Source organism: Bidens hawaiensis, unplaced genomic scaffold (assembly GCF_021521415.1).
Source record: "Bidens hawaiensis isolate Kalapana, Puna unplaced genomic scaffold, B.hawaiensis_p1.1 tig00001461_1, whole genome shotgun sequence".
Lineage (NCBI taxonomy): Eukaryota > Viridiplantae > Streptophyta > Magnoliopsida > Asterales > Asteraceae > Bidens > Bidens hawaiensis.
Window position 1 is genome coordinate 3,550,287 of NW_027491082.1, and position 122,947 is coordinate 3,673,233.

Below are 122,947 nucleotides of genomic sequence, written 5' to 3' on the forward strand. Positions count from 1 at the left end.
TTTTGATTGTGAATCCTAGAGTTAGTGAGGAGTAGATGTTAGTGTTAGATAAAATATAAATCTTTGTATATAAACAACAAACCGGAAACAATCGTAAATGATTTTGAGATTTTGAGGGGTTAAAGCTTAAAAATTTGAGATTTTGAGGTTTATAGAGTCGGAAAATTGTGCATGAACCACCATGATTTGATATTCCAACTCAAAAAAAATAAATTTATAAAACACAACGTTGGAGTCTAAACATGTGCATGAATCACCGCAACTTTTTCATGTTTTTGACTCAAATAACGATAATAACACCATAAATCGGGATACAACGTCATGTCAAAGCACTAGTCCACGAATCACCGTAGTTCTATTGTTTTGACACCGAAAAATTAGGATGGCGACCGGAACGCTCGCATTCGACTACTTAAAGTATTGACATGTATAACATGGTTTGTGGCCTAGAAAACGAGCACTATAATCCCACCATTCCAGGTAAGTAAATCACCTTCGATTCTTGGAATCTTTTTGTCAAATGGTCGTTTTATAATGTCTCGTTTCCTATGAGGGCTACGGACCCGATATAAATGCAACCTTTAAGGGATTATAAACAACGGGATCCAAGTTAATCTTGTAATCCATAAAACACAATGAAAATCTACTTTTTGCATTTTAAGGTAAGGATACATTGGAAATACTATGAAAGTGTGTGTATGTGAACATTTGGGATATTGGTGAATTTTAAACAAGTTTATAAATAATATGCGATATGAACAATCAAAATAGAGTAAACACGTATGAGCACACGTATAGGACCCTAAGCATAACAATACTAGGTCGTTACGTCTAACCACCTATCCTATTGTCAGGGCTCTGATACCAATCTGTCACACCCCGACCAAAGGTGGCGGAACATGCCGAGATGTAACTATTGTCCATAAGCACATGACACTAATTAAAGTGACAGTATTTAATAAACTCATTTCATTTCACAACATCGAAAATGTCACATAACAATTATCCATAAAATAACCATAAACAAGATCTCACAAAATATGGTAAATTGATATTGTTCATTTTTACTAATATCTTAAGGTCTTTGATGTCGTTTTCTTCACAATCATAAATCAACCAAGATACAAACCTGCAACATTTCATAAAATAAAGTTTGTCAACACAAAGATTGGTGAGCAATTCATAAATTTAATCATATTAGTATATAATAAAGATAGCCACAAAACCTGCATACGAAACGATAAATAAAAGTGATAATTTGGATAAATAGATATCGCTAAACACATTAGCGACACCTAGCTATAAGGGGATGCCAAATAGTTTAGGATTTTATAGTTATCGTTAATTGCATTACGTTAACAACACCTTGCTATAAGGGGATGCCAAATAGTCTAGGATTTTATAGTTCCACCAACAAAAAGCGATAAACAAATAGGCATATAAGCATAGAACACCAAATCGAGCAATTATTTAGGTAAAGTATACAACTACGTTTGTGGTTTAAGATTCAAATATAAAGCATTTTGTTAAATAAGTATGAAATGTCACCCCCAAAATAAAATATGGAAAATGGGGTATGAAGTACTCACCTTCAAGTAGTAAACTTGAAAGATGATAATTTGGAGATTTGTTGGAACGACGAGTTTATCGCACAATGCCTAAAAAGAAAAGAAGTCTTGAATTTAGAAAGGTTGTCTTGAAGGTCTTTAAACAAAATAAATGTTGCGAAATGTAAATAATTAAAGTTCAAGGTTTAAAATGTAACTATTTAAGAATTTATAATAATAACCCTTTAAAAATGTAAGTTTGCTTGAAACCGGGTTAAAGTATCTAACCTTAATATTTACTCAACCTATGTTAAGTAATAAGGTGGGTAAAATGCAAGAATGCAAATCCCTTTGGAATAAAGATACTAAAACGGTTTTTTTTATCGAGTGTTCGGGTTGTCGGTTCGGGTCTTGATAATTGGTCAAACCCAAAGTCAACTTTCCAAAATATTGAATGTTATGAGATAACTCAATAAAATTTAATAAGACTTAACCAAGTATGTAGTTCCGTTGTTTTAGAACTAACAACGCACGTTAAGCGAGTGTTCGGTTTTGTCGGTCCAAACTTTGTTATGAGATCAAGTTGGATCCAACATTTCCAAGTACTTAAGAAAATATTTAAAAATCAATTTGTAACTATTTTTAAAGAAATATACAAGTATTGAAGGCTAAAAAAATCACACTTGTGTGTCTTAAGCGAGTAAGAATCGGTTTGGTTCGGTTTCCATCTCACAACAAGTTCATAAATGGTTTCCACATGTCCAAACACTAAAGAACTTGTATAATAATGTACAAATAAAAAATATCAAAAGTTAACAATAAAGTCTTTAAACAAAAGTTCGGTTTTCGGTTCGGATCGTGTTACGGGTTAAGACCGAGGTAAGATTCTACAAACCCATAACCATAGAATTTGTAAAAATGGTTTTAGAAACTTAGATCTAACAATAAGTATGTTTAAACAATTATTTAACAAAACTAGTAACAAAGTTCGGTTTACGGTTTAGAGCTATTTACGGTTAAACCGGAGCATAGACTCTTAAAAACCCATAACCATGGAACTTGTAGACATGATCAACAAACTAAAATAAGCAAGATTAATATGTATGAACAAGTTATATAGATGTATATATATCAAGGACACGAAGTCCTCCATGAAGCCTTGCCTTATGGGGTCCGAAACCTCACCGACTGGAATCGGAGAAGTAACTACCAAAGGTAAACAAGGGGTGTATATTATATATATGTTGCACAACCATAAACAAGTATTAATAAGGCTACATAAACTAATTAAGATGAAAGACTAAAAACCTTCAAGAACACTTAAGAAGATAACCTTGAATCTTTGATGTTTGAGAGAGTTTTTTTTTTTTTTTTTTTTTGAGTTGTAGCAAGGGAAAGTGAAGAGGAAAGGTGGTGTATATATAGGGTAATGTTTTGGTCAAATATGGGTGTGAGACACAAGAGTTTTCATACAAAATGGATCAAGACAAAAACACAAAACAACAAATAATAATAATAATAATAATAAATAAATAAATAATAAAAATAAAAATAGAATGTTTTCATGACCCAACAAGTATGAAACAATATTGTAATATAAATTCATCATTTTGATTATAACATAAGCTTCGGTTTACAAATCGGGTCGGTTTTCATAATAAACAAATAAAAAAACGAATACAAACAAGACCCGAAATTGACGAATGTCACATCCAACCCCTTATTTTTTGTGAGGGGTGTTTTTATAATTTATAGAGTGATTTAGGATGTTGTGAGTGAAAAGTTTTTGTATTTTAGAAAAAGTAATGATTTTTCTATATATTTGAAAAGTTACTGTTCATTCCCTATAATTTTTTAATATATTTTGAAAGTGATTGTGAGTTAAGGAAAGAGAAAAGATAATGATAAAAGATATAAAAAGTATTATTTAATTGAAATGGAGAGATAAAATGTAGTGAGTTTTAGTGTAATTTTTGATTTAGAGATAGGGGATAAGATGAGAATGCTCTAAACAACACCACCCGTACGGTAATTTATAAGACCATTCGTAATGGCACGATTTGGGGAGGCAATTTGGGCCAAAACGCCATGAAACAACCGGGGGGGGGGGGGGGAGGGTTATGGATTTTAATAAAATCCTTATTGAATGCATTGGCTAATAATAATCCATATTTATTTTATCGCCACTGCCGGTCACAAATTTAAAAAATTTGGTCCCTAACGGCCTTCTCTTAAAAAGGACTTAATATTGTTGTATTTTTTTTCTTCTGAATTTCAAACTAATGTTTTAGAGCTTTGATCAGAAGGAGGATACGATTCGATTGATGTAAAACTTAGTTTAAAAGGGTGCTCATTGTTAGGTTGCACCACTAGCAATACATATGTAACTAGTATTAACACCCGTCGCGTTGCGGTGGGGGTGTTAACAGTGTATTAGTATTAACACCCGTCGCGTTGCGGTGGGGGTGTTAACTGTGTATTTACATATCCACTTCACTCGAAAACATGAAGTTAACACCAGTAGCAATATATATGTAACTAGTATTAACACCCGTTGTGTTGCGGTGGGGGTGTAAACTGTGTATTTACATATCCACTTCACTCGAAAACATGAAGTTAACACCACCATCGCCTTCGTTCGCCATCCCCTCTTCCGCAGTCAATAATTAACGTTAACTATTAAGAACCTAAACAAGAAGTACACGTAAAAACGTTGAACCACACACGCTCATTACGTCGTATTAACACACAAACATTAGACCGAAACGTAAAATACAAAAAAATAATACTTCCTCTGTCCCATTAAAAATTTCCATATTTCCTTTTTTATTTGTCCGATTACAAATGTCCACTTTCAAAATTTATTAGTCAATTCCCAAGTTTACCCTTAAACATACACAACTAGCATTAATAAACAATACTGGTGGACCCAATTTCCAAGGGCATTATTGTCATTTGATAAGCAAAAAAAGTAATCATTCAATCCACCTTGAACTTTGTGTTTTTCAAACCATGGCACTTCTAATGGGACGGGGGGAGTAATAACTAAGTCAACTTAACATCTATGCGTTACGACCGGGCCGTTAGCCAAGGAAAATACATAAAAGCGTTGAACCACACACATGCGTTGCAGAGTGTTAACTCGTTAAATTTAGACGTAAACACTAAACAAAAATATTGTAAAAGATGAAAAATATATGTGACCAAATTTGAAAGTGGGAAAAACGTTGACGGCTAAAACTAAAAAATATTTTGTGATATATTTGTAGACTATGAAAAGTGTAAGGGCCAAAAGAAAAAAAAAGTTAGATAAAACAAATATTACATGGTACAAATTTGTATGCACATTATACAAAAGAGTGATGTCTAATTCTTCCATAAATGCATATATATAAATTGCACATAGCTTAAAACTTTGGTTATTTGGTTGATCAAAAGGATTGTTAAATGGTTTGTATGTTTATAACAAAACTCTTATATAATAGTTCTATTATGTAGAGATTCTTCTTTGAGGGCTTCATGATGATTAACAAATCAAACAAAGAATTATAACAATCAAATGAATGAACAAAGGATTGACAATAAACTGATGTAATATTAATGAAAGATCATCATAACGATTTGCTGTGTTGAAATGCATTACATCGACACTTTAAATAGATGACGGTTGTAACTGTTTATTAACCGTTCATCCTTAACTGTCATAACATAAAACTAACTTAAACCTAAGACAAGTTTTTTTTTTTTGGTTACAGCACATGACAGATATGGGCCTTTAAAATATTGCCTGGCCCGTTACAAACTTACAACAATAAATAACATAAGTTGTAACCCAATATAAAATAAACATAATAATAACTTTGAGCAGCCCATTACGTTTGTTTTGAATAGGAGATTAACTTCCAACATATTATACCTCTAGTATTTATATAAATTTCTTGGTCACGTTTATTTAAATGAATTTAAGTCTTTATCTTATAAATGATTTTAGTTCATTTACATTTTAATTTTGTTTTTGATAATCGGCGTAGCGCTTTTGGATATGTTTGACTAGATAAACTTTATGAATCACACAGTCGTTTTTACATTTATTTTGCCCAACACGAAATCAATAATTTGATAAACAGAAATTTATCTAAAAACAAAATGTTCTTTTATATGAAATTTGAATATGTGAAAATTAAGACCTCGAATAACCAAATAACCGATATAACCGTTCATGAAACGTCATGACAGCTAGCAGTTATAGATGTCATTACCACTATACTTAAAACAACTTTTGTACCAAATAACTAAAGAGACACTTGATTCTAATCACTAACTTTGGTTCCGAAGACCATTTTTAGTACTAAAGAACCGAGTCTTTCGATCAAGTTTAAATAACTTTAAACAATTTCTGACTGCGAACAACTTTCAATGCATAACAAAACAAGGAAAAAACAACTTTGTCCCTTGGACCTCACTAGGAACTATCACGTCTCGAATATACTTTTATTATCAGTTTGTAATATATGATTTACTATACCAGTTAATAACATATTCAGTTTCGAGTCAGTTTTGATTGCACTCAGCGTTAAAATTTGCACCTCACTTCCTTAAAATGTTAACACTATCACTAGTAAAAACTAAAATATAGTATATTAATTTTTAGAGACGTTATTTACTTGTTTTAGGAACTAGTCAACATATTATTTCGTCCTTGCTCCGCAGCTTCCTCCAGTGTCCACAGAGTCAACGCGACGACTTCCGATCATACTTACTATATCAAATTAATTACAATAGCCCAATTATAGCACAAACATACAAAAAATGGTGTTTCATTTCCGATGTTTCTCAGTGAAATACAAAACCAGAACCCACACAAAATCAACCTTTCATACTGCCCGATCACAACTACCCACCTTGTTAGGATTAAACGCACACACACAAAAGCAATAAACGAACACGAGGATTTAACGTGGTTCGGTCTAAACTGACGTACGTCCACGGGTGGCAACTAGATATTCTTTATTGAGTGACAAAAGATTACAAGTACATAATGTTGTTTATATAGAGACTGAACTAGGGTTAGTAAATTATTATGCAAGAAATCTAAACCGGGCCGGGCTTCGGTCTGGCCACCCTACACTCATCTGCCCTTTGGACTTCAAATAATAAATCGGGCCAACAAAAGGCCTACGAAACCCAACAATCTCCCACTCGGAGGCCTTGAATACTCTCGTCTGCACTCCTGATTGTACTTCTGTAATCTGAACATTAAACTTCTTCTAGTTGCCACCGCCTTCTCATCAATTAACCAGAAGGCCCGTTGAAGCTCCCCGGAGCTCCAACACGTCAGTCACGGCTGAAACTGCCCCTGACCCATTCTCTGTCCCTACCGGCTCCCACTGTAACGAACTACCGGATCCTGAGATAACCTGAGAACAAACACTCTCCATATTCAGCAAGTAATTCATTGGAGAGACTTTTACAGCTGGAATACTGGTTTTCTTAATCCACTGTCGACCTGGAACTGTAACTGAAACACGACCTGTGCTCCCACTGTCACGATGTCCCCCAACTGATTTAACCTTCCTAGCTCGTTCATCCTGAATCTTCACTTTGGCTCTGGGTTTGTTACTTGCAAAACGAACCTTCTTCTGCCCACGAGATTCTGTGAACCGGATTTTGTCTTTCACCAAAACTGGATCCACTCCTTTCGATGACATGCCGACCATATACAATGAACCCATTTTCGTTCCACGAGCAACCACAAGATTCCCTTTGACTACTTTCCACTGCCCATTCCCGAACTTAACATCGTGCCCCTGGTCATCCAACTGCCCAACTGAAATCAAACGTTTCTTCAAACTTGGAATAACCCTCACGTCTTTCAAAGTCCAAGAAGTACCGGCTGAAGTTATCAAATCAGCGTCTCCCATACCCGTAACCTTTAAAATATCATCATTCGCTAGTCGAACCTTTCCAAAATCCCCAAATTTAAGATTCTTCATCGTTTCACTACAGTGAGTGGCATGAAACGATGCACCAGAATCCATCACCCAAGCATCAACGCTACTCTCAACACTACAAACCAAAGCCTCATCACTACTGACCCCGTCATCTGTGTCGTCTTCTGTAACGTTCACCTCTTTCTTACCATTCGGACACTGATTCCTGAAGTGTCCTTTCTCTTTACAACCCCAACATTCAATATCCTTACGAGTCTTAGACTGACTCCTCTTCATGCTCCCACTACCTCGCTGTTTTCCCCTACCTCTACCTTCTGTGACTAGCATATTGCCTGATGATTCACCTGAACTTCTGCGTCTTGAATCTTCCCCCAGAATCAGATCTCGAATCCCATCGAAAGTAATATTTGTAGACGAACTACAAACTGCAGTCACTGTTTGCGACCAACTGTCGGGCAAAGAGGATAATAACAAGAGGCCTTGAACTTCATCATCAAACTTAATGTCAACTGACACTAAGCGGGACAAGATCGAATTAAGATTATTGATATGCGTTGTAACTGACCCACCCTCTTTCATTCTTGTTGTCACTAGCTCTCGGATAAGATAGACTTTATTCGCTGCCGAAGGCTTTTCATGCATGTTGGATAGCGCCTCCATCATACCACGTGCTGTGGTTTCTTTCATGATGTTAAACGCCACATCTTCCGACAACGACAAAGTAATACAAGCCCTAGCTTTCTTGTCTAACTTCTTCCAATCTGCTTCTGACATCTTTTCTGGTTTTTCATCCTCAAGCACTACATCTAAGTCTTTCTGACAAAGTAACGCTTCAATCTGCATCTTCCACCAACCAAATTTCTGTCCATCAAACTTCTGTATCGAAACCTTTCCATCTTCTGCCATGACAATGACTAAAACGGAAAAACTAGATAAAACACATACAAACACGCAATGGCACGGGCCTGAACTTAACGACTGTTCTACTGAACTCTGTTAAACAATCAACCTATTTAACGCAGCGGAATATTGAACTGAAAATTAGAAACTGAAACTTTAAACTGAAACAATAAAACCTGACAAACGCGGTTAGCACTGGTTCCCGGTTTCTTTATCGTTTCTTCTGATTAACAACGGTTCTTCAATAAAATAGGATCTTGATTCAACTATTCTTTGCTCAATTGAAAAACAACAAAAATAAAACTTGTGCCCAAACAAAACAGCCCCAACTGATCGAAGAAGATTGCTGGAATAAAAGAAAAAAAAACAATTCTCTTTTCTATTTCTTTAGAACGGCGCACCAAAAAAAAAAAATAACAATCTGCTTTCTTTCTCTGTGCAACTACTAAGGTTCTAGAACCTTGGGAGTTTGCTTAGATCACATAAGACAAATCATCTTTGACTTTTGATGCCTATTCAATTTGTGATGAACTGTTACGGTGGCGACTTAATATTGGACGTGCGATTATATAAACTGCAGACCGCTGGGTTTCTTTCGACTACGACTGCCAAGATACAAACCCTAGATCGACCCAATTCTTCTCCTACAATCGTGTTCTTCGTGTGATCCGAACCTAAGCTCTTGATACCACTTGTTAGGATTAAACGCACACACGAAACTGAACACACACACAAAAGCAATAAACGAACACGAGGATTTAACGTGGTTCGGTCTAAACTGACCTACGTCCACGGGTGGCAACTAGATATTCTTTATTGAGTGACAAAAGATTACAAGTACATAATGTTGTTTATATAGAGACTGAACTAGGGTTAGTTAATTATTATGCAAGAAATCTAAACCGAAGCCCGGCCACCCTACACCCATCTGCCCTTTGGACTTCAAATAATAAATCGGGCCAACAAAAGGCCTACGAAACCCAACACGCCTTTTACAACACACAGACGTCACAAGTCTCCGATTTAGCCGACAACCCCATCAGCAGCAGCAATCTGCTGGTTTTTACAGTCGCTGAGCTCAAAGCAGCAACCGACAACTTTTGCCGGTCTTCCGAGATTGGTGAGGGTGGATTCGGGATAGTATATAAAGGTGCTGTTAATAGTCTGGATTACCCGTTTTATGATATTCCGGTTGTCGTTAAATACTGTGATGGACTATTGCAGGCAAGTTTTATTTCAAAAGAGCGTGTTAGGATGACATATTCAAAATTTTATAAAACATTACTGAAAACTATAAAAATGAATACGGATACCGGTACTGACGTTGTCATGTTGATTTGTTTCGTTACCGTTACGGTACTTGTAATAAGCATAGTTTACGAAACAAAAATTACATTATTTTGAACATAACTATGTTCGGTCGATATCGATTTCCTTCGTTATAGTATCATCACTCGTTATAGTTTACGATACTAAAAACTGCTTTATTTCTTATACAACTTCGTATTTAATGAAATTCTTAACTTAACGAACGAAAGTTGAATTTTTTGCTGGATTAGGTGATTTTTTTTAAGTGGTTTTAGATGGTTGATTAGAATTTAAGTGGTTTTAGGTAGGTGTGACAAATGTGACTCATGAGTTGAATGAGTTGTAATAAAATATATATATAATGTGTCAGAATGAGTAAGCTAAAAAAATAAAAGAGTGAACTTGGATTTTGGTCCCTATGGTTTCTTAAAATTATCAATTTTGGTCCAATAGCTATTTTAAGCTTTTATGATACAATAGTTTCAATTAACTATCAGTTTTATTTCAACTCATTAATGTCATCCACTAACTGTTAGTTAATACAACTTTGAGAGGTTTTTTTGTATTTTTCACAATCTTTTAATCATAAGATTTTTTGAGTTTTCTACAAAAATTAAGTTTTATACTTTTTGTTATTTTTTAGTATTATGGTTTCTTATATTTGTTTATATATAAATACCTATACACTTTTTATTTTTAATAAATATATTTTTTCGAACTGGCGCTTTTATGCAAGTGTATATTTTTTAATAAATACAAACCAAGACGTCATTTCCATTTTGATGGGCTGACAAGGTGATTAAGACGTGAAATAATTGTTTCAAACATTATAGAGTACAAGAATTTAGTTGTTCAAAAAAAAAATACAAACCAAGAATTAAAACAGATTTTCAAAAACCCTCCGTCAATTGAAAAGTAAAAAAACAATATAAAATAAATATATGCTCTTTTCACCATCGAGAAATAGAAACAGAAAAGTTAATTTTTCTAAATCATTTATGGTTAGAGAAGTGAAGAATTAAAATGGAGCTTAAAAAAATAAATATTCTGTTTTTTAAAGCCTAGATATTATTACGGTTATAAAAAGTAAAAAATAAAAGTATTCAAATATAAATAAATAAATATGACATTGCATAAAAGTTCCAGTTTCGGAAGAAAAATATTTTTAAAAAATAAAAAGTATATATTTATATATAAACAAATATAATAAACCATAATAGTTAGAAAATAACAAAAAGTATAAAACTATATTTAGTAAAAAAAGAAATATTCATATTAATTAAAAGTTTGTGAAAAATATAAAAAAACCCCTCAAAGTTGTATTAACTAACGGTTGGTGGATGACGTTAGTAGGTTGGACTAAAGCTGATAGTTAACTAAAACTATTGTACCATAAAAGCCTAAAATAAACTATTGGACCAAAATTGATAATTTAAAGAAACCACAATGATCAAAACCGAAGTTCTCTCAAAATAAAATGATGAAACGGGTCAAAAAGGGTTGACATTTCATGAGTTTTTTTTAATGGAACGAGAAAAACGGAGGAAACTTTTTTAGTTTTTTTTTTACTTTTTTACTTTTTTATTTATATTTCGAGTTATGATTTTTTTAATTATTCTTTTTTTAAAATTTTTAATGAGGGAATTTTGACATGGGTCAAAGTGGGTTGAGATTTCAAAAAATCCTCACTAAAATACTCAAAAAAATAAAAAATAAAAAATCATAACTCGAAATATAAAACAAAAACTAAAAAGGTAAAAAAAATAAAAAGTTTCCTCCGTTTTTCTCATTCAAAGAAAAAAAAACACTCAAAAAATGTCAAACAATTTTGACCCGTTTAAATCATTTTCTTTTTTTAGTTTGACCAATTATATACATTTTATTACAATCCATTAAACCCATAGATCACATTTGTCACCCCTAGTTTTAAGTAATTTACTTTCCACGTGGCTGTCCACGTCATCTAATTGTTCAACAAGTGTCATCCACGTCGTGAGTGTGTTGTTTGGAATTAACTGAATGACGTGGACAGCCACGTGGAAAGTAAGCTAACGTGCATTGGAGATCTGAGATAGTAAATTATCTAAAACCACTTCAAATCTAGTCAACCACTTAAAACCACTTTTTTTAAATCACCTAATCCAGCAAAAATTCAACGAAAGTTATCAGGGAAAATCAAATTAGTAGAAAGTTAAATGTGTTAAAAGTCGATTATCATATATATAGAGTATAAGATATCAAAGTAAAACATATACGTATACTGATATGCCTATACTTACACAAAGAGTTTGTGTGCTGTTAGTATTCATAAGAAGTTGTAATTGGGTATGTTTTGTTGGTGATGATATATTATGGTTATGCGAAACAGGGGGGAAAAGAGTGGTTAACAGAGATACATTTTCTTGGAGGGTTAAACATCCAAATCTTGTGAAATTAGTTGGTTATTGTGAAGACAAAGGTGACCGAGGAACTAGACTGTTTTTAATATATGAATATATGCCTAATGGAAGTTTGAGGGATCATTTATCGTCAAAGTCCAAAGCACCTCTCTCATGGACCATGAGATTTAGGTGGTGTTTGTTTTTGCTTAAAATATCTGCAGGAGGCTCGTGTTTGCGGGCGCGCAGACATAAGCTTCTGAAAACTGTTTGTTTTTTTTTTAAATAAGATCTGCAAACTGCTTTTATGGTCTTAAAAAGAAGCTATTGTTTAACTTCTTCACACATCTTCACACTTCTTAACATCCTACCAACACCTAATGTCCAACACCACCGCCACCCATCGTGCGCCACCACCATCACCACCACCCACCGTCCGCCACCATCACCACCCACCACCACCACCCACCGTCCGCCACCATCAACGTCCATCACCACCACCGTCCACCGCCACCGCCACCGTCCATCACCACCACCACCACCCACCGTCCGCCACCACCACCGTCCATCACCACCACCCACCGTCCGCCACCACCACCGTCCACCACCACCCACCGCCCGCCACATCCACCGTCCATTACCACCACCCACCACCACCGTCCATCACCACCACCACCGCCCATCGTCCGCCACAACCACCGTCCACTACCACCACCCACCACCACCACCACCGTCCATCACCACCTGCACCACCACCACCCACCCGTCGACCACAACCATTGTTCAATACCACCACCCACCGTCCGCCACCACCACTACCTACCATCCGCCACCAACATCGTCCACCACCCACCACCATCACTATCCATCACCACCACCAGCACCCACCCGTCGGCCACAACCATCTTCCACTACCACCACCCACCGTCCGCCACCACCACCCACCACCACCAACACCGTCCACCACCCACCACCATCACCGTCCATCACCACCACCACCCACCGTCCACCACCCACCACCAACTATTTTACTAGTTTACAGACGTTAAATGACATTTATCTAATGTGATATGTATGATAGGTAACTAATTTTCAACTTATGCAGACGATACTCAGTTTATAAAACAAACAGTATTATATTTTCAGATTGCAGACCTTCAGACCACATCATTAGTTGCAGACATGAAATCAGATGAAATCAGATTGCAAACAGTTTTTGTCTTCAAAAACAAACAGCACCTTAAAGGGGCTCATGATGCTGCTTGTGGCTTAACATATATACATGAAGATATGGATTTTCAGGTTAAGTCTTTTCTTCTAAGGTTCATAGATAGACATGCTTACAAGAGGATTAACTTAGTTTTTCTTGTAGATTATTTTGAGAGATTTCAAACCTTCCAACATTCTTCTGCATGATCAATGGAATGCCAAGCTTTCGGATTTTGGGGTGGCCCGGTTAGTGTTAGAAAAATATATTTAGTAAATATTGGGATCAATCAAAGAAAGGAAAACATCATCTCCCATATGGCAACATATCAACTCACGATCAATCTTTTAGCCTAAAATGTAAGACCCCGAATCCCGGGAATCCTACAGTTGGTAATCATATCCACAATTTCACAAAAAATTTAAAAAAAAACAAACGATTCATTTTTATTTAGAACAAGTTCAGAGTAAATAACAGCGAAAAAAGTGTAATTATTTAAAGAAAATCCCAAACATGGGTACAAGTGTCCAAAAATCAAATATAAATATAATATCCATTTTATTGGAGATCCTCGACTAGAAATGCCTTCAACCTTTCGAGTAGTCCCCAGCACGTCCAAGCGATAACCTCCAATCCTTAACCTGAAAATCAATCTAACATACACACAAAGTCAGCTTGAGCTGAGTGAGTGCAAGTTTTAATAATAGGCATTTAAATAAATCATTCCAAGGGTTTAAATGTAAAACGGGATTATAAAACATTCCAAGAGTTTAAATATAAAAACGGGATTATAAAACATTCCAAGAGTTTAAATATAAAAACGGGATTATATAACATTCCAAGAGTTTAAATATAAAAAAAGGATTATAAAACATTCCAAGAGTTTAAATATAAAAACGGGATTATAAAACATTCCAAGAGTTTAAAATATAATACGGGATACGAACAGTTAGGCCATCATCAACACTAAGTATTTGTACTTAGACATCTATATACATCCATATATTTATATCCCTATAAATGCCGTCCAAATAATAACATCAGGGTCGAGCACACGTACAACCCAAACACGTAACATCTCATCCAAGTAATAACATCAGGGTCGAGCACACGTACAACCCAAACACGTAACATCCGATGATGATCATGCCACACGAGCCTCTCCCCTCACGGGCTTTTCAGGGCCCGCCACAGGATTTAAGAACCTGAGTCGTATAGTTTGGCATGGCCAATATCACCATCCATCCGTATGCAAACACAAAGTAGGCATATACAACATCAGTAGTCGAAACGACTACAACATCGCCAAATATAGGCCAAACAATAATTTATATATACATACATACATACATACATACATACATACTATAACATTCCAAGGCCAACTATATACTAGCAAGCCTATATAAAATATTTTAAACGTTTCATCAGGAAAAATCGTTTAATACTAGGAATTAATACTAGGCCTAATAGCAACCTCGAGCCTAGACCACAAGAAATTTTAAAACCCGAGTAATATACTTGACCCGCCAAAATGATGATCACGCCACACGGGCCTCTCCACCACGGGATTTGAAAACCCGAGTAATATATTTGACCCGGCCGTGATCACCATGCACACACACATCAATAAGCCTACTCATATCATTCTTAGTTACGAGGAACTAAATATCATCACACAACCGTAGACTATAAGGTAACACATACTCATACATACATACATACCTCCATACATTCATACATACATACATATATATATATTATATCATCCCAAGACATTCCAAATTACAAGTAAGCCTATGGGCCATAAGGTAATATATATTAATCAGTCCAATACATGAACTAAGTAAATAGGTCTACTCGTATTCAATTACTACCAAGCCTATTAACATCATCGAGTCTAGACCATATTCAGGTATATAACCTTAAGGAATATAAGACCATAAACGAGTCTACAATATCCTAAGGCATAAAATATAGTTCACAAATAGTTTCATAAATGCACAAATATGAATAAGGCTATGTAATACCATCCAAGTAGTTGTAATGAGTAAAATCGTGTAAAATTGTATTACGGTGTGCATGCTAGCCCAAAACTTGAAAAGAGTAAAAAGCGCATCATGAACTCACCTGGTGTGACATTCGTCAATTTCGGGTTTTGTTTGTATTCGTTTTTGTATTTGTTTATTGTGTAAACCGACCCGATTTGTAAACCGAAGCTTATGTTATAATCAAAATGATGGATTTAGGTTAAAATATTGTTTCACACTTGTTTGTTGGGTCTTGAAAACATCCTACCTTTATTTTTATTCTTATTTATTTATTTATTTATTTATTATTATTTTTTTGTTGTTTGTGTTTTTGTCTTGATCCATTTTGCATGAAAACTCTTGTGTCTCACACCCATATTTGACCACCAACATTACCCTATATATACACCACCTTTCCTCTTCATTTTCCCTTACTACAACTCCAAAAAAAAAAAAACTCTCTCAAACATCAAAGATTCAAGGTTATCTTCTTAAGTGTTCTTGAAGGATTTTGGTCTTTCATCTTAATTAGTTTATGTAGCCTTATTAATACTTGTTTATGGTGGTGCAACATATATATAATATACACCCCTTGTTTACCTTTGGTAGTTACTTCTCCGATTCCAGTCGGTGAGGTTTCGGACCCCATAAGGCAAGGCTTCATGGAGGACTTCGTGTCCTTGATATATATACATCTATATAACTTGTTCATACATATTAATCTTGCTTATTTTAGTTTGTTGGTCATGTTTACAAGTTCCATGGTTATGGGTTTTTAAGAGTCTATGCATCGGTTTAACCGTAAATAGCTCTAAACCGTAAACCAAACTCTGTTACTAGTTTTGTTAAATAATTGTTTAAACATACTTAGTGTTAGATCTAAGTTTCTAAAATCATTTTTACAAATTCTATGGTTATGGGTTTGTAGAATCTTACCTCGGTCTTAACCCGAAACACGATCCGAACCGAAAACCGAACTTTTGTTTAAAGACTTTATTGTTAACTTTTGGTATTTTTTTTATTTGTACATTATTATACAAGTTATTTAGTGTTTGGACATGTGGAAACCATCTATGAACTTGTTGTAAGATGGAAACCGAACCAAACCGATTCTTGCTCGCTTAAGACACACAAGTGTGTTTTTTTTAGCCATCAAGACTTGTATATTTCTTTAAAAATAGTTACAAATTGATTTTTAAATATTTTCTTAAGTACTTGGAAATGTTGGATCCAACTTGATCTCATAACAAAGTTTGGACCGACAAAACCGAACACTCGCTTAACGTGCGTTGTTATTTCTAAAACAATGGAACTACATACTTGGTTAAGTCTTATTAAATTTTATTGAGTTATCTCATAACATTCAATATTTTGGAAAGTTGACTTTGGGTTTGACCAATTATCAAGACCCAAATCGACAACCCGAACACTCGATAAAAAAAACCGTTTTAGTATCTTTATTCCAAAGGGATTTGCATTCTTGCATTTTACCCACCTTATTACTTAACATAGGTTGAGTAAATATTAAGGTTAGATACTTTAACCCGGTTTCGAGCAAACTTACATTTTTAAAGGGTTATTATTATAAATTCTTAAATAGTTACATTTTAAACATTGAACTTTAATTATTTACATTTCGCAACATTTATTTTGTTTAAAGACCTTCAAGACAACCTTTCTAAATTCAAGACTTCTTTTCTTTTTAGGCATTGTGCGTTAAACTCGTCGTTCCAACAAATCTCCAAATTATCATCTTTCAAGTTTACTACTTGAAGGTGAGTACTTCATACCCCATTTTCCATATTTTATTTTGGGGGTGACTTTTCATACTTATTCAACAAAATGCTTTATATTTGAATCTTAAACCACAAACATAGTTGTATACTTTACCTAAATAATTGCTCGATTTGGTGTTCTATGCTTATATGCCCATGTGTTTATCGCTTTTGGTTGGTGGAACTATAAAATCCTAGACTATATGGCATCCCCTTATAGCAAGGTGTCGTTAACGTAATGCAATTAACGATAACTATAAAATCCTAGACTATTTGGCATCTTCTTATAGCTAGGTGTCGCTAATGTGTTTAGTGATATCTATTTATCCAAATTACCACTTTTATTTATCGTTTCGTATGCAAGTTTTGTGGTTATCTTTATTATATACTAATATGATTAAACTTATGAATTGCTCACCGACCTTTGTGTTGACAAACTTTATTTTATGAAATGTTGCAGGTTTGCATCTTGGTTGATTTATGATTGTGAAGAAAACGACATCAAAGACCTTAGGATATTAGTAAAAATGAAAAATATCAATTTGCCATATTTTGTGATATCTTGTTTATGGTTATTTTATGGATAATTGTTATGTGACATTTTCGATGTTGTGAAATGAAATGAGTTTATTAAATACTGTCACTTTAATTAGTGTCATGTGCTTATGGACAATCGTTACACCTCGGCATGTTCCGCCGCCTGTGGTCGGGGTGTGACACCTGGAATCGATCGAACACCTGCAACGAGCTAGGAAATCCCTAAGTGCACACTCACAAGTAAGGGTCTGTAAATAGTACACAACGCGTTACTAAACTAGACCGTAAGAACACTCTTGCCTAATGGGCCGTTCAAGCCCAAAACTTTGGCCCAAGGCTTAACACTTTGGCCCAAGGCCCAACACTTGGACCAAGGCCCAATACTTTACCTCAGCCCCTAAAACCCTTCAACTAACCAAATCCACCCTACGATTATGGCTGGGGCTAGCCATGATGCACAACTCACCCGCCGGTAATCAAAGCGATTGGAATACGCGCGTAATAAATCTTAAAACCAATTGTCAAACGAATCAGCTCCAAATGAACTAAATTCCCATCCTAACATTTTCTTACATCATAATTATGTCACTCGAGTTGATAGGGTTGACGGTTCCTTTTTACAACTTTCAATTTAACATTTAAACGAAAATTCGCGCACCGCCGACTCGATTGACCAATCACCAACCAAAACAACCCCGAGTATCAAAAATATAATTTTTCCACAGCCCTTAGACTCCCCTAGGTCCATGCAAACTGATTCGGTTGGTCATTCAACTGATTAACGCATCAAACTCAACAATTTACAATTCTACACCCGATAAACCCTAGTTTTCGAACTAAAATCGATTAACCGACCTAAACACCTCCATTGGTCATGAAATTTTAGTATGTTGTAAGTGACATAACTAGGAAGTTGACGGAGCACAAACTTCAATTATAACAGCCCCGAAAGATGCGAGAAAAAGCAGCCACCGGTTAAGCCTAAAACGAACTTATCGATCAATAACGAATATAACATGCAGATTTTAGCATGCAAAGATGTATTTTATTACATAGGAAAACCATGGAATTAAATTATTAAATTTTTACCAGAGTTGCATAAATATCTTAAGTTTATAAAAATATTTTTATTATATTTTTCTAGTTGACACAAAAATCATAAAAATTCCTCCAACACAGAAAGGTGTATGCAGCTATTTCTGTGCGCAACAAAATGGTTTTATTTTTATAAAACTCATTACCAAACCAAATTAAACGATTCCAATTGGGTTTGATTCTTAACTCAAAATATTAAGTTCCAGAAGTGGAACCAACTAATTTGGACTTGTTGAAAAAGAGTTATGATGTCGGGAAAACAGACTAGAATCTGACATCCCTCATCAGCTTTGACACTCGATTTTATAAAATCATAAAAACCATTCAAATCTCGTCCAAAAATTACGTATTATACCTTTCTGGAAACTAGACTCAAAGTAGAACATCATGGAATCAAGAATCGATCAAAAAAAGTGGATTAACATTGCGTTACAGACCCTACAATAAACGTATACGAATCTGTCAGCAAACTGTTATCATCAACCAATAAGCGCGTTAATATGATCAATTAAGGTGTAAAAGACATGGGGAATCATAAAACTGACCTTGAATTGAAGTTTTCACAGCTGAAACTTGGCTGGGCAGAAGAAAAACGAGCAGGGGGGGTCTTGAGGCCGATCGGCTGCTGGGAATAGAGTTAGGGTTAGGGTTTTTCTTTTTTAATATTATGATATAAAATAAATTACACTCTAGTCCCTCCAGTATGAAGTGTGTAGCAACTTGGGTGGAAAGTCAATTAATTCAACTTACGGGTATGACAAGGAGGTCCCCGAAGTAAGACGGTTCAAACCCAATAAATATACAAACTCTACAACGTGCATGCCGATAAACGAAAATGTCGGGTGCTACATACTAATATAATACTTTAAGTCGTAAGAGGGGATGTTTTGGGAAAAAAGGATGGACAAACGGACTTTTAAAACGTATTACAAGGCTCTAAATTAGAAAGATGAAACCCCGGCTTTTTGACCAACATTTATAAACGATCGAGCCGATTAACGAAATTTACTGGCGTTACATAAAATTATTCCCCAAGTTATTCTGTATCCATGTTTAGTTATTTTATTTGCCTATAAAGTGTAATGCTTTCAATTGTAAAAGATATACAAAAAGAAATACAATCAATTTCTCCCTTCAATTTTATGCTCGATAACATGGTATCAAAGAAGTGTCTCTGGTTCTAGGACCGGTCTGCTCATCACATACCCTTTCTTCTTCTATCAAAACCCTTGCTGCCATGTCCCAAGACGGTAACGAGGGTTCTGATTTGTCAATCCAACTGGCCAATCTTTTAAAGAATGGTTTCAATCTTCAACCTCAAAATCCCAAGTTATCCGACAACCTACAAATCAACCTCAAACTCAATAGCCAAAATTATGCCTTATGGACTCGAATGATTCGGGTCGCTATAGGCGGAAAATCAAAAAGTCTATTAAAACACTTAACCTCAGATCCACCAGACCAAAGTGATGCAACATATGAGCAATGGGAACAAGACGACCTGGTCGTTTTTTCATGGCTCATCCAAAATATTGAACCAACCCTAGCCAGCAACCTAACCGAGTTCCCTACCGCAAAAATGTTATGGGATGCTCTTGTGGTCACCTACAGCAGTGGAAAAGATAAGTTGCAAATATTCAATCTTCATGTCAGGGTGAATGAAATCAAGCAAAACGAGACCTCTCTCGAAAATCTCTGGATTACTTTACAAGGGATTTGGGGAGAAATTGAAAGAATTGACCCAAATCCAATGAAGTGCCCAGATGACATCAAGACCTATACGAAAATTAGGTCAGACCAGAAATTGTTTCAGTTACTAAATGCTTTAGATCAAAGGTACGAACCCATCAAACGGGAGATACTTAGAGCGGATACACTACCAACCGCAGAGGAGGCGTATGGAACCGTTCGAAAGGAGGAGGCTCATCAGAAGATTCTTGGTTCACACCAAATGAGCCAACAGGGGTAGCAGCCGGACTTATCGCCACCAACCCACAAAACCCTAACGGGTCTGGACTCATCTCGAAAGGAGTTCGCCGAGCCCAATCGGCAAAACTCGACAAGAGTCATCTGAAGTGCACCCATTGTGGTATGTCCAAACACACCAAAGAATAATGCTTCAGGATCGTTAGGTATCCCGAATGGTGGAATGACGATCACAAGAAATCCACCAAAAACTCCATCGGACAAGAGAAAGGAAGAGCCGCTACCGGTTGCGGCAACAAGAATGATGCTACCGGCAACGGCAGCACTGGTGGCTTTGTGGGTATGGCGGCGGCCGACTGGGAAGAAGAAGAAGTGGATATATCGACAGGTATTGGGTTTGAGGATCTTTCCTCAAACCCTTCCAAACTTATCCCTAGTATATTTCCTACTTCAAACCCCATGAAAACTAAAATAACCTACACAGATCCTAAACAAAAAGGAATTGCTAATATGACCCTTACAAACTGTGAAAGACAAAATAAACCTTGGATTTTTTATTGTGGTGCAACCGATACAATGACCTATGAATTATCTGATTTTGTTTCTTCGACTAAATCAGAAAAAGCATACGTTCAAACAGCAAATGGGGGAAAAATGAATGTAGAGACGGGGGGAACCATCGAAATTTCACCAACATTGAGACTTTCAAATTGCCTTTACGTTCCATCTTTTTCACATAAACTTTTGTCAATAAGCCATGTGACAAAGGAGCTTAATTGTACCGTTCTAATGCACCCAACTTTTTGTATCTTACAAGATATTAGGACGGGAGTGATCATTGGGCGTGGTACTGAACGACAAGGGTTATACTATGTGGATGAGGTGACACAATCTGATACCGTGATGCTTGCTCATGGATCTTCAGACCGCGAAGCTTGGTTATGGCACAGAAGATTGGGACATCCATCTACGGGTTATTTACACATTTTATTTCCGAAATTGTTTCTTCCTAATAATGTTTCAAACTGTGAAACTTGTAAGTTTGCTAAAAGCCACAGACAAACGTACAAATCAGCCAACACGAGGGTGGATGTACCTTTCTCTTTGGTTCACTCTGATGTTTGGGGTCATGCCCCAATTCTTGGTGGACAAAATTTTCGTTTCTTTCTTCTGTTTGTGGATGATTGCACTAGAATGACTTGGGTTTATTTTTTGAAACACAAATCCGAAGTAATTGACAAGTTCATCAGTTTTTATAACATGATTGAAACTCAATTCCAAAAGAAAATTCAAACCCTTTGATCTGATAATGGTGGTGAATTTGTTAATACGCGTATGAAACAGTTTCTTGAAACAAAAGGGATAATCCATCAAACCTCATGTGCACACACTTCAGAACAGAATGGTGTCATAGAACAAAAAAACAGAATAGTTCTAGAGATTACCCGGGCACTTCTGATTGAATCACAAGTTCCAAGGAGTTTTTGGCCTGAAGCCGTTGCCACCGCCACCTACCTAATCAACCTCTCCCAACCAAAATCCTTAAACTTAAAACTCCATTAGAAACTCTGTCCAAACTTACCAAAGTTCCTCCAGCCCTTGCCCTTCAACCACGAATTTTTGGTTGTTCTGTCTTTATTCATATACCAAGACCTGAGAGGACCAAAATTGACCCATGTGCCGAGAAATGTGTGTTTGTTGGTTATGGAATAAATCAAAAGGGATATAGGTGACCCCAAAATGAAGCATATGCACACAACTATGGATTGTGATTTCCTAGAAACACAATATTACTATACTCCACAACACAATGGTCAGAGGGAAAAAACATATTCAGACACACTGAGTTGATTGCAATCTGGTTCTTTTTCAGAAGAAAAAATTACTCACGGTACCCAAGACGAGTCACTCTCAACGCCCACACAACCCGATGTTCCGGTCACCAGTGCCCCGATCTTTATGAACACTCCTTCCAACCTAATGTCTTATGTAAGTAATTCTCTTCCTGAAACTGTCAGTGCTTCTAATGAACCTGGTAATGTTTCTAACTCATCTAATGATTCTGATGCTACTAATGAGCCTATATTGGTTAGCAATGAGATAACCACAGATGATCAGATTGAAGCTCTAGTAATCTCTGAAGAAGCCACGGAAAGGTATGTCTTACCGCCTAGGGCAAACAGAGGGGTTCCTCCTAAAAGATACTCTCCCGGGAAAGAAGCTCGAAATTCAAAATATCCTATGGCAAATATTGCTAAAGGAAATCTATCACAAGAAGCCAAGGCGTTTGTTGCCTCCCTATACTCTATACTCTGAAGAAGTTCCAACCACTGTTGAGCAAGCACTCAAATCAAAGAACTGGGAAGAAGCCATGAAATCAGAAATGAAAGCCCTTGAAAAAAATGCCACATGGGAAAAGTGTATCATTCCAAAAGATAAGAAAATTGTGGGATGTCGGTGGGTGTTCACTATAAAGCACAACCCAGATGGAACCATTGAAAGATACAAAGCTCAGTTGGTAGCTAAGGGATATACACAGACGTACGGAATTGATTATTCCGAAACCTTTTCTCCGGTTGCCAAAATCAACACTATCAGGGTTCTTTTTTCTATAGCTGCAAACAAACAATGGCCACTCCACCAGTTTGACGTTAAAAATGCTTTCCTACACGGGGAACTTAAAGAAGAAGTATATATGGAAACACCACACGGATTTAGCGAAGGCTTTAAACCAGGAGAAGTTTGTCGTCTGAAGAAATCCCTATATGGTCTAAAACAATCCCCTCGAGCCTGGTTTGGCAGGTTTACCATAGCTATGAAGAGATATGGATTCAAACAAAGCAACTCAGATCATACCTTGTTCCTTAAACGAAGAGGTAAGCTTATTACCTGTCTCATTATCTTTGTTGATGATATGATTGTAACAGGAAATGACGAGGAAGAGATGAAAATGTTGAAGGCAAATCTATTTTCAGAATTCGAGATTAAGGACTTACGTAGGCTCAAGTACTTCCTTGGAATTGAAGTACTAAGGTCGAACAGAGGGATCTTCATTTGCCAGAAAAAATATGTTCTTGGCTTGTTAGCAGAGACAGGGATGATTGACAGCAAACCTTCAGACACCCCTATGATTGTGAATCAAAAGCTCTTTATGGAGGAAGGAGCAAAATTGGCCGACAGAGGTAGGTACCAAAGAATCGTGGGAAAATTGATATATTTGTCACACACTCGGCCAGACATAGCATATGCAGTAGGGGTTGTAAGCCAATTCATGCATCAACCCCAAGAACCTCATATGGAAGCTGTTATAAGAATTATAAGGTATCTCAAGGGAACAGCTGGCCATGGTGTTTTATTTAAAACAAATGGTCATTTAGACACTCAAGTCTATACTGATGCAGACTGGGCGGGAGATAAAAGTAATCGAAGGTCGACCTCAGGATACTTTACCCTAGTTGGTGGAAATCTTGTCACTTGGAAAAGCAAGAAACAAAAAGTGGTGGCTCTTTCTAGTGTAGAGGCTGAATTTAGAGGGATAGCATGAGGCTTAACCGATGTTTTGTGGGTAAAAAAACTCCTCACAGAGATTGGTTTCCCTCCAAATTAACCCAACCAAATCTTATGTGACAATAAAGCTGCCATTCAAATCTCGGAGAATCCGATGCAACATGACCGAACAAAACACATTGAGGTGGATCGGAATTTTATTAAAGAGAAAATAGAAACCGGGGTCATTGAATTACCATTTGTTCGGTCTGAAGATCAGCTAGCTGATATTTTAACAAAAACTGTCAATGAAAGAATCTTCAGCAAATGTTTAGGCAAGTTAAACGTTGGAGATCCCACCATTCAACTTGAGGGGGGGTGTTAGAAAAATATATTTAGTAAATATTGGGATCAATCAAAGAAAGGAAAACATCATCTCCCATATGGTAACATATCAACTCACGATCAATCTTTTAGCCTAAAATTATTTCCCAAGTTATTCTGTATCCATGTTTAGTTATTTTATTTGCCTATAAAGTGTAATGCTTTCAATTGTAAAAGATATACAAAAAGTAATACAATCAATTTCTCCCTTCAATTTTATGCTCGATAACAGTTAGGTCCTGAAGAAGGATTCACGCATATCTCAACCGGAGTATGTTACTCTATATATTTTGCTTGCTTCACTCAAACTAGGAAAAAAGAGTTATTACTAAACAGTAACCAAGTTATACATATATTTTGCTTGCTTCACTTAAATTTTAAATTTTCAACATTCATACAAAAATTACATAGGAATGAAACATATAATGAAAATAGTGTGATTATAGAGGAACAAAACTGTAAGTGACTTTAGTCTAACAATTGGGGAACTGGTTTTGTAAAATAATATTTTATGAAATGTGATTAGCGTATTTTTTTTTCGACTATGGTTATTATAAGTCTTACTAGTTAGATGCCAACAGTTTGCTGGAACGAGGGAATACGCAGCTCCTGAGTACCTTGCGATAGGGCATCTTACATCCAAGAGTGATGTATGGAGCTATGGAGTGTTCCTATATGAACTTATCACGGGTAAGCGCCCACCGGATAGAACCCTGCCTCAAGAAGAGCAGAAGCTTCTAGAATGGATCACACCCTACCCTGACACTGAAAAATTGATGCAAATCATTGATCCGAGACTCAAAGGAAAGTACTCGTCGAAGGCGATAGAAAAGTTGTCATCTATAGCCAATCTTTGCTTGGTCAAAGACCCAAAGTCAAGACCAAAGATGAGTGAGGTTTTAGAAATGGTTAGCAAACTCGTTAGGCTCCACTACAAGCAACTACTCTTGCATCGCCTGGGTCCCTAGTTGTGCCAGAGAATGAGGTTTTGGATCCCATCGTGGGTGAAAGGATTCACGATGACACTAGTCATGAAGGTGAAATAAGGTCCATAGACAGTGAGTCTGCTTACCTTCCTAGATCGCGCCGTTTGAGATTCTTAAAATCTTGTTTTAGATAATAGTGTTCTTTGTGTGCATAAGTGTCTTAAACAAGAAATGATTTTGAGGACTGAATCGAGTAAAGAACTATAAAAGTATAAGTATTTTTTTTTATAATCATTGTCCTTATTTTGATTGCGGTTTGAACAATGGTAGTTAGGTTTGTTAGCTGTTTGATTCCAGAAGTTATAGCCGGTTTGGCTCCAGAAGTTATGTGGCGAAATAGCCGGTTTGGTTCCAGAAATTATGTGGCGAAATTAAAAGAATTGGAAGTTTGGGATGTGGATCAGCTGTTTGAATCTAAGATGAGGGTGCTGAGTGTAAATTGCTATAATGTAAAAGGTTTTATCTTTTGTACAATGCATATTAGCTTGTGAAATAATTGAGATATTACTAAATCTTATAAAACCACTTAAAGTAATTGTGTACGAGACATATAAACACAAAAAACACACGATATAGCTCACTTAACACATATTATTTCACCCACATATGAGAAGTATAATAGTGTATACATGGTTACAAAGATGGAGTATCATTCAAGTTATTAGTCTATATAAACATATATTATCTTAATTCATCAGGATTCTAGTGAACTTAGCTTTATATTGAATGTCAATATTTTATAAAAACTAGCCAGAAGCTAGAGCGGGAAAAAGCGTACAAATAAGAGGACTAAAACAAAACAAAAGCATAAACAAACCATCACAAAAACTTTCACATAATATTGTTGATTCAAGAATTGAAGGTACGTATGTACTCACTGGAGTCCGTGTGAATGCTAGCAACTATAGCGAACATGTGTTTGCCTGAAAACCATGAGTCTAGGCCAAGGGGAAAGCTTCAAGCTTGTATTGTGGCCTGGCTCCGTCACCCCGTTTTATTTCTCAGTGGTGTAAATTTATGCATTTTCATCCGAAAATTCTTATACGTAGTGTAATAAACTTACCCGTTTTCATTTGAAAATTGTGAGCCCGGCCATCCTGGTTTATGAAAATTTTTATACCTAGTCCGGTCACCCCGGAGTTTTTGTTCAAGTTTCGCCACTGATCGAGGCCATTGAATAAGATCCTTGAAATGGAAGCAAATCATAGCGGTTCCTTTACAAGAAGCCAATCCTAAAACACATCTCAAGACTACACCGGTGATCTGAGGTGTTTCTATAAAGCTAAATTTTATGTGCGCCGCCAAATTGTAAAAATTAAGACTCACAAGCACACGTACGGTAATTTATGAAGGTGGACATTAGTGCTATCATGGTCCCAGTGCTCATTGTTGGGTTGCACCACTAGCAATATATATGTAATTGCACATAGCTTAAAACTTGGGTTATTTGGGTGATCAAAAGGCTTGTTAAATGGTTTGTATGTTTATAACAAAAACCTGATATAATAAGCTTTAGGATCAACTTTAAGGACTACTCGATAGATAGAATAGTAACTTGAAGGAAATGAATAACCCAATTACAATGTGTTCTATAACTCTAGTATCAAAATAAATTTCTTGATCAAGTTTATTTAGATGAAATCAAGTCTTTAGCATATAAATGATTTTAGTTAATTTACATTTTAATTTTGACTTGATAATCGGTATAGTGCTTTTGGATGTTTTTTATACTGAATATATAACTTTATGGGGGTGCTTAGGTGAGTTTGTAAAACTTGCTTATTTGTTTTGTGAAAAACAAAATGTATTTGACAAAACTTCTTCAAAAGCTTTAGATTTGAACTTTTCAAAATTGTTTTTTATTTTCAAAAAGCAAATAAGTAAGTTTCAAAAGCTCACTCAAACATCCTCTATGAATGACGTAGTCGTTTTTAGATTTATTTCACCTAACACGAAACCAATAATCGGATAAAGACAAAATTCTCTCAAGAACATATGCTCTTTTATGTGAAAAGCGAATGCGTGAAAATTAGGATCCCAAAAGCAAACCCAATAACCGATATAACCGTTATGAAACGTCATGACAGTTAGCAGTTATAAATGTCATTTCCGCTATACTTCCAACTTTTGTACCGAATATCTAAATAAGATACTTTATTCTAATCACCAACTTTGGTTCTAAAAACCATTTTTGGTACTAAAGAACATAGTTTGATGATCAAGTTTAAGCAACTTTAAACAACTTTATGATTACGAAACAACTTTCAATGCGCTTCCTTGCCTAAAATGTTGTTGTTATTATTGTTACTATTTTTATAATTATTAAAAACTAAAATATAGTATATTACTTTATAGAGACGTGTTATTTACTTGTTTTAGGAACTAGTCAACATATTATTTCAACCTTGCTCCGCAGCTTCCTCCAGTGTCCACAGAGTCAACGCGCGACTTCCGATCACTTATTATATCAAATTAATTACAATAAATTTTCACAGCCCAATTATAGGACAAACAAAAAATGGTGATTCATTTCCGATGTTTCTCAATGAAATACAAAACCAGAACCCACACAAAATCAACCTTTCATACTGCCCGATCACAACTACCCACCTTTTACAATACACAGACGTCACAAGTCTCCGATTTAGCCGACAATCCCATCAGCAGCAGCAATCTGCGGGTTTTCACAGTCGCTGAGCTCAAAACAGCAACCGACAACTTTTGCCGGTCTTCCAGGATTGGTGAAGGTGGATTTGGCAAAGTATTTAAAGGTGTTGTTAAGAGTCTGGATTACCCGTTTCATGATATTCAGGTTGCCGTGAAATACGGAGATGGATTATCGCAGGCAAGTTTTATTTCAAAAGAGCTAGTAGGATGATATATTCGAAATTTTATAAAACATTATATTTGAATAGAAATAAAATAAGTTACATCAATTGAAAACTATAAAAATGAATACGGATACCGGTACTGACGTTGTCATGTTGATTTGTTTGGTTATCGTTGGGTACTTGTAATAAGTAGTTTACAAAACAAAAATTACATTATTCTGAACACAACCATGTTCGGTCAATATCAGTTATGTTCGTCACAATACCAGCACTTGATATAGCTTACAATACCAAAAAGTAAAAACCACCTTATTTCTGATATAACTTTGTATTTAATGAAATCTTGAAGTTAACGAATGAAAGTTATCGAAATGTGTTTTAAGTCGTATATCATAGAGTATAAGGGCTATAGAATAGATACACAAAGAGTTTGGGTGTTGTTAGTATTCATAATAAGTTGTAATTGGGTTGGTGATGATGTATTATGGTTATGTGAAACAGGGGAAAAAAGAGTGGTCAACAGAGATTGAATTTCTTGGAAGGGTTAAACATCCAAATCTAGTGAAATTAGTTGGCTATTGTGAAGAAAAAGGTGAACTAGGAACTAAACTGTTTCTAGTATATGAATATATGCCCAATAGAAGTTTGAGAGATCATTTATCTTCAAGGTCCAAAGCACCCCTCTCATGGGCCTTGAGACTTAAAGTGGCTCATCATGCTGCTTGTGGCTTAACATACCTGCATGAAGATATGAACTTTCAGGTCTAATTAATTTTCTCTATATCAAAGGTTCATAGATACACATACTTACAAGATTATTAACTCTGCTTTCTTGTAGATTATTTTGAGAGATTTCAAATCTTCCAACATTCTTCTTGACGAACAATGGAACGCAAAGCTTTCGGATTTTGGGGTGGCCCGGTTAGGTCCTCAAGAAGGAATCACTCACATCTCAACCGATGTATGTTACTATATAGCCTTATAATGCCGTTTCTGAAAAAATAACAATACATATAAAGGCTAACCATATTTCCAGTGACTGAAAATTTGGATAGTAGATGGTAATGGGACGGATACAGGATTCTCAGTCTCATATCCGATTGTAAAATCATGTCCCATACTCAACCCAATATCCGTTGGATACTTGGCTGGTTAATTGGTTATTGCCCGTCGGGTATTCATAACTTCTTTGTATTTTGGTTATGATAAATTACATAAATATCACCATAAAAATGTTTAAAATATGTAACTTTCATGGTGGTACAAATTCCAGGTGATAAGTTCATACTTCATATAACATAAAAGATAGACAAAATTATAGAGAACAACCTTTACGTTTGTCTCTACTTTCATGTTACATCAACTAGAATAAAACATTACGTATATATGTTTGCTTCACTTAATTTTATAAATTTTTAACATTTATACCAAAATTACATAGGATTGAAACACCTAATGAAAGTTGAGTGATTATAGAGGAACAAACACTTTTAGTGGCTTTAGTATGACAATTGGGAAACTTGTTTACTATTTGATAAAGTATCTGAAAAATATATTTTATGAAATGCGATTAGCGTGGTTTTAGCAACTATGACTATTATAGATCTTACTATAATAATGTCTTAACAGTTCGCTGGAACGAGGGAATACGCAGCTCCAGAGTACCTTGCAGTAGGGCATCTTACATCCAAGAGTGATGTATGGAGCTATGGAGTGTTCCTATATGAACTTATCACAGGTAGGCGCCCACTGGATAGAAACCTGCCTCTAGAAGAGCAGAAGCTTCTAGAATGGGTCACACCGTACTTCGACACTGACAAGTTCATGCAAATCATTGATCCAAGACTCGAAGGAAAGTACTCGTTGAAGGCGGCACACAAGTTGTCATCTATAGCCAATCTTTGCTTGGCCAAAGACCCAAAGTCAAGACCAAAGATGAGTGAGGTTTTAGAAATGGTTAGCAAACTCGTTAAGGTTCATCCACAAGTAACTATTCCTGCATTGCCCGGGGCTCTGGTCGTGCCAGAGAATGAGATCTTGGATCCCACTGACAGTGACTTGACTTGTGATGACACAAAACACAAAGGCGAACTACGGCCTGTGGGCAAAGAGTCCGTTTACCCTCCTCGGTCGCGCCCTTTGAAGCTCTTAAAATCTTGTTTTAGATAATTGTTTTTGTTGTGTGCATAAAGCTTCTTAAACAAGAAATAATTTTGTGAATTGAAATGAGTAAAGAACTATAGAAGTATAAGTAGTTTTCATCATTTTCTCATAGTTTTTCTTTATCAAGATATTATTGTCAGTTCTAAACGTGTAAATAGAGGTGTTTAATTCATTCACGGTCTGAACAATGGTGTTTAGGTTTGCTAGTTTCTAATTACGGTCTTGAACAACCAGTTCGGTTTCTGAAGTTATGTGACCAAAATAAGAGATATGGATGTTTGGGATACCGGATATGTACAGGCTGCTTGAGTTTAAGGTGAGGATGCTGTGTGCAAATTGTCAAAATGTAAAATGTTTCGTCTTTTGTACAATGCATAGTCACTTGTCGAATAATTGAGATATTATGAAGAGGCATAATGGTATATACACGATTACAGAGGAGTACCTCTCAAGTTATTAGTCTATGATCTAAGCATATTATTATCTTAATCCGTTAGGATTCTAGTGAACTTATCAAATTATCTAAAGACATGCCTCTATAAATATTCATTAGATAGGAAATAAGCACTATTATCATGAGACTTTTGAGGTATCAATTTTAATTACATAAGATTTAAAACGATTATATACATAATACTCACAAATATTTAATATACCATGAATCTTGATCACTCGACGAGTAATGAATTATGTATAATGACCGGGTATGGGTATAAGAGACGCGTGTAGGAAATTATTGATAAGTGCTACCAGGCCAAGATGAACAAGTCATTGCTTAGACTCCAAGACACCCACCACACTCGTCTGTGTTGCACTGCTGCATCATTTATGAGTCATTTTATTTCTTTTTACTAAGACCATGTGTAGTGGTAACTCTTCACATAAGGGAGAGTGTTGTATGATAAGAGGCACCCACTCAGTAATCCGAAGTTTTGCAAAAGCTATGTAGTGGTAAAACGTCTCAAAACCTCTGGCAAGAATTACTTTTTCTACTTCTCTCTCACAAACATGTTCACAACAGCGTTGTGTACACATTGTTGCCCAAGATATATGAATGAATGATCAATCAAAGAAAAATAACAAGATAACAATTTGCAAAAGGTATAAATTTTTATTGATGTGAAAGATATATATAAACGTTCATGTCTTTGGATCTTAATGCTAATTACAGCTTCAGCCCTTCTACAATACATAAATATTAAAACTAACTAAACTATATTATGACTTAATTACATAACTAACCCTAAACTCTAACTTGGTGTGATTAAATCTAACATTCACCCCCTTAATCACGAACAAGCAAGTCTTCAACGCCGAGCAGTTTCCTCATTGTAGCAAACTTGATCATTGCCAATGCTTTTGTCAAGATGTCCGCTCTTTGAAGTTCTCCACTTATATGTTCAACAGTGATGTGATTGTTTTCAACACATTCCCTTACGAGATGATAACGGATGTTTATGTGTTTGCTTCTTCCATGAAACACCGGGTTCTTCATTAGCGCGATAGCGGATATGTTGTCGACATATAGAGTAACCTTTTCTTCCTTCCATCCGGTGAGTTCACTTAGTAGTCTCTTTAGCCATAGTGCTTGACATGTTGCAGCCGTTGCAGCCATGAATTCAGATTCACATGAAGAGAGTGCTACAGTTTGTTGCTTTTGTGTGCACCAAGTAATGGGAGAATTCCCAAAATAGAACACTATCCCCGTAGTGCCTTTTCCTTCTTCGGTATTAACACCATAACTGCTATCACTGTAGCAAGTTATTTTACATCCTCCATTCCTCTTATAAATAATACCAAAGTCTTTAGTACCTTTGATATAATGAAGCAATTGATAAATGGCTTTGAAATGGTGTTCTTTAGGTTCTTGCATAAACCTACTTAGTAAACCAATTGAATAAGACAAGTCTGGTCTAGTATGAAGTAGATACCTTAAGCATCCAATTAGACTTCTATATTCAATGGGATCAACCGATTTTCCACCGTCGGTTTTAGTCAAGAGTGTACCAGGGTTCATAGGGATCTTGGTTTCATTACCTTCCAACATTCCAGCATTCTTTAGAATTTTAGTAATGTAACCAGCTTGCTTAATAGTTATTTCACCCCCTGATTGGGTAACTTCTATACCAAGATAATAAGCCAATAACCCAAGGTCACTCATCTCAAATTTTTCTTCCATTTGAGATTTAAACAAGTCTATTTCTTTCTTTGATGATCCAGTTATTATTAGATCATCAACATAGACTCCAACAAGCAAAGTAGATGTTTTGCTTTTCTTCGTATAGACGGCATGTTCCAACGTGCATTTCTTAAAATCAAGTGATTTTAGAATGTGATCAAGTTTCATATTCCATGCACGTGGCACTTGTCTAAGTCCGTATAATGCTTTGGAAAGCTTGTAGACCTTTCCTGCATCTTGCGTTTTCACAAATCCTTCAGGTTGTTAAACATAGACTTCTTCCTTCAGTTCGCCATGTAGGAACGCGGATTTTACATCAAGGTGATTGACGGGCGACCCGTAGGAAAGCAACTAAGTGTTATAAAAGATATAATTACGCTTACGGGATTAAGTTAATTCCATGGAATTAGTTGACTACGGTTGCTCGTGTGTTTGCAGGTTTAAGGAGCTAGAGAGCGGTGCTACGAGAACACGGGCGAAAACGGTGAAGGAAACAGAGCTGGAACGCAAGAGATATGAAGAAATCAAGTCACGGAAATGAGCTCCACCGTGTGCCACGGTCCACCTGGTGCAAAAACTCCAGAGTCCACCGTACCGTGGAGAAGAAGGAAACCGTGGAGGCGACCGTGGCCCACGGTCTACACCGTGGCCCACAGTCGTGCTGGTAGACCTGTTGACTTTTGGTCACCCGTGGCCCACAGTCTACACCGTGTCCCACGGTCCTGGGCGTAGACAAAGTTGCATGTCTTTTAATAGGCCGTTTGGGAGTGTCTTTTGGACTACTTTTTCACCTTGGCCGGCCTAGAGGCGATTTTGGAGAACAAAAACATTATTTTGGGTCTTGTATTGATTTGTTTTATGTCTTGGATTGTGAGAAACAAGTTGCTTGATGCAAAGATGATCTCCCGAACCATGAGTGGCTAGTTACTTCGGTATTTCTCTCGGGATGTAAGGTTATTTGCAAAACACTTTTGTTTCTTGTTCTTGAACTTGGATTGATTATCTAAATGCTATGTTAGTATGATCTTGTGCTTGTGTGATTGTTTGTAGCTTATCCATATTGTTTCCATCTAGCTTTTAACCATATGTTCTTGGTGTCGTTGGCAATCGAGATTGAGTGGAAAGAACTAGGGAGAATAGTATTGATTGATTGATTAAGTAGCAACTTCGCATTCTAAAAATCCGAATACTTAGTGCTTGATTAATCACAACAATTGCATACACACAAAACCGGGATATTACGGTTTATCCATTGAGCGTTAACAAAAGTGTTGAATAATAACCCGAACCCCGAGAGGAATACTTGTTTAATTATTCGTTTACAACTTTCATTTAGTTTAATGTAGTATTAAAAATCAGATCAAAACCAAGTTGGAAATTACTTTGTGTCATTTACATTTATCTTAGTTTAATCATTAAGCTACTTGGTTAACACATTTTCCACAAACTCTTCGTGTTCGATACCCACTTACTGCTATCTAATTTAGTTGTATTTGGTTTAAGTTTGCGTGAGCCTTCGACTTCACGTCAGTGATGTACTTCCCATCCATTATAAGCTGCAAGAGCTAAAATGAAACGAACCGTCTCTATGCGGGCTACAGGAGCAAAGACTTCATCGAAGTCTATACCATACTGCTGTACATAGCCTTTGGCTACCAAACGAGCCTTATGCTTTATTATTTTCCCGATCGCATCTCTTTTGGTCTTGAATACCTATTTTAAGCCGATTGCCTTATGATTGTCGGGTAACTTGGTCAACTTCCAAGTATTATTCTTATTGATTGAGTCTATCTCAGCTTGCATAACCTCAATCCATTTCTTTTCGTTGGCTGCCTCTTTGTAATTATGAGGTTCTTCTTCAACCAAGAAAAGTTCGTTAACATCAGTGTTAACCTTTTTGGACCTTTTATACACATCTCCCAAAGGTTTAAAACCTTTCAATGGGGTATGATCAAAAGGATTTAATGAGCTATCAATAATTGGTCTATATTCAGCGACTTCGGCTGAATTTGGCTCATAAGTGTATGTTGAAGGTGTAACAGGAGTACTTGGAGAATTAGGAGATAATGGTTCTTCATATTCTTGGTCATTATCTCTCGTATATTCATCCTCTCGAGTCACCGGGACTGTTTCATTGTTTTCTTGAGTAACTTCATTGAAGTTATCCTCAACAATGAAGTCTACCCACTCAGGTTCCTCACTTCCAACTTCATTCATGTACTCCTCCCAATTCCATGAATCCTTTTCCAAGAATTTTACATCTCGACTGATGCAAATTCGTTTAGTATTGGGATCATAAAGTCTATACGCTTTTGATCCTTCCTCAACTCCCAAGTATACCATCTTGACACTTCTATCATCTAACTTGGTTAAATGATTTGATGGTACTTTAGCGTATGCTACGCACCCAAAAACCCTTAAATGTTTTAGGTTTGGTTTTCTACCTTTTAACGCTTCAAAAGGTGTAGTATTCGTCAGTGCTTTAGTTGGGATTCTATTTAATACATATATGGTATGCCTTACAGCTTCACCCCAAAAGTTTTGAGGCATTGACATAGCCTTCATTATGCTACGGGTAGTAGATAACATAGTTCTATTTCTACGTTCAACCACACCATTCTGTTGTGGTGAATAGGGTGCTGTAAGTTGTCTGGCTATACCATTATCTTTACAGAACTGATGGAATTCACTTGATGTGAACTCTCCTCCTCTATCAGTTCTTAACATTTTCAATTTGGTTCCAACCTCGTTTTCCACCACCCTTTTAAATTCTTTAATTGTCCAAGGCTTAGAATATTGCTTTTCAAACTTGGAATGTAGTAAACATGAGATATAATTCTCTGTTCCTTATTCTTTCATTCCAACAGAATTGAGCCTCGCCCTTTAATTTCTACATACGAACCATCACCAAAACGAACTCGTCCGAAGATCTTTTCGTCTAGTTCTCTGAAATGCTTTATATTACCTGTCATATGGTTACTTGCACCATTGTCTAAGTACCATAGACCTTCATTTGTGGTCGTATATAGATTAGGTTTAATTTCCTTTTCATTTAGGAAAATTTCTTGGTGGATCTCATGTTCACTAAGAACTGCCATCAACAACGTGGGCTCTTCGTCCTCTTCCACCAAGTTAGATTGCTCATGTGCTTGATCCTTTTGAGGACACGTGTTAGCATAATGCCTACGCTGCTTGCATTTATAGCACTTAACCTTACTCACATCTCTTTGAGTTTTCTTAGGTTTATTGTAATGGGAATTTTGAGATGATTTTTCATCCTTATCAACATGTTTTCCTTTGCCATCACGCCAATTCTTTCGTGATGCATTGAACCTCTTCGGTCCATGATTTCCAAAGTTTTTCCGATGACCCTCACTCTTGTCATGACGTGTGAACAAGAGTTTATCTTGAGTGTCGGTCACAACTCCTCTTTTGGATTTAATCCTTTCCTCATAGGTTTTAAGCCTCCCGATAATATCGTCCACGGTTACTTGCTTTAGATCAGTAAATTGCTCAATCGAAGCAATTATATGCAAAAACCTATCGGGCATTGAGGTTAAGATTTTTCTTACTATTGTGGTTTGATCAATCTTTCCACCATAACTAGTTGCTTTACTAACAACATTTGTTAGTCTTAATGTGAAAGAATCAATAGTCTCATTATCTTTCATTTGTAATCTATCAAATTCAGACTTAATACTTTGCAATTGTGCTTCTTGCACTTGCGTTGCACCAATATGTCTTGTTTTTAATGAATCCCACACCTCTGTTGTAGTTTTACAGTCTGCAACTTGTAGGAGTAATTCTTCGGGTAACGTTTGAAACAAGTAGGCAATAGCATATTTGTCTTTCTTAACATCTCTTCTTGTTTCACCATCGGGTTCTATCATCTCCCAAAGACCATTTGCATCTAGCATGGTTTTCATTCGAATTTCCCATGTTGTGTAATTATTAGATTTTAACATAGGGCATTGGAAATTCGAAAAAGATGATCCCGGCTCTTTATGCGTTACGATAGCATTATTATCCTTTGGACTTTCCAACATGGTTTCCTTTAAAGATAATAATAAATATTATACACAAAGTATAAATTATACACAAAGTATAAACAAGGTTTTGGATAAATAAGTTTAAACTCTTAAACTTATAAGAACCGTCTTCAAAAGTTTACAGCAAACTCGGTTCAGAAAAATAAATAACGAATCCGTATTCGTATATAATTAAACCACTACGCTAACAGATTCCAACAATCTGAACTTGGGTTTAATTTATCAAAAGATTATAAATCTTTAAATTAGGGCTAATTTGGTTTTGAGAAAAGAAAGCCAAAACACAACAGATGTGTTTATTGATTTTCTTTTATTCTATGTTGTGAAGCAACACAAAGTGATGTGCCTTTTTTTTTATATCCAGTAACACGGTTTCACAACACAAAGTGATGTTTGATTAACACCACCACAAGATTCAATATACAAAACTAATTTGTGAGTCAAACTTGTGCAGCAAAAACAAAAAAAAAACGATGACCCCTTTATTTATTTGCTGTCACCAATAATTCCAACAACCAATCCAAATGTATTTGGTTTTGTTATCAATTAGTTAATTATAACAAACAACAAACGTTTATTATTCTATGAATATTGACCACAAACTTAGATTTAAACAAAAAGAACTTCAGCGGCCGAAGGTTTTTTTTGTTTTTATAATATTTCGATATCAATACTAAACAATAACAACAAACGTTGATTTGGTATATTTGAATTTAATTTATTGCAATTTCACTAAACGAAATAACAATAATCAAATCAATTGATTTCAACAACAAATATGAATCACAAAGATTCTGGTAACGACCTATTCGTTAATCGTTAAAATTTTCTGAACAGTTCAGAAAAGATCACAAACGTGAATCACGATTTTATTGAATTTGATTTCGATTCTTCTGTTGACGTCTCAAGCAATTCCACAAACAATTTGTAGAACCAAATCGAATCAAAGAAAAAAATGTCGGCAATTGATTTCAATTGAGAGCAATTAAGATGGCTCTGATGCCAATTATTGCCCAAGATATATGAATGAATGATCAATCAAAGAAAAATAACAAGATAACAATTTGCAAAAGGTATAAATTTTTATTGTTGTGAAAGATATATATAGACGTTCATGTCTTTGGATCTTAATGCTAATTACAACTTCAGCCCTTCTACAATACATAAATATTAAAACTAACTAAACTATATTATGACTTAATTACATAAATAATCCTAAACTCTAACTTGGAGTGATTAAATCTAACACACATCTTGGCAAACCAAAACTTTGCTCACAACAAAAGAGGGGGGGGGGGGAGACAAGACCACGCTACGCATGATCTAAGGGTGGTGGCGGTGCATCCATCTTTCACCATTTTTCACTATTTTTTTCTCTATGTCACACATCATTCTATCCATAAATCATCTCAATTCATCTTTTAGCAATACATCCTAATCATCTTTCAACTATTTCTTCTTCACTTTTCTTTAACTAAAATAACTATTTCTTCTTCACTTTTCTGTTTCGATGTAATTTAAACATTGAATTTTTTTTTATTTTTTTTTTTTAAATTTAAGAAAACAATTCATTTTTTCTAAAAAAAATTAAAATAACTAAACTATATTCTGCTTAAAAAATATAATATTAAATAAATAAAATTTAAAATAACATTCATTGTGAAAACATAAAGAAAATTTAAAAATTAAATCTAAAAAACAATAAAACATAGCATTAAAATAATAAATTAAAAAAAACCTGTATTATCCTCCACTTCGGAATCACCGGTGTCTAAGTCATGCATGTTGAACTGGAGCCGGAGCCTCAAGCAGGGGATGATTTCTTAAAACATCCCACGCTTCCAGGTGATCGAAACCCCTCCTCGAGACATGGTTTCAGTAATCACCATTTATTTGTGAAATTTGTATCTAGATATTTGATCTAGTTTTACAACAATCTAAATATTTGATATAGTAAATATTTTATCTAGTTTTATTTTTATAGTGGACCTAAAACAAAATATAAACAATCAAATACTTATAATATAAATTATCTTTAAAATAATTATATTAAAATTTCACGGTCCGGTCAGGTTTTTTACGGTTTGAAAATTTGAAACCAAAACCAAACCGTTTGTTACGGTCTGAAAATTTTGAAACCGACCGACCGAAAGTTAATTAAAAAAACCGACCGTGAAACCAAACCAACGGCCAGTTTGAACGGTTTCACGGTTTTAAACCGAACCGTAAACACCCTTAATTCCAGCCATGCTCTTAGGAGCATTTTATATTTGTGATTTGAAAAATGAAATTTGAGACAGTTTGCAACGAAAAGAATGAATGTTTGTGAAAAAATTGGTTGAATAAGGTTAATTTTTATAGGGTAAAAATAATTTTTTAACAATAATATTACCGGTGTGATCGGGATAGAGCTTGGCAAGCCCCGCCTCTGCGGCTTGAAAATCTTTGGTACCGCAGGAGTAGGCCGGTGTTTCCGCGGGTACCCGGGCAGTGTTCCCTCCTGCTCCCACTCCATCCACCCTAATTATTATTTGTCCCCCTATTGACTTGATGCCATCACATTGTCACCTACGTACATCATACGCCATTCAAAATTTCTATTTCTAAATTCTAGTTTCAAACCCATTCATACTTATTAAACTAGATCTTTTCATACCTCTTCAATTGTGTGTCAAAAAAAAATCATTATCTTTTATCACTTTGTTAATCAAAAGACCTCATCCCTTTGAAGAAAATTTGATATTGAGCTGATTAAAGGTGACTCCTTTTTCTTCAATTTGTTAGCGGATTTATATGTGCTTCTTTTTGTTATTATTATTATTATTATTATTATTATTATTATTATTATTATTATTATTATTATTATTAATTCTTCAATTGTAATATGATCCACAAAGCCACGTCCAACAGATATACATCAGTTTGGATTTTGGGCATACTAGCGGATCATATGTTATATGAACATTTGTATAAATTCTTATTCTTCACTTCGTTCGCTAGTTATACTTGCGGATTATGCGCCTCACTGCATGCCAAGTGTAAAGTTTGCAAAATCATAACCTCATCCGCTAGTCCAACTAGCAAATCACCCAAATTCACAAATGATTGAAAATCCTCACCAAAATCCATTATGTTTGTTGAAAGTACACCAAAAGCTATCACTTTTCCAACATATTACATGTTATTTATAAAACATAAAAGTATAAAGCTTTGTTTAAATGTTTGATCAGTTATAAATGCGCGTATTAACTATAACCGAGCCATGAAAATAAAATATCGGATCTTCAAGCCATGGTTTCTCTGCCGTTATTTAGCTTTGCCTTGGCGTGTAACATTTTTAGGAGAGCGAGTAGTTACTTCCAAGGTGGTTAGTAAGTGTTGAATTCTAACATTTTAATTGTTTGAAGAAACAATGGTGTTTCACTGCAGATGTTTCTCCTTCTCATCAGAAGAAAACGAAGAGATCGAATATGAAACGATAACTCAAACAAACTCAACTCTCACAGAATCCTTTTACACCGCTCATTCGGATTTTAATCTGTCTGTATCCAACTTTCATTCAGTGACAAAAGAGCTCCCAAATTTGGTTGAGAAGCCAAGCAACCTGAGGGTTTTCACAGTCGCTGAGCTCAAGGCAGCCACGAAAAACTTTTGTACGGCTTCTAAGCTCGGCGAGGGTGGATTTGGGAGCGTGTATAAGGGTGTGATTAAAAGTTTAGAATACCCTTTTGGTGAAGTTCAGGTGGCGGTGAAGTATTCGGATGGTGTATTGCAGGCAAGTTTGTCTTCATGTATGTTACATTATATATGGAAGTATCAAGCTAGTATGCTGATGATCATGGTTATGTGCAGCAGGGGCACAAAGAATGGCTAACAGAAATTAGTATTCTTGGGGTGGTTAACCATCCAAACCTTGTCAAATTAGTTGGTCACTGCACTGACTACAATAAAAGAGGAATACAACTGCTTTTAGTATATGAATATATGTCTAATGGAAGTGTGAGAGATCATTTATCTTCACAATCCGAAAGACCTCTCTCATGGAACAGGAGGCTCAAAGTGGCTCAAGATGCTGCTCGTGGGTTGACGTATCTGCACGAAGAATTGGACTTTCAGGTATGTTTAACTGCCTGTCTGTCGCTCGAGAAAAAAAAAAAGGTTTCATGTTTACAAGACCATCAACTTTGGTTTCTTGTAGATTGTTTTCAGAGATTTCAAATCCTCCAACATTCTTCTAGATGATGAATGGAATGCTAAGCTTTCAGATTTTGGGTTGGCTCGATTAGGTCCTCGAGAAGGGCGCACTCATACCACAACCATGGTATGTTATTTAACTTAATGTATCATTGGATTTTAGCTTTCGTATGTGGCACCAATTGTTACAAAACATGTATCGGATATAATTAGACTCAAGAACAACAGGAATTTGACAATTTACGGATTCAATCCAAGTCTGTGATTAATTCTTAAACTAAATCTTCACCAAAGCGATGAGATTACAATGGGTCAAAGAACAAAGAAACAATTACAAAACAATCTCTCAATCGAACACTCGGATTAAGATTCATCTAACAATCTAGAGACCTATATGAACGAACCCTAGTTTCGGTGATTAAAAGAAACAACATTGAGAGGGAAAATAACCGCAATCAATATTCCACAGCTCAACCCATTTAAACGTTTTCATTTTTTCATGTATCGCATTTCAGCCCCTCATCATCTGGCGACTTCACTTTGTAGCCTCTCAACTTTACAGCAACTTTCATATCCACTTCAAGTATACCCTACAAACAATATTTCAAGTTATCAAACCAAACTCAAGTTTGCTAATGAATTGACTACCTTTTAACACCAGTGACGTCCCTAGTTAGCCCATAACACTCAGTCTTACAATTATGAGTTTTAATAAGATAATAACCACATTTGCTCTAATATATGACGCCTTCAGTTTGCCGGGACCATGGCATATGCAGCTCCCGAGTACATTGAAACAGGGCATCTTTCAAGCAAGTGTGATATGAACTTATCACTGGTAGGCCGCCTCTAGATAGAAATCGGCCACAAAATGAGAAGAAACTTCTAGAATGGGTGAAACCCTATTTAGATGTCAAAAGGATCAGGCTAGTTATTGATTCAAGGCTCGAGGGTCAGTACTCAATCAAATCAGCATGGAAGTTGGCCTTTGTAGCTGGTCGTTGCTTGCGTAAAGACCCAAAGTTGAGCCCAAATATGAGTGAGGTCCTAGAAATGGTTAACCAGCTAAATGTGGTTCCATCATAAGCAACCCATGATGCACCACCTTCCTTTTAAGAAAGGTGTTATACTGTTATGGGTATCACCATGGATGACAGACTCATTAGAAGATCATTACAAAAGTACTGTGTTTTGTTGTGTATCACTAAAATGTAGAATCATGTGTTTTCAATCATTTACCCAATTACTCTACACAATCGTGTAGAGATAAATAGTCATTTCATAAACATGTATAAGTTTTTGTATGTTCCCTTTTGACATATGCAGCCTAAATTTGCATAACTATAATCCAAACACGAAAAGGTTGACATGTCACTCTTATATAAGCAGGGTCGGACCTATAGGCCGGCTTAGAAGGCTAGGCAAGGGCTTAGGGCCACCAAAAGAATAGGCCCCCACGCCAATTTTTTACACGAAAGTTATATATGTGTATTGGATTAGAACCGAAAGAAGTAATCTTCATCTTAAATGTGTAAAAATTCAAAAACAAATGAAATCGAATCGTTAAAAATAACGCCCACGACCCACCTGCAGACAAGAAATCATACATTGCAAAACTGCTATTTATCATTGTCAGGACATTTGGTATTTAGCTAATTTCAGTTTTCATTTATCATTTCTCTTAAGTATTAGACAATACAAATTAGGTAATTTACTTGCTATTATCATTGTTATGTTTGCTATTCACTTGAATGATAATGATAATACATAATGCATTACGCTTGTTATTAGGCTTTTGCACTAAACTAATTTATCATTGCTAATTCTTGTTATTGTTGCTGATCCCAAGCCCGGGCAAAGTAGAAGGGTTTATAACACAAAGTCTTTTTAAAGGGCTCATAACTTTTTAGTTCGCTTAGGGCCTCCAAAAGCATTGGACCGGCCCTGTATGTAAGTTAGAGTCCAAACATAATTCCATAAATACACCAAAGTCTATAAACGTAAAACACATAAGTCACTTATTGCATCACATAACTAAGTATTCAATTCTAGATTTAACTTTCTTCACTCTCTGGTCTTGTTCAAGTCCAATGCAGTGATGTCATCTCTGGTTACTCTCACATGAAAACACTTAATTATGGAGTCATCCTCTGATCAACAGTCATAATGGTCAATACATATGCTCTGGTGATATTTGAAGTTCGGTATTCCTTATGAACCCAATCTCTCTCTTATCTATGACCAATGTGATCAAATCTCCCCTTATGGACTCATCGCCCTCGATGAGATTTGTCTCACTATCGTAATCAAGAAGTAAGATTTGTCTGAGGTGTCCCATACTCCCATTATACACATGGGGACTCATCGCCATCCTCTAAGAAGTTTACCCCACCATTCTCAACGACGCAAGAGTGAATTGGATATCGTTTGTAGCATCAGATCTCTCATAGTAATCAATATTGTCTGTTTAGCCCGATTCACAAATTTGCTTTTGGTTGTGTAGGTGGAAACTTCCCGTCAGGTCACCAATCCCCGGATAATAATTAATGACCCATGAGCCCAAAAATATAGAAAAAATGATTTGATCGAAACCCTTTGATCAGCCATTTTATTAATGTCAAACTGAAATTTAAAGTGCACATAAACCATTAAGCCTCACAGTCGATGAACGGATTGGCCCTGAATCATTCGTATCATCTATGAGCATATAATACTAGTGGAATTTTAAATTCTCAAGTTAACAACGAGCCTACACTTCGTTGGGTATACAATACACACGGTTTAAGGATAAATATTGTATTTAAATTGAGCTTAACATTATTAACAATTAACAACATTTTATAAATATATTATTACCTTTAGATTTCAGACTTCTGTATAAACTAATTAAAACCTCACAAAATATTATTTTTTTCATAGGCATCCATAAAGAACCTCCCTTAAAAAGATGTTTTGTAGAGCTAAGCCAGCATCCTAAATATGTATTAGTCTATTCATGCATTGAATAAAGAATTCTTCCAAGTTACTAATTAAGTAAACTATTTAAAGAAAAGGGTTGATTAGTGGGAATCTTTACAAAGTCTTTAGTTCATTGTTATGGTCATTACAAAAGTTAAAAAGCATATGATTACTAAAGACAACCACTAAACATTTGTTAGAAAAAAATATTTCAACGTTCTTTACTTCTTCAAATGGTGGGACTTGGCATCGAAGGCCACGAGGTCAAAATGTCAAATAACTGAACCAAGTGGACATTTAATTTCCCATCTCTTTGAACATTTCTCGCTACTACTCATACTCAATATAATGGCATGCCAATCCGACTCACAATTTGCTCAAGCTCGTTTAAAGCCTAACCTTAATTTGAGTCATTAGCAAGTCGATCTTTAATAGCTCATGAATGACTCTTTTGATTTAGAATAGCTTTTACAACAATGCTATGACGAATCTAATAAAAAGATAAAAATCCTTTTAATCATTATTCGACCTATTTAATATTTGATATACTCTATGATAAACTATAATTTTTTGAGTCGGGTGTTTACATGTTATTTTTTTCGAACTACAAGCTTTTATAAACAATCAACACCAACCAAAAACACAACACCCATGAGCTGTCTTCACAACCCGGAGAGCAACCTCAAAAGAAAGAAATTACATGAAAATGAAGCTACACCAATTTCGCCATTCTATAGAACTATGCTTTGACCTATACTTAAATCAAAGAAAACCAGGGGCTTTAATCTCTCCAGTTATCCCTTCCACTTTAATCTCCTTATCTTCAAACACTTTTTCATTTCTCAGTTTTCAAATTCTTCAACAAGCAATAATAATTATCCCATAAAACGCCTCTTTTTCAACAACTCCAAGCTTGAAAGTCTTGTGAAGCTCAAGAAGGTCACTAACCGAAAACCTAAAAATAGAAGGAACTTTGCACCAACGGCTAATACGCTCCCACACCATCGTCGCAACCCCACAACCCGTCATAATATGGTCGGCGGACTCTCCCCCATATCTCACAAAACACACACACTATCCGTAACCCGGATGTTCCTTCATTTCAACGCTCGATCCCCAGGTACGAATTTTATTCATTTCCGCCTCCAAACACGAAAGATATGGAGGTTCACATGTTATGATAATAATATATATGTATTTGGGACGGCGCATGTTATAATAATATATCGCATAATATAAGTATATAATATTATATATTATAGATATTGAAAACCCTCAGCAGAAAAATTAAAATACAATAAACCTTGGTTGGTAGTATGACTTAAACATTACTAGTTGTATATTAAGTGTAAATTTAATTTAATAAAATAGGTGCGTCAACTTGTTTCAAAACCTCATCACTAATTGGTGTGGCCTCCATTATTTAAGAAAAGCTATTTTTAATAATATTCATAGAATGATAACAAAAAAAATTCTACTAATGATTCTAGAATAATTATTATTATTATTTACAAGCCGGTGAGAGATTGTCGGACCTAGATGCCAGAATCACAATCGAGCAATGAAATCAAGTGTATGAGTAGGATTAGGTTAAATGAGAGATCGAAACAAGTAGTGAGAAAAGAACTTGAATTCAATGAATAAACATTCAAAAACCGTAACATTTGAAACATCTGAATATGTGATTAATTTAAAAAGTATGACGGATTAAGTTGGATATCACTATATGTAAGTAGATAATAACCACCCAATTATCCAAACTCAGTTTACCCGCATTCAAACCAAATACATTAACATACTACATAGTATATAATCTTAAAAATACTAAAAAGTCTAAGAAGCGTAGTTAAATTTTTATGTTTTAAGTTAAATATATTTAGCACGAGTTTATAATACGTGATCTCAAAAGATAACTTTTAATCACGTAAGATAAAAACCGATTATATGCATGATACTCACATGTATATAGTATATCAAGTGTCTCAATCACAGGGGAGGCTTTGAGGGTGGGTGATGTGGGCGTCCGGCCGGAACAAGTTTTTTTCGGGGGCATGAAAATTTTAAAAAATTCCGAATATCATGTATATATATTATTAAAATACTCGAAATCTTATGTTTATTACTATGTTAATTGTTATTTGGTATGTCATAAACTCATTATAATACCATGCTTTTGCTAGTTGTTATACCTTCCGCATCAAGGCCATCCATAGCTTATGTGGAGGAAATTTGTGAGAAGAATGGAAAAGACAAGTGTTGTTGAGGTTGATGTGGAGGCCATCCATCCTTAAAGATCCTTCATCAAGGATGGTGAAGGATGGTGGTTTGTGGGTCCTTCATGTTGGTGATATGAAAATTATGAGGTTGTTTGTGGGAAGAATGAATATGTTATTATTGTAGATAAAAGTGTTTGTGAAAAAAATAAATAGAAAGTTGACGTGGCACGCTGACTAGGCTATTTGTAGAGAAAATTACTCTGAACTGATGCGGACGGTCTTATGTTTATTGATATAACTTTAATCATCGTTTAAAAAATTAGTTTCTATTATTTAGTTCGTTAAAACTTAAAAGAAATATTTTTTCGACTTGATTGAAACACGTTGTTAGAGCCAATTACTGCTCAATCACTTGATGAGCAATGAATTACATATAATGACCGTGTGTGGACATGAGAGACGCGTGCAGGAAATTATTGACAAGGACTAGGCAACAACAATGAGTGAGTCATTGCTTGAAAGAAGAAAGGGCCACTAGAAAATGACAAGTCCACAGTCCACACCAAGAAACAGTTCAAGAAACCCAACACTTACATCATTTATTGCTCATTTCATTTCATAATATTATTGTTAGACATGGTGTACTAGGGCGCTTTCCAAAAGCCTCAAAGCGTCCGGAAACACCGTTTTTCAGGCCGTTTTGGGCTTGTTTTGGGGGGGGAGCGCTTTCCACAAAGCGTTGGTGGTTTCTTTATTATTATTATTATTATTATTATTATTATTATTATTATATAAAACTCCACTTTGTTGTAAAACGTTTTATGGTGATGTGGCGCCATATGACGCAAAACATTCTTATAGGGGCTCCATCCACTGTACGTGCTCTTAGAGCATGCATAGTGAGGTGCATTCCACACCCAAAGTGTCCGGGAACACTGCCCCCCCCCCCCCCCCCGACGCTAGGCGTTTTGTTTTTATTTTTTTGGGAGGGGACCCTTCCCACAAAGCGTCAGAAGAGAGTTAGAAAGTGGTAGCCTTTAATAGTTTTATTTTTAATAAAAAATAAAAATAACAACAATAATGAAATAATGATTGAAATAAGTTTTATCTGCTACACCCTTTTTAACCAAAAACCTTTGTATCGTATTGACGTGGCACAACACGTGACACAAAACACTCCCGTAAATACTCCATATCCACTGCTCATGATCTTATTATTTGTCCCCTCTGTTGACTTGACGATCACCCACGTCCTACGCCACCGTTTGCAGTCACAAATACATTCTAACTTCAAAGTTCAAACCCATTTCACACTTTTATTAAACCAGATCTTTTCATATCGTCTTCAATCTTGTGACAAAATTATAATAATAAAAAATTTGTTTTTTTCTTCACTGTGATAGTCAAAAGGCTCCATCTCTCTCTCATGATTACTGTTTCTTCTATTTGATGGAAATTGGGTGATCTTCTGCAAACAGATTGATCTTCAATTGAGTAAAGGTGACTCCTTTTTGTTCAAATTATTGTTTTTTACAGTTGGGCTTGATTGGTTTGTGATAATTCAATCTGGGTTCTTTAACTTTATTGCAAATTTTAAGTTTTTTTGTTGTTTTGTGTACAATTTATTAATTTAGGATTTAGAATGTTGGTTTCAAGAATCTTGCTTTAAGTTCAATCTTGAATTGTTCACAATCAAGTTGTTAGTAATTGGCCATGTTTGGTTACCTGTTCATTTGAGTAATAAAAGCCCTAATTATATGATTATGTGCATCTTTTTCTTCAATTTGAGGTAGATTTAGGGCAGCTAATGTTAAACCAATTAAAGGTGACTCTGTTTTTTTTTATTTTTTTATTTTTTTGTTATTTCTTGGTTTTTTTCACTCTGTTTTGATGAATTTGTGATAACTCAATCTGGGTGATTAAACATTATTTCAAATTTTGAGTTTTTGTCATGAAAAATTGTGTTTGAATCTTGGTTATGTGATATTGTTCACAATTTAGGGTTTAGAATGTTGGTTTCAAGATTCCTGCTTTAATTTCAATCTCAATCACAATCAACTATTTTTATTCAAGGTAAGTTGTTAGTAATTGATCATGTTGGTTACCTGTTCATTTGAAAAAAGAAAAAAAAAGAACACCCTAATTTTCAAGATTAGGTGCATCTTTTTCTTCTATTTGATGGAATTTAGGGACAGCTGATGTTTTTGCAAACAAATTGATCTTGAACTGATCAAAGGTGACTCCTTTTTCCTTAGTCTTTAAGTTTTTGCACTTTGGTTTATGGATATTTAATAAATTCAATCTGGATTCTTTAACTTTATCGCAAATTTTGAGTTTTGTCATGGAAAGTTGTCTTTGATTCCTGGTTATGTGATGCTGTTTACAATTTACGGTTTATAATGCATATGTTAGTTTCAAGATTCTTGCTTTAGATTCAATCTCGATCGAAATCAATCCCTAACATAAGATTCTTGAGTGTTTTTTCACTTCTTGATTTATCATTTATTATTTTTTTATATGAATATTACTTCTGAACTATACTTATTTCAATTTTAATTCTAGTTGTGACAGTTTAGAAGATTAAATCAAGAAGCCATGAAATGTTTCGGGTTCTCATTCAGTAACCAAAAGGGAGAATCCCCAAAAACCTCATCAAAATCAGTTTCCATCCAATCATCAAGTTCTATATTTACCGATCGCGATGTTCAACGGTCCGGATCAGAGCTAAGCTCTCAAAATGTTTCTGATCGTAACATCGAGTCAGTCGGTAGCATGAACTTCCCTAGTTTTTCACAAAAACCCAGTAATCTTACGGTGTTCACATTTTCTGAACTCAAGACGGCTACCAAGAACTTTAGCCGGGCTGCCAAGATTGGTGAGGGTGGGTTTGGATGTGTTTATATGGGTGTCGTAAAGAACCCGAAAGATCCTACTAAAGGGTTAGAAGTGGCGGTTAAACAGCTAAGCAGAACAGGATTGCAGGTAGCCTTTGTTTCATCATGTTTTACTTTTGATGGTTAGTGATATATGTGAAATACCTTTAGTACCCTTTGTCAATGAATTTTGTTATTTCTTAATTACTTTTGTTAATTCTGTATGTCTACACTGAACAATAAAGAAGCGTTATTAAATAACGAAAGATGTTTGATTATTTGTCATGTATTTGAAATACCTAAAATGCCCTTTGTCGATAAATTTTATTGGTTCTTGGTTAATTTTGTGAATTTTTATAGTCACATTGAACTATAAAGAAATGTTATTAGTCAACGGAAAATGTGCGATTATTAGGCATATACATGAAATACCTAAATTACCCTTTTTAGATGAATTTTGTTAATTCTTCTAATTAATTTTGTTAATTCTCTATAGTTTCATGGAAAAATAAAGAAATGTTATTAATCAACCGAATTTGTTCGATTGTTAGTCATATATGTGAAAAGGACCCGTTGTCTTATAAGTTTTGTTTGGCAATAGGGGCACAAAGAGTGGATAACCGAAGTGAACGTTCTTGGAGTAGTTGAGCATCCGAATCTTGTAAAACTAATTGGTTATTGTGCGGAAGATGATGAAAGAGGAATACAACGGCTTTTAGTGTATGAATATATGCCTAATAGAAGTGTGGAGGACCATTTAAGTTTAAGATCCGGTGCACCACTCTCATGGAATATGAGACTCAAAGTGGCTCAAGATGCTGCTCGTGGATTGACATATCTGCATGAAGAGATGGATTTTCAGGTATTTTTAATGCCAATGGGTCACTTTTGTTTCAGAACCAGTAATATGTTGATTACCGCATAATGCATTTGTACGAATGCATTATGTGATTTTCATGGTTCTCAACGTATTATTGGTTCTGAAACAAACTCCTAGTTTACAAACAGATGTTTTTCGAGGCTAATAATGATTTTGGTTTTTTTGTAGATTATTTTTCGAGATTTTAAATCTTCCAACATTCTGCTAGACGAGCAATGGAATGGCAAGCTTTCAGATTTTGGAATGGCTCGGTTAGGTCCTCAAGAAGGACTCACACATGTCTCTACTGCGGTATGTGAATTTGATTTTAATACATGTGGCAAGATGGGCTGGCAAGCTGCGCAGACCCACAGACAATTTTTGCATTTTCTTTTCATTTTTTACAAATTTAATGGGGTACAGTTTACAAAAAATGTAAACGTCTTGAAGTTCATATGGGTCATACTTTTCATTCTTCCAAGTAACTGGCGTTTAACTTTTTCTGTTAGTTTCGAAATGTAAAACCAATTGACCATTTTGAAAATTGCGCATTTTGTGCTTCAGTTGTAAGGACAAAATTGTCATTTAAAAAAACTAACAGAACGTTACCATTGGTAAGTGGGAAGGACGGAAAGTGTGACAACATATGAACTTCAGTGACATTTTTTGTACATATTTAGTGGGGTATAGTTTTCATCCTTTATGTACAAAAGTCATCCCTGAAGTTCATATGTTCATACTTTTTGTCCTTGCTACTAACTGGTGTTAACTTTTTCTGCTAGTTTTATTTTTATAATCATTTGATTGTTTTACCGGGTATGTTTGTTGTTTGTATTTGATTGCTTTAAACATCACACATTTTGTATTTATTTGTAAGGACCAAATGGTAATTTTAAAAAAAACAGCAGAAAAGGTTAGCGTTAGTTAAGTGAAAAAAAAGAAAAGTGTGATAACATACGAACTTCAGGGACGTTGTTTGTACTTATTGAAGTTAGATGGCACGATCTGTTACCCCATGCATAAAGGACGAAACTGTAATTTACCCTGTTTAATATTCTAAATAAATGAATTAACCGATATTACGACATTTAAAATCTGAAATTTTAAAGAAAACGATATATATGAGGTTTTATTCATTTTGAATACATTTTGGATGACATAAGAATTTTTGACCCGTTTGACCCAAATTTTAACCCGAATTGAGATTTATATATTTCTATGATACTGTATTTATCAGGTTGTAGGAACCATGGGATACGCTGCTCCAGAATATATCCAAACGGGCCATCTAAATGCCAAGAGTGACGTATGGAGCTATGGTGTGTTTCTATATGAGCTTATAACTGGCCGGAGCCCACTGGATAAAAACCGACCCAAAAACGAGCAGAAGCTTCTAGAATGGGTGAAACCGTACCTCGACTCCAAGAAATTTCGGTTAATAGTTGACTCGAGGCTCGAGGGTAAATATTCATTGAAATCTGCACAAAAGTTGTCAATTATAGCCAACAGGTGTTTGTCTAGAAACACTAAATCAAGGCCGAAAATGAGCGAGGTGTTAGAAATGGTTAACCAACTCGTCGGGGGTCCGTCACAAGCAACCGGTCCTACACCACGCAGGAGTATGGCCCCAGTGGGTGCTATGGAGCCGAAAACGGCTCTCGCGGGTCCCTCTCATGGTCAAAAGTTAGTGACAAGTTGTTGATTTTGTTTCTTTGAGAAATGAGTTTTGTAAGATGTGTATTTATATGTTGTGTTATGTTTTGTTTTTATTGTAAGTATAGTTGTAGTTTTGTTTTCTTTTGAACTTTTAACATAAAATGTTTTATAGATTCAGTATGTTGTGTTTATTTTGTTTCGGTATAAATTTCATTCCAGACTGAGTTGTATTCAATGTAATATATTTTTATAACAAAATACTTATATTAGGCGTGGTTAGCTAGTCAAAAGTAAGTTCAGTCATCTTTGTAATCTGCTAGAACTAGTACTTACTGGACGGGAATATTAATTCAGGAATGTGATTATGACATTAATTCAGTAACATGAATGAGCATAAAACATGTCTGAATGAGATACTGAGGTAATAGGGAATAGAAAATATATGCATGATTGCATTGACATGTTAACTGATATATTTTAGGTATTTTCTAAACACACTTATGTAACCGGTGTCAGGGTCCAAATTTCGTCATATATACTTTGATCTTGACTGTGAATATTTTGTCCCAAAGTTTTATGTTTTGATTTGATTCTGCTAATTATAAAAATACATTAATCGCGCGCGCCTCTCGTAGTTTCAGTCGTTTATTTAGTTACTTGTTGTACAACGGGTTTCATGTATCGATTTAAGCATTTGGAAATAGATCAATATACAACATTCAAGAATAGTTCAGGGGCACATAACAAATAAAAAGAACAACTTGATCAATATACAATATTCCTTTAAAAGAATCAACTAAATAGATGTGTAAATTAACATCAAGCTACTTCTCTTTCATTTCTAGTAAAATCATCTGCAGCTCATGAGGTTCACAAGGGATCGCAATGGCACCATCGTGTTTAAACCCGTACTCTTCGCCCGCCTTTTGTAACAGTCTCAAGAACCCAGGGTTAGTTAAGCATCTTAACTCAACCACAAACCTCTTTGGCTCCTCACACTTAACCGCAACAACCGCAAACTGCCCTTCCTTTACATCTTTAGGCACCACTTTCTTCTCCCACATATTTTCAAACTCGACGTATCGCAATCTATGTAACATGCAATGTTTCATTAAGTTCATAAGAATCTTGACAACACATGTATGCATACATCCTCCTTTCGCACCATTGTTGCCCATGAATATCTTCATGTAGAACTTGTAACTTCCAAATCAAATTGAAAGTGTGATGGGAATTGAAGGCTTTTGAAGTGAAAATGAAGATTGTTTTGGTATTTAAAGTGAAGGTGGTGAAGGGATTAGGGAAGTATCTGAGATGGAACCTAAATGAACAAGTTGTTATAAGTGGTGGCATTAATGAATGAAATAAGAAAATGGTGTCTGTGTAACTGTGTTTAGTGTCCAACCACATATGCATTAAATGAAATGCTCTTATTAGACTAAATAGAATGGATCAAGTCAAAAATGGTATTCTTTATTCAAATTCAAACTATTATTATTATTATTATTATTATTATTATTATTTAGAAATATATCTAATATTTTTCTAATTAACCCAGATCAAACTTTTGGAGTAAGAGATGTAAAAAAAAGGCTGGTTTGGAACCGGTTCACTGCAAACCAACCCAATCTGGTTTGACAAAAAAACTGGTTTCAACCAAACTGGGTCCCAAACCGACCCAGCCCGTCGGTTCTATCACCGGTTCCCCTTCTAAACTACCAAACCGATTTCAAAGCCAGACCGGTTTGAGAAGAAACCAGTTTAAACCGATTTTAAACCGAAATGAATCGATATGGACCAGTTCAACCTTTCATGCTACCAAACCGGTTTCTAAACCGAACCGGTTCAAGTCAAACCGGTTTTGACCATAGTTTGTCCAAACTGGTTCGGTTTGACAAAAAAAAAATCGGTTTTCTACCCCTCTATTTGGAGTATAAGTTTCAAAAGTTGCAAGTTTAGGTTATGTGGTTTCAATTTACAGCATATTGTGCGTTTAAAATCACATAATCCAAACCACATTAACAACTTGTTTAATTAACTCTAGACTAAATTGATACTTTTATTTTTTGAATGATACATTGATACCTCTTGGTAGACTTCTCTCTTTAAATAAAAATCCCACTATTTTAAAATGGTAACTTTATTTAATATTGGGCTCGTCAACTTGATTAAGCTATTGGTCAAATTAGGCCTTGATTGATCAATGCACTTGGTTCACTTTTTTTTTTACCTACCGTGAAAATAATGTTTGAACGGTTGCAAGAATATAGTTATTGCACTTGCGTATTTGTTTAATATTTTAACGTCAATTAAACTATACAAAATACGTCACTGTTATGCAGATATATTTGAACTGATATATTTATATGCCATATGATAAATATATACACGTGTATTGTAACTCGTTAAAATATATGCTGGTAGATTGCACATAAATGGTATTACATGTAAGTATGTATATAACTAATAATATATTATGTTATATATGTCCAAGTCCATATAACTATAACGACACGAAAATTAACCACATATACAAAAACAAAACAATTTAACTAAATGATAAAAGAGTCGAGTTGAAACTGAACTCGAGTTTAAAAAATTACTCACCAAGCAAGCTCAAGCTTTTAGATAAAGAGCTGGAAACAAGCCAATTTTGAACCCCCAAGCTCTGCCAAGTTAAACCAGACGAGCTCGATTGAGTTCGTTTACAACATATCAATTGCATACCTACACCCAGCCTACCACATAACCGCCCATTTTACCACCTGTTTAACATTTTTATGCTTACTACCTTCTAAATCATTCTTCGGGAGAAAAAAAAAACTAATTATAACATGTCTTGCAATTACATCCAATAAAACAGGCACGTCAGGTAGGTCGAATAATGGGTCAAAATTGATAATGGTCAGAACGCCGTTTTGAAAAAAACGTATCACATTGATTCAGGTCGAAACGAATCGTTTGCAATTTAATCAAATAAATATTGATACGTTATTTGTACCAATAATTAGAGGTGCACAAATCGGTTTTTTTGAAAAAACCGGTTCGGTTTTTAACCGGACCGGTTTTTTTTATCCAGAAAAAAACCGGTTCGGTTAATAACCGGACCGGTTATTAACCGGTTATTATTGCTGAAAACTCAAACCGGCCAAACCGGTTTGGACCGGTTTAGAAACCGGTTAGAACCGGTTATTAAACCGGTTTTTTTATAACCGGTTTTTAAAAACCGGTCTAATTTTTTTTTTTTTTTTTTTTTTTTTTTTTTTTTTTTTTTTTGCTTTAGGGTTTAGGGTTTCGTTGTTAGCATTCTTTGCTTGGAAGATTAAAAACACATAACTTTCATTTATAGCTTTTACATTAAAAATACAAACATTAAATCGTTATCGCATATTCGTAACTCAAAAATACAAACATTAAAGAATGTTTAGACACGATTACATTAACAAGTTGATGTTTGTTACTCATTTTCTTCGCTACCCGATCCCGAGCTATTCCTTAGGTAATCGTCGTACGCGGCTTCTTCATCGGTCATTGGTTGAGTGTGTCCTTGATTGACCTCGTCTTCATACAAGGCCGCCTCATAGTCCATTTCCCCCTCGAGTGAGCGTTGATGTTGTGCCCTGTCTAAAGAGTCCAAGTAATCCTTGTAGCAAATCGACATCTCTACAGCTGGTGGAGTGAGTCGAGTCCTCCTAATCGATATAACCCTGCCAGAAACAGAAAAAGCAGACTCCGAAGCTACCGTGGAAGCTTGGACCGTTAGTAAATCTTTGGCCATGGCGGCGAGGATCGGAAACTCATCCTCCTTACCTCTCCACCAAGCCAGCAAATCAAGACTTCTAAATTCATCCGGAGTCATGTGTTTCACAAAGTTGGTACCACCATACCTTCCAAGTTCACTGCTTGGGGTGTTTACCCTTTGACGTTTACCGGCGTCTTCCCAAATCATGTAGTACATCCCCATTTCAAGGTCGGTTTGGGATTGGGATTGGGCAACAGCTCTTAACGAGTCATGAATTTGGGAAGACGACCCGTATCTTGTAAGGTAAACATCATACATGTTTGCCAAGGTGGTGTTGAAATCATTCTTTAAAGTTTGGCTATAATAGGGGTTTTGATCGTCGTTTAACCCTAGCTCATCACAAATTTTTTCTATTAAAGCTTCAACACCACCAACATTGATGCAAGGGTTTAACGCAGCAGCACAGGTCAAAACAGCGGGTAGTTCTTGAAAATATTTTTTAAATTTTTCTTTCATTTTTACACCCATATCAAAATAAGGTGCACCCCTACAATGAAGGTCACTCAACTTTGTGCACATGACAGCAATTTTTGGTAAAGCAATGGGGCTTGTTGGATAGTAAACCCCGGATAAACTACTTGTGCAAGATTTAAAAATTTGAAGAACCTCCGTAACGATCTCAATCAATAACCAGTTTCTAGGATCGTACGGTGCACATTTACCCCTATTTGACAAAATTTGATGAAACGCAATTAACGATTGTTTTTGTTGGATGGCTTTCTCAAACATTTCACAAGTCGAGTTCCATCTTGTTGGACAATCCCAGTTAGGCCCCAACCATTGACAGTTAGCTTCTTCACAAAATTTTTTGTATCTTGAAAATGTTGAATTGTTGCTAAAAACATCTCGTAACATTCTTTTAAAATTGTTTCTTTGCGTTTCGATCACGTTTAACCCATCTTGCACGGCCAAGTTGATAATATGTGCAATGCATCGGCTATGAAAAAACGCTCCATCACAGATAGGTTTATACTTTAATTTTAAATGGCCAACCGCGGCCGTATTGTTGGACGCGTTATCAAACGATATTGAAAAGATTTTATCTTCAATCTTGTATTGTCGAATGACTTTATCCAAGAGTTTAAAAATATTTCTACCCGTGTGCGGGTAATCAAACAATTGAAACGCAACGGTTCGTTTCATCATTTGCCACGACCGGGGGTCAACCCAATGAGCCGTCACACAAATGTATGAGTCGGGCGAACCATTAGGTACCGACCACACATCCGTGGTTAAGTTCACACCAGTTTGTAAGTTTGAAAAGTATGAAATTAGTTCGGATTTAGCGTTTTTCCATGCTTTAAGCATATCTCTTCTAAGGGTCGAACGACTTACGTGTTGGTAGCGTGGTTGAACATACGTTTGCATCATCTGCGTGAATTGAGGGTTGTCGAAGTGGTTGAAAGGAAGTGATTGTTGAATCACAAAGTTGCCAAACTGTTGACGTACCGCTTCAAGGTCGTACGTAAACACCGTTCCTTGATTCGTCATCTCCGGCTGCGAACTACTTCCGGATTCGTCCTTCAAGACCTTGCAAGAGGGCTTTTCTACATGAGCTCTTAAACTGGAGTTTGCTTCTTTGTTATAAAACTTCAAACAATGTTTGCATCTAGCTTTTTGGGTTCCGTTAGACATTTCGCATAGGTCGAAATGTTGCCAAATATCTTGGTTTCGTTTCGTGGGGATGACCCGAACGACGGTTTCTCCCGTGTTCGAGGCACCCATGTTGACCGATGAAGCAGCACTTTGGGAGGCCATGATAATCGACTACGAATTAAGAGTGGTATACTCGAGTATGAAATAAACGACTACGAAAGAAGAGCGTTTGGAGTTGTATAATCGCGTATGAAATAAACGTTTAGAGCTTTTGGAGTTGTATAATCAAGTGTGATCTAACCAATACCCAACCTAAACTATATATAGATGTTTGTGGGGGTAAAATGGTAAAAAAACAAAAAAAAAAACGGCTAAAAAACGGTCAAAAACACAAAAAAACGGCTATAAGGCCGTTTGGTAACGTTCGAAAACCGGTTAAACCGGTTAACCGGTTATTAAAAAACCGGTTAACCGGTTTTTTTTATAACGGTAATAACCGGTTATTTTAAAAACCGGTTAACCGGTTTTTTAATAACCGGTTATTAAAAAAAACCGGTTTTTTTTATAACCGGTTATAAAACCGGTTTTGGGTCCAAAACTTATAACCGATACGTAAACCGGTTACGTAAACCGGTCAAACCGGTTTTTAAAAAAACCGGTTTTTAAAAAACCGGTTTTCGGTTAAACCGGCCAAACCGGTTCCGTAACCGGTTTTTTTGACCACCTCTACCAATAATATTTGAATCAACAAACCTGATTTGGGTGACCGTTAAATCTTTAAAGAACTTCAACACCGTATTTTGAAGATTTAATCATTAAAATTGAAAGCAACAAACGCAGCAGGGTATATCCAACTATTAAAAGGTTCATATGAGTGGTATACTAAATCACCATAGACTGATTCACCACTCGGCTCTATTATTATTATCAAACAACCGTATACTAAATCAAATCCAAGATCGAAAGCAAAACAACATATTTATCATCTTACAAAAACAAATGACAAAAGAAGTAGCATCGGAGTTGATGACTAACTGATTGCGCATTTACTCAAGTTTCGCTTCTCTAGTCGGGGGCGCCAATTGTAAATAGTAAAATGGTTCAGTTGGTTCTTCCCTGCACAAAGAAAACATGAAATAGAACCATCATTATCTTTACTGAATTCCCACATATGATATTGAGATTGATATATGACAAACAGAGAAACTCATACCCGGGCTTAGACTGCATGCATTGCCAGAAAAGCTTGAATGGGCCAGGAACTGTCTTAAAAGGGTTACCTTCAAAGCACGCCTATAAACCGAAAGAGTTACACAATATAAAACGGGTGACATGAATGAAAAGGTGTCATACCATGATCACTTCTTGTTTTGTGTAATACATAATTTTCCCTCTAGTAAAAACTAAAAAGTAATCAACTTTCGTATTGTTTTGAAAAAAAGACTTAAAACACTTTCAAGCATTTCTACCCAAGAGACATGCCAACCGTATGACAAGTTTTTTATATCTGTGAAGTGTGAAAAATATAATTAACGATGATTCACATATTTTTCGGTGATCATATTTTACATATTCAATTGTGAACAAGTAACTGTTAACAGTATGTGATTGACTAATTGCAATTAACAGGATCCCGTATATTGATAACAGATTGCACATAATATCAATTAGGTTTGAAAACACGATTTCATGATTGCTCACACTTAATAAGAATTCAAATTCAATATGTATTGTAACAATTAGCATAAACAAAATAACATATTATTGCAACAAGTTATAAATAAAAGACTGCAAACATGAAAAATACAATCACATTTAGGACAATATTGCAGCATATTCAATCACCTTTCCGGTTGCAGTAGCCAAATCAAGAAATCACACTTGGCAGACCAAACAATGGCACACCAAACTGAAATACGATTTATCTTTGAGGCTTCATACCTGTAATCTAGAATACCGGAACGATTTCACCGTCAAACATCGGTAAAATATTAGGTTGATTGATCTCCTGACAATTCGCTTTCCCAGCTTTGAGAAAACAAATCATCGGGAGATCAACCAGTCTCATCTTTTCACGAGGTTTGATAATGAAACCGTTCCCGATATGCTCAATTACATCTATGAAGCCCCAAGCAGAATCGCCTTTCGCCTTCATGTGCCATTTTTGGTCTGGTAACCGAACTTCTTGGTCTGGTGTTTGATTGCTATAGTAATATGCTCCTAAAAGTGATTGAATATTCCATTTGCAATATGTCCAATAATAATGTGTTATTATGCTTAAGTTAATTGTTATAATACAGATTGAATTATGATTTAGTGCGTTTCTAACCACAATTTATCGAATAGGTGTGCAATTAGTTATTATATACTTTGGTAATGGTTATGTGCCCTAATTACAAACTGAAACAGGATAAAACCACAAATGAATATAAGTAACCTGAACGACATCTTCAACGCGATCGTTGCATCGGTGAGCCTTGGGCTGACGAGTGTCTCCTTCGGGTCTTCCCCATGGACTCACTCTTCGAGGCACTTCTCTCTCACTCATCTCTCTCGGAGACAAAAAAAAAATGTAAATGAATATTAACTAGTTTTTCTACCCATGGCAGCGCGTCTGGCAGGACCTCAGCGTTGAAACACGGATATTGGTTAAACCCGAATGTTACGATGATAATTTAATATGAATTCGGTCAGTATTAGCTGCATTCGTTATGATATAAACACCATTGGTAAAATTTGAGCATTAAAAGCCAAAAAATTAATTTGTCAAATTAACATATAAAAACGTTAACATATAAGAAAACAAAATATTTAAGGTGATGTTTATTTGGTTGGCAAACCCGGGCGGTGGTAAAACCCAAGCGTTGTGGTCCCGGGCATTGAGGCGGTAACTTGACACGAATTCGGTCGGTTTTGATTACGTACATTACGGTACCGGAACTAAAAAACGAAAAAATATAAAAATTGAGGTGGACCAACGACCAAATTTGGGGGGGGGGGGGCAGTCGGTAAAATTGTGCATTGGTAAAACCCGGGCGTTGTTGGTCATGGGCTTTAAATAAGGTCGCGAGTATGCGCGAACTCGATCAGTTTCTTTGAGGTTTGTTATGATACCAGAACTAAAACAAAAAAAAAATTAATGTTTGGTCGATTTTCATTACTTTTATTACGGTAACTGAACTAAACAATATTTATTGACTGTGTCGCAAAGTGACTCAATAGGCCAATTGCGGCATCAAAATTCTTATTTATATTATAGTAACAATGGGCTTGGGTTGTATCTTATATGTATGGGTCAGTCTAACATCATTTGGTCCTTTCCGATAGCGTAATGATAGGAAACCTGAGTGTTTTTATAGAGATCCAAGTTCAAACCCAACAGACAATATTTTGGGGGCATGGGTGGTTTAATAGGATCTTTATGATCTTTGGTTCGATCATGAGGGTGTCCAGCTTATACTACCAGTGGGCTTTCGAGGGGATGGATTTTCCTCAAAACTATAGATAACTTGGAGGTTGATTGGGCCAACTGATGGTGGCCTTTTGTCATTGGGTCGTCTCGTACGGAGTACCTGGGTAATTATCTGTTTGTTGGTCCTTCAAAAAACAAAAGAAAAGTAATATTATTTGAATTTTCATACAACCCGGGTTTGGAAATTTGTGTTTTTCATTCGGATGTTTGAATTCGAATACTTTTTTTTATCAGAATTTCATTTTGACTTGAAACTCATTTTGACCTAAACTTTGTATGACCGTGTGTTGACCCGTTGGTTGTGCCATGCTTAGGTTTAATCTAAGTTAAAAGTCATTGGTTATGGACGATGAAACAAAATTATAAATATCGTTTAATGTAAAATAGACTTTTAGTTGCAAGGGCGAAGTATAATGGGGACTGGGGTGACCCCGGTCACTGTCATTTTTCTCTTATTAGGGTAATTTACGCGATTTTGTCTGAAAATTTTTATAGGTATTGAACACGGTCACCTACAAGGTGTTGGGTCCGTGACCTCGGTCTGAATAAGCCCAAACTTCGCCACTGTTTACTTGAACAAACTTTAAAGTTTAAAAACAACACCGCCAAATGATCTTATAAGTTCACCTATAAGTTCAATTATTTAAGTAAACGAGTGATCATGATAAATTTACAATGTTTGTAAACGAATAAGTTTTAAAAAATTGAACTCGCCACTCACTTATATTTTATGTTTTTGTTAATAGATGTAGCTTGAAAGTTGAAAATTTAAACTACAAAAAAGGTCAATCTAAACTAGGAACAAAAATCAGAAGCTTACATGCTTTTCATGTCGATGTGAATAATATATTGTAACTCGAAAAAAAACCAAGTATGTAGTTTTGGGCCTTCGCAACATTGCACTACAGTGGCTAATTAATCAAACCAACAGTCTGATAAGTTTTTTCAAAAATACAATTCCGTTGCCGGGACTTGAACCCGGGTCTTTCGGGTGAGAGCCGAATATCCTAACCAACTAGACTACAACGGATTATATGTCTGAGATGGTTATTAAATATACAAAATCTAACCAAAGTATTTGATCGTAGCAAAAGGCCATTACTTTTTTCGTATTAATCCATGTTTTTACGGTTTTACGAATCAGTCAATAGCTTAAATAATAGAAACTATAAGAAGTGACAAGTCAAATGAATTGGGTCAGAAAGATTTGATTAGCAAAGAGACATCCAACTTTATTTGAAACTAGGATAATAGCCCGTGTTACACACGGGTGGAAAACATATCAATAAATAATATAAAATATAAACTACGCATTCAGTCAACACAAATATTTGACATAAGTTTTTTACCCTCAGATGTTATAAAAGATGTAAGCTAGTCTATAACATAAAAAGAAAATACTTTATAAATAAACAATGCAATGAATAAGAAATAATATAACATAAATGAACCATTAGACTTGAAAATAAATAAAAAAACACATATTAGTAAAAGATTCTGTAATATTAATTGAAAACTAAGTTTACAAATACATACCAACTTTAAACTGTATCACATTAAGTTTTTTAAAATCTGTTTGTTAACAGCTTTATTTAATACTTTTTTTCTTTTAGAGTGTTTGTTATAAATAATTTTCAGAGATATCTATATTTTATAGCATTTTTCATGTTATTTCTTAATAAATAAATAAATAAAACTTAAAGAACATTCGGTTTGATCACCATTCACCGTCTCTTCTTCTTTCCTCAAGAGTAAATTAAATCATTGACAAGGTGGTTATTAATTGGAATAAATAGACTTAATCATGGATTTAATTGCATTAATTTGAATAAATAGATTTAATTGCGGAATTAATTGAATTAAATTGGAATGTTTATTTTAATTTAGTAGATTAAAAATAATTATGAATATGTGGAAATTATTGATATGGAAATGTGATTACATGGAATTCTATGTGGATAGGCTAGAATAAGGACATGTGGAGAGAATGATCTTGCTTTAATATATTAGTAGGATGAACCAAAGGCATTGAATTGGGACGATGTGATTATGTGATATTAAAAATGAGACTGATCAAATAATGTATACTATATGCTAATGTTTAATATTTTTATAATGTGTTGTAGAGTGTCATGCTAATATTATGGTAATGTCTTGTAAAGTGAATCAGATGCATTTGATAGAACATTTGATCCACATAATATCTTTGAAATAAGTTAAATCATAAAAATTAAGATAGTTATTAAATTGAGTTAGTCAGCTAATAGGTTTTAAGTGTTTAACAAACATAGGTGGTTAAAATTTGATAAGCATGACCCAAACGGAGCGCAGTTGCTCCCGTCTATTCTTTTGGTTCGTAGTTGGAAGATCTATGGTATTTGGTTCGAAATTGGAAGAGATGTAGTGGTTCAATTTGGTAAAATGGGTTGAGTGTATATAATAAATAAAATTTTAAATTCTAAAATATTATAATTACTTTATTTTCTTGAACACTGACACCGGCATATGCTGCAATTTTGCGATCATATGACAAGCTTCCATGTAGCCCGGACTAGGCGTTCCACACCGTTGCCCAACACCACATTGGCTCGCGCGTTGACAACAACTACCACAAGGTCCACAACCCATGATCTAATACAAACTAACATTTTTATAGAGAAAACAAATCAAACCGACAACCTATGAAACTAAACAATTATGACTCGTGTAGCTCATCCGACCAACCCAATCTACCTAGCAATCTCGCTAGCTCGGTCTCTCTTAATCAAAAAACGAAGTTATCTATTCGATTAACTATTCGAAATTTCGCATAAAAACACATATAATAATTCAATTTGAAAAAATAAATTATTATTTTTCCTTAATTGGAATGAAAAATAAATGTCCAAAAAATAACATATACACATTGAAACGTCATCCACGTTAAGTTACCCATCAAACGACCCCCAAACACCACCCACCTAAAAACACCATTAACATGCATCAACCTTCATATTCCATAATCACACCATTCACATTCTTCACCTCTAATTATTATCAACCACAATAATAATACTATCACTATCACCAAACACAAAATCCTCACAAATGATTCTTCCAAAAACCAAAAGAAAAAAACGTCACGTGCAAAGCCTATGTTCATTCACAAAACAAATAAAGGTCACGTGACTAACCAGGAACCGTCATCCCCTAAAGTCACGTGCACCGGCCAAGTCAAACGGTCAAACAAAGATCAAACCACCGTTGCCGTCGGACGCCGTCGCAATTGGCTCCGGATATTGAAAACCAGGTGGTTCCGACGGTTACGGAGACGTAAATTTTGGTTTTTCCGATTCAATTGCTGTAAGAATTCGGAAAAATTGCAGGAATTGAAGCAGACTGAGTCGAGTATAATTGATGATGAATTGGAATCAGAATTAGCGACGACAAATGCGAATTTGTTGATGAGATGTAAATCTGGTCCGTACAGATCGTCGTCTTTAGGTAATAGGTTTGTGGAATCCAGAAGAGACGATGATGAAACAGATTGTACTGCGAACGAAAGCAGAGAAGATGAAGGTGGAGTTGAAGCAAAGGCGGTGAGTCTGAGCAGGTGTAAACCCGTATCAGCAACTCACCAACAATAGGGAAGACGTTGGGAAGCAAATTCGATACCAATCGGTTAAGTTTCTTACTGGACCACCATTAATCAAATAAATAAATTCGTAATATCTAAAACAATATAACTTATGATAAAAGCGACATGAAAACGGTCGGTATCAATTAGTTCCGTACCGGTACTAACACTATTTCAGAAAAAAAGAAAAAAAAGCAAACATCAAGAATAGTTGTGGCATTTGCGTAACTTATGATACAAAAAGATAATGATGTTTATCCGGTCGGTAAAACATGGACATTATAAAAATGAGTCGTTGCGACTTTGATCGGTTTTGGTAGGTTTGTTACGGTGCCGGAGCTAAACTTCTTAACCTAAAACAACAATTAGGCCAATATAAATATAAGATAGTGTTTGTTATAGAGGAATGAAAGGTGGAATGTAATAAGTCATTTCAAATGAATGAAAAAAAACATATTTGGTTACCATGCATGAATGAAATGAATCATTCCAAATGGGATGAAACTCCTATTTTTAGGATTTTCATTCCTTTGAGTATGTGTGTTTTTTTTCATTCCTTCAAGGAATGAAAAAGTCAAAAAGTCAACATCATTATTACTATTATAAAATTATAATTATATTATTATTATTATTATATTATCATTGTCGTTTTGTATATTATAATATAACTATTATTATATTAGAACTATTACTACATTATCAATATATTTTATTTTTAAATTAGATGAGTTAACATTTCATAACGCATATACAGTTTAACGTTCTTGTTGCAGCACGAGGTCCTAAAAATACTTATTATGAATATTCATTTATTATTAATATTATTTATCTATTTTTTATTATTATTACTAATAAAAATATTAATAATGATAAAGTGATTAATCATTCCATTCTTACATGGTAACCAAACATGACAATGGAATGGTAATGATCCATTTCATTCCTTTCTCCATTTCATTACCACGTCCATTCCATTCCCTCATCTATTCCATTACCCCGTACCAAACATACCCTAAGTATTGTAATAAAGATCCTGTTCGTTTCAAGGATTTGGGATGAATTCTTAGGAGTGGGATTTTAAATCTCATGAATTGATATGTTCGTTTCATTAAATGAAAGAATGAAAATGGAAACTAAATTCCATCAAATCCCACATTTCATGGGATTTTAAAATCCCACCTATTTTATAAGGATTGTTATGAAAAATAAAAGATTGTTTTATTAACCCTAATTAGTACTAGGGGTGGCAAATGGGTTGGGTTGGGTCGAAACGGGTCATGGGTCGGAATGGGTTAGGGTCGGAACGGGTCAACTAAAAAAGGGTTGTTTTGGTTCTGTCGGAACGGGTTAGAGTCAAAAGGTTCGGGTCAGAACGGGTCCGGGTCGGAATGGGTCCAAACGGGTTTCAACAGGGTAAATTATTCATGTTCTCTAAGTTAACAAACATCAAGCTCCTTCTCTTTCATTTCTAGCAAAATCATCAGCAACTCATGAGGTTCACACGGGATTGCAATGGTAGTGAGTAATATGGTATCATCATGTTTAAAGTCTTTAAGCCCATATTCTTCACTTAACAATCTCAAGAAACCAGGGTTAGTTAAGAATCTTAACTCAAACAACAAACCTCCTTCATTTAGGGTTTGACAGACTTGTTTTTTGTTAATTGTTTTATTTATGTATATGCAATTATTTATACATATGTGTATGTGTGTAACATAATAGATCATTAGCTTTTTTATATGATTATGTATAGTAGTATAGATGTGCTGCATGTATTTGTCATAGCTGTAAAAGTTGTACCTAGGCGTTGATCACTCAACAAGTAATCTTCAAGCATTCCCTGCCTAGGCCAAGCTCTCAACGAGTCATCCCCGAGTACTCTCTAACTAAGGCCGAGCATTCCCCAACTAAGGCCGACTACTCGTAATTCCACAGTCGACCAAGTTGGCAATGCCTAGCGATTTCTGCAACTTGATATTTATTTAAAAAAATATTATATTTGCAGGAATTTAGGATTGAGAGCCAGTCAAGCATGGTATCTAAACTCGGACTCATGCTCATTTATTAAACAAACATGAATTTAGACAATGGGTCGTTTAAGCATTGTTTGTATACACTGCTAATTTGCGTACACTTTTGGAATTTTAGAATTTTTATAATTATAAAATATAGTAATAAAAAATAACTAAACTATATAAAGTTACCAGCTCGCAGTTTCATTCTATTTAAGGCTATTAAATACTCGAAGTTGAACCCAAGCTCCACCAAGTTAAATGAGACAAGCTCGACTACTCTAGTACAAACAGTATAGCAAAAATTCAGCCGCCCGAAAACTAAACCAATGAAGATTGGTCTATGAACAACGCAATTACGCAAATCATTAACTACTGTGAAAACTCTTATAAGAGAAGTGGGACCAACAGTAAGTTATCAGTAAGTATTTCCATGTTATTTGTATGTCACACATTGCTGCTCATGAAACATGTATTAAAATAACAAGATATAACGTCCCCGTAAAGTAGTTAGCTATATTAAAAAAATCACATGCTAAGCTCGAATAGGTTTAAACAAACATTTGACATATACAAAACATGGTGATACAGTCGATCATTTTACTACTTCCTATCACTTGACCGTCTTTCCTCCTCTCTTCGTCTCTGTTGCCTGTAACAAGTAAGCAATATGAATTAAGTTGATTTTCAAATCCAATTATTTGTAAATCTTTGGTGGGTAGAGTATTAGTAACAAGTAAGCACACATAACTCAAAATTTTGGTAATAAGCATGCATTATGCATTATTATTGTTACTGAAGAGGTAGGTCCCAGCAGAGCCCAGTTGGACCCGCAGGACTCACCTTGAAGAGAGACGTATGCGCAGAAACCAACTGGATCCGCAGGACCCACCATGCTCAGAGACGTGACGTCCTTACGCGCAGTACGCAAGCTGTTCCCGCAGGAAATGCCTCCCAGTGGTGAAGTACTCTGTCTGTTCCCGCAGCTGCGGATACAAGCCATCAGGGAAGGCCACCCGCGCAGCAAGGCTACACGCACAAGGCACTTAGCTCTCAATAATTCAGTTGTCACCTGAAGGAATGAGCAAAGCCGGGAACAATCCCGCACAAAGGCGGGAGGGGGAATACTCCCGCCCAAATAAGCCAGTCCGTACGATACGGGAAGATCTTCTGTACTGTACCTGACGAGGTATGGGCAAAAGATCTGACCAAAGATACGACAGCTCATTGACAACAGTATGGCGAGCAGCATGCTCTTGTACTGTATGTCACTATTAGCCGCTACCTACTCACCAACTCCTGTCATACCACGTGCATAGCCGGCAGTTGGTGGAAAAGGAATAGTACACAGCAGGCCTGGTCACTGTCAGCCGCTGCCTACCCACCAGCTACCAGCATGGCACGTGCGTAGGCCACAGTTGGTAGAACAGGAATACTATTTAGCAGGCCACACCTCCTTGGAAACCTACCTTCGGCTATAAATACCACAAATGGTATGATCATCTCATCTTATCATATCTTATCACATTATCATCATATTATACCTGATATCTGCTCTAGCAATCTCTTAATATACATTTATATTTAAAGAGCAATCTAGTCTGATTCTCACGCCGGAGGGTGGTCACAAGGAGGAACCCCCCCCCCCCCCCCCCCTTCTCAGTGACAAGCTCACGGTGTCTGTTTGGCAGGTTATCAGAAGAACCATCTTTTCTGGGTCTAACCCCTCGTGGGAAACATCTATCTAACCCCCAGGTTACCCGTAATCTGTCCGGGGTCCGGTTAGTGTTTCTTCATTGGCGCCATCCGTGCATAAAGCTAGAACTTCATTTCTTTTCAGTTTTTTCAAACTTCTGGAAAGATGGTTAAAGAAACTCCGGTAACCACAACCCCAGCTACTGGAGGGAATACCGGCGACTACACAGCCTTTACAAACACTACCCCGGTTACCCAAGCCGGGGCAAGTGAAGTAAATTTTACGAACACTACCCCAGTTACCCAAGCTGGGGCAAGTGCAGTAAAAAATCGCTCACTGGGATTCACCGATACCCAGTTAGAGAAACGAACAAGACTCCCCCGCCAAACACTCGATGAAGTTAAGGCATGGGCGGAGGCACGTCAGAAGGAATTCCAAGCTGAGTTGGACGAACGCTTGCGTTCCGTCCAACAGGCTGACGAATTCGAAGAATACTTGGACGATGACTCGGAGGAATCCGACACCGACGCGAACCCTCGCCATAGGGCAAAAGGGAAGCGTAAGAAAACGGACTCCCAGCCGAGAAGGCGTTTTGGAGAAGCCTTCAAACCAAAAAACACAGGTGGAAATCCACGTGACTTCTCCAAAACATTCAGACCAACTGTGGCCAATGCGGGAACGTCCAAATTTGCAAGGGACATTGCGGAAGCAATCGCCCCAAAAAGTGCCAAACAGATGTCCAACATCGGCACTTATGATGGTATATCTGATCCAGACGATCATTTGAACAGATTCATAGCGGGGGCAACCGTCAGCAATTGGACGGAACCTACGTGGTGTTACATGTTCCAAATGACGCTTGTTGGGCCAGCTAGAGCGTGGTTCGATCGTCTACCGGTCAACCACATCTACGACTGGGCAGACTTCCAACAGAAGTTTAGCCAACACTTCAGCCAACAACGAAAGTATACCGAGGAGCAATGGACAATCCTCAAATGCATTCGAGAGGAAGATGAATCTTTGCCAGACTTCATCACTCGCTTCAACTCAAAGAAGCTAAGTCTGGGTAACATTAGCGAAGATCTTGTTCGCGCTGCTTTTATTCAGGGCGCGAACGACCCAGAGCTCATCCGCACCTTAACGGGTAAAGATGGCATGCCATCCACATGGGATGCCATCATGACAGCAGCTAAACGCTTTGCGGAAACTGAGAGGCAACTGGGTAGAGATCTCCCACAGAGCACAAACCTCTACACCCAGAAAACAAGAGAAGACAACGTCCTTACCGCCCGATTAAACAAAAAGCGGAAGCTAGGCATTTGGCAGTCAAGGGTAAACTTTGACACCTCATCCGGCTTGCAACATCGGTTAGGCGGAAGGGATAACGTACAGTCAAACCAGAACTCCAGATGGACGCCACTCACCAAAAGCGTCACCGAGATATTCGCCACTGAGGAGCTCCCATGGCCAAAGCCTCCAATAATCCGACATCGTCACAATGCTGATCGGAGCAAATACTGTGACTTTCACAGGACAAAAGGCCACAACACTGAAGAATGCATAGACGTAAAGGACATGGTCGAAGCATTTGTCAGAGATGGGACGCTCGCGCACCTCGTGACGCAATGAACGCTGAGCAGGCTGATCCGTGTAGAACCCCAGCTGGGGAAAACACGAATAAAAATTCCAGCTTCAATGTGGAGACTACATGCTGCGTAAAGAACGAGATCCCGAACCAGGTGCATATCGGCTCGATGGCACTCCCATCCCAACAACAGGAAAGGGAGCTCAATTACACAGTTTTCATGTAGATCAATTCCAAATTTGTAAAGAAAAGGCCCAGAGCCACTTCTAATGGAAATGATTCTCCTTAGAACATCGACGCTGATGATTACATATTTATACTTTTATGAACTTTCAACACTGATGCCGGTTTTCACCGCATACATAAGTGTGAAAGTCGTTGCGTGGGGAAGGCGGCAAAACCCGCATAAACCCAAAAAACGGCAAACCTTCACGCAGGTCAGTTGAAGGGGAAAAGTTCAGTCATCCCACTAAATGAAAGTGCCGGTCTATCCGCATGAATCATGATAGAGGAAACTGAACACTAACCCATTAACAACCGCGCGTCGAACGGTCAATTTATTCAACACGAATATGCCGGTTTTCACCGCATAATTACGTGGAAAGTCGTTGCGTGGGGAAGGCAGCAAAACCCGCATAAACCCAAAAAACGGCAAACCTTCACTCAGGTCAGTTGAAGGGGAAAAGATCAGTCATCCCACTAAATGAAAGTGCCGGTCTATCCGCATGAATCATGATAGAGGAAACTGAACACTAACCCATTAACAACCGCGCGTCGAACGGTCAATTTATTCAACACGAATATGCCGGTTTTCACCGCATAATTACGTGGAAAGTCGTTGCGTGGGGAAGGCGGCAAAACCCGCATAAACCCAAAAAACGGCAAACCTTCACGCAGGTCAGTCATAGGTAAACTTTGGTCAACTAAATGAAAGTGCCGGTCCTAACCGCACAAATCATGAGAGGAAACCGAACCTATTGACAACCGCGCGTCGAACGAGAGAATTTCTAACAAAAGGATGAGGAAAACCTACACGCAGGTCAGATGTAGGTAAAGTTTAGCCATCCTACTAAGTGCAAGTGACGGTCCTACCCGCACAATCACGAAAGAGGAAGCAAAACTTCAACCTATTATCTACCACGTTCAAAGGTTAACCTATCCTAAACACTTAGAAATTTCAAAAAAGATGAGGAAAACCTACACGCAGGTCAGATGTAGGTAAAGTTCCTACTAAGTGCAAGTGACGGTCCTACCCGTACAATCACGAAAGAGGAAGCAAAACTTCAACCTATTATCTACCACGTTCAAATGTTAACTTATTCTAAACACTTGGAAAATTGCTAATTTAAACTAAAGTATGCAAGTCATATAACGTTTATAAAGCAAGGAATCCAAAGTAGCGGTCTTACCCGCACAAAGATTTATATTTCACAAAGATTCATTACAAGAATGGCCGGGTAACTACCCGCTTACAAGAAAATAAATCTATACAAGCTAAACCTATCCTAACAGTGGGAAGGGATCTTCAGGATCAGGCTTCAGGGCCACTTCCACTTGGACCAGCACCATCAGTAGAGCGTGGCAGTTTAAGGAAAGCTTTAAGGATAGCTAGCCCATCATCAGCAGCAGCAACTTGGTTCACCTTCTCCACCACCGGATGCGGGAAGGCGGCATACTGATTCACTGCTTGGTCATAAACAGCTTCAGTATCAACATTATACAAAGGGAAGTTGGAAGGCGGGATGCCTTTCTCAACGAACCCTAGACCAAGCAGGAAGCCGGCCTTTTCCCCATCCTCGTGAGAAGCGTTGAGGGCTGCGCTCATAGCATCGTCATAAGACGTCTCAGCAAAGACCCGATGCACAACCTACAAAAAAGAAAATACAAGTATCAGAACCTTTTCTATTTACAAAGAAAAGCGTAAAGACAAAAAGCATACCTGAGACAACGCTTCTCGAAGAAGCCATTCCTTGGCAACCAGAGCTTCTTGGAGGGCGGCTTGAGCTTGGGTACAGGCGCGTTCGGCTTCACTTTTATTAAGATTGGCAAGCAACACTTCCTTTGCAGCAGCCTCTTCGACGCCCTTTAGCTTCCGCTCAGTGTGGTCAAGCACGCCCCTCTGGTCCAGGATCTCTTGGAGCTTCTTCGCGTCCTCCATCGCCAAGGCATCATGAGCCTGCTGGAGAGCCTCTAATTTGGCTTTAAGCTCTTCATTCTCCATGCGTAGAGGCTCAGCAACAGCTTCAGCCTTGGTGGCCCTTTCAGTTGCGTTCCTAGCAGTTTCCTTAGCCAGCCGAAGCTGTTCATTAACAGCTTGGGCAGCCTTGGAACGGGCCTCGAGACGGGCCTGAACCTCAACTTCAAGGGCCTTGAACGCCTTCTCTTTTTCCGCAGCCACTGCGGTAAGCCTTTGGTTCTCCTCCCGGACAGCCCGCGCCTAAGCTACTTCTTTAATGCGAGCTGCTTTTAACTTGTCGTTTTCACGACAAAGCAGCTCGACGCGCGACTGCACCGGGCCAGGAGAACCCGAAGCTCATTGGTTAGCCTACCCTCCTGGTAGCTAGCCATGGCTTCCCCCAACGCACCACTAGGAGCAGCGTGACGAGCCCACTCCACGCACTCCACAGGGGTGCGAAGGGTTGTTCCTCGGCGAATGTTCCATCGTGGAACATACACTTCATTGGAATCCGACACTGCAAAAAACAAAAAGCAGTTAGGAAAAGATGATAAATATATATATATATATATATATATATATATATATATATAATAGGCCAAAAGAACCCTACGCACCTGTAGGGTCAATAACAGGCCGATAGCCGCCAAACCCATCACCTGAACCCAAGGGAAATCCATCCAAGAGGTCAGGCAGATGGGAAGGAGGCAGAGGTTGGCGATAAGCCCCATGCATACCTGAAGGATCGGCCGTCGTTGCCGATGACGGAGGAGGCATGGTAAAGGCCGCCGCGGCCGCCGCTGCGGAATCTGCAGCAAAAGTAACCGCCGGCTCGGTGAAAGATGCGGTAAAAATGGCACTCACAGCCGGCGGTGACGTCATCACAGCTGGAACAGTCGGCTCAAAGGAGTGAGCAATTGAACCAGCGGAAGCAGGCGCAGGCGCCTGGGTCGTCGCCTCAGGTAGGCTGACCAAGCCTACCGTCATGGGCGGAGGGGTACTCTGCGCTCCACCCTGGAATGCGTCAACATCCACGCCTGCACAAAGAAGATAAGTATTAATGATGGAAAACTATGAAGTTTAAGAAAGGAAGTTTGTACTTACGGGTTTTCTTGAGCCTGAAAGTGCGGACGGGCGGGGATGAACCCGATGGAGCCGGCCTCTTCACGCGGGTCACCGTTGTCATCCTGGGCTCTCCGGAAGTGACAATCGTCGTAGCCTCCGGAGCGGTGGTCTTATCACCACCGGATTCCCCGCCACCTCTTCGCTCTCGGTCTCCGAATCAGACCGAGGCACCGGATCGTCAGTGGAGGCCACCTTCTCCTTCCCCTTCCCGCCGGCAGCCTTCTTCTTCCGCACCAACGGAGGACCATCTGCGGATTCCTCATCAGAACATACGATTAGAGGAATTCCAGCAGAGGTTTCAACATTGAGGGGTCGAGGGTTGAATAGCGCCTTACCTGGCCGCCTGGCGCTCAGGATCTCGTGGCCTAGCGGGTAGACCTCCACGAACCGATCCGTCGTTTGTTCTAGGATGGGCAACTCGTTCTCGTCTAGAGCGCGAGTACCCATCCGAGCGGGACCGTCAGCCTCCCGCGGGTACATGAGCGACTGCAAGTCGTTCCCCTCTGAAATAAACAGGAAAGAAGTTAGAAAAGATTCTAAATCAACAAAAAGAAACAAAGCATACCGTAAGGAACAGAGTTCGAACCGTATTCGAGGACGATCGGAATCTTTCGCGCATCCGCATCCTTCCACACCCGGCTCATCCCGAGCATCACCATCCCGGACTCCGCAAACCGGTAAACCGGAGATTGGACTCGGGATATCTTCGAGAACCATTCCGCCTCCTGGTAGTTGGAGGCGTGAAGGCTGGGAAGTGCTTGCCCATTCTTGAATTTCATGGCAAGGGGGATGGCGCGAGCGGAGATGTAGAAGAACTCCCGCTTCCACAAGCGAAGACTGCGCTCGGTTGCACAAATCTTTAAACCCTTAATCCGGGTTATCAGCGTATACCACCCCTGGATGCACCTCCAAGAGTAGAAGGTCATCAGGCGGTCAACATAGGGCTCAATGCCCAGAATCCGGCACACCCACTCGAAGTGCCGAATCTTGGCAATCGCCATCGGGTGCACCTCGGTCAGGTGCACACCGTGCCTCTCAAGGACACGGTACACAAACTTTGTCAATGGGAACCTAAGATTCCCATAAACAAAGAATGCAGCATATACCCCGATCTTGCCTCTGGGGGCATCGTACACCGTCTGATGGGGTTCAGGAAACTCAGGCTCGAGAGACTCGAGCATGAACTTCCTGACGACGTACTGATACAGATCGACAGGCAGAGCACACTGGCACTCGCCAGCGGTACTCTTGTCATCGGCTGAAGATTCGAGATCACGAGACGACATCTTGCAGATATGAAAGAAGAAAACGATTTCAAGGGAATGCTCGACTGAAAAGATGAGTATTCGCCGAAAATCGTTTTGAAGATGAAGAGAAGTGAAAGTGTGGATTACAAAGAACCCTCTCCCCCTTTATATACTAATCGCAATTAATGCGATGCATTTAATGCGGAAGAGAGAGAAATCGAAGGTGCAATGAAACTATGACACGTGGAAAAAAGCAAGCTGGCAACAGCTGTTGACAGGACGCGTACCATTAATTTCGCGGCCACGCGCCCGAAAAATCGCGCCCACGCGCCTGAATAAGCGTCTGGAATGACCATGTACTGTCATGTCACCATAACTTCCTGCACGTCCTGACACAGTCAGAAGAAACCGTCGCACGACGTTTCAGAGGTTTGGACTGTTCTTATCCTTTCACCAACTCTTCGAATTTCAAAATTCAAAAAGATTCAAAAGTAAGCGGGAAAATACCCCTTACCTTGGCAACCAAGTAACCATAAGACGGATGCGGGTACAGTGTTAAGGCAAAACCCTTCACATACCTAGCACCCGCAGGGAATTAAAGCCAAGAATACCTCGGCAACCAAGTAACCATAAGACGGATGCGGGTACAGTGTTAAGGCAAAACCCTTCACATACCTAGCACCCGCAGGGAATTGAAGCCAAGAATACCTTGGCAACCAAGTAACCATAAGACGGATGTGGGTACAGTGTTAAGGCAAAACCCTTCACATACCTAGCACCCGCAGGGAATTGAAGCCAAGAATACCTCGGCAACCAAGTAACCATAAGACGGATGCGGGTACAGTGTTAAGGCAAAACCCTTCACATACCTAGCACCCGCAGGGAATTGAAGCCAAGAATACCTCGGCAACCAAGTAACCATAAGACGGGTGCGAGTACAGTGTTAAGGCAAAACCCTTCACATACCTAGCACCCGCAGGGAATTGACGCCAGGAATACCTTGGAAGTAAAGTAACCGTAAGACGAGCGCGGGTACAGTGTCAAGGCAAAACCCTTCACATACCTAGCGCTCCGCAGGGAATTGAAACCAAGAAGGTCTTCTGGGCAATGCTTGCGGAAACGGAAATAACATCCCCGCATAGCGGGAACGTCGAAAACTACATTGTTTGAAGCTCCAGGATGGAATTGGTGGTTTTAACATAATTGATCACTATGTTCAAAACTACCAAAACCTCATGGAGAATCCACACAAGTGGGACTCAACGCTCCCGACTTGCGAGGAGGTTACAGACCTACCCGCATCATACCCAAAGATCAAGCAGGAAAGTAGGGAATTTCTGCAAGTGACATAAGGACTTCCGCGGGAAGAATCCCCATGGAAAACCTTAAAACTAAACCCTTTTCAAAACCCTTTGCTTAAGTCCAAAAGTTCACCTCACTTTATTAAACATTCATGAGAAGAACATTGGACTGGGGGGACTTGAAGAGGTAGGTCCCAGCAGAGCCCAGTTGGACCCGCAGGACTCACCTTGAAGAGAGACGTCTGCGCAGAAACCAACTGGATCCGCAGGACCCACCATGCTCAGAGACGTGACGTCCTTACGCGCAGTACGCAAGCTGTTCCCGTAGGAAATGCCTCCCAATGGTGAAGTACTCTGCCTGTTCCCGCAGCTGCGGATACAAGCCATCAGGGAAGGCCACCCGCACAGCAAGGCTACATGCACAAGGCACTTAGCTCTCAATAATTCAGTTGTCACCTGAAGGAATGAGCAAAGCCGGGAACAATCCCGCACAAAGGCGGGAGGGGGAATACTCCCGCCCAAATAAGCCAGTCCGTGCGATACGGGAAGATCTTCTGTACTGTACCTGACGAGGTATGGGCAAAAGATCTGACCAAAGATACGACAGCTCATTGACAACAGTATGGCGAGCAGCATGCTCTTGTACTGTATGTCACTATTAGCCGCTACCTACTCACCAACTCCTGTCATACCACGTGCATAGCCGGCAGTTAGTGGAAAAGGAATAGTACACAGCAGGCCTGGTCACTGTCAGCCGCTGCCTACCCACCAGCTACCAGCATGGCACGTGCGTAGGCCACAGTTGGTAGAACAGGAATACTATTCAGCAGGCCACACCTCCTTGGAAACCTACCTTCGGCTATAAATACCACAAATGGTATGATCATCTCATCTTATCATATCTTATCACATTATCATCATATTATACCTGATATCTGCTCTAGCAATCTCTTAATATACATTTATATTTAAAGAGCAATCTAGTCTGATTCTCACGCCGGAGGGTGGTCACAAGGAGGAACCCCCCCCCCTTCTCAGTGACAAGCTCACAGTGTCTGTTTGGCAGGTTATCAGAAGAACCATCTTTTCTGAGTCTAACCCCTCGTGGGAAACATCTATCTAACCCCCAGGTTACCCGTAATCTGTCCGGGGTCCGGTTAGTGTTTCTTCAGTTACGAATCTTGTCTTTGACAATGTCTATTTTGCATACATAAAGATGAAGAAAAAAAAGTAAAACTTTGGTACAGAAGACTCACGCGAAGGCTGTGTACCCAGTGGCAGCAGATAAGTATGCCGACCCGACACTTGATATAGGGTCCTGCCCACTTGGATGCCTTCTGTCCCCATCGACCTGATAAACAAAACATGTATACAACTTAGCTTATTGTAGAAAGTAGGAACTGCTATATAGTTAGTTTGCAAAAAGCAGAAATGTTACCTTATCCCACTTAGACTTCTTATTGGGTCTACCCTCTAGGGTCCCGGTAGCTGAAACAGGATTTGAAGCACTGACAGGTAACGGTGGCACAGCTGCAGATACTGGCATGACTTTTGGTGTTGGAATAGCAGCAGCTAGTGCAGACTGTGTTCCAGCCGACAGAAAATCAATCTTTTGGTTTTTCTTTTTCTCTTGCTCTTTTCTCTCTGCCTCCCTCTTCAGATCAGCCTCTGTTCAAAATTAATAAACAATGATGTGTAGGCCAAAGAGTGTAAAACAAGCCAAGCCACTCAAGAGCTACTCAATCAGTCAAGCTTAAACTAGGTCGAGAATAAAAATAAACCTGTTTAAAAATGAGCCCAAGCTTCACTTGTTGAGCTCAAACCGGCTTGCAAGCCTAAATGAGCCCACTATTTGTGTAACTATTATTTAAAACATTAGCTATATGTTTCTATGCGCCCTGCTTACGGTGCGCGCATATAATGTATATATGTGTGAACCCTCGGGTGGGCCAAAGTGAAATTGCACTAATTTTGACGTTATTTTACTAATCTCATGAAAATAACGTTAAAAATGACGTAAGGTTAATCAGGCATCATGTGGTGGCGTTGATAGCCGAAAGACAAGGGTACATGCACTAATCAGCCGGTGTGCCGATGGTTGAGTGTTATGTGCCTTATGTCCAAGGCTTGATGCAAAACTACTATCGAGCCGGGGGTCTCACCCGAAGCAGCCTCTCTATTCCTACGGGGTAGAGGTAAGGTTGTCTACATCTTACCCTCCTCAGACCCTACCATAGCTTTGCTATTGGTGGGATATACTGAGTACGATGATGATGATGATAGCTATATGTTTCTATAATAACTATTATTATATACAAAAATAGAGCTCAAAACCAACCAAGCTCAAGCTCTGCTCTGTTAGGCTCGCTTACACCCCTATACGGGTTTAGGGCTATACCACAAAATTGGGAGTCAAAAACATTTAAAGTAAATTGCCTTTTCTTTATCCTTTTTTATTAATTATTTTTAAGACGGCAGTAAATTGCCTACCTAATCTGAAAATATATCAATCTGTAAAAAAATAAAACATAAACTTTTATGGCTCAAGCACTAAGCAGTTAACGCGGAAAAATATCGGATATCGGTCAAGGACCGATATCCGAGATATCGGTTATCACAGTGAGATATCGATGGGATATTGGTAATTTTTAATATCATGTAAAATTCATATATATAGCAATTTAACACTAATAATTCAGTATAGTCTCCTACCATTAACAAATTAACCTTTTGCAAATTAAAAAACACTAACAAGCAAGTAAGAATTGATTAAGACTTAAAACAATAACATTGAACACTAAAAGTTGATAATTAAGACATAAAACACTGATATCGGGAATATCGGTGATATATCGGTTAAATATTAGTCCAATATCGGTCAATATCGTTGATATTATCGATACCGATATTCTGACTTATATATCGCCAAGGGACCAATAACCGATATATCACTGATACATCGGCGGTATCGACTGCATAGCTCAAGCATTTGACGACCCAACTCGAGCCCAACATTTCAGTTCGTCTACAACCCTAGGTGGGCATCAAAAGCATTTGCAGTAAATCACTTTTTTTAATTTTTTTAAGAAGGGCAGTAAATTACCTATCTCATCATAATAATCAGCCGGGTCATAACCATGAGGATCAAAAACATGTTTGCTAAAACAAGATCCAATCTGATCAATATCCTGATAGGTAACAGCATGTAGCAAGAAGTCGGGGTTGCGGTATTCTTTCCTATTGCGCACTTCAGAATTAAAGCTTCTCCCAGTTTTTTTCTTCAACAAAATAAACTTTGTAATCTTTTCTTGGAGTTCATCCGAACACTTGGTTGTTGGTGGCGGTGGGAGAAACTTGTCCAGTGGATTCATTTCCTTGCTGTCATCTTCAGTACTAATATTATTAAAACATTCTTCAGCCTCTGCACGTTCTGTTTCATTTCCCTTATTGTTATTCAATGCATCAGATTGTGATTGATCAGATGACTGAGGAGGAGTTGATTGTGTGTTTGGTGTTGTAGTTCCTTGTGGTGTTCCTGCACATGAAGATGTTTATAAACTTATTAAAGATAATACTTACTATTTGTTAATCACCTGAACACTAGAAAGTACGATAGTAAAAGGAATAAAGCTTCATGCACAACCTAAAAAGCTTTAAGAACAACCTGATAAGCACAAATATATGCAAATACCTAAGAGTAGAACCTAAGAAACATAATAGAAAAGCTAGGAAGCATGTTTCGTACTCCACAAATGCATAAAAATGCCTCAAGCTACTGCAAACCTTAACTGTATATTATATATTTATGTCTAATCTATCTCATCACTATCATTCTTATTGCTACATGATCACACCTTACCAAGTTAGCATCAAAGGTGTAAATGATATCTGACAGCAAATAAAGCGCAAACATATTATCATGATATTACACAAACATATGACAAGAGACATATTGCAAACCCATAAGCACGTACCATTTACAGTTTGAAGCTCTGCACCAAACATCACTCGACCTGCTGCTTTTATTTCCCCTTCCTGCAATACAAACCACAAAAAAAAGACCTATCAGAACAAAAAAAAATGACAGTGCTACTGCTAAGAGCTAATCAATCTGTAAACTGAATACTGAGGTCCTGCCCTGCTTGTTAAAACGCATCAGCTAACCTAAACAAAATCTTCGTTTTAACACTCAAGAGCAAGTACAATCTCATACTATGTTATCAAAGGCCCTTCAAACGTGCGCCTAGGCGCGGCGCAAAGAAAGCTCCCCGCTGCCATTCTGATCCGTCGACCTTCGATTGAGATTTCAGGCAGATTTTGGTAAGATTCTAGCCAAATCCTAAAAATTCCAGCAAACTTCTGCAAATTGCTGGGAAACTGGTCTAAAACATCCAAAAATGACCTGGAAGGCTGGAACCAACCTAAAATAGCTACTAAACAAGCCTAAAACATGTCTATACCCCCCTCCCCCAACCCAAAAAAATGGTATGCTCATGCTACGCACCTTGCTTATCCCGTACTCTTCGCTTTTTAAGCGCCTTATGCCAAGGCCCAAGGCTCACACTCTGCGCCATGCACCTTTGACCACAATCATCTTATACAACAGAAACTGGATTCTAGTAAAGCTGTGTTATTGATAATGTTAATACTTTGTGCATTGGTATTCACACTAAACTATCTAAAATATTATTGCTCATATTACACATCAACACTTCCTTAGCTGATCAACTGAAAGATTCACATATCATATCTAATTACAATCAAAAGACTCAATTAAGCACCATAACCTAAACAGATGCAAGTTCTAATTCAAATTGAAATTATGGCTATAATAATAATAATAATAATAATAATAATAATAATAATAATAATAATAATAATAATAATAATAAGCATAACAGTACCTCAGGTTCAGGTGACAGAGCAGCTTCATCATGTCCATAATCAACAATAGTTAAAGTCTCCTTCCTACTTGAAGAAACGTGGATCGGCTCACTGGTAGACGATCAACTTTCCTCGGGTGTGAGTATGCTATTTCACCGATGGTTCTCTGGAGTATGAATTCTTCCACCTACAAAACGAGCAGCACCGTGAACTTACCCCTCAGAAAGGGACAGGGGGGTCCTCTTTGGGGTAACCCTCCGGTGTGAGAATAAGAGATTGTAGGAGAAGATAATAATAATCTGAGAGTGAGTAAGGAATTGGAATGTATTTTCTTGCTTACCTCCCCTTGTGGAGGTGGTGTGGTATTTATAGTGTTAGGGTTTCCAATGATTGGGCTCAGATCCCATTAGGGCATTTTTTGGCCTCCTCCTGTTGCTTTGCGCCACGTGTCCTTAGGACACCTGGTGCTTTTTCATTGATTATTCTCTGACCCAGGTATTTCACCTGACCCATTTGCTGAGTTGTCCACCTTTCATTGGCAGCTGTCAACATCAGCATATTCTTATTCCTTAAAGGATACCTTCTGGAAGGTTGTCTGACGAGCACAATCAAGGTTGTCCTTATCCTGATTTGGATAAGGACGAGGTTGATTATGTGCACGTGTGATATGCGCCTATCCTGAGGATGCGCGAGGTCTTCTCTTTATTCTCACGCGCAGATGTTTCATGCGCAGATGTGATATGCGCCACTCGCAGATGTGATATGCGTGAGCATGTGATATACGCCACGCGCAGATGCGCCATGCGCAGATGTGATATGCGTGAGCATATATGGTGCGTGAGCATGTGATACGCGTGAGCATATGTGATGCGTGAGCATATGTGATATGCGCCATGCGCATAGGTTTTGGCTTTGTGCCTTCATGATATCTTGATTTCAAGCCTCTTGTCTATATCTTGTGGGTTGACCCGCCCCGCTCGATGTTAAGGCGGGTACATACCTCTTCAAGCCCCCCCAGTCTAATGTGTGTCTTGTCTCGCGCGAGCGAGGTAAGATATATATTAGACTTAATAGTTCTCTTTTAATAGGGTTTGTCTTTTCCTTTTTTATTTCTCATCGTTGCGCGAAATTCTATCCTTTTGGTTGAAATGAATCGTCCATGTACGTGGTTGGTTGGTGCTGACATGCGTCAGAGATGGAGACATGTGTCAGACTTTTCGTGTGCTCGAGGTGCTACAGTTGCCTTACATGTCCCCTCACACAGTGTCAGGAACACGTGTCGCGCTCGCGCTGGCCTGCACCTGTGAGTGGGGGCGTGTGAACTCTGATCAGTACCTGTTTCGTTCCCTTTTATGTCCCCTCACACAGTGTCAGGAACACGTGTCGCGCTCGCGTTGGCCTGCACCTGCGAGTGGGGGCGCGTGAACTCTGATCAGTGCCTGTTTCTCTCTCTCCTGGGCCTATAAAAGCAAGTCTTTTGAGTTGTTATTCTTCATCTTCATTGTTATTTCAGAGCTTTTTCTTTCCTTCCATTTTTATTCCGATTAAGAGCCTGTCTTTTGCTTCCAGATTTCCGTTCTTGAAGTAACCTCTGTTTGATTCACAGTTCTATGTCTGATAACCCAGACGCCACAATCTCCCCCAGCAAACGCCGTGTAAAATCATTAGTCATGTCCACTTTGAAGAAGACCGGCAAGGGAAAACGGGCTGCTGAGGCCTCGTCGGAGGAGGTGGGGAAAGGCAAGACAGTGAAGAGGTGGGATGGGATTCCCTGCAAGTTGAGACAGTCTGATTTCGACAGTCTCATCGCCTCTCAGGGTTTTCTCCCTGAGTACGGCTGTATGCTCCCGGCGGCCGGGCAAACGGCGGCAGATCCGCCCACCGGCTATATCTCCTTATACTGCCATATTTTCACTCACTGCAACCTTCGTCTCCCGATGACAAGGTTTATGGGTGCGCTGCTTAAATTTCATGGGATTCACATATCCCAAGTCCATCCTTTTGGACTTGTGCGCATGACTCATTTTGAGTTCATGTGCAAAGCTCAGCGCGATGAGCCCACCCCTCGGCGCTTTCAATATTTTTATAAGCCAAAAATCCAAGATTCTTGGTTCTCGTTCATTCCTCGCAGTCAGAAGGTCAAGTGCTGCACTGTTTCCTTCAAAAGCCTTCATGACTGGTCTGAGAAATTTTTTTATATTAAGGCTGGTGTGGTTCCCATCCGCATGACCATGCGCGCGATCACCTCTGCGCCCGCGGATGAGAATGTTCTTAAAAACCCAACTGGCGCATGGGTTAATAAGTTGTCTGCTGAACCATCCCCCGCCAAGAATATTTGCGAGGAGGCGCTGGTGGGGGTTGGTATGAGCAGGAGGTGGACCGACAGCGCGACTGAGCCTGTTATCCAAGTTGATGGCTTATGTGAGTTATTAGCTCATTGCATTATTTCTGCGCGAATATAATTCGTTTTGCTGATATCATTTGTCTTGTTTTATGCAGTAAGCAAGGAGTATGTCCATGCCACCTATGATGAGCATATGGAGGGTGGCTCTGTCGCGCTGGGCGCTGGGGAAGTTGGTTTCCCCGATCGCTTCGATGATATGTTCATCCCTGTTGATTTGGGATTTTGCTTTGACAGCGATGCGCCTGGTAGGCCTTTGTACTTATGCTTATGCCTTTAGAATACCAAATTTGGTTAACATTTCTGTTGCACGCATTGTAGATGCGCTCGAGAACTATGAGCTGGAGCTCGCGGAAGAAGAGGTGGAGGAGGAAGCTGAGGTGCCACAACTCAAGCGTAAAGCTAAAGGGAAAACTGGCGCAGGGGCCAGTAAAAAACAGAAGAAAAATGATGCCCCTGTTGCTCAGGATCCTCCTACTCAAGCGAAGGGACTTAAGAAAACCAAGGGGTTTACCTCCAAGGTTTCCTTGTCTTCTTTGCCTCAAGGTGTGGGCAGTCCTCCTGTCCACACGAGGTATGGTGCCGCCACCTCCTCTCTTCGCGCGGCGGAAAAGGGAAGCGGCGCTGCGCCTGCTGTTTCCTCTTCAACAGGTATACTTTATACTTTATGGTTTTATGAGCGTGATTCCGATAGAGTTATTAATGAATCTTTGCTCACTCAAATGTTTGTAGAGCCGGCGACCTTGGTGGATCAACCTCAGGCGCAACAAGGTACCGAGGCTGCGCCGAAGGTTGCTTTGAAGTCCCCTGTTTTATCCTCGAAAAGGGGGAAAATGGACTTCATGGCGATGTTTAACTCGCGAACGGCGGTGCGCCAAGGTATATATTACGCTTTTATTTTCTGACTTTTTTCTTTTAGATCAAGTCATGAATCATTTCTCTTTATTTTCTGACTTTTTTCTTTTGTACAGATCCATATCGGCTTTGGCCCCAGGCGCTGTGTTCATGTGCGCGCGGAGCTGTGAGCCTCCTGCATGAGTATCTCGCGTCTTCCTCATGCTGTGCACTTCTTCATCACTAAAATCAGCGTGTTCAGTGTGAGCAGAGTGATCATCTTCCGGCGCGCGCGCCCTTTTTGTTGTTCCTTGAATGGTTTGCTTATCAAACGCGAGCCTTTGTGTTAAGTCGACTAACTTTTTGTGTTTGACCAGCTCATTGTATTTGTCCATTAAACGTCGTTGTTCGTTTATGAGTCATTCTTTAGGGTCATTGGTTTCAACTTCTGGACCCATTGGTCCTTTTTGTTTCGCGCCAGTCAGATTTTGGAACGTGAGATCGTCTGGAGGAGTTTCAGTCTGGCTATGAGGAGTTGTGATGAAGGGATGGTTACTGGTGGTGCGCGCAGAATCACGCGGCACCCTCAAAAACTGCTATCCCTCATTAACATCCTCAAGCTCAATATCCTCCAGAACTTGATCGCTGTTTCGAACACCAGAAACCATGGTGAAGTTTTTCAGAGAGAACTGATGAGATGGTGATTTTGTTGCCGTTGTAACAGGTGATGGCGCCAATGAAGAAACGTGGATCGGCTCACTGGTAGACGATCAACTTTCCTCGGGTATGAGTATGCTATTTCACCGATGGTTCTTCGGAGTATGAATTCTTCTACCTACAAAACGAGCAGCACCGTGAACTTACCCCTCAGAAAGGGACAGAGGGGTCCTCTTTGGGGTAACCCTCCGGTGTGAGAATAAGAGATTGTAGGAGAAGATAATAATAATCTGAGAGTGAGTAAGGAATTGGAATGTATTTTCTTGCTTACCTCCCCTTGTGGAGGTGTTGTGGTATTTATAGTGTTAGGGTTTCCAATGATTGGGCTCAGATCCCATTAGGGCCTTTTTGGCCTCCTCCTGTTGCTTTGCGCCACGTGTCCTTAGGACACCTGGTGCTTTTTCATTGATTATTCTCTGACCCAGGTATTTCACCTGACCCATGTGCAATCACGTGGTAGCACATGGGTTTTGCTGAGTTGTCCACCTTTCATTGGCAGCTGTCAACATCAGCATATTCTTATTCCTTAAAGGATACCTTCTGGAAGGTTGTCTGACGAGCACAATCAAGGTTGTCCTTATCCTGATTTGGATAAGGACGAGGTTGATTATGTGCACGTGTGATATGCGCCTATCCTGAGGATGCGCGAGGTCTTCTCTTTATTCTCACGCGCAGATGTTTCATGCGCAGATGTGATATGCGCCAGCATATGTAATATGCGCCACGCGCAGATGCGCCACGCGCAGATGTGATATGCGTGAGCATATATGATGCGTGAGCATGTGATATGCGCCACGCGCAGATGTGATATGCGTGAGCATATATGGTGCGTGAGCATGTGATACGCGTGAGCATATGTGATGCGTGAGCATATGTGATATGCGTGAGCATATGTGATGCGTGAGCATATGTGATATGCGCCATGCGCATAGGTTTTGGCTTTGTGCCTTCATGATATCTTGATTTCAAGCCTCTTGTCTATATCTTGTGGGTTGACCCGCCCCGCTCGATGTTAAGGCGGGTACATACCTCTTCACTACTAATAACTTGTTGAACCGGAGGTGACGTCAGCTTCTGAACAGAAACCAGCGTCGTATTATCATTAACAGAATTGAAACACACAGTATCAGTATTAACGGCCTCCGAGTCATCTTCTTCCATGTTCGTAACGGCGTCAGTGTTATTCTCCGGGAGGATATCGTGTTCGCTGTCGTCGTTATCTTCTTCCATATCGTCGTCGTCTTCGTCGCCGTACATCGAGAGTAAGGCGATGCCTTCGGATTCCTTCTTCTTCGAAGCCATCGGAAAAATATTGATTGGAGTTGGTAACAGTACACTGGATCGCAAAGGGTTGTAGAATGATATATAATTAGGGTAAACAAGAACCCACGGGTCTAAACGGGTCACGAGTATGGGTTTCGTCTCAGGTTTTGGTCCAAGTGGTTTGTTGATTTTAGCTGTGTTGGTTCCGTAGACAGACCTTTATCTAATGAATTGATGAAACTTTTAATCAATTGGACTGAAATTGTTATAATACGAAAATTTAATAGACTCAAATTGTTAAAGGTTTGTCGATTTGACCAAAAGACTTAAAATCAATAATGCACATGGACCAAAATAGGAGTTTTTTTTTGTTAAGAAAAAGACTTATTGTAGGATGTAGGCGAAGAGTTGGTGAACGTTTCGTTAGGAAGTACCTTTAATAAATGAACAAATACAAATAAGGGATTTTGTTTGTTAGGTTAAACGAACAAACGTAAACAGATATCGTGTTTGTTTGTTTATGTTTGTGAATGCTCAATAACGTGTTCTTTTATGTTTATTCGTGTTCGTTTATTTAAAGGTTTTTATGTTTATTTTTTATTGGTTTTAATTTTTGAAAATTTTAAATCTTGGTTATACAATACGCATCTGTCAACATTCCTCGTTTGACCATTACAATTTCGGTTTGTTTTAAAAGTTGACAAACTTCTTAATATTTGAGTTGATTATGTTTATGTAATTAACTCAGTGTGAAGTATGTTTGGATAATTATGTTAAGTACTTAAATATATTTGGTGGATCTGCGCAACGTTTGTGATGAAAATGTAGATTTTATTCTAAAGTGAATATATGTATGTTCGTGAACATTTGTTTGTGTCCATTTACGTCCAGTAAGTGTTCGTAAATATGCTTTTCAATAATAAACGAATGTAAACAAAGCCTTGTTTCTGTTCATTTGAGTCATTTGGAGCACTGATAATTATAACAAACTAGATTTTCTATCCGGCGCGTTGCGCCGGGGCAGTTGACAAAAACCCAGCATTGAAACCCGGGCGTTGGTAAAACCCGAGCATTACTACGATGAGTTGACACGAATTCAGTCAATATCAACTTAAGGTATCGGAATTAAAACAAAAGGGTCGGTAAAACTCGTGCGTTGTGGTGGTGAGTCGGTAAAACCTGAGCGTTGTTGGTCTCGGGATTTGTGGTGGTAAATCGACACAAATTTAATTTGTTTCAGTTATGCTCGTTACGATACCGGAACTACGAAACAAAATAAAAATACAAAAAAAAAAAAACTTTGTCAAATGTCAGACCATCACCTGGACCAATAAGCTGCTAGCGTCGCCAAACTTTCAAATTATATATATTAGATAATAGATAATTAACATGTGATTACATGTTCTTTGTACTCGGGCTTATAGGGAAAAGGTATTGGGCCACAGTGGTGGATCCGTCATCATTTAGCCCAAAATAATTCAAGGGTCACTTTTATAGCCTGCCATCAACAGTATGTAAAAAATGAAAAATGATACCAATAGAAACTAAAATAAAAATTCCATTGCCGGGACTTGAACCCGGGTCTTTCGGGTGAGAGCCGAATATCCTAACCAACTAGACTACAACGGATTGGATGTTGTTATGTCGAATTTAAATTTACCTAAGCGTTATTTGACAAAAGCACAAGTCAAAATTTTTATTTTTTATTTTTTTTGGTCGTAGTAATCAACTAATCATTTGTTTTAGGGGTTACATTGTTTAAGAATTAATAGTGGCTTAAAAAACACTTTAACAAATGTGGGTCAAATGGTTTTTATTTTTAAGTGATTCGTGCAAATGGGTCAAATGGTTTTTATTTTTTGTATATTTTATTTCGTACGATCAATAGGCGACTTAAATGTGTGTCCCATTTTCAGCAGATTTCAAGGCTTTCGAAATATGAATTCGGTTTAAACCGAATGTAACATAGGGGTTGGTTAAGTTTTGTCACTTAGCTCAGTCCAGTTACAAATTTAATTTAGTTCTTTTGATCTCAACTCAATTCGATAACAAATAGAAAAAGATTAAAAATAAACAAAAATCATTCAGCAAGATAAACCGAATTCAAATTCAGTCCGGTGTTCGCTTCCGACGGAAAATAATTTTAAACCGAACCGATAAACACCTCCATCAATAATCACGGTTTAGTATTTGCAATCATGCTTATAATCGATGGGTGGTATTTATTGATTGAATTTCCACGTTGCATAACGAGTTATTGTCGTTGGCTTCCTGACCTAGAGACGTCAAGTGTTTTATCTTTATCAAAATGGTGCGAGTTCAAGTCCTACAAAGTAAAGATCAGGTGGATTTTATGTTATCTGCTAACTCATGTGCTTTATTAAGACAGTAAAGCCTACACAACTAATACCTGCCAACATAACTGAAAGTACATTCCTAAAATACAGAAACAAAACACAAAATATTGCAAATTCATCATAATGTTTCCTTATATTTTCATCGATGAACTTGAACCATTCGACGCAATGTTTACAACTTCTCGCCCGTGTGAGAATCTTTGTAACTGAATCATCTTCGCGTAACACCCGTCCGCATAATTCTTCAACAACTGCGAGTGCGATCCTTGTTCCGCCACTTTCCCATCATCAATAACCGCAATGCTATGAGCATTTCGTATCGTTGACAACCTATGCGCGACAACAATAGTTGTTTTTCCTAAACAAACTCGTTCAAGCGCCTCTTGAATGCACTTCTCAGACTCCGCATCTAGTGCACTTGTCGCCTCATCTAGTAGCATGATCTCAGCTTTCCTTAAAAACGCGCGTGCGATGGCCACACGTTGCCTTTGACCACCCGACAGCTGTACCCCGTGTTCTCCCACAAACGTGTTGTATCCGTCTGGTAATGAAGATATAAACTTATGAGCGTTTGCCAACGTGGCGGCTTGGATAATCTCCACCTCGGTTGCTGACTCGTGCCCGTACGCAATGTTTTCATAAATTGTGGTCCCGAAAAGGCACGGTTCTTGTGGGACCGTGGCAATGTGGCGGCGCAGGGATTTTAAGTTATATTTTCGAATATCTTTTCCATCTATTGTTACACGTCCATATGACGGCTCGTAGAATCTTTGTATGAGTGTGATTACCGAGCTTTTTCCACACCCGCTTGACCCAACCAGGGCCAGAGTCTTTCCGGCCCTAGCCCGTAGACAAAGGTCATGGAAAATCGGGGTGTCAGGACGAGACGGGTAAGCGAAATCAACATGTTTTAATTCTATCTCCTCTGAGCCGGTCCGCGACCGGAGTTGAGTCAGGGTCGTCTGACTCAATCTCCGTTTCCCGGTCAAGAAGGTCAAACACGGACCTCATGGCTCGACCGCCCTTAACAAAATCAGGAGCTAGGGTCAGGGTTTCGGCTGCACCATTGGCTGAAACCATGAGGACCATGAACACCCGAATGGTCTTTGAGAAATCCGAGATCCCATGCTTTACGAGCCACGACGCGTACCATAGTCCGAGCGCGTAAGAACAGTAGAGCAAAAACTGAGCCACCCCGAACCCGCTCCCGGCTATCTGTCCTTTCCAGAAGCATTTACGAAGCGGCCCATCGAGACGTGCTCTAAAAAGGTTGACTATCTTTGACTCCGAGTTGAATGTTGCCACGGTTCTCATATTCGCCACAACCTCGCCTGCAAGTTGTGTGGCTTTCACATGTGAACCTTCTAAGTCCCCAGAAAACCCTTGCATAAACATTTTCTGTTTTCAAATCAGGAAACATAAAAACTCAACAATCAAACTAAATCCCAAAGAAAAGCGCCTGTAAACAAAGCGAACGTTCAATGAACAGCTCGTGAACCATTCGGTGGGAACTTTGTCCATTTTCATTCATTTAATAAACGAACATGAACAACACATTTTATTCATTTAGTTAAATGACCGAACATGAAAACATGTCTTATTCATATTCATTTATGTTTGTGAATGTTTGTTCTTTTAAATTCGTTAGTTTACATTTGTTTAAGTTCGCTTGTTTACATTCATTAATATATTCATTTAAAATGTTTGCGCATTATAACTTACTACAGTTTTAATAATCTTTTAGGCCCAACATATTGTTCTTCACATTACTCTTAATTGGTTTTAGCTTAGTTATGCTCGTTCATCTATGTTCACTTATGTTCGCCCATTTACGTTCGTGAATTGTTCAATTATATTGCTAATGAACGAACATGTTCATTCTCTTAACGAAAGAACATGAACAAGAAAACACTGTTCGTAATTCTTCGTGTTCGAACGTTTGTTAGGTTAAAGTTTAACAAATGAACACGAACATGCTCCGTTCTTGTTCCTCTGCTTGTTTACGGCCTACAAGAAAGTGAGCAAACTAACAAACCTGCAAAACAGTTGCAGCAACCACCACTGGGAAAACAGCAACAAGAACAAGCGCAAGCCGCCATTGGAGAACAAACCCGGCAGTGCATGCAACCAACATGAGCGCGGAGTTCTGCATAATAACCGAAATGCGGTCACCAATTGCAGACCGAACATTATTCGCATCCAAACTCAACCTTGCAGCCACTCTCGAGCTTTCATTCTCCTCCTTATCGAACCAGGCCATCTCATTCTTCAAAACTGCCGTCAACAGCTTCTCTCGAACCCGTTTAGTCAAGTTTTCTCCAACAACATCCCAGAAATAATGCTGCAGCGTGTTGAAACTAAGAGCTGCCGACGACACTCCAATTAACAGATAACAGTATTTCCCTATTTCTTTAACCATGTATTCATGATCTTGAGTGTAGTAAACGCTTAAAACAGCACTTAGAACGTAAGCGAAGAACGCGCTGAGTGAACCACAGGTTACCGAGCCCACAGAGCCGATTAGAGCATAGGTCCATTCCGGTGAGTTCATTTTTGCAAGCCGCCAGAAAGAACTTGCATGCTCTTTGAACGGAAGCTTCTCGAGCTGGTGATTTGGGTTTGGGTATCCTCTGTCGAGTGATGGGTTGAAGTCGGACATTGAGAAGTTAGATAACCGCCGGGAGTATGGTGATCGACTGTAAGATGAGTTTCTGGCCATTATTGGTGAACTCACTGAGGTCCTTGCACTGGAAGGCCTAAAAATGTAAAAGCAAGTAAAAGCTATATAAGTTTAAAGTTAAGCACTTAAACTCATCTTGAGTTGACTTTTGTGGTCTAACTGTTGCACATTCATCTATTGGAATCAATACATATTTTAACACGAAATGACCAAATTTATGTTTAGATGAGTTACTGTCATAAATATGAATCTAATATATGTCTCATACTTTTCTGTGATTTGGAGGCATGGTGTCAACTTGAAACTCAATCTAACCATCCAGTCAGGTAAAGGTTCCCCTGACCGGTTCAAATGAAAGCGCTTCAAATCCATAAAACCGGACACGTTATGTGTCTGGTTCTAGTCCAATCGGTCCGGTTATAAAAACAATGCATTTAGTGACATCAAAAGTATTACTATATCTTGGTTAGTGTCACTTGTGTTAAAGTAGACAATAATAGTTAAAATTCTTGCCTTTCACAATTTTTTTTCAAAAACTTGAGTAAAAAGTATAAATATTGGGCTTTAGTGACACCTTTCGTGTCACAATGACAAGTGTTTGTAATGAACTTGTTTGACCTCATAAGGCCAATTACCTTGCACTGCTTTTTCTGGCATTATTAATAGCAGCTTCATTAGCAACCTCTTGCATCTTAATAAGCTTAGCATAAACACCATTTTCCCCTTTAGCAATAAGATCATCATGAGTTCCAATTTCCAAAACACCTCCTTGTTGCAAAACCGCCACAAGATCCGCCTTGCGTATGGTGGAGAGACGATGGGCGATCACCAAAGTTGTCCTCCCAATCATAAACCGGTCCAACGCTTCTTGTACTAGTTTTTCTGATTCTGAATCTAATGCACTTGTAGCCTCATCTAAAAGCAAGATTGCAGGGTTCTTTAACATTGCTCTAGCTATTGCTATTCTTTGCTTTTGACCACCTGATAATTGCAATCCTCTTTCACCAACCTGCACATAACCTTTTGATAAGTTTTACCCGGCCCGGATGGATGCTAGCCATTTTTTCCTTGTTTGACTTTATATGTTATGATGTTCGACAAAATGATTACCCGTTCAAGAATCAAGATCAATCGTAACCAATGCTAAAACTTGAGAGTTACACACGTGGGCTCGTGATATGAGCGACATGGGTCGGGCTTTAAAGATCAAAATGACCAAAATACCCTTAGACCCGGATGCTAAAAGGCCTAGTTTTGATCAGGTGAACAAGATCATCAAAAGGGTGTAGGATCTGAATACTTAACATTCAAGAACCAAGTTTCATCACCACCAATAATAAAAACTAAGTTGTTCAGGTGGGCCACACTATGAGTAACACGGGTTAGCTTTGAAGCTCAACGTGGGTCGGGCATAAAAATGACCAAAACGCGCTTATGATCGAATGCTAAAAGTTTGAACAAATTTTTTAACATGGTCTAGTATTTGATTATTTGACTAACCTGAGTATCATATGCATCAGTTAATTTGATAATGAACGAGTGAGCATTGGCAACACGGGCTGCTTCCTCGACCTCGACCATGGACGCATCAGGCCGGCCCAAAAGTATGTTTTCTGTTATGGTGGTTGCAAATAGTGCTGGCTCTTGGCTAACCAGACCAATTTGTTGCCTTAACCATTTCAAGTTTAGTCCTTTAATGTCATGCCCATCAAGCATAACTTGTCCTGAAAACAATTAAGCCGAAAACATTTACAATCTATGTGTCGTACAGTCTGCATTAAGAGTTGCGCATTGTCATTACCCGCGGTAGGATCATAAAACCTTTCAATGAGGGAAACAACAGTGGATTTTCCAGAACCACTGCTTCCAACCAAAGCAATAGTTTTCCCAGCAAGAACAGTTAAAGTGAAACTGTTTAGAATTTTAACATCTGGTCTTGAAGGGTAGGAAAAGTCAACACTTTTCAACTCTAGTTGACCCGAAACCGAATCCAACTCCAGACCCGATTCACAGTTTTTATCAACGTTTGGTTTGTGATCAATGATCTTAAAGATTTTAGCTGCTGCTACTCGCGCTTTTGTAAATGCAGACATACTTGGTGCAGATTGACCTAATGCACTGTCAAATTTGATGATTAGTATAGATCAATGATCTTAAATATCAACTTTTTTAATGCACGCCACTGACATGTTATCCATACACCACTGACAAGTCATACGGGTCGTATGACTTTTTCGCTAAATCATACAGGCCATATAATTGTGTATGGCCCGTATGATATGGCGAAACTGCTCATACATATTACATACCATATAAGGTTTTATACGAGCTGTTATACATGCTTGTATAACTTTGCTAAAATAGATTGATGTGCCAGTGGTGTGTTGTATCAGAACTCATGCAGCTGTATGATGTAAAAGCTAGCTTTATACGGCCAGCATGATTCGGCGAAACTGCTCATATGGTGGTGTATGTATAGCATCATCCTTTTTTCTTAATGGTCTAGAGAGAAAATTAGTACTTACAGTCCACCAATCATGAATGAGAACATTGTAGAAATGGCAAGTCCTCCATTGGTGTAATGGTTTCTAACAAGGTAGCCGCCATACCATAAAAGAAGTGCATAACAACAAAAGACAATGAAATAAGTTTATCCCAATCCTAATCCTTTGGCAAATCCGCTTTTGTATCCAAGCTTTTGCGCAATCCTTAATGCTTCAGAGTATGCTTGTAATGCTCTAGATTCACCGACATATGCCAAAACCGTTCGAATTTGGGCTATAGTCTGCATTTTCTTTATTGATCAAGAAAGTACCCATATAGTTAAATAGCGAACTTTAATATATAAACCAATGAAAAACATCAAAAGATTAGATTTTTTTATTATTTTTTTCCAGCTTAAATTTGGATCAAATGCAGCAATACTATGATAAAAAAAACTCACCTGTTCAACAATGTTTCCAGCTTCTGAAAGAGCTTCTTGGCTTTTAGAAGACAATTTAGCCAATGTGGTCATATGAATAGCTCCAATTATAACAATTAAAGGCACCACAGCAAGTGTCACAAGTGCTAATTGCCAAACTGCTGTGAATCCCACCACAAAACCAGACACAAATGTTGCCAAATAGTGTATAAAGTTTCCTAACTGCCACACATTCACATTATTAGAATAGAAGTATCAAGTATTTATGCATAATTAACAAAAGATAATTATTTTTCACCTTTGCACTAATGGCATCTTGGACAATAACAGCACCAGTGTTGATTGCAAATACAACATCTGAAGTGCTGACTTCAGTGTCAAAGAACTGAATGTCTTGACTTAATGCTGCTTCTAGATATTTGATTCTCAAATTTGTTGATTGTCTCTCTCCTGTCCACATCCAACATGATATCTCTGAAAATAAGATATACATAATGTTAATACAAAGTCATTTTCAAGAAAAATTGTTGAAATAAATGTTGCTAAAAGGTGAAAAAAGTTGAATACAAATACCTGCCCATGAAGATGCCTATATTGCAGCTCCAACTATAATAAAGTAAAATGCATACTGCAAATTCCAACTAGAAAAATCAAGAATTTGAAGAGGGGAATAAAAAGATCATATTTTTATGTTGAAAGATGTTGAATTTTTATAACAAGAATGTTAATCTAAGTACATATTGCAAAGCCCAACATAAAATTTCAAGAATTTGGAAAAAAAGAAAAGGAAATAATATTTTTATGCCAAAAAAGTTGGAATTGGAAGACAAAAAGGAAAATGAAAGTTGCCATTAATGCATGCTACAAAACCCAACAAGGAAAAACAAGAATTTGAATTTTTTTTAAACAAAAGATGAAATTTTTATGAAAAAAAAGTTGAATTTGGAGAAAAAGATTGTTACCCTTAATACTTCATCACTCATTTTATCAATATTGTTTGCATTTGACCCAAATGAATTGACAAGATCAGCAAAGAATCTAAGAAAGACTGGCAAAGAACAGCCATGAACAAAGGCACCAATTGTACCAATTCCCATCAACACATAATCCAATCTATCTGCAAATCTAAACAACTCTCCAAACCCAACTGAAGCATCCATATTTTTCTCTGCATTTTTACCCTTTTCTCCTTCCATTCCCATACTAGTATCAGTTTCTTGGTCTTCTTCAGTCAGTGATCCCAAGGGTAGATTTGGGTTTTCACATACAAGTTCAAGACTTTGCATTTCAGACCATTTCCACTGCTCTCTTCCTCTCTTTATCTTCTCCATAAAGTCACTTGATGCCATTTTTTAATATTAGTTTATATTTTATTTTGATTCTCACTCTCTCCTCTGCACTTTCTCTTTTGTCTGTTTATCTTTTGTGTGTAAAGATTTTGGATCTATGCTTAGTTTCTTTTTGGGATTTTAATTTGTTTTAAAATACTGAAGTGACATAAAAGAAAACATTAGTCCCACCAAGATTCTTGTGCACACTTCATGCATATATGTACAAGGATATGGTTAAAATTTAAGAAAAATGTTTCATCAATTAAATATTGATGCATGAGTGAGGCGAATGGTTTAAATTCAACTTTGGAAATTTTTGATCAGACTTCTTGCTTCTGGCTAAAAGGTTCCCTTTTTGCTTTTAAAATATGGGCGGGCCTTTCAAAAAAATGACGGAACAATAACTTTTTAATTGTAGAGTCATCATAATGTTTTATTTTCTACCGTTATAAGTTTGTAACTAAGGGTTCAACTTTTGTGTTTTTACAAATTCTGATAACGGAGAGTCACCGGATCCTCTTGACCCCTCCATTGTTCCGCCCATAATTACCATATGCTATGCATCATGTATTTAGTTAGATAATCATTAGCTATGTGATGAGTGTCACATAATCAAATTTTATATACTTGGTTTATTTTCAAGATTGTCATATTTCCTTGAAAAGTACAAAATCTAACTCACATTTACCTTTTTTCTTTAGTTTAATTTTTCTTAGAAGCTTTATTTTGCAGAAGTATAAAATGGTTATTCACTTATTAACGTGTTTCCTAGTTAAAATCCTGAGTGATGTTTCCATTAAATCTATATGATTTTCTTATAAATTATTAAATGTAACATGAGCTGTGTGTTCAGAAGCGTGGTGCAATTTGTTTACTGTTTAAGTGCAACGGTTTCGGTGTTTCTTACAAAACACAATTCGGGAAGACAGCGAAAACGACGTGTGATGATAGAGGATTTTGTTTTTTGTTTCTTGTTTTCTTTATATATTTTTGTTTTTATATTAGATTTTTATTCAACTAAATCTGAATGCATCAGAACCATCATGGTATAATTGAAAATTGAAATGAATATAATATTTGACGAGTGTTAACTATAAGGCTGTGCTTTTTTATTAAACTAGCAACATTATTAAAATCATTCTAAAGAATGCATCTTTGATATGTTTTTTATCCATAGAAAACAAGTCTCTTGATCTCTTCAATAATCATGGGGATGAAGATATTTGTGTTAGATGAGTCTTGTCATTCCAAGCTTTCCAAAAACCGCAACATGTGAACGAACATTTGGCTTGAATTAGCTTCTTTTTGTCACCTTGAATACACATGTAATGATCAAGTATGTTTCGGGATTCTTCTAATAATAAAGATAACTCATAGTAGGTTGTTTACATGTTATCGAATCCACTTACCTTAATTCTTCGATCTTCAACCAATAGTTTATCTTCTCTTTGATTCAAAGAGATCACCGTTACAATATATCAATAAGAAAGTGGTGATCACCCCTTTCTCGTCTCACTAAGTTGGTAATGATCACTAATGCCGTCTCCCTAATCTTGGTAGTAATCGCTTAATCTTCTCACTACAAGTTCAAAATTACATGTTAATCATCATAGTAAAATACCCATTGTTGATAAATTATTTATCTATTCCTTTTTACAAGTAGAGTAAAACTTTCTAAATAAACAATTCATTGATGCATCACATCACTAAATAATTGATTCACAAGGTATTAAAATACTTGGTGAAATAATTGATGCACAAGGTATTAAAAAAACTAGGCGAGTGGCACATGTGATAAAGTGATGGTGAAATATTGAATGAAACATTGATCGAAACTACACTTTGTCATTGTCCACGCAATTTGCTTTCCACAAATTCAAGTAGAACAGTTGCTTGTCATCTTTCTCTCCCTTTTCCCATTTAGAAAATATATTAATTGTTATTTTTAGTTTTTCTAAAGTATGCTACTTAAAATGTATTATAAATATAAAATGTGATTACAAAAACGAATCTTATGTCCGCAATCCTTTAAACATAATAACAACTACGATACGTATGCTATAGGAATATCGGGTTTTAATAACTCAAGTGATGATGGTTTAATCGATAATAAGTTTGATCAATAGCATTCCTAAATTTTCATTTTCTGCTATTAAGATAAATTTTACTCTAATAGAGAAATAAATGTGTACTTACCTGGCATTTGACGTGCCAATGACACATAAATGTTGTTAAATCTTAGACAAGTGAATCAAGAACACCAAAGACGATATTGCATAAACGTTTATGTGACTCTTTTCATTAATAAGAAACGAGAACAAAATACTTTCTATCACACTAAAAATAAAATATTTGATGGGTTTATATAACACCCACAAGTTTAATCCTACTCAAACTAGAAACCAATAATCATACTAGACTTCTAATTTATTTAATTCTAAATAAAAGATAACTATGACACTAAGTTATTCAACTTGGTCCAAGAACTTTTGATCTCCACCAAACCGCTTCTTGAGATCTTCCGTACCACCCTTATACTTTTCGTATTAACCATTCGGGTCTTTCAAGTTGGTGTTGCTCCAAGTTTTACAAATGCCACATCACTGATGCGTTATGTGTCACGTTATCAAGAGCGGACGAAGTTATTTATCCGTTAGAGTGAATCATCACTAAGAACAAAAGTAAAAGTAATAAGTATTATCGGTTAAATTGTCAATATGAATTATTGTTATTGAAGGAGTCTTACTTTAAATTATTATAAAATCCAACAATCATATATTGTATGTACTAGATTCTAGATATATTAATTTTAATATAAAAAGCGTGTTAAAATTAATTAAAGCCTTGTCCCAACTAAATGATCCAGATAAAAGACCCATCATAGAAAGCCCAGTCCTTTTACAAACTATATGTGTTGGTTGAGTCCCAAATGTTACTTTTCAGTTCCCACCATGTCATGTCTCTTTGTAAGAACTTTTCAATACTTTCGATTATTAAAATATGTAATGAATGTGAGATTTATAGATATATATTAAAATCAATTTTACATTATTTTTTTTTTTTTTGTTTTATTTCAATCTTTTTAACACATTCTATAAAAATATCCACGTAAAATAAACCACTGAAAAGAGGTTGGGCTTTTGTGCTCTTTGGGGACTGGGCTTTTGGGCTTGCAAGCTGTCACTTGATCTATCCTGATTCCTGAGTTCGTGACTTGGCAGATAGAAAAATGTATATGTTTCGAGGAAAGGCATCTTAAAAATTTTTTAGACCGATATCATAATATCTACTCAGTTGCATTTTTGTGCTGAAATAATTTAGTACATGAACTTTATTTCTTTTCTCTGTTTTTTTTTTCCTTATCAGTAGCAAATTAGCAATAACAAGAGTAGTAGCAATAACAATACTATTAGTGAAAGGTATTCACGTCAACTAAAGGTCGTGATGCCAATGATAAAAGTAATCAGAGTTAATTGCACGCATAGTCATTTCTTTCCTATTCGACCAAACAGATTCGGTCTTCTCTTCTTCTACGCTAATAGACGCTTAAAACGATACTATACATTTCATTTCATACCTAAAACAGCAACAACAAAAATACTTTAAAACAAACATTTTGTCACACACACACACACAAAATGAGACCAGATAATTTTGTATTTTCCGTCAACTATCCCACGTGCCATCAAACGTGTGGCACCTAGCAAACACTCTTTCTTCTCCATCCCCAAATTAATATTATTATTATTCTCACAAGTCACAACTTTGCCCTAAAATCAAAACAATGGCTTCTTCATCTGCTTTATCAATCTCCACATTCCCTTCCACTTCTCGCTTCAACGACCTCGTTCCATCATCTTCATCTCCTTCACTTCATAGATTCTCCGATCGCCACTCGCCCTCACGTTCCGTTTCATTCTCCGTCAAATCCTCCGCTTCTGGTAACTTTTCCGGCGATGATCCGTTTGGATTCTATCCCTGGCACTCGGCTAATGGAGATAACGGTACGGATACTTGTTTTTACGTTAATTTTAGGTTAGAAATCGTCAGCGAGTTAAGTGATTGTGTATTTAGGTTAGTTTTTGTACTCTACAGATCCAGACACGTCAATTTTAGGTTAAAACTGTCCAGTAGCGTCATTATTGTGTAATTAGTTTCGTTTTTTGCACTTTATTGATTTAGATACGTGAATTTTAGGTTAAAAAATGTCAGTAGCATGAGTAATTGTGTAATTAGTTTCGTATTTGTCCTCTACAGATCTAGATACGTGAATTTTAGGTTAAAAGCTGCTCGGTAGCGGAAGCAATTGTGTAATTAGTTCGTTTTTGTACTCTATAGATATAGATGCGTAAATTTTAGGTTAAAAAATGTCAGTAGCGGAAGCAATTGTGTAATTAGTTCGTTTTTGTACTCTATAGATATAGATACGTGAATTTTAGGTTAAAAAATGTCAGTAGCGTAAGTAATTGTGTAATTAGGTTAGTTTTTGTACTCTACAGATATGGATTTTTTGTATTAGCTGAAAATTTTTTTCGTGATATTTAACTTGTAGTAGATGAATTGATTCTGATTAACATTAGTAGTTCATTATGGAGTTGATTGATTTTGTTCTGGTGCTGTATTTGTTTTTCAAATTTGTTATATGCATCCGAATTAACAGTGTTACGCCTGAATTGTGGATACCTGGATCAAGTTCAATGTAGTGAAACTATGGTGAATGGTGGAAGTTATAGTTTCATATCAGGATATTTAGGGCTTTTCTTTGTGGTAGAGTTTCTGTGACATGTTACACAATGATTGACATTTTTTCTGGTTTTACATGATTTTTAGGGTTAAAAATTGCCAGCAGCATAAGTGATTGTGTAATTGGTTTTGGTTACGATCTACAGGCGTAGTTTTGTTGTATTATTTGTAAAATTCTCATGATATTTGATTTGTAGACTTGTAATAGATGGTCAGATTCTTATTAACATGAATACAGATGTGAATTTTCGAACCATTGGCGTTGATTGGTTCTGTTCCGGTGGTGGATTTGTTTTTAAGTTTGTTGTATGCATCTGAATTAAGAGGCAATGCTTTGACTATTGTATTAGTTATGAATATTTGGATATTTTTTAGAGCGATTTCAATATGTTGAAAGTTATAGCTTGAAATCAATATATTTAGGTCTTTTTTGTTGGTAGAAGTTCTGAGACAGATGATAATCATGGTCAAAGACTAAGTTATTATGATTTTTTAGCAAATTGCATATGATTAGTAAACACTTTTCCTAACATCTTATTCCTATCATGCATTAGGTTCAAATCATATATATACCCTTCATATGTCAATTTTAGGCATCCTGTTATGTTAACATTACTTTATGAGGTTTTTAAAACGTACCTCATATAATTGCAGGTATTGAATGGGAACAGCTGGAAACAATTACATTGTTCACTGCTGATGGGCTTGTTCAAATTGGAGGATTAATGGTTCCTAAGCGTGTCTCTTCATCACAGGTATGTTCAAGATTAATTCTCTCTCACTTTATTCCTATTAACAATGATAACAACTTAGGAACCAGGTGCATTTGTTGTAGTAATATACTGTTAGATTCCAACATAAACCTAAGTGTGTTCACTCTTAATTGCATGTTCTGTCATAAGTTGGTAGAGGTAGCGTAATAGGGTGGGTAGGCAAATCGAGTAACGGGTCAAAACGAATAATGTTTTGGTAACAGTAACATTTCAGGCTAGCCAGAAACTCCCTTTTTCGGGGGTTCTTTTTGACTTTCTCACAAATAATTAGTCTTAAATACGATTATTGAATATATATTATTTCACAAATAATTCGTGTTATATACAATTACAGAAAGAGGACACTTTCTCATTAGTTGATTTGCTATCGAATCGCAATTGGGCTTTATCCATTCGTTGAGAAACAGGTCTAAATAGTTTGCTGGTATCACGTAGTTTTGAACTTGGTAGCATGGCTCAGGATTTTTGGTGATAATTACAGTGTACAATAACAGGTTTGTTCAAGGCCCAAGTTAACAAACCCAAAATGTATTAAGTCCTAACCCTCCTTGTTTAGTACCCTTGATACCACATGTCTTCAATGCAAGATTTTCCGAGGGTGAAGCTTAGACATTTGATTCAAAATGATCTAAATCACCCTTGGAAAATCTTGCATTGGAGATATGTGGTATCAGGGGTACTAAACAAGGCGGGTTAAGGCCTCTCGGGTTTTTAACTTTAGCCTCGAACAAACCGATTATTTGTACACGGAAATTTTTCAAGAAAGCCCAAACCAGGTTAATGTTTTTGTTTTTTGTGTCGATTTTGAATGTTATTGAAACGAAGTTCAAGACACGTTAGTCTGCAAATTGTTTGTTTGCTTGTTTAGATCACAATTCAGGCCTACACGTTTTCTTGTTATTATCAAATTTAATAATAATATAAGTTTTTGGGTTTAGAAGAAGCAATCCAAGGTGAAGAGTTCCCCAAGATCACATCAATTTAAGGAAAGCAATTATATGGATCCCGCTCAAGGCCTATGTTTGGGTGCACTCTTTGATATTGCGGCTACCAATGTAAATCTTCACATTATACCTTTACAATTTCTTGAATATTTTAAATAATTCCTTTTATGAGTTTGAAGTATCGGTTTCAGGGACTTGATTCAGGTCGAAGACTTTGCATAATTGGGTTTTGTCGTTCCATTGAGATGTTAAGTGATGTAGTTGAGGACACTGTTTTGGAGCATGGTGGAGAGGTTTGTACTATGTACTTGTTTGGCACAAAGCCCAAGCCCAAGCTCAGTTCTTGATCAAACAACTGGGCCGGGTTGGTCTATAAGTTTGTAAAGGCCCAAATAGGGGTGTGCATGGGTTGGTTTTGAGTGAAACACGGTTTTTAAGTTTTTAGGAACAGTTCAGCTTCGAATTTGGTTTGGTTTTGGTTTTTCGGTTTTACCATTTGACTTTGAAATCAGGGGAAAATGTTGGCCCAAAATAATGAAATTGGGCCTAAATTTATTTGTACATTTGAGCTAAAAATATACGGGATGCACTATTTATCAAATTCTTATAATTACTTAAAATACAAAATTAAAAATGAGAATCTATAACTCTTTTCGCTTCGGTTTTAATTATATACAAAACCAAACCAAATCAAAAATTTGGTTTTTACGAAAACATAAAACTAAAACAATTTTTTTTTTCGTGTTTGGTTATTTAGGTTCGTGTTTTTTATTGGGCTTCAGCCTTCAGGCTTACCCGGGCCATTTGGGGCTATATTCTTTTGTCTGTTTTCGGGCCTGTGTCGGTTTTAAGCCCATTTTTGCACTTATAATTGCAATTCATGTTTATGATGAACACATTTCTGAACTTATTTAATTATTTTATATATTGATGTTAGGTTGTTACAGCAGAGAAGCGAAGTAAAGGGGGTTTAAATGAAAAATTAAAGATGACGGTTGCGGTGCCACTACTTTGGGGGGTGCCTTCGGCATCTGAAACTCTTCAGATTGCTGTGCGTAGTGGTGGAGGAATTGTTGACAAGATTTTCTGGCAATGGAACTTTTGGTAAATCAATTTAAAATAATGGATGGTGCTTTGTACATAAATTGCTGTATAAAACTTATGCTGTATCATATCACACTAACATTAATAAGTGTATATCTAATCATTCATGTGAATATCAATTTGATTCAAGAATGTTCACATCTTTTGCTAATAATCTAAGAAAATGTGTAGATCTACGACATGTTATTGGTGTTTAGGTTGTAAAGATGGCAGCCACTATGTTATTGGAGATGCTATTATTAAAGTCCTTAAAACGGCGTTGTCAGTGTTACAGTTTAGTTCACTTGCTCGGATTCAAGGATTTCAGTATCCTTTACCTTGTGAAAATACCGAACCAAACCAAACAGGTCGGTGTTTCCTCAGAGACAAAAGAAGGATCAAAATTCAAAACATTGACGAAAGCAAAAAGGGAAACGTTTTGTATTTCATCATATTCTGTCCTTATTTGGAATTTGAATATTAGCAAGGTCTAAACATTCCACTATAGTCGTCTATCTTGACATTTCACTTCGTCTACCACCACACACGAGGTCCCCAAGCAAGTCATTTTCATCAATCCATCACTAATCCGTAAGAGAAGTTATCAAATATCACGTCACTAAATTAATGAAAATTCTACATTTTTTATACAACGCGGTTTTTGTTATAAACGTAATCCAAGTGCCTTTCTTTTTTATAATCGTCTGTGACTAGAGAGGTGCGAATATGTTTATGATGCTATGTATGGCATAGGTACATGCGTCTGTTACTCGGGCCTTCAAAAGATTTAGAACATCAAAATTAACTATTTAGATTTTAGAATAGAGGCAACTAAACATATTTTAAGGCCTACAACGAACTCTGAATTGAAGCACTTTTGTATAAGTATTCTAAATATATGTTTTTCAAAATGTTATTTATAGAGCATCAAAAGGCAAAATGTTAATATTTAGGCTAAATGTTATTTTCTCGGTGTTTAGGTTTAAAACATATTAGTTTTGTTTTTAAATTTTTGGGCCCATAAAATTTGAGGACCTAAAGCGATTGCTTAAGTTGTTTGTACCGTTGAGTCAGCCCGAATTTAGAAAATGTGAAACAATGGACAAAATGATAGTAATGCCTTCAAAAAGACTTCGAAAGTTCGAAGTCACAACCAATTAGTTATAGCATTATGCAATAATCAAATACATTACACGATCTTGAACATGTCACTAACATAATACTGGTCGTCTATTTAAAAAGCTGATCACTTGAACATGCGTTGCGTATCCTTGCGTATCCATAGTTTGATGTAAACATGACCTGTTTGATTAGAGAATTCTTTCAAACAACTCTACAATTAGCGAAAACCCGAAATTGCAATTTAGAAGTTGATTTCAAAGGCACCTAAAAATGAAACACTCAAAATATCAATCTAAACCGATCACTGACCCAACGGTTGTGAATGTCATAGTTGAAGACTTGAAGATGAAAAGGTTGGTGAAAGGGTCCCACCAAGAGTTGGTGAAGGCTCCAACCACAAGGGAGTAGTTGATTTTTCACATGTACAACCTTTACTCCACGATGTACCACCCCATCACCTTCACATCAACCCCTATAAATTTCACACAACTCCCACAATCACTTCGAACCACCCACACCTCTCATTCTTCCCTATATATCTCTCTCAATATCCCGAACCAACAAACGGTACGTTCTAATTACTATTATTATTATTACAATAAGTTAACATTACCCCAACAAAAACCAACGGTTTGGTTTATGTTTTGGTAAAAACTATATTTTCAGCTCATTTTTGACTTTGTGTGTAATTAAACTGAACTGAATTTATGGATTTTCATTTTTATTTAAATATTAAGCAACTTATAATTTATTTTTTTAGAACGAACTTTCTTGTATTTAGGCTACCGCACTCTACAAATTTGAACCCGATGCCCCACTCTGACAGAGTATGCAATAATTAAATATAATAAAAAAACTTATAATAACTTAATACTTTGTGTTAGCCTAAATATATCATAATCAATTATTAATAATTAAATAATAAAAAAACTTAGGTCAAAGTTTTAGGCTCAAGTTCATTATTTTGGGCCAAGTTTTTTCGGTCCACCAACTGAAATCCCAAATGGTAAAATCAAAACCAAAACAAAACGAAACCAAGCGGTTTTAAAAACTCAAAAACCGAATTATCAATTTATGATTCATTTTGAGCCCAAAATCAACCCAAACCGAACCATACACAGCCCTACGGTATGGGGAGTTCACCTGCCACACAAATTGCAGAGGTAGCGATTGGCCTAAAATTACAAAAAATTCTAAAAGACGTCTAAAATTACTCAGCTGAATCTTAAGCCACCTTCTAATTAAAAAAATTCTGTTCATCCTATGTTTTTCCCATGAAATTTGACTGATTCTTATAGTTTATTAATATTTTTTGTTTTTTGAATCTATTTGTCACAGAGATGGAGACTTTCCTATACACATCCGAATCAGTCAACGAAGGCCACCCAGACAAACTCTGTGATCAAGTCTCGGACGCCATACTAGACGCGTGCCTAGAACAAGATCCCGAAAGCAAAGTAGCATGCGAAACGTGCACCAAGACCAACATGGTCATGGTCTTTGGTGAGATCACCACAAAAGCTAATGTAGACTATGAAAAGATTGTTCGTACAACTTGCAGAAACATCGGGTTCACATCCCCTGAAGTCGGGCTCGATGCTGACCACTGCAACGTTCTGGTCAATATCGAGCAACAAAGCCCGGATATTGCTCAGGGTGTCCATGGCCATCTCAGCAAGAAGCCTGAAGAAATAGGTGCAGGTGATCAAGGTCACATGTTCGGTTATGCAACTGACGAAACCCCCGAGCTTATGCCACTAACACATGTGTTGGCGACCAAGCTCGGGGCTAAGCTAACCGAGGTTAGAAGAAACAAGACTTGCCCATGGCTCAGGCCCGACGGCAAGACCCAAGTCACAGTTGAGTACTACAATGACAACGGTGCGGTGGTCCCCATCCGGGTCCACACGGTTTTGATCTCGACGCAGCATGACGAGACTGTGACTAACGAGCAAATCGCAGCCGATCTTAAAGAACATGTGATTAAGCCCGTGATCCCAGCTAAGTATCTTGATGATAAAACTATCTTTCACTTGAACCCGTCTGGGCGGTTTGTTATTGGTGGGCCCCACGGAGACGCGGGCCTAACCGGGAGGAAGATTATTATTGACACCTACGGTGGATGGGGGGCCCATGGAGGTGGTGCGTTTTCTGGAAAGGACCCAACAAAGGTCGATAGAAGCGGGGCTTATATTGTTAGACAAGCGGCTAAGAGTGTGGTGGCTTCGGGTCTTGCTCGTAGGTGCATCGTTCAGGTTTCTTATGCGATTGGTGTGGCGGAACCGTTGTCGGTGTTTGTTGAGACGTATAAGACTGGGACGATTCCAGATAAGGATATCCTTGTTCTGATTAAGGAGAATTTCGACTTTAGGCCCGGGATGATGGCGATTAATCTCGACCTGATGAGGGGTGGTAATTATAGGTACCAGAAGACTGCTGCTTACGGTCATTTTGGTCGTGATGATCCTGATTTCACCTGGGAGACTCCGAAGATTCTTAAACCTAAAGCTTGAGTGAAGTCACACTTTTGCCACTTGATCTGAACTTGTCAAGTCTTTGTGTTTGTGTTTGGTTGGAAATGTTGTATGTTTTTTCTATATATCAAAAGCCCATATCTATAAAATATTCCATTTGATTTAAAATAGTTACGAATATCAAACAAACAACCTTACACAGGTCCACTATAATCTCATTCATCGAAAATATAGTTATAAAGATTGCATAAATAAAAGTGACTTACATTGCAACAATTAATTTGGGATATTTTAGTTAGGAGTGTAACCATAAACGGTCGTGTAACCTTTCTTCACCGGTACCATACATAGCATCAACACGTTCACCATCTCTATAGAAGTGAAAAGTAGGCGTGTAACGAATATGTTGGGTTGTTTCGGGGCATTCGTCGATATCTGCATACACAAATGTAAGTTTTGGGAACTTGCTGCCAAACTGTTTGAATGCAGGGAGGATGTCTGCACAACCACGACACCTGTAAACAGCAAAAAGATTGAATATTAGTTTAAGCACAAAAAGAGTCTACAAATATATAAACAAACTTGCTCTTTCTCACTTGTTAAGTTGTTATAATATTTGTTTGACCCGACCTGTTTGGACCCGCAATTATTTTTTGTTTTTATTGCTACGGTTTATTGCTAACTATTTTTGGCTTACCATGACTAGGCGTGTAATTGAGCTAAGCCGATTGTGATTCACTTGAGATTGGATGGCTAAAAGCTCGATTCGAACCTAGCTTAAACGAGCTCGAGCCTAAAAATATATAATTTTATTAAACGAGTCTGGGCCCGATCTTCACTTATCGAGCTCAAGCTGGCTCCCGAGCCTAAACGAGATCAGGCTGGCTTGCGAGCCTTATAATATATAACTATATAAGTTTATTAAACAAGTTTTGGCCTGAGCATCACTTATCGAGCTCAAGCTGGCTCGTGTGCCTAGAAAAAGGTTTGTTTGAAAAACTATGCACTAGCCGAGCTCGAGCTCTTGTAGTTAAACGAGCCAAGCATAAGCCTAGTCGAGCTCTGGGTCGTCTCGTTTACACCCCTACCCATGACCAAAATTCTTGGATTAGCCACTCAGGATTGCTTTACAGAACCCTGAAACGAAGCTTACCCTAACACATTATGATTAGTAAAAAAAGATAACATGATCAGGTACTAAATTGTTAAAGCACCCATGCCATAATTTGCATTGCTTCAGGTGTTTAAATTTTGTTAAACAAATAACTAAAATGAAACCATTCTTCACTTGGGTATTTCATCGAACACCTTGTCTACAACTTTGGTTTCACAATTGCAAACACTCAAAACTCAAACTTTAACACCAGCAACCTGAATTCTATAATTAAAAAAGAATAGCCAGAATTAGCAATTGACATACCAAGATGCACCGAATTTGATGACCGCCTGCAATCAGGGATAATAATAATTAAGAATAATATGATGAAGCAAGCAAATAGATAAAAAGTAGAGTAGTGAAGAGTATACATACAGGGGATTTGGTAGTTCTGATTTGATGAAAGATGTGTGTCAGATTCTCATCGTTGGATGCAGTTATCAATTTACCTTCGCCATTAGTTTGCTGCTGCTGCTGTTGTATTCTCCATGTTCGATAGCTATGGCGGATGAAGGCTTTTACCCTTTCCCTTTTATCATATCATATCAATAATAATATTATTATTTTATGGTTCACGTTAAAATATGAAGTTTGAATTTCGAAAGAAGGCTAGGAAGAAGGGTATTTTAGTCTAATACTTTAATTTCAAAACTCATTTACTTTAATCTCAAAACCCACTTAAATTAATTTCAAAAACCTACTTAAATAAAACCCAATTACATCTTCACTCATCTCTTACAACCACCACCACTCCACCGCCCACCGCCACCACAACCGTCACCCACCGCCACCACCTCGCCGGAAAAGTCCCAAAAAACACAATGAAAAAAACACAATGGAAAAATACATTATGAAAAAAAACACAATGATAAAAACACAGTAAAAAACACAAATGTATGACACAATGTAAATAACACAATGGAAAAAAAAAACACAATGAAAAATATTATTGTATAACACAATTTTGTAAAACACAATGTAAAACACAATTCGGTAAAACACAATTTGTAAAAAACCCACTAATTTTTTTTTATTTTTATATTACAATATGGTACTCATATAAAAGATAAAAGAACACTCGTTATTATGGTGAATTTGTTTTTCAATAAAAACGCCGTAAAAAAAGTTATGTACGTTTTAAAATGATGGGGGAATTTGGCATGTGGAGAGAAAAAGTCAACAAATGTGTTATTCCTTTTATGTCCTTTACCTTGTGTTCACACTTGATTTCCCCCTAAACTAATCTCAACTATCGATATTCAAAATCAATAGACAAGATTACTTCTTATCATTCCTACAAAAAGTATACTTCCTATTATAACCTAACCCATTATTTTATTTTAGGACGGATACCATAAAAAACCAACATAATTTCTGTTTTTTCTCATTAAAGTCCCTCAACAATTTTTTGCACGTTAAAGTCCATTCACATGTTAAATTTGAATTAAAATTTGACATAACTTATAAAAACAATATTAAAGTAACCCATTTATTTTAAATGGGTATTTTAATCAAAAAGGGATTATTAATAATAACATAAGTAGATTAAATAACATTAGCAGATTAAAAGAAAGCAACAAAAAGTTGAATTGCATTAGCTTTCGTACGTGCACGACCATTTCATGAAGTATATAATGATTAAATCCACTTGCAGGAAGGCTACTCTCCAATTAAATCTGTAAAAATTATTTTTATTTTCCATTTACATATCAACATAAATGGCAAGCAAAGTTGCTGCAAATTAAATTGATTTGGAGAAAGACGAAACGTAACTCGTGAAATTGAAAGCATCTATTTGGTTAGATGATTATAGATGCTTTCAATCAAAACGACATGATTTTAGATGGTTTTTAATAAATAAAAAAAAATCAGTTTCATATTTTTTTTATAAGTTATGTCATATTTTTGTTCAAATTTAGCATGTGGAGGGACTTTAACATGCAAAAAATTGTTAAGGGGCTTTCACGAGAAAAAACAGAAAGTATATTGATTTTTTATGGTATTTGCCCTTTAGTTTAATAATAGAATTAGGTTATAGAAAAGAGAAAAATATGATTTGCGTCCTTATAATTTATGGACGGAAACACGTTGCAGCCATAATTCTCAAAAATGCGTATGCTGTCTCCTCGTGGTTTTTTAGCGGGCCAATCTCAGTCCCTTCGTCAATTAACCACGTGTTGACTTTATGAAATTATTATTATGCTCTTTAATAATAAGGTGAAATTGCCATCACGCCGTTTAATAATAGCAATAATAATAATAATAACCTGCAACTAAGAAGGAATCAAGTTTGGAACTTCCCACCGTCATTTCCGATATAGATACAGTTGAATCAGATTTAACCAATGTAGTAATTCCTATGCCCTGAACCTCCACAAAATCGTAGGCAACCACCACCAACATATACGACCACCTCTTCTGGCAATTGGACGATACATGAAAACCATCACATCTCTATTTTAAATGGTATATTGTATTATGCATTTTAATATGTTATAAACAGTACGTCTAATAACTATGAAGCATGAAAAATATATTTGTAGAATAATGAAAACCAAGAGTATAATAGAGTTAAATAAAAAACACATAATTAAAAACAATTTTCTAGCGTATTTACCTTATATTCATGATTGAAAAATATCTTAAAATATACAAACTTAACTACATTTTTGCTATATTTCTAGAAAAGTGTATTGGATTTATCATTTATGCATGTATTCTACAACATTTTTAACGAGAAATGAGATGCAATCTTTCGAATAATTTTTAAACATTTATCTTCATATAATACTTTTTATATGTATTGGATTTATCATTTTGAATAATTTTTAAATATTAATCTTAGATTTATTTAATATAATATATCTCTGACTCAAATGATTGAGGTGAGACAAATAAAGACTTCAACTTAGATCATTGATTCAAGTCTCGCATGTGATAAAATAGGGGGTTAGATAGTTTTCTCACCTATAAGAAGACTCATCGCTATAGGCGGTATTGAGGGCATTTTTGGGGCGACATTGGAGGTCAACACCATAGGGGGCGTTTTTTTTTGGGGGGGGGGGGGGGGGGAGGGAGGCGGGGGCTTCATGACGACCAACGATATTGGAAGGTTTGTGGTGGGCCTCATCAATTCCAACGGTCATATGGCCGTTTTATTTATAAAAAAATTTAAAAAAAATCTCCAAAATTATATATATTCCTCATTCACTCAAATTCTACAAACATCTCATTCACCCCTTTAAGCTTATAAATTTTCTCCAAAATTATGGATTCCGACTCATCTTCGACCCCCAACTATTATCTTGAGCCCGATGTTATTTTAGATTCTGATTCAGAGGATGAAGTAATATTTAGAGCATATTTAGGACTGAGTATGAAAAATGCCTATTGGCTTAATGGCTTTTGCAAAAAGCCATTTTGAAAAGCCATGATTTAGAGCTTTTGGAAAACTGCTTTTTAACCCTTTCAAAATGCTAAAATAAGAAAGATTTTTGTGATTGCCAAACACCTTTTAATTTATTGACTTTTTAAAAATGCTAATAAGCTAATAAGCATTTTTCAAACTCAATCCCAAACATGCTCTTAGTGCGATTCGAGAGGCTACCCGGCTCTTAGTCGAGCATTGTGAAAGCTCACAACCACGAACAAGATGACATCATCTTCAACAGGATCGTGTAGGTGCTTATGATCGGTTGATAAGAGATTAGTTTTTGCCAAACCCGATTTTTTGATTCGGAACGATTTCGATACCGTTTTCGGATGAGTCGCTAACTATTTTTACGAATTGTGGTGATTTAGAACGCGATTATGCATTTTCCAACAATGGGAGGACGCGAGAGGTAAATCAGGATTTTTCTCCTATGCAAAAATGCACGTGGCAATTCGTCAACTAGAATACAAGACTATGAGCAACACCATGAAAGAGTATTTACAAATGTCGTAAACAGTGAGTCGTGAGACCCTCCACACGTCCTTCAAATGTGAGTATTGTTATTATTTTAATTATTTATTTCTAAACCTTATTATTTTGAGTGTTAATTTTATAAATGTTGTTAAAATTATTAATATTAGGTACTATTGAACTTTATGGCAAAAAATATTTGAGGAGGTCGACTCAAAGTGACATACAAAAAGTATTCGAGGTTCATCAACAAATACACGATTTTCCCGGGATACTTGGTAGCCTCAATTAAACACACTGGCCTTGGGAAACCTGCCCGGTTGCTTGGCAAGGCCAATATTATTGGGGTGATCATAATGGCCCAACAATTATGCATGAGGCGGTCACATCATTTGATCTTTGGATATAAATGCCTGGTGCAAACAATGATATAGCCGTGATACATTCGTCCCCTATCCCTTATTTTTGATCACATCATAGACGGAGTTACACCCGACACCTCATTTTCCGCAATTACACCAACTATGAATACGAATATTATCTAGTCAACAATATTTATCTGTCACACCCTCAAAATCCACTAACGGAGTTTTACCGTCAGAGGGTGTGAACTAACAGGATCGGAATCATTAGTTATAATCAAACCATAAAAACGTTTAAATGAAAATAAGTGCAGAAGCGTAAAACCATAGAAACCAATGTTGCGTCACGCAGGACGACTTAAAAACCCAATGATAACAGTTTAAAATAAGTTTGCATAATTAAAAGTGTTTCAAGCAATGCATGATCCTAAACTGCGCGCCCGCCTCGGCTACCTGAGAATAACATACTAAAAGTGTCAACACGGGGTTGGTGAGTTCACAAGTTTATATAAAATAAAGCGTTTTGCGTTAAGCGTTTTGCGTTAAGCGTTTTGCGTTAAGCGTTTTGCGTTACCAGATAGTGTTATGTCAATTATATATCTATAGGTAGCTAGCCTATAAAACAAGTATTACTAAGTGTTCGACACCGAAGCTGACTGTTTATCATTTGCCTTGCCACCAGGTCTATCCCGACCATGGTATGTGTAACACCCCGACCAAAGGCGGATTATACATCGGGGCGCCACATATTGTTTCATTACTCGTGACACTATTGGTGTCAATATTTATTAATACACATTTTATCGCGCACGCGCAGCGGGGAAAATAAAGAACATAATCAACATAAATCAATATATTTATAAATCATAATATTCAAATAACATAAACTTGTCTTGTTACATTTTAAATCTAGGTCCAAAACAAAAGTAAACATCCTATGTGTCCCCAAGCTTCAAAACAGCTACTGCAACCCTGAACATGTGTTAAAATAAACGTCAAACACTTGCGTGTTGGTGAGAAATCAAGTTTAATAGATATTCATAGTTAATCATAGATAATCATAGATAACAACAGTAAATCTGCGCGCAACATATGTTAATCTGGTATCTAACAAGGGTGAAATCAGATTGTGACCAAGCCTTAGATTCATAGCTCATAGTTCAATCCGTACTCCCAATTGAGCACAAAAACAAGAAAACTGTGCAAGTGTAAACAAAAGAGAAAACATAAACGATAGGTTCTCCCGTGTCTACCAATGGATCCATGAGAACTTCGGAATAGGCCGAACAAAGCGGTTAATGATACACACATACAAATAACAGCCAAGTAAATATCCATAACACATGGGATACTGCGCGACTAAAACTTCATAAACAGTTTAAGACTCAGTTTTGTACGAACACATGAACATCCCAAAACATTAAAACAAAAAGGGATTAGATACGAGATTACTCACTTGATAAAGATGCGATGTAAGATAAAGCAAGAACCAACTTTAAACAAGCAAAGTTAACCTATAATTAAAGATTATGTTTCAACGATTGGTTTTAGGTCTAGGTAATAAGTTAGCATAATTAATAAGTAAATTATTATATATAATATATTACCGGAAAAGCAGGAAGAACAAGGAGGAAGACGGAGGCAAGAGAGGAGGCGGCAGGAGGACAACGGCAGAGAGCAAGAGGGAGGAAGAGATAATAAGTGTAGTGTGTGAAGTGTTAAGAAAATACTACTATTATTTATAGGCAAACCCTAGGGGACATAAACCCTAGAAAAGATCTCCAAAAGTAAAAGAAAAGGTAACAGCAAAAAGATTCCAAAAGCAAGATCTCAAAAGATAACAAAAGATATCAAAAGCAAAAAGTAAAAGATTTCAAAAGATATGGCAGCAGGAAAAGAGGAAAAGCAAAAGGGGAAAGCTGCCAGGGAACAGTAAAAAGCATGGGCAGGGACAGAAAAAGGTACAGGTCAAGCATGGCAAAAGCAGATCCTCAAAAGATAATGTCAGTTACTTTATCTACCAACCAATGGGGTTGGTACGCATGCAGCGCCGAAAGCAACTATTCAGACATAAAGCAAAGCAGGTCAACAGCTCAAAAGATAAGACAACACAAAAGCAAACGGCTAGATTTAAACAAGGGTTCAGCGCGAGAAGGCTGTGTGCGCGAGCGCGAAGGCTGGCACAACAATCCTTAGCGCGCTGCGGGAAGAATCACAAATCCTTAGCGCACTGCGAGAACATAAATTCCTAGCGCGCCGCGGGAACTACAAATTCTCAGCGTGCTGCGTGAAGAACTAGAATTCTTAGCGCATCGCGGGAAGAACATACATTCTTAGCGCGCTGCGAGAAGAGTTCTCTTCACGCATTGCAGGAACAAGATGTCTTCACGCAGGCTTCCTTAGCGCGAGGAGCTGCAGACATCCTTAGGCGAGAAGAACCAAAGGACAAGCAAAGAAGAGGGTTCAAGGCTTAAGGGTTAAGCAGGAGGGCGGGACGGCGACAAGACAAAGAGGCGGGACGACAAGAAAGGAAGGCGGGACGGCGGAAAGAAAGGGGAAGAGAAAGAGGCGGGAATGAACAAATAAATATATTTAATTTACTCAGTTAAATTTACAAGGATTAATAATAAACTTTAAATCATAAAAAAAAGAAACGGATCAGAGAAACGGGTACCTGGGTCGGGTCGGATTCGGGCAGTTGTCACAGTCTCCCCTACTTTAAGAAATTTCGTCCCGAAATTTAACTCGTAGTAGGTGGCGCAGAGAAAAGGTACGGGTACTTGATCTTCATCAGATCTTCCCTTTCCCAAGTGAACTCGGCTCCGCGCTTGGACTGCCAACGAACTTTAACAATAGGGATGCGACTGCGCTTGGTTTTCTTCACCTCGCGATCCATAATCTCCACGGGCTTCTCAACAAAATGCATAGATTCATCAACTTGAACTTCATCAAGAGGAATGTGAAGGTTCTCGTCAGCTAAACACTTCTTGAGATTGGATACATGGAAAGTTGGATGCACATTACTGAGCGCGGGCGGCAGGTCAAGTTTGTAGGCAACTTTTCCTATACGCGCGAGAATCTTGAATGGCCCAACATAACGAGGCGCAAGTTTACCTTTCTTCCCAAAGCGGACAACACCCTTCCAAGGCGACACTTTGAGGAGAACAAGATCACCAACTAGAAATTCGAGAGGCTTTCGCCTGCGATCAGCATAACTCTTCTGCCGGCTTCTGGCAGTCAGCAGACGATCACGGATCTTGGCGATTTTATCGGTTGTCTCTTGAACTAGTTCGGGTCCTGTGATTTGAACTTCACCCACTTCGTTCCAACAAATCGGTGAACGGCACTTTCGACCGTAAAGTGCTTCAAATGGGGCCATACCAATGCTAGAATGATAGCTGTTATTATAAGAAAACTCGATCAAAGGTAGGTGTGAATCCCAATTACCTCCAAAATCAAGAACACAAGATCGAAGCATATCTTCAAGGGTTTGAATGGTTCGCTCAGACTGACCGTCAGTCTGAGGATGATATGCCGTACTCATGTCCAAGCGAGTTCCTAGCGCAGATTGGAGAGATTTCCAAAAGCGAGATATAAAACGGCCATCGCGATCGGATATGATGCTCAAAGGAATACCATGGCGGCAGACAATTTCCTTGACATAAAGCTGCGCGAGATGCTCAACATGGTAGTTTTCACGAATGGGCAGAAAGTGAGCAGATTTAGTCAATCGATCCACTATTACCCAAATGCTATCATGTTTGTTTGCTGTCAAAGGTAACTTGGTAATAAAGTCCATCGCTATACCTTCCCATTTCCACGTAGGAATTTCTGGTTGTTCGAGCAAACCAGATGGGCGTTGGTGTTCAGCTTTAACTTTAGAACAAGTCAGGCACTTAGCTACGAACACAGCAATATCCTTTTTCATGCCAGGCCACCAATAAGTAATGCGCAAATCCTTGTACATCTTATCAGCGCCAGGATGAATAGAATATCGAGATTTGTGCGCTTCACTCAGGATATCAGCGCGAAGATTCTCATCACAAGGGATCCAGATGCGATTGAGATAGCAGAGAATTCCATTTAGATTAGGGACAAAGAGTGCTTCCGCGCCACACGCTAACTCGGCGCGAAGGTTACCATTACTGATGGATGCGCGCTGCGCGTCACGAATACGCGATTCAAGGTTGCTTTGAATCGGCGCGAAGTGAAGCTGGGTGCGCGGCAAGATACAGTTAAGTTGGCAGGGTTTTCGGCTGAGCGCATCGGCTACCACATTAGCCTTACCAGGATGATACCGGATCTCACAATCGTAATCGCTGATGAGTTCGTTCCATCGGCGTTGCCTCATGTTAAGTTCCTTTTGATCAAAGATATGCTGAAGGCTTTTATGGTCAGTGTAGAGGATACACTTAGTACCATAAAGGTAGTGTCTCCAGATCTTCAAGGCAAAAACAACTGCACCAAGCTCGAGGTCGTGAGTTGTATAATTCTTTTCATGAACCTTGAGTTGCCTTGATGCGTAAGCGATAACCTTGCCTCGTTGCATAAGAACACAACCGAGACCTTGGTTGGATGCATCGCAATACACGACAAAATCATCATTACCCTCAGGTAGCGCAAGAACAGGAGCTTCACACAACAAACGCTTGAGCGTCAGAAAGGCTTCTTCTTGCTTCGAGCCCCAAATATACGGTTTACCTTTGTGCGTTAGAGCTGTTAAAGGCAAAGCGATCTTTGAGAAGTTCGAAATGAAACGCCGGTAATAACCAGCTAAGCCCAGAAAGGAACGGATCTCAGAAGGAGAGGATGGCGTAATCCAGTTCTTGATTGCTTCAATCTTGGATGGGTCGACATGAATACCCATCTTGTTTACAACATGACCAAGAAACTGTACTTCATCAGACCAAAATTCACACTTGGAAAGCTTAGCATAGAGTTGCTCGGCTCTAAGCTTTTGCAATACCAACCGGAGATGTTGCTCATGCTCGGCCTTGGTCTTAGAATACACCAGAACATCATCGATAAACACGATCACGAATTTATCCAAGAAAGGCCTACACACCCGATTCATAAGATCCATGAAAACGGCGGGTGCGTTGGTTAAACCGAAGGACATGACCAAGAATTCAAAATGGCCATAACGAGTTCGAAAAGCAGTCTTCGGAACATCTTCATCGCGGATACGCAACTGATGATAGCCAGAGCGGAGATCAATCTTCGAGAAACAAGAGGCACCTTGGAGTTGATCAAAGAGGTCGTCAATACGCGGTAAGGGATACCGGTTCTTAATGGTGAGTTTGTTCAACTCGCGGTAATCAATACACATGCGAAACGATCCATCTTTCTTTTTAACGAACAACACCGGAGCACCCCAGGGCGAAGAGCTAGGGCGAATGAATCCTTTAGCAGTCAACTCTTGAAGTTGGCTGGCCAATTCTTGCATCTCAGCGGGTGCAAGACGATAAGGAGATTTAGCCACGGGGGAAGCACCAGGGACAAGATCAATACGGAACTCGACTTCACGAGCGGGAGGGATACCAGGAAGATCATCAGGAAAAACTTCAGGAAAATCACGCACAACAGGGATATCGCGAAGCTTCTTTCCTTCATCGGGTTTAACCACATGGGCTAGAAATGCAATACACTTCTTCCGCATGAGTCTTTGGGCTTCGGCGCAAGACATAAGTTTAAGACCACTGGAGGGTTTTTCGCCGTAGATATGAAGATCACCATTTTCTCGAGGTATGCGAATCAATTTCTTGGCGCAAATAACTTCGGCGCGATTCTTCGAGAGCCAGTCCATACCAATGATAACATCAAAGCTTCCAAGAGGCATAGGGATGAGGTCGATTAGAAAATCGTTTTCGTTAAGATTAAGCGTGCAATCTTTAATCACCGAGTTTATTAAAACAGTTTCACCATTAGCCAATTCAACTGAAAAATCTTCTTTTAAATCGCTGCGCGGTCGCGCAAGCTTCTGCTCAAACGCGCGAGAAATAAAACTTCGATCGGCGCCAGTATCAAAAAGCATAGATGCATAAAATCCATTAAGCAAAAATGTACCATTAACTACGTCGTTATTCGCTTGCGCTTGGTGCGCGGTTATGTTAAAAGCTCGGCCACGCGTCACTTGGTTCGAAATTTGGTTCACCGGATTCGCTTGAGTAATCTGAACTTGTAGCCTTGGGCATGCGTTCCGGAAATGACTTGGATCACCGCAGTTAAAGCACGATCTGGGTCGTGGGTTTTGGTAAGTTGGCTGTGGGTTCTGCGGGTAGGCTGGTGGTGTTGGCGCAATCGGATTGGAGGGAGGGATTCTACAGTACTCAACGGAGTGACCTACGCGGCCACATCGGTTACATTGTCGACACGGGACTTGAGGTGGGTGATGAAGTCTACAGGTTGGGCAAAAGGGTTGGTTTCCTGTGTAAGGTTTCTTAGTTGGCGGGGCAGGAAGTGCTGGAGTGGTTAAGGCATAGTTGTGGACTGCAGGAGGTGCTGGGTAGGTTGTCAGTGGGTTAGGCGCGTAAACTGGGGATTGATAAATGGGTTGCTGGACAATGGGAGGGTTGGTAAGCGCATAGGCTCTGCGCTTGCGTTTGGGGTTATTATGGTGTGAGGGTTCTGGTTTGGTTTCTGATGGTTCAGGGACAGTCTTGGTGGGTTTGGTCTTCTCAGCTCCCCGCAGGAACAGGGTTCCTGCTCTGACATGGTTGTCGCTGAGCACAGCGGCCAACTCGATGGCGTCAGAGAGGGTTGCTGGGTTTCTGGCCCATACGGAGTCTTGAATTTCCATGGGGAGACCCCCAAGGAACTTCTCGATGGCTCGGCGGGTAGGGGTAACAAGGTGAGGGACCAGTAAGCTTAGCTCGTGGAAGCGCGTCGCGTACTCGCGCGCTTCGCCGCTGTACTGTTTCAAGTTCCAGAATTCTTCTTCCAGGCGCTTGACTTCGTTGGGAGGGCAGAATTCTCGCATTAGGAGATCCTTAAATTCTTCCCAAGGTACGCTAGAAGCAGCTTCTGCGCCACGCGCATGAGCTACTCCATTCCACCATGTAAGCGCCCTAGATTCCAGGACACTTGAGGCATAGAGGGTTCGTCTGTCTGAAGGGCATTGGGTATGGAGGAAAGTGTTTTCAATCTTCTCGAGCCACTGGAGCATCACGGTGGCTCCCTCGAGACCTGTGAACTTGGGTGGTTTACCCGCATGAAAGGATTTAATGTTGTAGCTGGAGGTATTAGCATTGTTTTGGTTTAAGGCTTGGGCTATTGCGGCGGCCATTTCCTGGGAACGTTGCTGTTTACGCCTGCGCGATGCTTCTCTCTGGCGACAGCGAGCTGATAGTGGAGGCATTCTATAAAAGTTTTAGTTTTAGTTAATAACTTGGTTTCAGCGCAAAGTATAACCTTATAAAACTTGTTTCGCGAAGTTACATGCTATCAAATGCTGAAGTAAAACATGAATTTAAATGCAAACTTAATACAGAACGAATTCGAATTGGGAATCGACAATTCATGTATCACCATGACTTTCCAAATTCTCAATTTAAAATATACGAGTAAATATGTATTGGAGATTGACGATTCATGTATCACCATGACTTTTCAATCTTCAATATAAAACATACAAGAAATAAGCATTGGAGATTGACAATTCATGTATCACCATGACTTTTCAATCTTCAATTTAAAAACATACAAGAAATAAGCATTGGAGATTGACAATTCATGTATCACCATGACTTTTAAATCTTCAATATAAAAACATAAAGTAAATGGGAATTGAAAGTCAACTATTCATGTATCACCATGACTTTTCGGATTTTCAATTCCAACAAACGAATAAAAATCGAAAAATCGCGAAATAAAACATAAAACCATACGCTGCGTAGGTGCCAGCATATCTAATAAATAACGAGTAAATAACAATAAGCGCGCGAACATGAGATTTCTCTCATGCGCGAGAGGGGACTCTTAGGTTTTCTAGGTCGTTACGTCTAACCACCTATCCTAAAGTCAACGAGCTCTGATACCAATCTGTAACACCCCGACCAAAGGCGGATTATACATCGGGGCGCCACATATTGTTTCATTACTCGTGACACTATTGGTGTCAATATTTATTAATACACATTTTATCGCGCACGCGCAGCGGGGAAAATAAAGAACATAATCAACATAAATCAATATATTTATAAATCATAATATTCAAATAACATAAACTTGTCTTGTTACATTTTAAATCTAGGTCCAAAACAAAAGTAAACATCCTATGTGTCCCCAAGCTTCAAAACAGCTACTGCAACCCTGAACATGTGTTAAAATAAACGTCAAACACTTGCGTGTTGGTGAGAAATCAAGTTTAATAGATATTCATAGTTAATCATAGATAATCATAGATAACAACAGTAAATCTGCGCGCAACATATGTTAATCTGGTATCTAACAAGGGTGAAATCAGATTGTGACCAAGCCTTAGATTCATAGCTCATAGTTCAATCCGTACTCCCAATTGAGCACAAAAACAAGAAAACTGTGCAAGTGTAAACAAAAGAGAAAACATAAACGATAGGTTCTCCCGTGTCTACCAATGGATCCATGAGAACTTCGGAATAGGCCGAACAAAGCGGTTAATGATACACACATACAAATAACAGCCAAGTAAATATCCATAACACATGGGATACTGCGCGACTAAAACTTCATAAACAGTTTAAGACTCAGTTTTGTACGAACACATGAACATCCCAAAACATTAAAACAAAAAGGGATTAGATACGAGATTACTCACTTGATAAAGATGCGATGTAAGATAAAGCAAGAACCAACTTTAAACAAGCAAAGTTAACCTATAATTAAAGATTATGTTTCAACGATTGGTTTTAGGTCTAGGTAATAAGTTAGCATAATTAATAAGTAAATTATTATATATAATATATTACCGGAAAAGCAGGAAGAACAAGGAGGAAGACGGAGGCAAGAGAGGAGGCGGCAGGAGGACAACGGCAGAGAGCAAGAGGGAGGAAGAGATAATAAGTGTAGTGTGTGAAGTGTTAAGAAAATACTACTATTATTTATAGGCAAACCCTAGGGGACATAAACCCTAGAAAAGATCTCCAAAAGTAAAAGAAAAGGTAACAGCAAAAAGATTCCAAAAGCAAGATCTCAAAAGATAACAAAAGATATCAAAAGCAAAAAGTAAAAGATTTCAAAAGATATGGCAGCAGGAAAAGAGGAAAAGCAAAAGGGGAAAGCTGCCAGGGAACAGTAAAAAGCATGGGCAGGGACAGAAAAAGGTACAGGTCAAGCATGGCAAAAGCAGATCCTCAAAAGATAATGTCAGTTACTTTATCTACCAACCAATGGGGTTGGTACGCATGCAGCGCCGAAAGCAACTATTCAGACATAAAGCAAAGCAGGTCAACAGCTCAAAAGATAAGACAACACAAAAGCAAACGGCTAGATTTAAACAAGGGTTCAGCGCGAGAAGGCTGTGTGCGCGAGCGCGAAGGCTGGCACAACAATCCTTAGCGCGCTGCGGGAAGAATCACAAATCCTTAGCGCACTGCGAGAACATAAATTCCTAGCGCGCCGCGGGAACTACAAATTCTCAGCGTGCTGCGTGAAGAACTAGAATTCTTAGCGCATCGCGGGAAGAACATACATTCTTAGCGCGCTGCGAGAAGAGTTCTCTTCACGCATTGCAGGAACAAGATGTCTTCACGCAGGCTTCCTTAGCGCGAGGAGCTGCAGACATCCTTAGGCGAGAAGAACCAAAGGACAAGCAAAGAAGAGGGTTCAAGGCTTAAGGGTTAAGCAGGAGGGCGGGACGGCGACAAGACAAAGAGGCGGGACGACAAGAAAGGAAGGCGGGACGGCGGAAAGAAAGGGGAAGAGAAAGAGGCGGGAATGAACAAATAAATATATTTAATTTACTCAGTTAAATTTACAAGGATTAATAATAAACTTTAAATCATAAAAAAAAGAAACGGATCAGAGAAACGGGTACCTGGGTCGGGTCGGATTCGGGCAGTTGTCACAGTATGTGTTTAGCCAAGATTACACCCACTCGACCTCCAGTCGAGTTTAGCGTTGGGTGGGGTTTGTCAAACCCAGTAGTACTACTCAACAATGACTCGCTATTATCCAATATTAAACGGTTCGATGTGAATGAAGGACTTTAGTTAACGCGTTTGCCACTTAGTCTTTACAAGTGATATATAATCTATATTAACAAAATCTTAAATGCGTTTTCGGAGTATGTTATCTCCCCAAGTGAAAAGCGTTTGAAAACAGTTTAAAGGGGTAAGTGAAACTCACTGTTTGCGAAGAATTCCCAAAATAAATCACCAAGTGATGCGCGTCACAGAAAACTCTCTCTAGCGTTCTAAAACAACAAGGAGATTTTCTAAGTATCGGAACTAATATCGAGTCTCTAGACCCGGCACATAATTCCTAATCACAAGATACGTTTCGTATTTGTTTGTGAATCGTGTGTGACTTAACGAGTACATTTGTGATACGATACGTGTGTGAACAATTATTTACGTGTCATGTATTAATAACGTATATCACTAGCAACTATTCCCCGCAGGGGCAATTTGGTCAAAATACCACACTTATTTAGCAAGTATTTCCCGCAGGGGCAATTTGGTCAAAACATAACAATTAACTAGCAACTAGCACTTTTCATGCATTTTCACAAAGTTCGGCAGTTAACTTTACCGAGACAAAATTCTACTTGAAAGATTATACTATTCCACCGATCATAGCATCTCAATTAATTCATCAAAAATCATCACAAAAGCATACATGTATTAGGTTTCCAGAACATGTTTTATTTTATTTTTATTCCACATAGGCTTCTCACAATGATCAAAACATTACAGCAAACTCATAACAGTCAAATTCATGCGCAACAGAATGTTATTTGAAATTCCCGTTAAATGAAAAATCCAACAGATGCAAGACCACTTGGGTTAGGTTCCTAACTCAACAAGTCAACTTCCAGAAGTGGAACCAACCCAATTGGTCTCGTAGTTCATGAGATATAATATTTACAAAACAACCTAACAGCAGGTCTAACAACTCAGCTTTGCACAACGTTTTTGTAAAATCATAAAGGTTAACTTTTACACGTCCAAAAATTTCAAATTTATATTCTTTAGAAACTAGACTCAACCTAGTTTACTGTAGTATCAATAATCTCAACCAATTCTTACATTAACATTTAGTTACAGTTGTCTAATCATAACTTACAATCTGTCAAGTACCAGTTTTGACCTTTAATCGCATTTAAATCGTTTGACCAACCAAAACACCTCCAAATTAGGCGTGGTTGGACTTTCTGAAAACTAGACTCAGAGTACTACCTTGTAGACTCATAATTAGCTCAGTTTTCTTATATACTCAACAAGTTACACACCGTTCAATTTTAACAATCACTGCTGTCAAACTCAGCAAGCATAAACAATCATCTAACATGCATCCTAAGCATATGACATAACTCAAAACACGCAATAAACATTATTAATCATAAAAATCAGTAGTAACCCTTTAGGGTTTACAAACAATTAATGATTCATCAATCTTTCACCGTTCAAAATCACATATGACTATCAATATCAATCACTAACACATAATTAATCATCCTCTAGCCATAATCAATCATAAAACACTTAATATATGATATTCAATAGTTAGGGTTTCATATATATACCTTAAAAACGCAGAGATAACCAAGAGAAACGCGAGAGGTGCTTAGAAACGAGTGTAGAATGCTTCAATTGTGAAAACCAAGATCAAACAAGGGTGGTATGGTGGTGATGTATGGCTGCCGATCGCAAGAGGGGAGGGGGGTGAGGTGCCGTCGGGTTT

General features: G+C 37.7%; 10 protein-coding genes, 2 non-coding genes and 3 pseudogenes across 14 annotated transcripts; 7 read left to right on the forward strand and 8 right to left on the reverse strand.

Moving 5' to 3' along the window:
* Nucleotides 1-6,355: 6,355 nt before the first annotated feature.
* On the forward strand, nt 6,356-25,714 carry LOC143577248 (serine/threonine-protein kinase PCRK1-like; annotated as a pseudogene).
* A 2,285-nt stretch (nt 25,715-27,999) lies between these two features.
* On the forward strand, nt 28,000-30,584 carry LOC143577260 (serine/threonine-protein kinase PCRK1-like). Its single transcript, XM_077061138.1, has 4 exons — nt 28,000-28,355; nt 28,843-29,103; nt 29,180-29,302; nt 29,971-30,584. The coding sequence occupies exons 1-4, from the start codon at nt 28,029-28,031 to the stop codon at nt 30,508-30,510; spliced, it is 1,251 nt and encodes a 416-aa protein (XP_076917253.1). The 5' UTR covers nt 28,000-28,028; the 3' UTR covers nt 30,511-30,584.
* A 3,812-nt stretch (nt 30,585-34,396) lies between these two features.
* Nucleotides 34,397-35,410, reverse strand: LOC143579055 (uncharacterized). Its single transcript, XM_077062469.1, has one exon. It carries the CDS (start codon nt 35,408-35,410, stop codon nt 34,397-34,399), a length of 1,014 nt encoding a protein of 337 aa, XP_076918584.1.
* Nucleotides 35,411-40,144: 4,734 nt separating this feature from the next.
* LOC143579074 (serine/threonine-protein kinase PCRK2-like) lies at nt 40,145-42,012 on the forward strand (annotated as a pseudogene).
* Nucleotides 42,013-47,536: 5,524 nt separating this feature from the next.
* LOC143577266 (serine/threonine-protein kinase PCRK1-like) lies at nt 47,537-51,573 on the forward strand. The gene is made up of 5 exons (XM_077061147.1): nt 47,537-47,600; nt 48,663-49,082; nt 49,575-49,835; nt 50,022-50,144; nt 51,070-51,573. Exons 2-5 carry the CDS (start codon nt 48,696-48,698, stop codon nt 51,532-51,534), a joined length of 1,236 nt encoding a protein of 411 aa, XP_076917262.1. The 5' UTR covers nt 47,537-47,600; nt 48,663-48,695; the 3' UTR covers nt 51,535-51,573.
* A 739-nt stretch (nt 51,574-52,312) lies between these two features.
* On the reverse strand, nt 52,313-52,678 carry LOC143579085 (protein SMALL AUXIN UP-REGULATED RNA 16-like). The gene has a single exon (XM_077062487.1). It carries the CDS (start codon nt 52,676-52,678, stop codon nt 52,313-52,315), a length of 366 nt encoding a protein of 121 aa, XP_076918602.1.
* Nucleotides 52,679-57,783: 5,105 nt separating this feature from the next.
* On the reverse strand, nt 57,784-59,436 carry LOC143577273 (uncharacterized). Its single transcript, XM_077061151.1, has 3 exons — nt 59,324-59,436; nt 58,100-58,179; nt 57,784-58,002 (listed from the first exon to the last, which is right to left on the reverse strand). Exons 1-3 carry the CDS (start codon nt 59,432-59,434, stop codon nt 57,933-57,935), a joined length of 261 nt encoding a protein of 86 aa, XP_076917266.1. The 5' UTR covers nt 59,435-59,436; the 3' UTR covers nt 57,784-57,932.
* Nucleotides 59,437-61,315: 1,879 nt separating this feature from the next.
* TRNAE-CUC (transfer RNA glutamic acid (anticodon CUC)) lies at nt 61,316-61,388 on the reverse strand. Its single transcript has one exon. It is a non-coding gene; the product is annotated as a tRNA-Glu (tRNA).
* A 2,104-nt stretch (nt 61,389-63,492) lies between these two features.
* Nucleotides 63,493-63,984, forward strand: LOC143579097 (uncharacterized). Its single transcript, XM_077062491.1, has one exon. The coding sequence runs from the start codon at nt 63,493-63,495 to the stop codon at nt 63,982-63,984; it is 492 nt and encodes a 163-aa protein (XP_076918606.1).
* Nucleotides 63,985-66,452: 2,468 nt separating this feature from the next.
* Nucleotides 66,453-85,307, reverse strand: LOC143577284 (uncharacterized). Its single transcript, XM_077061155.1, has 7 exons — nt 84,982-85,307; nt 80,021-80,077; nt 79,091-79,151; nt 78,220-78,651; nt 76,555-76,784; nt 76,373-76,467; nt 66,453-66,638 (listed from the first exon to the last, which is right to left on the reverse strand). Exons 1-7 carry the CDS (start codon nt 85,252-85,254, stop codon nt 66,590-66,592), a joined length of 1,197 nt encoding a protein of 398 aa, XP_076917270.1. The 5' UTR covers nt 85,255-85,307; the 3' UTR covers nt 66,453-66,589.
* Nucleotides 85,308-86,771: 1,464 nt separating this feature from the next.
* TRNAE-CUC (transfer RNA glutamic acid (anticodon CUC)) lies at nt 86,772-86,844 on the reverse strand. Its single transcript has one exon. It is a non-coding gene; the product is annotated as a tRNA-Glu (tRNA).
* Nucleotides 86,845-87,648: 804 nt separating this feature from the next.
* On the reverse strand, nt 87,649-94,524 carry LOC143577293 (ABC transporter B family member 1-like; annotated as a pseudogene). The gene is made up of 10 exons (XR_013143092.1): nt 94,138-94,524; nt 93,749-93,803; nt 93,474-93,649; nt 93,197-93,397; nt 92,778-93,037; nt 92,054-92,370; nt 91,753-91,976; nt 90,888-91,261; nt 89,608-90,328; nt 87,649-88,970 (listed from the first exon to the last, which is right to left on the reverse strand). The product of XR_013143092.1 is annotated as an ABC transporter B family member 1-like (transcript).
* Nucleotides 94,525-98,255: 3,731 nt separating this feature from the next.
* On the forward strand, nt 98,256-102,234 carry LOC143577304 (uncharacterized). 2 transcript variants are annotated; one of them, XM_077061173.1, is made up of 5 exons: nt 98,256-98,510; nt 99,904-100,004; nt 100,961-101,077; nt 101,158-101,259; nt 101,904-102,234. In XM_077061173.1, exons 1-5 carry the CDS (start codon nt 98,291-98,293, stop codon nt 102,072-102,074), a joined length of 711 nt encoding a protein of 236 aa, XP_076917288.1. In that variant the 5' UTR covers nt 98,256-98,290; the 3' UTR covers nt 102,075-102,234. The 2 variants fall into 2 exon arrangements, with proteins under 2 accessions (XP_076917288.1, XP_076917292.1); XM_077061177.1 differs by having other exon boundaries at nt 100,964-101,077.
* Nucleotides 102,235-103,682: 1,448 nt separating this feature from the next.
* On the forward strand, nt 103,683-105,772 carry LOC143577982 (S-adenosylmethionine synthase 3-like). Its single transcript, XM_077061680.1, has 2 exons — nt 103,683-103,738; nt 104,510-105,772. Exon 2 carries the CDS (start codon nt 104,512-104,514, stop codon nt 105,682-105,684), a length of 1,173 nt encoding a protein of 390 aa, XP_076917795.1. The 5' UTR covers nt 103,683-103,738; nt 104,510-104,511; the 3' UTR covers nt 105,685-105,772.
* A 120-nt stretch (nt 105,773-105,892) lies between these two features.
* Nucleotides 105,893-109,429, reverse strand: LOC143579105 (thioredoxin-like 3-3). The gene is made up of 4 exons (XM_077062500.1): nt 109,419-109,429; nt 107,177-107,330; nt 107,066-107,091; nt 105,893-106,160 (listed from the first exon to the last, which is right to left on the reverse strand). Exons 1-4 carry the CDS (start codon nt 109,427-109,429, stop codon nt 105,941-105,943), a joined length of 411 nt encoding a protein of 136 aa, XP_076918615.1. The 3' UTR covers nt 105,893-105,940.
* Between the last annotated feature and the right edge of the window lie 13,518 nt (nt 109,430-122,947).

Bases quoted from the DNA above. Each gene is read 5' to 3' on its own strand.
- LOC143577260 (XM_077061138.1), top strand. From the start codon at position 28,029: ATGGTGATTCATTTCCGATGTTTCTCAATGAAATACAAAACCAGAACC. The intron at 28,356-28,842 runs GCAAGTTTTATT...TATGTGAAACAG, and splicing joins ACGGAGATGGATTATCGCAG to GGGAAAAAAGAGTGGTCAAC. The intron at 29,104-29,179 runs GTCTAATTAATT...GCTTTCTTGTAG, and splicing joins ATGAAGATATGAACTTTCAG to ATTATTTTGAGAGATTTCAA.
- LOC143579055 (XM_077062469.1), bottom strand. From the start codon at position 35,410: ATGTTAAGAACTGATAGAGGAGGAGAGTTCACATCAAGTGAATTCCAT.
- LOC143577266 (XM_077061147.1), top strand. From the start codon at position 48,696: ATGAAATGTTTCGGGTTCTCATTCAGTAACCAAAAGGGAGAATCCCCA. The intron at 49,083-49,574 runs GTAGCCTTTGTT...GTTTGGCAATAG, and splicing joins TAAGCAGAACAGGATTGCAG to GGGCACAAAGAGTGGATAAC. The intron at 49,836-50,021 runs GTATTTTTAATG...GTTTTTTTGTAG, and splicing joins ATGAAGAGATGGATTTTCAG to ATTATTTTTCGAGATTTTAA.
- LOC143579085 (XM_077062487.1), bottom strand. From the start codon at position 52,678: ATGAAGATATTCATGGGCAACAATGGTGCGAAAGGAGGATGTATGCAT.
- LOC143577273 (XM_077061151.1), bottom strand. From the start codon at position 59,434: ATGAGTGAGAGAGAAGTGCCTCGAAGAGTGAGTCCATGGGGAAGACCC. The intron at 58,180-59,323 runs GTTACTTATATT...TTCGGTTTATAG, and splicing joins GCGTTGAAGATGTCGTTCAG to GCGTGCTTTGAAGGTAACCC. The intron at 58,003-58,099 runs GTATGAGTTTCT...TTCTTTGTGCAG, and splicing joins TGCATGCAGTCTAAGCCCGG to GGAAGAACCAACTGAACCAT.
- LOC143579097 (XM_077062491.1), top strand. From the start codon at position 63,493: ATGTTCATTCACAAAACAAATAAAGGTCACGTGACTAACCAGGAACCG.
- LOC143577284 (XM_077061155.1), bottom strand. From the start codon at position 85,254: ATGGCTTCGAAGAAGAAGGAATCCGAAGGCATCGCCTTACTCTCGATG. The intron at 76,785-78,219 runs GTAATTTACTGC...AATTTTGAACAG, and splicing joins TGATTATTATGATGAGATAG to AGGCTGATCTGAAGAGGGAG. The intron at 66,639-76,372 runs GTGAGTCTTCTG...TACTTGTTACAG, and splicing joins ACTGGGTACACAGCCTTCGC to GCAACAGAGACGAAGAGAGG.
- LOC143577304 (XM_077061173.1), top strand. From the start codon at position 98,291: ATGGCTTCTTCATCTGCTTTATCAATCTCCACATTCCCTTCCACTTCT. The intron at 98,511-99,903 runs GTACGGATACTT...ATATAATTGCAG, and splicing joins CTCGGCTAATGGAGATAACG to GTATTGAATGGGAACAGCTG. The intron at 100,005-100,960 runs GTATGTTCAAGA...TTTTGGGTTTAG, and splicing joins AGCGTGTCTCTTCATCACAG to AAGAAGCAATCCAAGGTGAA.
- LOC143577982 (XM_077061680.1), top strand. From the start codon at position 104,512: ATGGAGACTTTCCTATACACATCCGAATCAGTCAACGAAGGCCACCCA.
- LOC143579105 (XM_077062500.1), bottom strand. The intron at 107,092-107,176 runs GTATGTATACTC...CCCTGATTGCAG, and splicing joins TCAGAACTACCAAATCCCCT to GCGGTCATCAAATTCGGTGC. The intron at 106,161-107,065 runs GTATGTCAATTG...TGCTGTTTACAG, and splicing joins ATCAAATTCGGTGCATCTTG to GTGTCGTGGTTGTGCAGACA.